General features: G+C 38.8%; 5 protein-coding genes across 9 annotated transcripts; 3 read left to right on the forward strand and 2 right to left on the reverse strand.

Moving 5' to 3' along the window:
* The first annotated feature begins 15,317 nt into the window (after positions 1-15,317).
* LOC143853853 (uncharacterized) lies at positions 15,318-15,719 on the forward strand. Its single transcript, XM_077363561.1, has one exon. The coding sequence runs from the start codon at positions 15,318-15,320 to the stop codon at positions 15,717-15,719; it is 402 nt and encodes a 133-aa protein (XP_077219676.1).
* Positions 15,720-35,215: 19,496 nt separating this feature from the next.
* On the forward strand, positions 35,216-45,458 carry HXK3 (hexokinase 3). Its single transcript, XM_077365146.1, has 9 exons — positions 35,216-35,624; positions 37,279-37,429; positions 37,518-37,700; positions 41,575-41,649; positions 41,800-41,955; positions 42,332-42,427; positions 42,563-42,693; positions 44,281-44,362; positions 44,688-45,458. Exons 1-9 carry the CDS (start codon positions 35,374-35,376, stop codon positions 45,027-45,029), a joined length of 1,467 nt encoding a protein of 488 aa, XP_077221261.1. The 5' UTR covers positions 35,216-35,373; the 3' UTR covers positions 45,030-45,458.
* Positions 45,459-46,704: 1,246 nt separating this feature from the next.
* LOC143854995 (AP-2 complex subunit sigma) lies at positions 46,705-60,028 on the reverse strand. Of its 3 annotated transcripts, XM_077365148.1 has the most exons (7): positions 59,874-60,028; positions 59,662-59,760; positions 57,051-57,224; positions 47,299-47,358; positions 47,159-47,196; positions 46,969-47,007; positions 46,705-46,887 (listed from the first exon to the last, which is right to left on the reverse strand). In XM_077365148.1, the coding sequence occupies exons 1-6, from the start codon at positions 59,874-59,876 to the stop codon at positions 47,004-47,006; spliced, it is 378 nt and encodes a 125-aa protein (XP_077221263.1). In that variant the 5' UTR covers positions 59,877-60,028; the 3' UTR covers positions 46,705-46,887; positions 46,969-47,003. The 3 variants fall into 3 exon arrangements, with proteins under 3 accessions (XP_077221263.1, XP_077221264.1, XP_077221262.1); XM_077365149.1 differs by adding an exon at positions 59,542-59,592 and having other exon boundaries at positions 46,705-47,196; XM_077365147.1 differs by having other exon boundaries at positions 46,705-47,007; positions 59,874-60,027.
* A 611-nt stretch (positions 60,029-60,639) lies between these two features.
* Positions 60,640-97,226, forward strand: LOC143854907 (5'-methylthioadenosine/S-adenosylhomocysteine nucleosidase-like). 3 transcript variants are annotated; one of them, XM_077365038.1, is made up of 8 exons: positions 60,641-60,919; positions 61,016-61,079; positions 64,252-64,343; positions 69,890-69,996; positions 70,074-70,148; positions 86,432-86,506; positions 93,632-93,724; positions 96,780-97,003. In XM_077365038.1, the coding sequence occupies exons 1-8, from the start codon at positions 60,682-60,684 to the stop codon at positions 96,861-96,863; spliced, it is 828 nt and encodes a 275-aa protein (XP_077221153.1). In that variant the 5' UTR covers positions 60,641-60,681; the 3' UTR covers positions 96,864-97,003. The 3 variants fall into 3 exon arrangements, with proteins under 3 accessions (XP_077221152.1, XP_077221153.1, XP_077221151.1); XM_077365036.1 differs by having other exon boundaries at positions 60,650-60,919; positions 96,800-97,226; XM_077365037.1 differs by lacking the exon at positions 86,432-86,506 and having other exon boundaries at positions 60,640-60,919; positions 96,800-97,226.
* A 20,183-nt stretch (positions 97,227-117,409) lies between these two features.
* On the reverse strand, positions 117,410-118,825 carry LOC143853854 (protein FAR1-RELATED SEQUENCE 5-like). Its single transcript, XM_077363563.1, has one exon. The coding sequence runs from the start codon at positions 118,823-118,825 to the stop codon at positions 117,410-117,412; it is 1,416 nt and encodes a 471-aa protein (XP_077219678.1).
* Positions 118,826-144,179: the final 25,354 nt, after the last annotated feature.

A 144,179-nucleotide genomic window follows, 5' to 3' on the forward strand; every position in this document is an offset into this window, starting at 1 on the left:
TCCGGCAGCTTCAAGAACTCAAGGAAGAGAACCAAGTTATCAAGGCTCAACTTTCTGAGAAGTTCGGACAATCGTTGTCCAAGGATAAAGGGCCTGTGCACCAAGCAGCTACTTCAGCAGCACCTGTCCAGCCAGTGTTCATCAATATCCATGATAAAACCGAAGAAGATTTGGAAAAAGAGCAGTATAGCGAGAATCGCAGTAGACCTTCTCAGTCCATGGTTGATAAGTCTGTTATGGAGAAATTAGAGACTCTTACCAGAAAAGTTCAAGACATTCAGTTTCAAGACCAGGGTAGTTTCAATCCCAGTGATCTTACTCTATTTCCCGAAATCCGCCTTCCTGCTAATTTTCAAATGCCCGATTTCGACAAATATGATGGTGTGGGTTGTCCAATCACACATTTACAAATGTTCACCATCATGTGTCAGCCTCAAGGCTTATCTCCTGAGCAAATGGCTCAATTGTTCCCAGTTTCCCTAACCAAGGTTGCTAGGAGATGGTTCATGGTCTTGGACAAGACTCGTTACAGGACATGGAAGGATATCGGCGAGCAATTCATCAGGCAGTTCAAATATGATGATGGGACAGAAATCACCAGAAAGGATTTAGAGAGAACAAAACAAGACTCGAGAGAATCCTTTCTGATTTTTGTGAAAAGATGGAGGAGAATAGCAGCTCAGATGATGGAGCGCCCGTCTGAGGAGGAGCAAGTCCAGATAATCATGAAAAATATTTCCCCCCAGCTCCAGTATCACATGTCATTGCAATACTATCCAGACTTCAAACACTTCATTGTGGCTGGCACCCAGATAGAGGAGGCTATGGCTCAAGGTGTATTCAACCGTAGCAACCCAAATCCTAGAGATTTCAAAAAATCCCCACCAGCCCAAGTCAGTAGTATCTCCCATTCCAATGCTCAATCCTCTAAATCCCAGGAACCTCTAGTAATGGACTATGCTCAACCTGCGACCGCACCTCGGCAACAAGCCCGGGTAGAATTTACTCCTCTTCCCATTCCATCTTCGGAGGTGCTTAAGCAGTGTCTGGCTTCAGGTCGCATAACCCTACCTGCCACCCGGCCTCCCCCCAATCCTTTACCTGCCAATTGGCGAGCCGACCTACACTGTGAGTATCACAGGGGTCCTGGTCATCTTACAGACAATTGCATCGCCTTGAAATTCAGAATCCAGAAACTTATTGATGAGAAAGTCATTGCATTCCAACCAAGACCCAATGTCACCCAAAACCCGCTACCTGGTCATGCTAATCCTCCCGCTGCCGTTAATGCCATAACCATAGGAGATCCTGAGTTTGACCCTCTCACCCTCATATGTGCTTTAGAACCCATTTCTGAACCCGAAATCATCTTTTGTGATGAATCATACCTGAGGGAGTCTGTACCTCCCTTGGTAATCACCTATGAGCCACAAGTCCCTCAAATTATCACCTATGGTGAGCCAGAATTGGATGAAGTCAGACATGTGACAAGGGGTGGAAGAATTTTCAAACCTGCTGAATTAAGAGTCGAAAATCCAGGGGCATTGGCTCGAGGAGAGGAGCCGCAATACGTGAAGGACCCAGATGATGAAGTTGTTCAGCAGTTGAAGAAAACTCAGGCTGTCATATCTGTTTGGGGGTTGTTGATAGCATCGAAGAAACACAGAGAGGCTGTGTTGAAAGAACTGAATACCACACAGGTGTCCTCAGAAATATCTCCAGAGCAACTAGCTGAAGTTGTCGCTCTGACACACGCCACCAGGGCCATTAGTTTCTCAGACCAGGAGCTGCCTCCTCAAGGTCGGAATCATGCTAGAGCTCTTCATGTCACTGTTGTTTGCGAAGGCAAGAAAGTACCGTCTGTGCTGGTAGATAATGGATCCGCGTTGAATGTATGTCCATTAAGAACTGCCATTACCTTGGGTTTCGGTCCCACTGATTTTGCCGAATCAACCCTTGGTATCCTCGCATATGACAATACCCGCAGAAATGTGGTCGGAGTCCTTACCACCAGGATCGTTATAGGCGGTCAAGAATTTGAGGTGGAATTTCAAGTTATTGATATCAAAGCCTCGTTCAATATACTTCTGGGACGACCCTGGTTGCATAAGGAAGGTGTTGTTGCCTCAACCCTTCATCAAAAACTGAAGTTCATTAAAGAAGGAAAATTGATCACTGTCAGAGGCGACGAAGAGCCAGAAATAGGGCAGATAACAGGAGAAACTCGGATTCTTCCAGTTACAAAAGCAGATGATTACAACTTGAATGGTTTCGCATTCGATGTTACTGCTATTTCCTATGAAGATGCCTCTCGGGAGGAGTTGTATTTGCCTTTTGCCATCAGTCCTGTGGTTGCCAAGATGATGAGAAAAATGAACTACTTTCCGGGTATGAATTTAGGCCGTGATCCAAGCAAAGCGTCTCACTGGCGCCCAATCAAAGCAAACTCTGGAGCTTTCGGTCTTGGGTATATACCTACTGAGGAGGAGGAGGAATCCATGAAAGAATTGTTGAAATTGAAGGAAGAAATCCGCCGCACTGGAAGGATACTCCCGATGACTCCATATTCCTTATCAATGAATGGTCACTTTATCAAAGAAGGTGAGACTTCTCCATACTATGGGTTTTCTGAACCATGGTATGACTCAGTAACAGGGATCATGATACCGGGTTTTGAAATATTCAGTGGCCTTGCTCTCCCAGAAACAGAACCGCCGGTATATTGTGTTGAAAAAACTGTTGAGGATTGGATAGTCTGCCTTGAGCCAGATATGTTGGGGTCTTTGTTCGAAGAAGATGTGCCTGATGTTGTTTGTCAGGAGTTGCCCGTTTTAGATCATTCTAAAAAGCAAGAAGAGACTGACTGTGAAGATGTGCTGGTGGCAGTTATTCAGAGTAATGATACCTTTACTGAACCTCAGAGTCAGATTGCACCTGCAACAGAAAATCTTTCAAACTGGAGTTCTGATGTTTTTCCACCTTATTATATTGCTAAGTCAAGTCTAGTCAAGTCGAGTGAATCGGTGTCAGTGCCTAGTCCAGGCGAGTCATTTTCTGAGTTTATTTACTATGTGAATCCTGAGCCTGTTCAGGATGAGTCCAATGATAATGATGTAACTTCTTTCAATTCAATGAAATCTGATTCTCAGTATGTCTCTGTGTTTGCTTCTGACTTTAATAATAATGATAACACTCCCTCCTCAGACGAGGAAGAGGGGATCGACGAAACTCCCTTTGAATTACAGCATATGCTCAAACAAGAGGAGGAGCGCCGAGCCCAGCCTCTTAAAGATGAAATCGAAATTATAAACATCGGAACAGAAGATTTAATACAGGAAATACGAATTGGAAATACTCTATCATCTGAAGAGCGCGATGAATTAATAAACCTACTTAAGGAACATAAAGAAGTTTTTGCCTGGTCCTACAAAGATATGCCCGGGTTGAGCGAAGACATTGTTCAACACAAGCTACCTTTGTTGCCTGGGATTAAACCTAAAAAGCAGAAGCTAAGGAGAATGAAGCCTGAGTGGGTCCTGAAAGTAGAAGAAGAGGTTACTAAGCAGTTGAATGCTGGATTTCTGCAAGTGGTGGAATATCCAGAATGGCTCGCAAATATAGTACCTGTACCGAAGAAAGATGGAAAGGTGAGAATGTGTGTAGATTTTAGGGATTTGAACAAGGCAAGTCCAAAAGATGATTTCCCTCTACCACATATCGATATCTTGGTGGACAATACGGCCGGGCATGAATTACTATCTTTCATGGATGGTTTCTCGGGCTACAATCAAATTAAGATGGCACCCGAGGACATGGCTAAGACCTCGTTCATTACACAATGGGGGACATATTGCTATCGGGTAATGCCATTTGGTCTTAAGAATGCTGGTGCGACGTATCAAAGAGCAGCTACAGCCTTACTCCATGACATGATACATAGAGAAGTCGAAGTTTATGTCGATGATATGATTGTAAAAGCTAGGGAAAGGAGGGATCATATCCCGAACCTCAAGAAGTTCTTTGAAAGAATACTCAAATACCAGCTTCGCCTGAATCCTAGCAAGTGTGTATTCGGGGTTACCTCTGGTAAGTTGTTAGGATTCATGGTGAGTCAAAGGGGTATAGAGGTGGATCCTCAGAAGATTAAGGCTATCCAGGAGATGCCGCCGCCTAGAACCGAGAAGGAAATTCGGGGATTCCTAGGAAGGATACAGTTCCTAAGGCGATTCATCGCTCATCTGACATCAACTTGTGAACCTATCTTTAAGCTCTTAAAGAAGAACTCTTCCAAAGAATGGACAGAGGAATGTCAGCAGGCCTTTGAAAAGATAAAGCAAAGTTTGTCTGAACCACCGATAGTAGCACCAGTGATACCGGGACATCCATTGCTGCTTTATTTGTCAGTAACAGAAACCACAATGGGTTGTATGTTAGCGCAGCAAGATCCAGAAACCAAGCATGAAAAGGCTGTGTATTATCTTAGCAAGAAGATGTTGGAGTATGAACAGAAGTATACTGTCCTAGAAAAAACCTGCTTAGCCTTGGTTTGGGCTACTCAGCGACTCAGGCATTACATTTTATCACATAAGGTCTTGCTCCTGTCAAGGATGGATCCTCTGAAATATCTCTTTGAAAAACCAGCCTTGACAGGCAGGACTGCCAGATGGTTATTGTTGTTGTCTGAGTTTGACATCACCCATGTAACCCAAAAATCAGTAAAGGGCCGAGTCATTGCTGAACAATTGGCAGAAGCACCCCGAGAAGAAAATCAGCCTTTCAAGACGATGTTCCCAGATGAAGAGATCATGATGGTAGAAGATGAATATCCAGAAACTGGTTGGACCCTCTATTTTGATGGAGCAGCAAACCAAACAGGGCAAGGAGTAGGGGCATTGCTTGTGTCACCCCGAAATGAGCATGTTCCCCTTGCAGTTAAGTTACAATTCAATTGCACCAACAATATGGCAGAGTATGAAGCATGCATTGTTGGGCTTGAGGCAGCATTGGCCTTAGGCATAGAGAATCTTGACGTATATGGAGATTCAATGTTAATCATTTGCCAAACCCAAGGAGAATGGAGAACCAAAGAAGAAAAGTTGCTGCCATATCATGAATACTTGGATATTCTCGCTAAGCAATTCCAGCACATCACTTTCAGTTATTTGCCAAGGTTGAAGAATAGATTCGCCGATGCCTTAGCGACGTTAGCTTCTATGATTGACATACCTCACAATATGAAAATGAGGCCCATCACGGTTCAAGAGCAATGGGCTCCTGCATATGTTGATGCTATAGAGATAGCTGCAAGATGTCCCGATGGTAAACCATGGTATACGGACATAAAGAACTACATCTCGGGCCAGGGGCATCCCAATGAGGCGTCGAATAAGGAGATAAGGACTTTGCAGAGATTGGCGGCTAACTTTGTCATTTGTGGAGGAGAGCTGTATCGACGGTCCTTCGACGGAATTCAACTCTTATGTGTCACTGAAGATCAGGCAGAAGAAATTCTCGCAGATGTTCATGAAGGGGTGTGTGGACCTCATATGAATGGGAAGATGTTGTCAAAGAAGATCCTACGTCTGGGGTACTATTGGCCAACATTGGAAGCAGATTGTCACACATTTGTGAAGAAATGCTATAAATGTCAGATACATGCGAATCTCATCCATGTACCACCTACCGAATTGCATTCTCTTACTTCTCCTTGGCCGTTTTCGGTTTGGGGAATTGACATTATTGGCAAAATTTCCCCTAAGTCATCCAGTGGTCACGAGTACATACTCGTTGCAATTGACTACTTCACTAAGTGGGTTGAGGCCGCTTCTTATGCAAAGCTTACATCCGCATCAGTTGCTAAATTCATACGAACCAACATCATATGCAGATATGGGATTCCCCATGAACTTATCTCAGATAACGGATCTCATTTCAAGAAAGAAGTTATCATTCTTTGCGAAGAGTTCAAGATTAAGCATCACAAATCCTCACCTTATCGGCCGCAGACAAATGGAGCAGTGGAAGCTGCAAACAAAAATGTCAAGACTATCATTAGCAAGATGTCAGAAACTTATAAGGATTGGTCGAATAAGTTGCCGTACGCCTTGTGGGCTTACAGAACATCAATTAGAGCTTCAACTGGGGCAACCCCTTACTCTCTTGTTTATGGTATGGAAGCAGTGCTACCTGTAGAGATTCGTGTACCTTCGCTCCGAGTATTGGCTGAAGTCAAGTTGCCAGAAAATGAATGGGCAGACGCCAGATATAAAGAGCTGAATATGCTAGATGAAAAGAGGTTAAAAGCGCTTTACCATGTGCAGGGTTATCAGCGCAGAATAGCCCGGGCTTTTAATAAAAAGGTTAAAATCAGAGATCTCGAAGAAGGCAACCTTGTTCTAAAAGAAAACCGAGCACCAGTGTTTGACCCAAGAGGCAAATTCAAGCCTAATTGGTCAGGGCCATACATCGTGGACCAAATCTTACCTGGAAAAGCCGTCAAGCTCCGTAATTTAAATGGAGAAATATTGCCGGAACCAACAAATCTTGATCAACTCAAGAGGTTCTATGCTTGAACACCAGAAGGCCGTCTTTTGGCCGAATAAAACCCAAATTCATAACCCAAAATCAAAAAATATATAACCTTTTGCAAACCCTTTTGAGCCTACATAAAATTTTCCTTCAAAACCCAATGTACTAGGGGCATTCCCCTGAACTACGCATGACCTGATTCCTACACTGGGATACGTAGGCAACCTGTTCACAGGTTCGGTTGAAACTCTTGCAAAACCTTAAGCCATTTTTTGAAAAGCTCTACCTCACCTGTAAAGTCCTTTTGGTGTTCAAGTAAAAAAAAAAAAAAAAAAAAAAAAAAAAAAAAGAATGGAGCTTGAAGATCCGCTAGATTGAAAACCTGAAAAGGCGATCTAGGCAAAATTTAGGATCATTCCCCTGCTAAGTTGAAAACCTGAAAAGGCAGCTTAGGCAAAAGTTAAGGGGGTAGCCTGCTGAGTCAAAAATCTGAAAAGGCGATTCAGGCAAAAGTTAAGGTTGAACGGTCCGCCAAGTTGAAAATCTAAAAAGGAATACTTGGTCGTGGTAAGATGGGGTTCACGCCAGAAGAATTACATCGACCTCTGAACTCTCAGTAGGTCAGGCAAAAATAACAATGATTCCCGAAACTAAGGGCATTAATTTCAAAACAATCCGAAAGTTGATAGAAGGATATATGAAGTATCACTGTCTTAAAAAATAAGTTAAGATGTTTATCAGTGGAGAAACATTCTTTAAAAGAGGCTAACCTAACCCAAAAGAAAATACTGATAAGTCAGAAGCATCACGAGATCACTTGAGTAATCTTTCTTATTTTGTCTTTTTATTACCAATGTCTGTGGTTCTATTTTTAGAAAAATTTACAAATGCTATTTTAAAGAATTGTTGTAGGGTGCAATCACTCTGAAGGCAGGTTCATTAACAGATTCCGAGAAACTTGGAAAAGGTGCGACTGTCATGAATGGTGAAAAATCGTTGCAAGAATGATCTCTGGTCAATGAATAGAAGAAGGTTAGAAGGCCTTAAACTGGGGCAGGTTGCTAATGAAGTGGCATCTCATGTTCAAGCCTTGAAAGACCTTTGCTGCATGGTGGTATGGAATCATTTGCTTCCAAAGTTGTTAATTAGAGATTTCAGTTCCTTTTCTCTGATAATCTATGTCAAAGCTCAAATTATCTCTGAATTCATTTGAAAATGGTCTCTTCTCTTTAAGCATCATATAAATGTGATGTCTCATTTCTTGGAATTCGTATAAATACGATAGTCCATTGTCCTTGAGTTAACTTTGAGCATCATATAAATATGGTGTCTCATTTGTTTGAAATCCGTATAAATACGTTATTTCATTCATTCTGAGTCCATTCAAAAATGTTCTCTTATTCTCTTTGAGCATCATACAAATAGGATACCTCATTTCCTTGGAACTCCGTAAAAATACGGTATTCCATTATCTTCTGAGTCCATTCAAAAATGTTCTCTTATTCTCTTTGAGCATCATACAAATATGATACCTCATTTCCTTGGAACTCCATAAAAATACGGTATTCCATTCCCTTCTGAGTCCATTCAAAAATGTTCTCTTTGAGCATCATACAAATATGATACCTCATTTCCTTGGAATTCCGTAATTCATCAAATCCAATTCTACGTTAAATTCAAATTCCCAAAATTCATCAAGTCCAATTCTACGTCAAATTCAAATTCCCAAAATTCATCAAGTCCAATTCTACGTTAAATTCAAATTCCCAAAATTCATCAAGTCCAATTCTACGTCAAATTCAAATTCCCAAAATTCATCAAATCCAATTCTACGTCAAATTCAAATTCCCCAAATTCATCAAATCCAATTCTACGTCAAATTCAAATTCATGAAAAAATCTCCAAATTCTTCATTGTCAAATTCATTAATTCATCTCAACCGAAGATTGAAGCCGTAAAAATACGGTATTTCATTCTGAGTCCATTCAAAAATGTTCTCTTATTCCCTTTGAGCATCATACAAATATGATACCTCATTTCCTTGGAACTCCGTAAAAATACGGTGTTCCATTCTCTTCGAGTCCATACAACTACGTTCTCTTATTCTCTTTGAGCATCATACAAATATGATACCTCATTTGCTTGGAACTCCGTAAAAATACGGTATTCCATTCTCTTCAAATCCATACAACTATGGTTTCTTACTCTCTTTGAGCATCATACAAATGTGATGTTTCATTTCCTTGGAAACCGTAAAAATATGGTATTTCATTCTGAGTCCATTCAAAAATGGTCTTTTCTCTTTGAACATCATATAAATGTGATGTCGAGCGGCACCGCAGCGGGATTTTGTTTTTTATTATTATTGCATTCCAATTCTAGGACTTCGTTTAGGGTCTTGCATTAGGTAGTAAATGTTTGCGTCTAAGTTCCGTTTTGTGTAGAGTCTTTTGTCGATTAAAGCTACGCAAAATGGTTCTGTCATTTTAACTTTGGTATTTGATGACTACGTCATCTTTACCAAAGAGGGGCATCTGTAGACACCCCCATTTTGCTCTGCTTTGATCAACAAAGAAATTAGGGTTTCGCTGTCAATTTTTCAGTATTTTCCATTCCCGTGTTCGTCCCTTACGCTTTCTCAAATCTTTCTGGTCATTCCTGCAATGTTCTGATTTTTTTTTCCGTTGAGTATTGAGAAGGGTTATTCATGAGAATCCGAGCAAAAGAGAATGTGGGACCCGCTGGTGTGGGACCCGTTTGTGTGGGACCCGCTGGTGTGGGACCTGCTAGTGTGGGACCTGCTAGTGTGGGACCCGTTTGTGTGGGACCCGCTGATGTGGGACCCGTTTGTGTGGGACCCGCTGATGTGGGACCCGCTTGTGTAGGGCCCGCTGATGTGGGGCCCGCTTGTGCGGAACCCACAAAGTGGGACTCACCATTAGCATGACTTAACTTTCTCTACCATTTCCACTAACTTCATTTTTCCCTTTAAAATAACACCATTATCTCCATTACCATTATATATTCCATTATCCCCACCACCATTATCTCCATTACCATTATATATTCCATTATCCCCACCACCATTCCCACCATTACCATTATATATTCCATTATCCCCACCACCATTCCCACCATTACCATTATATATTCCATTATTCCCACCACCATTCCCACCATTACCATTATATATTCCATTATTCCCACCACCATTCCCACCATTACCATTATATATTCCATTATTCTCCACCACACCCACCATTCTCATTTTTTATTTCCACCTCTCCACTAAGTTTTTCACTATATAAAGAGAGGTGATGAGAGGAAGAAAAGAGGAGAAAAACAACACATTGTTTTTGGATAGTTTTCTCTTTCTCTCCCTCAATATCTCCCTCCCTCAATATCTCTCACTCTCTCACTCTCACACTATCATTATCTACTTTCTCTCCTTATTTGTTTCTCCCCATCTCTCTCCCTTGTTCCATATAAAAAAAAAATATAAAAGAAAATAAAACAAAGAAAAAGAGAAAGAAAGCGGAAGCGGATCAAGCGGCGGTGCGATTTTCGAATTTTTCGGCTCTCGGATTCGACGAGGATTTCGATCACAGGTAGGTACTTAATTTTTAGATTTTTATAGAATTATTTGGTATATTTGCATGATTTTTAGTATTTAATTGGATTTAGTTGAAAATTAAATATGTATGCTCAAAATCATGATCTCCATGAGTGTTTCGAAAATAAAATATATACTAAATGAATTCCAAAATTAATGAAATTTCGTGGGAAACTAATATGATACCAGTACATTCTACCATGAAATTTTGAGAATTTGTAGAATTTGTTTGGTATATTATTTTATGCTTTCTTTGAAATTTACCAGCTTTTGAAGGAATTGTTACTGACATCAGATCACAACTAAAATTCTTACAATTTTTACAGTAGTCTTCAATCTCACATTTCTAGTTACTGTAAAAGTTTCAAGTGATTTGTATCTGTTTTCATATGGGATGTAGGGTTAATTCATAATCTGGTCTGAAAATTAAAAAATCTGAAACTGATAGTAAATAGTTTCCAAAATTCATGAAAATTTCTCAGTATGTTATTTTTACTTATATCTTATTACTGTAGAAATTTCATTGAATTTAGATTCATATTTCTAGTGGTTTCTGTGTTATTTGTGCAATCTGGTCAATCAATTGTTAAATCGAAATTAAATATGAGCTTAATGTAAAAATCTGTAAAACTCTTCCCGTAAGCTACATTTCATCATATCTTGCTGCTGTAGAAATTTCAACTCATTTCGAATTTGTTTGCAATAATTTCACTTGTAAAATCACTCATATGCTTAAAATTGATAAAATCCATTGAAAATTCGAAATTAATTAAAAATCATTGTGAAAATTTCCAAAGAACCTTAAATTTTGTCACATGTTCACTCCTTAATCCATTGAAACAGAAATTTTAGGATCTTTAGATTTTCCTGGAAAAATGGCCAGTGCATCCATAATCGTATCCCAATTGCAACCGATCTTTGACAATTTGAATACTTAAGCTATAGCATGTTGTTGGCTCCGAGGTTACTGTCCACGGAAATCCTGAGATATGCCAGGCAATAAGATGTTATAACCTAAGTATTAAATTGCGCAAGGAAAGAACGCACGATTCCCTTCCTTGGATGCTATTCTGGGCCGAAATTGGTGAACCCTAGAACCATTGGTAATCCTCAAGTGTCCATAAATCGAAAATCCATGAAATCTGAAATTAATTAACTTCAAGAATTTGAATTGATTTGTCTCGAGTCTTTCGGAACCATTGGATTATGGTTTCCAATCTAAGAACCATTAGAGCCCAATTTAGGAACACTAGTGTTGTGTCGTGTCCTAAATTTTAGGGAGTCCTAGAGTTAGGAGTCCAGCCTCATCACGGACGCTTGCTATGTATAGCAACCGTACCATAGGTCTAGTTACACTAGTCACCCAATCTTTCCTTAAGACAAGCCTAGTAAACTAGGATGTAGGCAAACCTGCATTAGTCTAAGGGACAACTTGCATTCAGATAAGAATCATATAGCATCTTAGATGAAATCCTAAGATAATAAAATCCTCAACTTGAATTAAATAATTCCTCTTAAAACTGTTGAAACAGTCAAATCCGTCTAAGTCGGTGTCCTAGTTGAGTTAGGCATATGTAGCTTAGCTTAGGTGCACCGAACTACGTCGACTCTGATCCCAGTGAGGCTTGGATACGTAGGCAGCTTGGATGTCAGATGGCATACCAACCGCGAGTCGGCACCACAACAAATTGTGGTGTTTTGTATTTTAATTTTATTGTAAATTTTTAATTAAATCACTTAGGATCTTCTATGAGATTAGAATCTTAGGAGAACTTGCACTTAGATTGAATCCAGACAAATCAAGAAATCAAAATACACATTTAGGATTCACATTGAAATTAAATCATAGGATGCATGTCCCGTAGATAACATATTAACATAGAGTTGAATGAGCCATTTAAAATAAATTTAAAAGAGTTAGCTTTTGGAATCGAAGACCGATTATCGGGCAGGAATGGTGCATGTGATGGATAAATCCCCATACCTTCCATTCTTGTTACCAGGTAGCGAGTCTAGATTTCTGGTTAATTACGGGTCCTAGATCCCATATCTAGGTGGCGACTCTGTCAGTCTCTTTTATGTGGAATTCGGATTGCCTTAGTGATCCCAAGTTCACATAAAAGACGAATCTAAATCAACACTAAGAAGCACACGCCAATCGCGTGGGTATTAGAGACCAAGAGAGTGCATGGCGGCTCGCGCCCCACCCCTCTCGCGGGATCGTGTCCCACAACCACGCACGTGCGATGTGGATGCGAAAAAATCAATAAGTGATTAAGGGTTATCTATGAAGTGCTTGAGCACTGAATACCTTCTAAGTGACTGTGCCCGTCTTAAAATCTGCCCAGCCCAAGCCGGACAGAATATGACGCGTTCGATAAAAGACAAAAGTCTGCCCTGCCCAAGCCGGACAGAATATGACGCGTTTCATAAAAAGACAAAAATCTGCCCGTCCCAAGCCGTCCAGAATATGACGCGTCCGCAAGAAGACAAAAATCTGCCCGGCCCAAAGCGGACAGAATATGACTCATCCGCAAAAAGATAAAAATCTGCCCGGCCCAAGTTCGACAGAATATGATGCGTTTCATAAAACGACTAAAATCTGCCCGGCCCAAGCCGAACAGAATATGACGCGTTTAATAAAACGACAAAAATCTGCCCGGCCCAAGCCGGACAGAATATGACGCGTCCGCAAAACGACAAAAATCTGCTCGTCCAGAGCCGGACAGAATATGACGCGTCCGCAAAACGACAAAAAGCTGCCCGTCCAGAGTCGGACAAAATATGACGCGTCCGCAAAACGACAAAAATCTGCCCGGCCCAAGCCGGACAGAATATGAGGCATCCGCTAGAAGACAAAAATCTGCCCGGCCCAAGCCGGACAGAATATGACACGTCCGCTAGAAGACAAAAATCTGCCCGTCCCAAGCCGGACAGAATATGACGCGTCCTCTAAAAAGACAAAAATTTGTCCGGCCTGGCCGGACAGATTTTTGCACTTCAATTTCTGGTCGTTCCAGGCCGGACAGACGACCTGGCAAGACATATTTTACACTTCAACTTCTGGCCGTCCTAGGCCGGACAGATTTTACACTTCAACTTCTGGCCGTCCCAGGCCGGACAGACGGCTTGGCCGGACATATTTTACGCTTCAACCTCTGGTCGTCCCGGGCCACCCAGATGGCTTGGCCGGACAAATTTCACTCCTAGTTTCTGCCCGTCCCAGGCCGCCCAGATGGCTTGGCTGGACAAATTTCACTCCGAGTTTCTGCCCCTCCCTGGCCGCCCCGATGGCTTGGCCGGACAGAGTTTATTCCAAGTTTCTGGCCGTCCCAGGCCGACCAAATGGCTTGGCTGGACAGATCATTTCACTTCATTTTTCCAGCCGCTTCGGAGCACAGCCTCCTACTTCCCCAAATCACCACAATGACATGGAGAACTGGGGGCCAACTGATGGGGTATGAAAAGCAACGACCAATTAGCTGTCGACACGTGGCCCTTAAAGGGCCCACCACGAATTCGGCACTTGCCCAGGGGTAGTCTGGTAATCTGCCAAGAGCAGGTGAACCTAAACCCACAAAAGGGCTGACACCTGTCCTGGGGTAGGTAATCCAACCACCCTTAGACTCCCCCTATATAAGGCCTCTCAAGACTCAAAGCAGATGATAATAACTTCTGAACCACCACTCTTAAAGTTTAGGCTCTGCACTTCTGCTCATATTGATTTGAGTGTCGAAGGGCCCGTCCGGAGCAACAACTCCGGGTTGGTCTTCTGACCTTGTGCGCTCTTGTGCAGGACTCAGTTCTTTCAGTTCAGCTCCTTGGGCCCGTCAGATCAGCACCTATGTCACTGCCGTATCTATTACCAATTTTAGGCCTAGCACTAATGAAGGTTTAATTGGAAAAACAGATAAGAAATTCAGATCTGAAATTTATAATGCCTGATTCTCTAGATCAGAGATGAGAACAAGAAGATAAAGTGTTATGAATCTAAGATTAGTGATGCTTGAGTTAGGGTTTCAGGAAGAAGCTAGGACCTGATCTAAGATTTCAAAAGCATGATTAAAGAAATAGGGCTGAGATAGAAGAAGAAGAAGAAGAAACAATGATGTTCAGGTGAGGAAACTGGCCGGAATTAGCCAGAGCTCCGGCGGAATCGCCGGAGAAAATGACTAAACAAAGATAAAACTCTAGTTCCCTCTCTCTCCCCTTCTCTAATTTTTAGGTCTGAAAATGAGCTCCCTCTCCCAAAACCCCATTCTCGATCCCCTTTTATAAGTAGCTTAAAAATATTCATCCCCTTTTCTTTCTTGAACTACCATCTTTTGATAACCCACTCCACTTTAAAGCAAGCAATATATTATCCCAATTCCTTCCATGTACAACCCCACATTTACTAATGTACCTTAACATTTCTCAATACTAGAGGATGGCTCGAGTAATATAAAAACTGATATACTCACACTCCTTACGTCCTCAAATCGCCCCTGTTTAGTGCATTATGTCACTATTCCCTTTGTACAGGAGGGTAGTTGAAGGTAAAATGGGGTCTAATGAAAACCCTCTATGCTTGTCACCTTTTCCATCCCTTTAAACACTCGGTGTTTGATGTATATTACATGCTTACTATATATTACAAAAGAGGTCTACATAAAAAGTAGGAGAGAGAAATATCATGGTATACTTAACCCCTTCACATCATGGGTGCTCCCCATCTAGATGATTCACCTTCCTCTTTTCTTTAAAGAAATCACACACACTTATTCGGCTCATCTTATTAAGCAATTTTCATCGGATTTTTCTAATCTTTAACAGACACCTACTTGGGATCCTAACCTAACCTAGGGTGAAATTTAGGACACTAATTCAATGATTTAAAAGGGTTTTTATTCAAAAAGTTTACTTAGGGTTCGGTCAAAATGGGGTGTCTACAAGACGGCTCCTCCAACACACAAGGAAGCGGGGCCGGCCTTATCTTTACAGGACCTGACGACTTCATCGCCGAATACGCCATCCGATTCAGATTCCGCGCATCCAACAACGAAGCAGAATAAGAAGCCTTGATAGCGAGAATGAATCTAGCGGTAAAGGTGCTTGCGGACAAACTCAAGCCTTCAGTAACTCAAAGTTGGTCGTCAGTCAAGTGAAAGGTGAGTTTGAGGCCAGGGACTCAAGAATGGCTAAGTATTTGGCCAGAGTCCAGCGTATCGCGAAGAAATTTCAATGCTTCGAGGTAGAACGCATCCCTCGAGAAGAGAATGCAAAGGCAGATGCACTATCCCGACTGGCAATATCGGGATACTCGGTGTTAGGTCACATATGTGTGGAGCACATGAAGAGAGACGCCATTGAAATGGAAATTGAAGAGTTGATGCAAGTGGAGCAGGAACCGTGTTGGATGGACGAAATCATTCGATATCTTCAAGATGGAAAACTCCCGGAAGATGGGAAAGAAACACGCAAGGTGATGCAGAGGGCATCTCGCTTCAGCTATGATGGCAAGAACCTATACAAAAGATCCTACACTTGGCCATATCTGAAGTGTGTTCATCCCATTGATGCAGCATACTCCTTATGAGAAGTACATGAATGGATTTGTGGCGAACATCTTATAGGGAAGGCCTTGATCAGAAAAATCCTTCTGAGAGGGCTATATTGGCCTACCCTGAGGAAAGATGCCATGGATCTCGTTAAGAAGTGTAACACATGTCACAAGTTCGCCCCAACACTCGATCGACCAGCAGTGGCCCTGGCTCCAATCATCAGCCCAATACCATTTGCAATTTAGGGCATGGATATACTAGGACCCTTCCCCAGAGCACTGGGAGGTTGAAAGTTCATAGTGGTAGTAGTGGATTACTTCACCAAGTGGGTGGTGGCGGAACCCATAGTGGAAATCACAAAGCAAAATATCCAATCTTTCTTCTGAAAATCAGTAGTTTGTCAGTTCGGCGTCCCAAGGGTACTCATCACGGACAATGGAACCCAATTTGATAGTAAAAAATTTAGAACGTTCTGCACGGATCTTCAAATCGAGCAGCGGTTCACATCCGTGGCACACCCCCATACCAACGGCCAGACTGAAGTCACCAACCGAACCCTTCTTCAGGGGATCAAGAAAAAGCTCGATGAGAAGCCAGGCCGATGGGCCGATGAACTTTATCGTGTCCTGTGGGCTTATCGAACCACTCCGCAGGGCCCAACAGGAGAATCTCCATTTAATCTTACATTTGGGACCGAAGATGTTACCCCCATGGAGATTGGTGTGCCCTCCTTCCGCATACAACATTTCAACTAAGGACGGAACCACAAAGGCCTGAGGACAAACCTCGATCTCCTCGACGAACTCAGAGAAGACTCCAAACTTCGGGTCGAAGCTTATCAGCAAAGGATTTCTCGATATTACAATTCGAAGCTCCAACTAAGGGACCACAAAGTGGGGGACCTGGTACTAAGAAAAGCAGCTGTTTCACAGCCCCTCAAGGTTGGCAAACTCTCCCCGACCTAGGAGGGGCCATACAAAGTCTCACAGATCATCCGACCAAGCAGTTACAAGCTGGAGACCCTCGAAGGGCACTTGCTCCCCCACGCATGGAGTTCCAGGAACCTCAAGAAGTACTAGTAGTAGTGGAGCTCCTGTTCCCCCCAAACACCACAATGTTTTGTAATCAGGAATGAACTTGAAAAGAAAATCCATGTAAACACTCTTGATATCAATGAAATGGAGCAAGAGTCTCGACCACTATCGACTTCAAGAAGATAAATCTGAATATTCCAATTCGGATGAGTGAAAACCGATCACTTGCTAATACTCCCAAAAGTCGGAGGACTAACCGCGGGCTGGGAGAAAAAAGACATGATGATGGGTTAAATAAACGATAAACCCGAGTCCTTAACTCGCGTAGAGCGCAAACGTTCAACTTGGTTACACGTTTCAATCCCGGAAACGACCCGGGAAAAATGCCGAAACCAAGCTGGATGATACAAGGGAGTTGGGAACCCTGAGAAGCCAAAGCTTGGGGCAACTCGACAGTTGCTAACCCTTAGCTCCTAAGGGCCTAGTCATCCCATCATATAAGGTCATTGATATTCCGATCAGATCGACCGCCATCCTTTGAAGCATAGCCGATCTGATTGGAACCATCCTCCCGACCAAGCAAGGCAATTCAAGTAACCGGATCCAAACGAATAAAGAACCATATGTTCATTAACAAGTAAAGAAAGCCACAAGACTTAGAAAAAAATTCTAAGTCCCTTGGCCAAAGAGTAAAGAACATCCAATACGAAGGATAGCAAAATTACTCGGGATATCACGGTCAAGATTCCATTAAAATTTCTAGCATCCGTGAACCACACGGGAACGACCTATAAGGCCAAGATACACGATGTAATGTCTTCACACAACATGGCAACAGAAGAAGGAGAATGATAAGTCTAAGAAGCAGGAGCATCCTTATCACCGGAAACCAGGTTAGGAGTCTCATTGGTGACATATTCAGGAGCCCGAGCTACATCGTGTCTCCGGTCGGCATCCTCGGCAACAGGGTCATCGACCTGGTCAGCGGCAAGGCCAGCGTACAGACTCTCCCAAGAGATGTCATCGAGGTCAAGGCCGGCATCTGGATACTTCTTCAAGATGAGGTCCTTACAGGTATTAAAGGCCTCCGCATATGCAGTAGTAATAAGCTCGTAGAGTTCGGCCTGCTTCGCCTCCACAGCCTCCTTCTTAGCCAGATGCCCCAATGCCTGATCGCCCAACGCCCTTCGAATCCGCTCCTCCTTAGCGTTCTTCAAACGGACATTCTCTTCTGACAACTTCTTCCTTGCCTCCCTCGACACACTAAGCCTGAAAAGCAGCTCGTTATTATCTCTTTTAGCCTGATCCAGATCCTTCTAGACACTTGACAAAGTCTCAAAAAACATCATAAACTTCTTCTCCAAATCAGTCCAATAACAACTAAGCTGCTGACACAAACAAAGAGTTAGAAGTCGATCAAAACTATGAATATGTATACGTCGATCAGAAGAAGAAACCATAACAATCACCCGATAAATAGACACGAAACCGGCTCCGAAGGCCGTCTCTGGGACCTCCTTCTCGATGCGCTTGGCATCCTTCTCCAGTACACCCTTCCTGATATGCTCTCGAGCGATCATAGGATTCCCCAACTCCGTTTGGAGAATGGACCAATCAGGGTGGAACACTTTGTCCTTCTCCACCGGTGGCGTGGTCGGAGCTGAACTCTTCGCCGCGGTTCCAGCTGCAGCACCTGACGCCTTAACTCTTTCAGGATGAGTATCCTTATAAATCTTCTTTAAGACGGAAGGAGACTTACCAACTGTAGTCGACCTAACCCCTTTCCCTTTCTCCTGGGATGGACAATCGGAAAGCCCCTCCGGCTCCTTCCTCTTTTGAGTCTGTCCTACCTTGCTCGACATCACGCGTTTCAACATCTCTGCCTTCTTAGCAGCATGCATCACTGAAAACAAAGGAAAGGCAAAGAAACACAAGAAGTTAGATTACAAGACATGGCTAGCAGAAGCAAAAGAACTCTAAAAACAGACAAGCCCTAATACTGACGAGCCTAAGACACCTACTAGCTTGGGTCGTGGAACTGACGCCAATCTCTGCCAAAACATCATCACTACTATACTCTTTGTAATAAAGCGACCCTTTCTCCAGAAGGTACACCTCGAGAGCTTTGAAAGCCGCATCGTCATCACCTGATAACTCAGGCTTCTCCTCATCATCTTTGTGTCATGGGCGACCACACTAAAGGGACCTCCCATTTCTCGTCCGGACCAAGATTATCTGAACTCACATAGAAGAACCTATTCTTCCAACGATGGATTGAGGTTGACAAGACGATAAAAAGTTGATCTCAGAACGCTGGCTTATATATACCCAGTTATCCGAGCGGATCCTCTTTAGATGACAGCATTTGCGAAACAACTCCAATGAAGGCTCTTTCTTCAACTTTTCCCTCGTCACATATATGAAGCCGATGATAATTCTCCATGAGTTCGGAGCCAACTGAGACGACGCTAAACCATAGAAGTTTAACACTTCGGCCACGAAGGGGTTAACAGGGAACCTAAAGCCGGCCTTTAGAGAGTCCTCATATATACACACATCTACATTCTCATTAGGTGCACGGTCACTTTATTTTGCCGACCGCAAGCCAAACCGCTCTGGGATACAGTATCTATCCCTAATGAAGTCTAACTTAGACTCTGGCAGCCTACTTGATTCCTTAAGGGATGTTGTATGATCCTTAGCTTCGGCCTCCATCTGAGCCTCAGCGATGAGCTTAACAATCCGATCCACGGTGGACGAACTCGGAGCCTCCCGCACACGGCTCCTCAACTCGACATCAGAATATAATCCATTCCCTCACCAAGAGGGGACCTAATCAGGTTGCGACCTACGTTCAGATCGAAGATGGGCTCGTCGCCAATAACATCCACATCTTGATCGCTACCTTCATAAGGACCTGGGATAGTTTCCCTTTGACTCTGATCGGCCATAGTCTGGCCACTAATATCCCCATAAGTAGATCTAGTCCTCTCTGAGGAGCCAGACTCGGAGCTACTGGAAAAGAGGATTCCTCCGGAGACGAACCAGATCCGGACTTTACAGTCTACTCGGGTACTTGTACTACAGCTACCAGACATGAACGAAAAAATAAAAGCGAAAGGCTAAACTAGACAAGGAAGAGATTACCGATCGGAAGACCAAAAACCCCGAACTCAAGAGGAGAGAATGCGGCCGATCCAATCCGCCAGAAGAGAAACAAGTGGAGGATGCGAAAATAATGAAATGAAACTCAAAACATCTCCTCTGACGACCTTTCACATCCTCAAATGCCGCTCCGCCAGGTGTCCACGCGCGCCAAAGGCCATTAATGCTGACACGATTCACGAAGAAACGCGTCCTTCCACCTCGCCCGCTCTAAAAATCTCTATATGGCGAAGGACAAAAAACTACTGCATAAAGTAGTTTGTCTAAATTCCCTCATAATGGGACCGTCCAAAGTCAATCGCGATATGGCGCAAAGCCACAAAACGACAAAATCGCGATCGTCCAAAATGACAAAATTGCGATTGTCCAAGGCCGACCGCAATATGGAGCAAAGCCACAAAACGACAAAATTGTGATCGTCCAAGGCCAGTCGCGATATGGCATAAAGCCACAAAATGACAAAATTGCGATCATCCAAGGTCGGTCGCGATATGGCACAAAGCCACAAAATTACGATCGTCCAAAGCCGATCACGATATAAAGTAATGTCGCTAAACGACAAAACCACGATCGTCTAAGGCGGATCGTGATATGACGCGATGTAGCTAGGCGACAAAATTGCGATAGTCCAAGGCCGATCGCGATGTAACACAGAAACATGATCGTTTAAGGCCGATCCAAATTTTTGGCCGATCATAACCTTAGGCCGAACTCAATTTCTAGCCCCCTAATAAGACCTACCCTGGAGTGCGACGACCAGTTCAGCCCACCGGCACCGAAGAGTGACTTTTGAACTTCCCCAGGCTGTCAACATGACCTAAGAAACTGGGGAGACAACTGATAGGAACCCAAAATCGATTGTCCAACCAGAATGTGGCACATGTCCCCAAGTAAAATTCCCCAATAGTAAAATTCCCCAATTACCCTTCCCTGCAGAGGGTAATTAAGGACTTAACCCAAAAGAACAGAAATACAAATCCATGTTCCACCCAATCACATGGTGACAACTGTCAGAGAGTAGAAGGGTAAACCAACCACATCCACTTACTATAAATAGCCATTAATGGCTCAAAGGTAGGGGCCCGAAACCCAAGAAATTATTTTTCATAGCTATTTTCTGTTCTGTACAGCCTGTAGATGATGTCCTGTGCTGACTTAAGCATTGGAGGGCTCGTCTGGGGACTGTTTCCCGGGTTTGCCTTCTGACCGGGTGTTACCTTGCACAGTGTTCGTCTTGGTACAGAGCCGATTTCAGTGACCAATCAGATCAACTTCTACTCCAATATCCAATCATATCCCAGTCAGGTTTGCTCTTCTTGGATTGCCACCTCACATAACTGATTTTGACCATAACAAAACCCAACAACTACTTGATATTAAAATAATCCACGTCAACCAATCTAAAAAAAAGGGGCCACACGGGAGGGAGGTAAGGGTGTCAATTTTGGCTCGGGCTCGGAAGCTCGTTCGAGCTCGGCTCAGAAAAAGCTCGGCTCGAATCCTTAATGAGCCGGCTGGCCAGGCTCGTTAAGCTTAACGAGCCGAGCCGACTCATTAAGAATTTAATATATTTAAATATATATATATTATATATTAGTATATACACTAAAAGGGTTGTCCAGGGAGTGAAAGGGGGAGGCAAAATATGTCACTTCTTTTTTGGAACCCCATTTGTTACTTGGACCCCCCCCCCAGTGTAAAAGAGTAGTCAAATTACATTAGATAGGGCTGTCCAGGGAAGATGAGGGGTGTGAACTTAATATAACCCGAGCTCGATAAGGCTCGCGAGCCTGACCGAGCCCAAGCCGAGCCCGAGCCGCGCTTTTGAGCTTAACGAGCCGAGCACGGCTCGTTTACACCCCTAGAGGGAGGTGCTGAATTATAAATGATTAATAACACCAACTCTAATAGCTTAAGCTTTTCAAGCAATTGGCTGTTTCATTATTTAGAGATGCCAACCGGAAGGTCGTGAGTGCATTTAGGATCAAAATGTCACTCCTTGCTCGAGCCTAATGAAAGAAAAACCTAGAGATTGATCAAGGGCTTGAGATATTTTTATCTTTACACCTTGCCACCAACTTTGGGCTCCAACTTTGGGCTCTAGCCTTTATAACTCTGATGGATTCGGCCGGCCGAGATGGGTCGATGAATTAAAAATCATCAATGCTACCACCTACACTCATAGGGTCTGTTATTCTCCAACACTTGTTTTTGTTTACAAAAAATCTTTATACCTTCAATAAATTCATTTTTCTTATTTTTTCAACCAATTATCCATTTTTTATTGATTAATTTAGTGAGATCTTGAACAATGTAAGTCAAAGAGAACTCCTAGTCAGGATGAATGATGATGATCAATTCTAGGGTCTCGTAAGGGGACATGTATGGGCAATCAAGACCGTTGATCATGTAGAATATCATGTGGCTACCCACATGATCTTGGTCCCATTCCGAAACGAACATCCCAGCCATGCGTAAGATATATAAAAAACTATACAAAAATCAACTATTTAGATTTTCTTTTGGAACCCTAAAAAAGGACTGATCAATTGAGGATCTAGGATCATCTAATCAAGGTATTCTCAACGGCCTTTAGTCCGGCTTGAGGTCATTGGTCTGTGAATGGATCCGATTGCATAGATGTTGCCCAGAGAGTCTCCAATTGAAAAAAAAGAAAAAAAAAAAACATATAAAATTATTTGGGCAATTTAACCCCCTTGTAGGATAATGCACCCCCCCCCATGTGATTTGGCGCCAAAAAGCGTTAAAGTCTGCCTACAATTCACGTTACAAGGGAGGCGCTGTTGGAACGGTGGAGAAGATAACCTGGTTGTGCTTGAAGCATTGCTAACAAGCCATCTGGTGTGGAATAGAATGCCAGCCGCTCCCAGCCCCTATTTAATCAAGTTAAATATTAAAGGGTTTTAAAAGGCTAATGGGCTCCAGCCCTACACCTAGTCCACTATCTATTGGGCTTTTACTTAGAACATATCCAACAATCTCCTCCTATGTTCTACATATAGCACCATCGAATAGATAGATAGTGTGATGTTCAAACAAAATATTGAATCATCCACATCACATTATCATAAAGATATGTTTTCAGTTGAAAACACGAATACTTTTATGAACAACCAAGAGTTTCATATACAATAAACTCGACCAAAAGGTAGTTTCATATATACATGAACCCCACTGCTCTTAAGAAGAATTCATTCATGGGGTATGATTCTCATCAAGATCCAAAATAAAGTTTCACATATAAGTTAACTCTATACACATACTGAAAGAATGCACTTAGTCTTTACAACTTTAGAAGATTTACTCATCAAGTAAGTCATCTTCATCAAAGTCAAAATCAAGATGCGCTCCTCCTTTTTTGCCAATCCCTGTGAATTACCAAAATATGAATTTCATAAGAATGAATCCAACAATTTGTGTAAAACATAAATTACACACAGGAATGGCTGAAAAAGTATCAGTATCACTCTCACCATAAGCATCATTGTCAAGTTTCAATAAAGAACAACACCAAAATAGCTTGTTTTGCAAAGAACCATTCAATATAATTTTCAAGTTTCAATAAAGAACAAGACCAAAAAATTGGTTTCTTTTGCAAACAACCATTTCATATTTCCATAAAATATTAAGTCATCTTATCCATATTTGAGTCAAGTTGAAACATCAAGTGTGGAATGTCCAACCCTTCCCAAACAGGATAACAAAGTTTGAGTTAAATTGTATCATCAAATGTGGAATGTACAACCTATCTCAAAAGAGGGTATATCATCAAGTGTGGAATGATATACAATAACTTTAAACATAAAGAAAACATATCAAGTGCTTATCTAGGGCCATACAATGAATATTCGAAAATTCAAAAGAACATGGAGAATGTAGATTAAGTCCATAACCTAGATAATATAAGTTAAGTCTTTTCTATAAAGGCTTTAACTTAATTTTCCTCTATCATTACAGATTTAATCCCATTTCCTTTACAATTTTGAATGTTCGAGCTTTATTCAATCCTTTTGTGAGAGCATCGGCCATATTATCCTTCGATCTCACATCAATCAAAGTGATAATCCCGTGTTTAATGAGATAATTCAGCATGGCATGTTTCAGCCTAAGATGTCTCCTCTTACCATTAAAGAGTGAGTTCTTCACAATCGTAATTGTAGCTTGATTATCACAGAAGACACTTAAGGAATGAATCCTTAACCTAGTAAGTGGAATGTCCATAATCAGATTCTTTATCCACTCTGCTTCATCTACAGCTGAAGCTAGAGCATAAAGTTCTGATTCCATAGACGACAAGGCAATGCAAGTCTGTCTCTTCGACTTCCACGCAACAGCAGCTCCACCTAGGGTAAACATATAACTACTGGTAGACTTACTGTCTCTTAATTCTGAGCCCCATGATGCATCAGAATATCCTTCCAAAGCAGGAGGATGGCCACTATAACAAAGAGTATAATTTTGAGTACCCTTAAGGTATCTCATTAGCCTCATAAGGGCATCCCAATGCTCATGGCCATGATTACTAGTAAAATGACTCAACATGCCAACTGTAAAGGCTATGTCTGGCCTAGTGCAACTCATAGCATATATGAGACTACCAATCAGTCTAGAATAATCTAACTGATTCACACTGTCTCCTTCATTAGAGATCAGCTTCTTGGTATAATCAAATGGTGTCTGTGGGACCCGATCCCGCGAGAGGGGTGGGGCGCGAGCCGCCACACACTCTCTCTTGGTCTCTCGTACCCACGCGATTGGCGTGTGCTCTTTTATGATTGATTTTAATTCATCTTTTATGTGAACTTGGGATCACTAACGCAATTCGAATTTCACACAAAAGAGACTGACAGAGTCGCCACCTAGATGTGGGATCTAGGACCCATAATTAACCAGAAATCTAGACTCGCTACCTGGTTACGAGAATGGAAGGTATGGGGATTTATCCACCACATGCACCATTCCTGCCCGATAATCGGTCTTCGATTCCAAAAGCTAACTCTTTTAAATTTATTTTAAATGGCTCATTCAACTCTATGTTAATGTGCGAACTATGTGACATGCATCCTATGATCTAATTTCAATGTAGATCCTAAGTGTGTATCTCGATTACTTTATTTGTTTGAATTCCATCTAAGTGAAAGTTCTCCTAAAATTCTAATTTCATGGAAAATTCTAAGTGATTTGATTAAGCATTTACAAGAAAATTAATATACAAAACACCACAATTTGTTGTGGTGCCGACTCGCGGTTGGTATGCCATCAGACATCCAAGCTGCCTACGTACCCAAGCCTCACTGGGATCAGAGTCGACGTAGTTCGGTGCACCTAAGCTAAGCTACTTATGCCTAACTCAACTAAGACACCGATCTAGACTGATTTGACTGTTTCAACAGTTTTAAGAGGAGTTATTTAATTCAAGTTGAGGATTTTATTATCCTAGGATTTCATCTAAGATTCTATATGATTCTTATCTAAATGCAAGTTGTTCCTTAGACTAATGCAGGTTAGCCTACATCCTAGTTTACTAGGCTTGTCCTAGGGAAAGATTAGGTGACTAGTTTAACTAGACCTGTGGCACGGTTGCTATACATAGCACACGTCCGTGATGAGGCTGGACTCCTAACTCTAGGACTCCCTAAAACCTAAGACTCCCTAAAACCCAGGACACGACACGACACCAGTGTTCCTAAATTGGGCTCTAATGGTTCTTACGACGGAAACCATAATCCAATAGTTCCGAAAGGACACGAGATGAATCGATTTAAGCTCTTGAAGTTAGTTAATTTCAGATTTCAAGGATTTTTAGTTTTTGGACATTAAAGGATTACCAATGGCTCTAGGGTTCACCAATTTCGGCCCAGAATAGCATCTAATGAAGGGAATCGTGCGCTCTTTCCTTGTGCAATTTAATACTTAGGTTATAGCACCTTATTGCCTGGCATATCTCAGGATTTCCGTGGACAGTAACCTCGGAGTCAACAACGTGCTATAGCTTAAATATTCAAATTGTCAAAGATCGATTGTAATTTGGATACGATTATGGATGCACTGGCCATTTTTCCAGGAAAATATAAAGATCCTAAGATTTCTGTTTCAATGGATTAAGGAGTTAATATGTGACAGAGATTTAAGGTTCTTTAGAGATTTTCAGATGATTTTTAATTAATTTCGGATTTTCAATGAATTTTATCAATTTTAAACGTATGAGTGATTTTACAAGTGAAACTATAGCAAACAAATTCGAAATGAGTTGAAACTTCTACAGCAACAAGATATGATAAAGTGTAGCTTACTGGAAGAGTTTTGCAGATTGTTACATTAAGCTCATATTTAATTTCGAATTAACGATTAATTGATCAGATTGCAAAAATAACACAGAAACTACTAGAAATAGAAATCTAAATTCAATGAAATTTCTACAGAAGTAAGATATGCATAAATATAGCATACTTTAAGATTTTCATGAATTTTAGAAACTATATACTATCAATTTCGGATTTTGCAATTTTCAGCGTAGATTATGAATTAACACTACATCCCATAGGAAACAAGATCTAAATCACTTGCAAATTTTACCGAAACTCGAAATATGGAATATAAGATTACTGTAAAAATTTTGAGAATTTTACCTGTGATCTGATATCTGTAAAAATTCTCCTAAAATCTGATAATTTTCAAAGAAAGCATAAAATAATATACCAAACAAATTCCAAAAATTCTCAAAAATTCATGGTAGAATGTATCAGCATTATATTAGTTTCCTACGAAATTTCATTAATTGTGGAATTTGTTTAGTATATATTTTATTTTTCTTCGTCAAAAAGATATTTTTGAAGAGTTTTCTATTTTTAAAACACGATTTTCGAGAAAATTACGATTCCGGAAAACATCCTCCAACCTTTTTCTGATGTGATGAACACAAGAAAAATTTAAAATTCCAAAAAATAGATCATCCTGAGATGGCTATTTTTTCGAATTTCGTAATTACTCAGCCAATATTTTAAATAAAATACCACTCTTCACTCAAATTCTAAAAAACCGTTGATCCAATGTCCGATCCGATCCGATAGTTATTTTACTCTACTTAGATAGATCATTGTAGTAAATTTTGGGACGAAATGGAATTGAGACACTCATGCAGATCATGATTTTAAGCACACATATTAAATATTGAATTAAAATCATTTAAATGCTAAAAACCATGCAAAATACACAAAAAATACCAGATGATTCGGGAAAAATCTGAGAATGGGGTACCAACCTGTGATAGAGTTCCTCGCCGAATCCAAAAGCCAGAGAACCCGAAAAATATCGCCGACGCGTAATTCACTCCGTTTTTCTTCTTCTTTCTTTTCTTTGTTTTTTCTTCCCCACTGTGTATAGAGAGAGAGAGAGAGAGGATGGGAGTGAGTGAGAGTGTTTGAGAGTGATTGAGAGTAACCGAGAGAGCGTGATAAAGAGAGGATGGGAATGAGTGAGAGAGGGAGTTACAGACGAACTAAGTGAACGAGAAGGTGATCCAGAGAGATGATGAGACAGAGGTAGAGAGGAGATAAGCAGAGAAGGGGAGTGATGGAGAAAGTGAGGTTGAGAATGATAAAAAGAACAGAGGGAGAGAGTCGGCGGTTGAGAGGGAGAAGGTGGCAACAAAAAAACGATACTCTGTTTTTTTATGTTATTTTTTATTTTTTATTTTTGTATACAGAGCTCTTATATGGGAAGGTGCAGAGAGGATGGGAGGTGATGAGCGAGAAACGGGGAGTATGGGAAACAGAAACAGGGATGGATGAGCGTGTGAGAGTGATAGAAGGTGCGGGACAGCGATAAAATGGGAGTACTCTGTTTTTTCTTTTCTTTTCTTGAAATCTCGCTCTCGGGCTTATACTCTGTGAGATGAATACTTAGGATTATGGGATCCTTCAGAGAGGTCGAGAGACGAGGGAGTTGATAAAAAAAAGAACCTCCCAGAGATGGAGTGATACAAATGAAAGTGCTGTTCTGTTGAGAGAGAGGTGGAGTGAGGGAGAAATATAGAGATAAACTTTTTTTTTCTTTTTTTTCTGCCGGCTCAAGAGGGTGAGAGAGAGCAGAGAGAGAACCTGAACGAGGCTCTGTTTTTCTGTTGAAAACAGAGAGAGTGTGGAGAGTGGTGTAGAGGAAGAGTAGAAAGAGAGAAAACGTGAGAGGGATGGGGAGAAGGAGAAAGAAACCGAGTGGGAGAGTAAATTACAGTACTCTGTTTTTGGTGAGGGATGGCGAATGGAGAGAGACCAAAGAGAGAACCATTCAGTAGGCTTGAGCCGTGGTGGAGTGCCCCCTGTGGGAGCGTCAAGGATGAGGAAGATGAGACAGAAGCTCAGGAAACGATTCTCTGCCTTTCCCAAAAATCCTCTTTTTTCCGGTTTTTCCCATCATGCTGTATATAGAATTCCCTTCCCAGCCATCTTTCCGAAAATTCTTCTCCCCTCCAGTTTTTCCATCATGCTGTATATAGAATTCCCTTCCCAGCCATCTTTCCGAAAATTGCCCCCTCCAGAATAGAGAGATACCAATTTGTTTGCCAAAACCAGCCATGGGGTTGCCTGTTTCACACTTCATTCCCTCGAATAGAACGATCCCTATACTACCAGCTTATAGAAGGCACAGCCACATTAGCTGTCTTTTTTTTGTTTTTTTTTTTTAGAATTTTTATTTGGGAAACTCAATCCCAAACGGCTAGCTCTACATTAGATCCATTCTTAAATAAGGCCCACTCATGATGGCCCATTTTAGGATGGAAGGATGCCCAATAAGCAAGGCCCACACATGGTGGCCGAATTTGGGATGGAGCCCATTTGAAATGATCCACAACATCCCCATAAGATGACTCAAAAATGTTCATTTAACGAGCCATAGATGGGTCATAGCTCGCAAATTACTTCCCTCTGGTGATCTAGTCCATCCAAATGATGGACCAAACCGTAGATTAATTGTTACCAACTAAATCATTTCTATATAATGATCCTAGCTACCCAATTGTTGGGTCGCGGCATAAATCATGTCCATTAAATTTCAATGCTTTAATCATGGTCCCCACATAAATTTGACAAAAATGCTTTACAAATACAGGGGTGGGCCCACACCATGCTGAGCACATGGTGAGCCCCATCCCGTTAGTTTTAAAACACATGGGCACCTTCTCATAGAAATCAATGTTTTAATGCTTATCCCAAATAAAATCGAAATTCATTTTCCATGGAAAAATGTATGGTTTCATTGTTTGACCTAAGTCCAACCAAGTGCTCAATGCGGGCCTACCAAACAGATCCAAATTCTCTCTTGCTTTAATTCTTGTGAACAACCCCTCTCAACAATTATCAGGACGACGCCAAACATGACGGAAATAACCGAAAAGACCAAGAAAACAAGAGGAGCGGACACGGGAATGGAAGACACTGAAAAAGACTGATAACAAGAACACTAACTTCTTTGTTGATTAAAGCAGAGTAAAATGGGGGTGTCTACAGTGTCTCAATCGGTTTGCACTCACTGCATCCCCATATAGAAAGTAGTTTTTCAATATAATGGGCTTGGCTAAGGTAAATTCCTTGCCTCTCAAAACTTACTTTCATACCAAGAATGGTGTCAACAACACCCAGGTCTTTCATGTCGAATTATTTACCCAATGTTAGTTTCACGTCACTCACTACAGAGAGATCGGAACCAAGAATCAACATGTCATCTACATACAAGCAAATAATTGCGACCTTATTCAACACAAAACGATAATAAAGGCATTTATCGGAGTAACTTGATAGAAACCCAAAGCTCTTTACTAGTTTGTCAAATTTCTGATACCACAATTTAGGTGCTTGTTTAAGACCATATAAAGATTTGTTTAATTTACAAACTTTATTCTCAAAACCTTTCATGACAAACCCTTCAGGTTGATTCATGTAGATTTCCTCTGACAGTTCTCCATTAAGAAAAGCTGTCTTTACATCCATTTGATGCACAACAAAATGCTCAATAGATGTCAAAGCAAGAAGAATTCTTATCGTAGCCAAATGACAGACCGGTGAGTAGACATCAAAGTAGTCTATCCCACTCACTTGAGTATACCCCTTAGCTACTAAACGTGCTTTATATCGAGCTATAGATCCGTCAGGATTAAGTTTGTTCTTCAATATCCATCTACAGCCCACAGTCTTGGCCCCTTTTGGCAAATCGACTAGTTGCCAAGTTAGATTTTGTAACAGAGAGCTCATTTCATCATCAATGGCTTCTGCCCACAACAAAGAGTCCCTAGATCTCATCGCTTCCTTATAGGATGATGGATCATTCTCTAAATGGTAGGTCACAAAGTCCTCACCAAAATTTTTGGGTACTCTATATCTTGTAGAAATTCTTACAGGAACTGACTCAGATATCAATTTGGGACAAGTGTTAGAAGTAACTGGTTCAGACTCAACCGGCAATTCTGTAACCACCTCTATATCGCCTGGTATGGTCAAACCCTGATCTCTGAGAAATTTATTCTCAAAGAAAACTGCATCTCGAGATTCTATAACCATATTGGTTGATATATCTAAAAATCGATCAGCAGCACTATCTTCTGCACCTCCTAGGTAAACACAAGTGTTTGTTTTAGGTCCCACTTTAGGTCTCCTAGGATTTGGTATCCTTACATAAGCAATACAACCCCAAGTCTTAAGAGTATCATATCTATAAGGATGTCCATGCCATAACTCATAAGGAGTAGAGGAACATTTTGAGTGTGGCAATCTATTCAGGATGTGATTTACAGTCAAAGCTGCTTCTCCCTAATAGCAATTAGGCATGCCGGCTGTCAATAACATGGAGTTTAACATTTCTGCTAACGTCATGTTCTTACGCTCAGCTACACCATTAGATTGAGGCGAGTAAGGAGCAGTAGTTTCAAGTATTATGCCCTGAGAGGCACAGAATTCCTTGAACTCTATCGAAGTGTATTCTCCTCCTCTATCACTCCTAACTCTCTTAATTTTCAGGTTCAGTTGCAATTCAACTCGATTCTTAAAAACTTTAAACTTAGCAAAAGCTTCATCATTTGATTTTAACAAATAAATAAGACAATATCTGGACATCGTCTATAAATGTGATCAAATACTTCCGACCACCTCTAGTAGTAAAACTTTTAAAGTCACAGATGTTAGAATGTATTAATTCAAGAAGTTGTGTGCTCCTAGAAACCTGACGAAAAAGTTTTCTAGTGATCTTAGTTTGAGCACAAACCTCACACTTGTCAAAATCATTTGACATATCCAAAGGTATATCATAAGTGTTAGCAAGTTGGACCATTTTCTTATAGTTCACATGTCCCAGTCTATTATGTAACAACTTAGGAGCAATCAAAGGTGAACTCACTTGACTAACAGTCTCATTTGCTAAACTCAATCTATACATACCATCTATCAAGAAAGCACATCCAAAATAATAAGAGTTAACTGTTAAAGTTACTCTACCACCCAAGAAAGATGTACACATGCCAGCATTGTCAAGCAAACCAATGGAAATCAAATTCTTTTGAATAATAGGAACTACTTTAACAGCTTTTAAAGTTAGTATTTTACCTGAAGAAAGGGCCAGGTTCGCAGTACCAGTGTGAGTGACCTCTACATCTGCTCCACTAGCCATTGTATCAGTCTCCTTTACTTGGGTAATATCAGTGAGAAGTTTCTTTGAGTTGCAAACATGACAAGTGGCACCTGTATCTAACCACCACTCAGAAGAAGTACTGGCCTTCCCTTTGTCCAACATGGCAACAAAACTTTTAGGCTCAGCCTTATCTACCATCATAGTAGCTTGCTTCTGTGGTGTGTCACATTTAACCCTTTTAGGTTGCTTACAATCTGCAGCAAAGTGACACCACTTCCCACAGTTGTGGCACTTGCCCTTCTTCTTCTTAAAGATAGGCTTTTTGGCCTCCAACTTAGGGGTATCACTTTTGGTTGACTTGGATGACTTAGGTAATTTCTTGGGATATATCACAGTGTTAGGAGCTGATTGTTGCTGTCTAACAATTTCCAAGTTATTCCTAGCTTTATTCTCATCTTCGATTCGAATGAATCATTTGAGATCATCCAGTCCCACTTGCACTTTCTTTCTGTACATTTCTGTTTTGAAAGAGTGCCATGCAGATGGTAACTTGTATATAATTGCACCCACCAGAAAAGCATCAGGTAAAGGAATGTTCTCATTTGCCAATTTAGATCTCAAAATTTCTAAATCAGATAGTTGAGGAGTAATTTCTAGGTTATCTTGGAACTTGAAATCCATGAATTTGTCCACAAGGTGGGTCTTGGACAATTCCTCCTCTTTTTTGAATTGAGCATCTAAATGATCCCAGATTTCTTTAGCAGTGCCAAATTTGTTGTAGGTTTCTGCAAGACGATCTGATAAACAATTCAATAAGAAGTCTTTGCAGAAATCCTCATCCTTTTTCCATTGAGATTCATCAACATCTTCTCCCGTATCAGCAAAGGTACTCAGAACAGTATAGAAAGCATTCACATATTTCAAACCGAACTGAGTCTTTCGCTTCCAGAACTGAACTCAGATCCTCCAAAGGATTGAAGTTTGACCATCTCAAAGGGAATAGCAGTCTTTTCCATTTTATAATCACAAAAACATAAATTGAAAAGAGTGCACCTGAGCTGAAGAACCAAATCGCGAAAGCCGAATCGCGAGAATCGAACCGAACCGCGAAACCGAACGCGAAAAAACGTTTGCTAACCTGGCGGCAAGAGGAACCCGAAATGATTACCAAAATAATCACTCAACCCGAGAGCCAGCCACAATAAACAGCCACAACCCACGGCCAAATTTGGGAGAAGAGAAACCCACGTTCAAACAACACAATAATCAGCCACAAGAGGGTTCGGCCAACAAAGATGGACCAATAACGATGGCCACAATCAAGAGCCAACCACAAGCACTCAGGCAAAAGACAAAATCCTCCTCCAAAACCTTCAACCCAACAAACCCCTTTTTATTGCCGAGAGTCTCACACCTCTCTGTGTTTGAATTCAACACAAAGGAGTAAGAATTGGATGAGGGACCGTCCACAAGAATCGAATATCAATCTTGAAATTCGCACCCTTCTTCCTTTGTTGCTAGGGCAAGAAATTCCCGTAACTGGTTTTAGGGTTGCTCAAAACCACTAAAAATAAACTCACGTTACAGTTAGAGTCATCCCAATCAACCCTAGTTTCAATTCAAAGGATGGGTTTCAGCCACAAAGAAATCAACGTAACTTACTGGTTCTTGTGAGAGTAAAAAAAAAATCTGCTTCAAGAAATGTTGGAACGGTGGAGAAGATAACCTGGTTGTGCTTGAAGCATTACTAACAAGCCATCTGGTGTGGAATAGAATGCCAGCTGGTCCCAACCCCAATTTAATCAAGTTAAATATTAAAGGGTTTTAAAAGGCTAATGGGCTCCAGCCCATATGGGCCCACTACACCTAGTCCACTATCTATTGGGCTTTTACTTGGAACATATCCAACAGGCGCATTATCCTTGGGGGGTGGGGGCGGGGAGGTGGAATCACCTCCCAATCGTTTATATAGGAAGAGGTTTTAAAATTTAATGATAAGGATCTTCCGATTGGAGTGATTTTTGACCTACCAAATTTATGATTGTTCATACCAATTAAACGGCCCAGATGATAACATCATCATAAGGTTCCTTTCTAAGATCACCATAACATCATCATAACATCACCATCACACACATTAAACGGTCGAGATTTTCCATTCTAAGATCCTAATACTGATGAGGATCAACACGAAATTTACATCCATTGAATTATCAAAATTAAAAGATTAATTCCTACAATCAACGGCTAAAAAACAATTGCCTATGGCCCACATTTAGCATGCAAGTAGGGCGTATCAAATACTGAGCTGGCCACGGCCAACGTTTGAAAAACGGATACTTTCTGCACACACTCTAGTTTTAGGATACTATTGACACTCCACTCTTTATTTCTTGCTTCACCATTTCCTAGTAATAATTGAGGAATAATAAAAAGATGGGGGTTCTGTAGGCTCTTTAAAGGGATTTGCTAGGGAACATTGAAGAAGGCATTTCGCGGACTGGCTATTCCATGAGAAAGCAGCCACAGGGCCCCGGATTTTGTCTCATTCATTTAATTCATCTAAGGTGGCTGCTCTCTTGTGCAACAACCGGTCCTCAAAATGCCTTTTGGGGTGGTCCCTAGCAAATCCTGAAAACTTAATAGTGGTGAGAATTGTTTTTTTGCTTGAATTTTATCAGGAGGAGACTGATGACACGTTACTATACAAGAAGGAGACAACCAAAAGTGATGCATGATGCGGGTCGTTGAACAATTCTTATACTTTTTATTTTTTAATTTTGTCATTTTATTTGTAGTATTTTTTGGGGACACTAGATCTTGTTGTTTTGGCCTTATTTTGGTGTTTTTAGAAATGTTTTTCGATTACCTACCTAAAGAGCTCAAGATTATGCGATTTGTACTTGATTTTACTAAGATCTGAGCATTTTACGGATATTGTATAGGTATATTACATTATTACTATTTTAGGAATATTTTAGTCATGTTTCTACTTTTTATTTATTATTTATGTTGCTTTAGTTAGAAGATTGGTTAGGCAAGTATTTAAAAAGTTATTCTTGAGTTTTGACTCTCCATATATTGTAATGGCATGAGGAGAGAAAGATTTTAAATTGAATAAAGTTTATTTTTGAGACATCACTTCACTTATTATATTGGAGTTTTTCTTCAAAGGCATGGGTTTTCAAACTCCCACGAGAATATTTTAGTTCCTTCTTGTGTTGATCTTTATCATGAGTTTCATTCCTCTGATGGCAACCAAACAATTGGTAGTCAATTTCACAAAAGGCCATTTGCCTCATAAATTTAAGGGCAGTGATAAATTGACCCCCGAAAATGATAAATCGACTCCCCATGTGTCTATCTCTCTCCTCTTTCTCTCTCTAACCCAGAGGAGAGAGAAAGAGACATGGGGAGTCGATTTATCACATTTGGGAGTCGATTTATCACTCCCCTAAATTTAATTCATCTTACGTGGCGGTTTTCTAGTATGAAATTGTGATGCAAAATGACTCTTAGTGAAATTGCCTAGCAAATCCCCTTTCATAATAAATATCAATCAACGTCCAATCAAAGGGTGCACAATAAGAATAAGAAGAGGAGTGCCATTATCAAAACAAAGGCAAAGGGAAACCGACCCCACTGCTTTTAAACTAGGCAACATTGTGTCCATATCGTCACATCCGCCCCTTTTCAAACACACACTCTCCTCGATGTTAGCGTTGGAAAAAAAAAAGCGGCATCCAATTCTAAAACTCAGTAAGAAAACAAAGAGAAAAAATATAGAAAGAGAGACACGCAAAATCTATTTTCAGCCCCCCTTCCCAACAAACCAACAACCACATTCTTAACAATGGCAGTTGCTACGACATCCGCCACCGTCGGATCATTCTCTCCCGGACGATCGGCTAGATACCGGCCACGCTTCACCGTCCGATCAAGTGTCCCGATCGTGACCCACCTCAAGAACAAATGTGCCACTCCTCTCCCCATACTTCGCCACGTGGCAGACGCCATGGCTTCTGATATGCGTTCCGGTCTAGTCTCTGATGGAGGCAGTGATCTCAAGATGATTCTCAGCTATGTCGATAGCTTACCCTCAGGGTATATATTTATTACCCAATTAGTTAATTTGGATTTTTATCTTGATTTTTTTTTTTTTTTCTAAATTTGAGTCTTATTTAGGTTGCTTGGTTGATTTGGGTTTTCTTTGATATTTATATGACACATAGTTAATTTGGATTTTTATTTGATTTTTGTTTTTTTTTTAGTAAATTTGAGTCTTATTTGGGTTGCTTGTTTGATCTGGGGTTTCTTTGATATTTCTATTTCATTCTTGTTTTTGTCTTAAGTGTGGCTGCATTCAATTCATTTTGGGAGTTCATAGAAGTGGGTTTTTGGAATTGGGATATTTTCATGATCTTTGTTTTTTTTTTTTCTAAATTTCAGTCTTTGTTAGGCTGATTAGTTGATCTGGGTTTTCTTTGATGGTTCTGTTTCATTCTTGTTTTTGTCTTTAATGTGACTGCATTCAATTCATTTTGGGAGTTTATAGAAGTGGGTTTTTGGAATTGGGATATTTTCATGATCTTTGTTTTTTTTTTTCTAAATTTCAGTCTTTGTTAGGTTGATTAGTTGATCTGGGTTTTCTTTGATTGTTCTGTTTCATTCTTGTTTTTGTCTTTAATGTGACTGCATTCAATTCATTTTGGGAGTTTATAGAAGTGGGTTTTTGGAATCTTTCAAGAAGATCCCACTTTCTTTTGAATTTTTAGTCTTTTGCTCTTTTTATGTCTATTACGCGGATAATTATTTGAGATTTTTTTCATGATCTTTGATTTTTTTATTTTTTATTTAATTTGAGTCTTATTTAGATTACTTGGTTGATCATGGTTTTCTTTGATGTTTCTGATTCATTCTGTCTTTTTTCCTCTTTTAAGTGTGACTGCATTCAAGAGGATATTCTTTTTCTTCTTTCATTTTTCTGTTCTCTATGAGGTTTTATAGAAGTGAGTTTATGGAAATTTTCAAGGTCTGAATTTCTTTTGAATTTTTTGTCTTTTGCTCTTTTGTACTTGTACGGTGTGATTGGAGATAATGGCTTTCACGGATACTGCTTTCTTTGATTACTAATTCAAGTAAGTATTGGAAAGAATATCAATAGATTGATATTTTCCAAGAAATTTAACACTAGAAAGAAAGGGGGATTTTACTTTGTTCAAAACAGAGTGGAAAATGCAATGTGGTAAGCTTAAATGCACAAATTTATTGTCTTTGTGTTTTATTGAAGTGGGTTCTATGAGATTTTCAAGAAAATCTGAATTTCGTTTGGTTTCTTTTGTCCTTTATGAAAGAGAAAAAGAAACTACTGATATTATTTGAGATAGTATGAAATTAAAAAGAAGGGATTTTGGCATTAATAACCAAGTAGAAAAATGAATATGGTGAGAATAAATACACAAATTTGCTTATTTTACTCTTAATTACAACATAAGCTTCTAAATACTTTGGCCAGAATTTGCTAATTCTGTCCTGTGAACCAAATGATATTATTTACAATAGTATGAAATAGAAAAGAAAAAGGGATTCTGGCATTAAAAAACAGAGTACACAAATGAATATGGTGAGAATAAATGCACAAATTTGCTTATTGTACTCTGAAATATGACTTAAACTTCTGAGTACCATGGACAGAATTTGCTAACTTTGTCCCACATTGAACCAAAATCATCTAACATTGTCCTTCGTTATCTGAAAGGCATGAGAAAGGTCTGTTTTATGCATTAGATCTTGGCGGTACAAATTTTCGAGTGTTAAGGGTGCAATTGGGAGGGAAGGATGGCCGTGTTATTGGTACGGAATTCGAACAAGTATCGATTCCTGAAGAACTGATGTTTGGTACCACTGAGGTCAGTTGCTTTTGTATGTTTTGATATATCTCTAAGCTTTATGTACATTCTTGTATGGCTTATTCGTCAGTAACTATATCCATTGTAGGAATTGTTTGATTTTATTGCTTCGGGGCTAGCAAAATTTGCTCAAAAGGAAAGTGGAAGTTTTCACATGCCTAGCGGAAGGAAAAGAGAGATTGGTTTTACATTTTCTTTCCCTGTGAGACAAACCTCCATTGATTCTGGCATATTAATCAAGTGGACGAAGGGTTTTGCGGTCAAAGGGACGGTATGTATTTCAACGTCATAATTGAGTTGAGTTTATACCATAAAGATTACTATATTTCTCTCCTGAAATGAGCATTCTTTTTATTGAATTTCATGGTTCAACCAGATCCTAATTTTTTTCCCTTTACAATTTGATGTAGAATAAGAGACCTGCATTTTAACTAAGAAAAAAAATTATGCTTTTTTTAGGCACTACGAAGTATGATCCAATGCTATGGCTACGTCTTTCGGTTGCATATTTAGAATCAATTGTATCTATATATCTCAATGGCTAATTGTTGGTGTGCATACACATGTATTGAGTTTACAGAGGGGAGTGATAAGTCCACTTAAATTCTAGTGTTTATAACTGTATGAGAACTTTTTCGTCTAGCGTGGTCCACCTTTAAAATTAATGTGCATCCTTCATCCTAACACTAAAAATGAATAAGATTGTTAAATGGCGAGTTGCATAATACCAGGAACAGGTCTCGGTTGTCCAATGTGTTCATTGAGACCATGAACAAGTGCGATCTTATTGGGACAAATTTTCTCTTTTAGCACCATAGAAGCCGGCCATTGTGGATAAAAAAGGTGGAGAAAAAATGAAGCTAGATAAAGATAACTGCCTAGAAATAGTTGTCAGGAGAACGCGTAAAAGATGGCCATCCACAGGAGTATTCCATTGTGTATAAAAATGGTGGGGAAGAAATGAAGTTAAATCAAGAAAAATGCATAGAAATAAATGTCAGGAGAGCATGTAAAATATGGCCTCCCCCATGGTTAAATATGGACGTCACTTGTAGAATAAAAAGATTAAGACACTCATAGGGAGAAGAATATGAAAACGAAATAAAACTCATCATGGTAGGCTGGAGAACTGGAAATCTCTCATCAGAACCCGTAATGGGTCTAATTGCTAGAGTAGCAACCCAAATTGAGAACACAACACTGCATCTGAGTATGATATTGGACATGCATGGTCCAGATTTCTAACTTATTTACCTGATCTAAGGAGGCAAATATAGTAAACGTGATTGAGGTGAGAGGACAGCAAGAATCTAAATAAGAGAACTCTTCAGTTTTCAGATGTCCAGAAATGCAACTTAAATACGTAACAATAACTGATTCTTTTCGGTGAACGATTAAGTAGATTCCAAAGATGCATAAGCAGTGAGAGGTTCAGAGCTGGTCACACAGTTTTGTTCTGTTGGGTTTGAGTAAGTGCCTTAGTTATGAATTTCATTTCGTTCAGCATTTCGAATCGCTCAGTGGGACATGACGTATCAGTTTTTCTGTCCATTTCAATGTTGTATTTAGAAAAATGTTCTACGACCAGAGAAAGTTTTTTAAATAGTTTAAAAATAAAAATATTTGAAAAAATATAACAAATCATTATATCTTAACAAAAAGACACATTTTACTATTTAAAAAACTACCATAGGCTTGAACTTGTCTCTTCACTGATTAATTTGAAACTCAGTGCAAAACAATAATGAAACTCGTCATTCATCATACAAAATGTGAACTATAACTATTACACAAAAATTAAGTTTGAAATTGGAATGCTCTAGAAGTAGAAGCATGAAAGTATGACAAAAACCTTCTCTTGAAGCCTTTGGAAGGATTTGAGGAAGGTAAGAGTTTTGAAGAAGTGATGAAAATAGGACATTTAATGTATTTTTATACCTTCCATATGTTTGGGGTAAAAAGATATAAAGTGTCTTTCAAACAACTATAAAATGAGCAAAAAAAAAAAAGTTTAAAATGGTAAAGATACGAAAACTTTCACTTTTAGCGACATTTTTGGAAATTTTCCAAAACTCTGGATTTGTGCTAGATGAAATAGGGAGGAGTGCCCGGTTTTGTCTGCTACGACCAAAACAGTGCGGTATGGATGAAAAAAACAAACTTAGGCGGAACCAGAAATCTGACCAGAATGTCCTACGCTGCTGTTCTATACCATTTTCCACGCTGGGATGGATTTTGTCCATTCCGGGCGAATCGTGATCAGTAATATGAACTTGGAACAGAACAATAGTTTCTGCTTTAGCTAATAACTGGATTTCTCTACCAACAAAAACTGGGTACAAACAAACAATCAGAGCCCTGATGTACCACATACAAATCATCTTAGAAGACATTGTCGCATTCCATAGTGGAACATAAAATCTGCTTGTGAAATGTGCCTCTGATCAAACAATCCAATTTGCTCTTAGACCTGTTCAATCAATCTCATCTTTATCTTTGATAATGACATTAATCACAAATTATACATCTATCTTATCAAGAACAGGATGTCTTGAAGTTGACACTAGTCAAACTTGTCAATTCTACTGGCAAGTCACCATCATTTGTGTTTGCTTGAGATGATTTCCTAATAGTGCCGACCCCAACTAGTTTGGGACAAAGGCTTTGTTGAGTTGAAATGATTTCCCAATAGTAGTTACAACTTACAGTTTCCCAATGATTAATAAAATCCTTGAAAATTTTCTCAATCTTCACCCTTGTGCAGGCTTCAATGATGCAAAAGAAACGTATGTAGAGTGCAACTTATCCCTAACTATTTTGCAGAACTCCAAAGATTAAATTGGTCAGTCCATACATCCCTAGCGTAGGATCTTCCAAGATATATATGACCATTTCCATAAAAAAGTATATCCACAAACAAATAATTATTGAATGCTTTATGATTCCAATTACTAACCTGATGCAGTGCCAACATGGCACTGCATCATAACCAAATTCATCTGCACAGAGCAGCGTGTTTTATTCATTCTCTTGTAATAGTTTGAGAGGTATTGAGGTGGAATGGTTCCCTCCACATCTTTTAAGAATGCTGATTTTGTTTTACACTAAAATGTTTACACTCTTTTCTAGTATCTTGTGTTTGAATTTGTTCTCCAAAGAAAAGTTGGTGGATTCCGCCACTCTAGAGTTGCCTTTCTTTGGATTATGATTTGCTTGTGGTTCCTTAATATTTTTTGTTGTTATATTGCTCCTCAGTAGGGGTGTAAACGAGCCGAGCCGAGCCGAGCTTGGCCAGGCTCGTTAAGCTCAAAGACTAGGCTCGGGCTCGGCTCGGGCTCGAACCAGGCTCGGCTCGGCTCGGCTCGGTCAGGCTCGGCTAAGCTCGCGAGCCGCTCGCGAGCCTATCGAGCTTGGGTTATATTCTGGAATATCCGTATCAAATGGACGGTTTGGATTATCACAGTGGATTATCACGGTTTGGATTATCAATGTGCGAGATTCGCACATGCTAATGTGGGTAGCAAAGGTTGCTAGCAAAAGGAAATAATAAAAAAGAAGTCATCATTACGAAAAATTAAAATATATGTGCGAGATTCGCACATGCCAAGTGGGTCGCAAAGGTTGCTAGCCTTTGCTAGCAAAAAGGAAATAATAAAAAAGAAGTCATCATTACGAAAAAGTAAAATATCTGAATGCGTATATAGTTTTAGATGAAAAATTACCAAAAAAGAGTAGTAAATTATGACATTTACCGAAAAAATACAATCAAAGGGTACGAAGTTATGACAATTACTCAAAAAAGTCATGATTACGCTTGAAAAAAAGTCATGATTACGCCTCGCCGGCTGCTACTGTATTATATTTATTTATATATATATATACTGTATTATATTTATATATATATGACTGTTTTTCTTAACGAGCCTTAACGAGCCGAGCCGAGCCGAGCCTGGCCTAATTCGGGCTCGGCTCGTTAAGCTTAACGAGCCTAGCAAGCCGGCTCGGCTCGGCTTGTTAAGGATTCGAGCCGAGCTCGAGCCGAGCTTTTTTCGAGCCGAGCTCGAGCGAGCTTCCGAGCCCGAGCCAAAATTGACACCCTTACTCCTCAGTGCAAAATGTAATTATGAACTATTGATTCTGAACAGGCAGGAAAAGATATAGTTGCTTGTTTGAATGAAGCCATGGAAAGACAGGGATTAGATATGCGGGTTTCTGCACTGGTAGGTTATGCAACTTTCCGAGAAGATTATATCCTCTTTATATAATAAGGATTTCATTCTAAAGAAATTATAGCTTTCACACATGCTTCAACATGCCAATTATATAATTAATTCTGGTCAAATGATCTCGTCACCATTCTCTTGAGACAGGTTAATGATACTGTGGGAACACTAGCTGGAGCACACTACTGGGATAATGATGTGATGGTTGCTGTAATTTTAGGCACTGGAACTAATGCATGCTATCTAGAACGGATGGATTCTATTCCAAAACTGCAGGGCCAGAGACATAGTTCCGGGAGAACGGTTTGTAATTGTCCATTTTTTTTGCTACTGATGTTGGCATTTCAATATTTTAATAATTGCACAAATTCAACTCGTCTTTTCTTGTTTAAACAGCTGTCATAGGTTATTACAGTTCCCAAGAAGCTCTTAGAAGCCAATTAAAAAAAGAAAAGACAAATTAAGTTTGTGCAGTTATTAAACCATGGTAGTGCCAATATAGGTGGCCTTTTTCTTTCTTTTGTAAATTTATGTCATGAAAACTGAAGTCAGTTGAGTAGTTTGAGTTGGTGTCGGATGCGAAACACAGTTTTTGTGGCTACAGAAGCATGAAAATTGGAAGTGTCCCTTTTCTTTCAAAGTTTCAAGCTTTGGTTTGATGAATACTCTCTCCTCACAGATTATCAACACTGAGTGGGGAGCATTCTCAAATGGTCTTCCCCTAACTGAGTTTGATAAAGATATGGATGATGCGAGCATTAACCCGGGTGAACAGGTAAACCTAGGTTTTGGATTAATAATGAGTTGTCGTTTTCATCTTTGAAATTTGTTTTTGTTGCTTGGTTGTGTTCAAAATTTTCTAATTTATAAGCTTTCCGCTAATTTTCTTATCATGTTTTAATGGAATCAGATATTTGAGAAGACAATCTCTGGTATGTACCTAGGTGAAATTGTGCGAAGGGTGTTAATCAAGATGGCTGAAGCAGATGCTTTGTTTGATGATTATGTCCCTGACAAATTGTCCACACCTTTTATTCTGAGGCAAGTTTGTATCATATTAAATTAGATCTGTACACTACTTGAGGATAGACATTTGGTACTTGCGTTTCCCTTTTTGTTTGCAGAACTATGTTATAAGACCCTATTCCCCTTCTGGTTGGGGAATAGGGTTCAATGTTTCACATGCATTCTTTCATAATAAAATGAATTAGAGAGTAAAATCAGCTTTTTTTTCTTTATTAGATTGTTGAAAAAAAACTATGCTTGTCCTGATGTCACCTTCTTTGAGGATAATCCTTCTTTCATTCGAGCAATCATATGCCAAAACTTGGATCTATTTTTTCATCACCTCTGATAACCATTGTGGTTCCTTTTTAAGAGACTACTGCTCCTTCAGATTAGAACTTAAAACTTAGTATTGTTCCTAGGCAATCAGTACAGGTTTATATGAGAAGTAAAGTAAGGGATTTGATTCAACCCGTAAATCAATATACATTTGTGTTTAATGATCCCGTGATTTATTATATTCCTTGAATTGTTTGTATTGACATTCATAAAGGTAAACGGTCTTGTACTCGGCATCCGATCGCTGGTTTTGTTCATTTGATTCTGTATCTCCTTCCTATAAAAAGTTTATTGCATCTCTTCTATTGTGATACCCTGCACGTCATGATGGATTGGGGAAGGCAATAGATGATGAAATGAGCTTAATACCCTGCAATAGATCATGTGTGTGTGTTGGGAGTGGGGTGTGAGAGAAAAGGTATAACCCAAAAATCAACCTTTTAGACCATGTCTTAAGTGTCTTTATTGGTCATTGAATCTGGACCATTGTATACTCATTTTCTGTATCTTCTTTTCTATTATTCTTGATTGGATGCTTAAGAACACCCAATGATAACGAATTTTGGGCATCCAAGGTGAGCTCTACTTCATGAATGGCTTAGATCAATCACGGTCAGTCTCATATGTATGATACAGACTGGGAATAAATACTTTAGATTAGTCATGGGTTCAACACTCATCCTCTTTTCTCTTAGGTTTTTTCAAATGCTTGGAGATTATTTGAATTAACTGAGTTCACATAAAACTAACAATTAGTTCAGAAATTCAGGATAGTTGAAAAATCTCTCAGTAATTGAATTATGTGTGAAATTTTCATGAAAAAATTGTGTAAGAATATTACTCAAGAGAAATGGGCTGCTAAACCTATTGGTTACTCCGATCTCAAAGATATCTGGTTGTCCTACTTATTGCATTTTCTTTGGTTATGGAGCGAATGTTAACAACCTAATTGTATTTACATCTTGGTCGATTGACTCTTAGGGAATGCAATACAACTTTTAACTTTGTTTCAAACATACACTAATCATGATAGAAACTTTATATTTCTGGCATCATATGATTCATGCCTTAAGTTCTCAGAAATAAGGCATGCTATAAGGCTTGAACATGTAATTTTCTTTGCAAATTATGTACAAATTGATGTAGTTTTTTTCTTAAACTTTCCTGTCTTCTTGCTATGCCTGGTTAGTTTACCAGTCTAAATTATTATGTCTAAATACAGCTCAAGTAATACACTATTAGAAATCTGCTCATACTGAGCTCTTGTCCAAATTGCGTTTTCAGGACTCCCGATCTATGTGCTATGCAGCAGGACACCTCCTCTGATCTAAAAGAAGTTGGAAGTATTTTAAGGAACGTTATTGGGGTAATAAATTCTTATGCTTATGTGTTTCACAGAATAATCCATATCATAGAAATAATTCATAGAAAACTCAACTCTTGTGACAAAGTGTAAATTCTGCTTTCATACATAACAAGAGGAATGCTAGACTTACAGGTGCCCTTGCAAAAAACAAAATGGGCAAATGGCGCCCCTATTGGCCAATTTCCATTTAAGATGGCACAGAAAATTAGATCTAACTGTCTTTAATGGAATTTGACCAATAGGGGCACCATTTGCCCCATTTTGCAAGGGCGCCTGTGAATCTAGCATTCCTCATATAACAAATTCCAAATGACTATTGGTTCAGGCACCATCCTCCTCCTTGAGCGTCAGGAAGATCGTCTTAGAGGTCTGCGACACTATCGTGAAGCGAGGAGGACGATTAGCTGGAGCAGGGATTGTGGGCATTCTACAAAAAATGGAAGAAGACTCAAAAGGCCTAATTTTTGGTAAGAGGACAGTGGTGGCGATGGACGGAGGTTTGTATGAACATTATCCTCAGTACCGAACGTATCTTCAAGAAGCGGTCACAGAATTACTGGGTTTAGAGATCTCAAAGAACATCATTATCGAGCACTCGAAGGATGGTTCCGGCATTGGAGCAGCTTTGTTGGCAGCTGCGAACTCGAAGTATGTAGAGAAAATCTAGGAGTGGAAACTGATCAGATTAGTAAGGTATATTTTTTTAATACATTTTTGTTTTCTCTGAGGAGTTGTTTTCGGGTTTGTACTTTAGTTGGTTTCGGCATCATTGAATTGAGAAATAAAAGATGGATTCGGAGTGGTAGTCTGTCTTAAGAGCTCAACTGAGACTATAATCTAGCATGTTTGAAGAACTTGGAAACTGTACACAAACAATCTTTCTCTACTGTATGATGGTGTTGCAAATATTTTGATTCAAGTAATTGAGATGAGTTACTCTCGATTACGGGATGTTTACCTCAAGGTTGATCCAAAAAATGTTTGATTTGAGACTTCAATGTAGAATATGGTGGATTGAGAACTGTTTGATTTGGGATTTGGTCATGAACTTTAACTTGTTTACTTGCTTTTCTCCTTAGCTTTTCTACTTGTTTTATTCGTGATGGGAGTTTTCTAAGATCTTATGATTTGTGGAAATTTTCTGTCGAATGTGGACCTTTGTCTTTTAACATTTTAAGTATCCATTCATAGACCACAAATCAATGGGTTAAGATCATCCAATGGAGAGATTTGTTTGGGATGATTTTTTCTGTGGGCCAGAGATGAATGGTTTGAATCATTGAAGTGAAACCGATATTTATTTTCAAGGAAAAATGGCTCTAGGCAATACTAGGGTGTCTTTCCTGTCCTGACCTCTAGCCTAATGTGTGCAGACTCAAACTTGCAACCCAGACCCGGGCTTGGCTTTTTTTACCAAGTCCCTGTTTGTTTGGTTTTTGAGGACTGATTGTGAGTTCAAAACTGATTATTGGACTGAAAATTAAAAGTAAATTTAAGTGCGGCCATATTAGTTTTGGATTTTGAGAACCGATTAACTTCAAAACTGATTATTAGACTGTAAATTAAATGTAAATTTAAGTCCAATAATCAGTCTTGGACTCACAATTGGTTCTCAAAATCATAGGCCCTGTTTGTTGAAGATTATGTGAACCAATTGTGAATACCAAACCTCACTTTTCATCATATTTTTTCATATTCATTTAATTTATCTGAGGAGGCTGCTCTTTCGTGCAACAGCCAGTCCGCGAAATGCCTTATGCAATGGTCCTAGCAAATCCCTTAATTTTATTACTGAAGAAGATATCCACACTCCCTTGTTTTGATGTTGTGACTTGTGAGTCCTTTCTTCTTAAATTACTCTTCTATAATTGGTTGTCGATAACTTTGTTGGTAACTGTATTAACGAATAGAATAAACCAAATCAGAGAAGTGGGAAATAAAGAGTCTCATCTATTCTAGGCAATATCAATCTCTCTCTCTCTCTCTCTCTCTCTCTCTCTCTCTCTCTCTCTCTCTCATTTTTCTTGTAAGCAGAACTAGAGTACTTTCCTGAAAAGATACTTGCTTTTTCAATTGAGATTCCTGCTGATACCAGTATATACCAATGACCGGCTGAAACAGGTGAAATCAAAGGACATTACTTGAATGCTACTGCGGGTACATGCGAAGAAATGTTGAACCTTGTGAATCACATGAAAATAGGATACTCCAAAGTTGACTTTATAAGCTGGTGAACTACATGTTGTTTGTTGATATTGATTGAGGAGTTTGATTTTGTTTTGGGAAAATAAAGTAAAAGTAGTCACTCTTAAAACAATAGTTGAACCCTACTTCAAACTGCATTGATACGTCCAGCCAAATGTCATTGAAAACACCTTGATCGGATGATCCTAGGCCTTGTTTAGGGTTCCACTAATAAAAAACAAATTACAGTTTTTGTTCAGAAAATTCCAACATTTAAGATCTTGCAATCTGAACCACATTTATACAACAATCAGGGCACCGCCGACAAGGTGGACCACCATCTGTAAGTCATCAACCGAACTGTTATGATCGTCCGATGGGTGTAATGTTTGAAATCCATAGGAAACGCTATGTATACACACCCATTTGCACATGCTCGAGCTCCATGTCATGCTCATTAACTGGTTGAAGAACAAATAAGCAGCAGCCAAATTAAGTTTTCCTACCTTATCTCCTTTATCACAGAGCAAACATGCTAGAAAATTGGAGCAGAAATTGAAAGGAGGGTACAAAACCAAGCTCTTGGATATGCTCCTTTGCAATAAGACTCACTCTTGTTTTTCCAACTCTCCCATTCTCTCAATGATTGCCTGTAAAGTTAGAGCACAATAACTTAAGAGGTTAGGGTTCTTCAAAAAACTACAATGACTATGTGCAAGTATCTAGTGTATAGACAATAAAAAGGCATACACCTTCTTGCTTGTTTCTTGCAGCTCCCCGGCGAGAATGAATTCGTCAAGAATCAGGTATACCTTTAAGAGATGGAAATCATGGTGAGTTAGTGAGTAACATCACTAATAAAACACTGCGTAGTAAAACTCACTGGTGATGATGTTAGTGTAGTATGCTAGTCATACGATATTTTGGATATTTTTATCTGAATTAATGATAATTTATTTATGGCTTGCAATAGCATGATTGTTAGTGGGCATTTTATTATATTGTCAGTCATATATGATATTGGTGTAAGGTTCCCTAGATAACATTGTAGAGTGAACAATATGTATATAAATATATTATTGTCAAAAGAGATTTGTAAAAAACAATTGTGAGGCCCAATTAATGAGGACCGTAGGTGTGGAATTTTCATGGATCGATGCTACACTGATTTTCATCCATCCCTGTGACCCACATGTAATATTGTATGATGGAGGGAGTATTCTGGTAATTTTCTGTAAGAAGGGGCTCACTTGAAATTCCCTAGACTTTGGAGGTTAATCACATCGTGTTGATGGGCAGTAATATAATTGTAGAAGTCTAAAATTAATAATTATTTAATAAAAATAATTTGTAGGGGATGAGATTCCCAGAAAGCTCAAACTGTAGAGTTGTAGCTGGAACCTACAATAAAAATTAGAGAACACTATCAGATCTCACACCCATTAGGTCTCTACAACTCTAAGAATTATATAACTCAAAAGGACAAATTTTTCAAGGGCCATCATCTTGAAAATTTTGTGGTACTCGTCCTTGAAAAAAAGGAAGAGAGAAATGGAGGTGAAAATCCTAGGATGGAGTGCACTTGAACTGCAAGTGTGGAAAAACCCTGATTTGTTTTCTTTTATTTTTGCATATTCATGATCATTCAGGTGGAAAAGATACATTTCTAGATTTAAAATTGTTTTAAATCACACAGATTACAGAAAATAATAAATATAATGATATAGATGAATCTCGATAATGTTCACCAATGAAATAATATCATTTAATTGATAAAATAATAAATATAATGATATAGATGAATCTTGATAATCTTCACCAAGGAAATAATATCATTTAATTGATACTAGAATAATAAACGCTCCCTGCTGACCTGGGCTAAAGATACTGATATTGATTTTCCCCACGGGAAATGTTATTTATGACAAAAGGTATGCATGCATCTTACTAAATGTGTATGTTCATTTAAGATCCAATAATTACTGCAAGGAGCATTAAAAAGATAATTAGTTGGGTAGATGTATTGTCCCTCCAAATACTAACTTTTGTAGTTGGGGGTGATGAGATAATGTAGCTTAGAGCTGGAAACGCTCCAGATCAAACAAAAATTTCTAATTCTTCATGTATGTGTTGTAATGTGTCCATGTTCAGTGCATTAGTTTTGTTCCAATCAAACGTTTAACTAATCTTAAAGAACTCAAAAAACTTTGTCTTTTGGCTGGCCCTCAGACCCTTTTTTTGAAAAAAAAGGGAATGATATTTCCCCCCCTCTGAAGGATAAAATCTCTAACCACCTCCCCCCCGTTCTCTTTTCCCCTTATTCGTCAAGTTTTAAGGCAAAGAAAAACGTTAAAGGGGGTGAATTTATCCTCTCGCATAGCAGTGAACCATTCTCAAAGAAACCGTTGGTGGTGGTGGTGCGGGGGTATCATTCCCCCCCAAAAAAAAATAACAGTAACAAAAGGAATTTATAAAATATAAAACTTTACGAGAGGAGATGGAGATGTTCAATTCGTCATAAAAACAAAATTACTAAGCCAGAAAAAAGCCGAGATTCTACTAAAACTCCTCTAGCCAAGAAATCCACCACATCATTACCCTCCTCACAAGATGCTGCAAGGGGATCACCAAATACACACTGTAATCTAAAATATCCTCTATAAGCGCAGCAAGTTCCCGGGGATACATGGAAACCAGAAAGACCCATCTAATCACATTTGAAGAATCGTCTTCACCACTAACAGACTACTACTCAAAGCAGCCACCGAATTCAAACCTTGAAGGAGAGTTAAAACCTCAACTTTGCTTCAGTCCTTGCCAAAAGAACCAGGAAAGGACCCACTGACAACCAGTGCCAGCAGGTCTGAGATCGCCAAAAGAATCACAAAAATTAAGGTTGAGATGATCCACAGGAATGGGCGCCAATTAGCCGGCCTCTTTATAGTAGGATCCTTGTCATTATCACATCCTAACACCTACTAAAGTCCTGCCTGAATTCCTTCAACACTTTTACCCAGGAAATAATGCACCAAATGATCTCCTTGATTGCAGCCATGTTCTGTCCTTGATTGCAGCCATGTTCTGGTTCTTATCGTGAAACACATTCCTTTCAAATCAGCCAGCATGTAGCTAGAAGGATTAGCATCCACAAAATTCCCCTCTAAGTGGGAGGAAAAAAGTCTCAAGGAAAGCCAAAATCAAAGCAGGGATAGGCCAGCAAAAACCAAATAAGGAGAAGACATGAGCCAATGGCCTGGCAAGAAAAGGGTAAAAGTAAAACAACATAAGATGAGGAATCGTCTCTCAGGAAGCTCTACTCATGATGCACAAGTAAGGGACACGCCAACCCCTGTGAATGAGATGATCCACACTAGATACTCTTTGAATTAATGCCTTTCTGTTCTTAGGAAGCCCAAACAAAGGCAAGAAAGACAATTCTAAAGGGATCAAGTCATGTCATGTCTCCATCCAAAACAAAACTCAACCCCACACCTACCTTGTACCTAATACACAATGAAAAGGACTCCAGCAGACAATTCTAATACCGCGGATATCTTTAGTTAACATAATTTTTTCAACTTATGAGATGGTACGTGTTATCTTCATCATAATTCCAAAGTCATTTTGGATAGTTGGAGACGATCAATCACCACAATTACACATGTCGAGCAACAAAACAAGGATATGATATAGACAAGGATGTTGGATACTTGGACAAGGCAGATTTGATTAGGATGGTGCTTCCTCAAAAGATAAATACCTTTTGTCCAACAAAAATAACTTCCTTTCTACCCATTCAAACATTGGATCCCAAAGGATCTTTCTTGGCTTACCAATACATGAGGGAGACCCAAATATGAAGATGGAAGAAAACCCCAGTATGGAAGCGATCTCCTTCCCTACCACCTCATCATCCAAAACCCACATTAAGATCATCTTCACTAAATTAATCCTTCGACCAGAAACTGCCTTAAAACTCCTTAACACCACTTTAAATGGAAAAGCTTGTTTGACTGAAGCATCGCTGTAACCTGTAATTCAGAATCATCCATCTTGAAACCCTAAAGAACCCGACTCCTTGTCTTCTTCACTAACCTATGTAGGGCATCCACCACAACAATAATAAGTGGTGGTGGTGTGGCAGGTAGGGGTAGAGGGTCACCTTGGCGTAGCCTTATGAAGCTCTTAAAGAATCTTATTGACCATGATCTAGAACCAACCAGACACAATACATTCCATCATCCACTCTCTCCATCTACAACTAGAACCCATTTTGACCATTAGATAATCAATGAAAAACTAATTAAAATAGTCACAAGCCTTCTCCATATCCAAGTTGTAGATAGTACCTGATTTCCTACTTTTGTGCCAAGAATCAAGGCACTTGTGCACAACCAAAGCGCCGTCGGGAATGTACCAACCATTAATAAAAGCCCTTTGATTGCGAGAGAGAACCTCCCCAAGAACTCTTCTCAGTCTGATCGATAGAACTTGTGCAACCATCTCACACACTTGCTATGAGGGAAATGGGTCTAAAATCATTAAGATACTGAACCACATTTTTTCGAAACAAGAGCGGTGGAAAATGCATTTATTTCCCTGCTTAGTATTCCTCTTCTGAAAAATCCAAAAAAGAAGGCCAAAATCTCTAATTTCACCACATCCCAACAAAACTAGAAGAAATGCATGCAAAAACCGTCTGGACCAAAGTGTGATCGCCACTCAAGCCAAAGACAAACTCTCTAATCTCCTCTTAAGAGGAACTCCTCATTAGCCGCCAACTCCAGAATGTTAAAAAAAGGTCCCTTTCATTTTCTTTTTTGCCAATGCATCTTACTGTAGACTATCGAGGTAATGGTAGAATTCCAAAATGGATTTGGTAATAACCTCCAAATCCTATGTTTGGGATGCCATATTTTGGAAACACAAGCTATATTTTGGAAAAAAATCTGTTACTATCACCGTCCTTAAACCACTTCAGCATGGATCTTTGATGCCACTTTATCTCTTCCTCAAGAATTTTATTTTTGTATTCCTCTTCGAGCCGTCTTCCTCCCATATGGGGCCCTGCTCTTTTTTCTTTTAACTTCCGCGATAGGCACAAAATCCATTATGATGAGTGTTCAATTTTTCTTCTAGAATGGAATGTTTCGGCACTCCAATCATTGCATAAGCAGTTGAACTTTTCATTGTAGTGCTTCAATCTCTCCATCTCCCTGCTAGAGAAGGTTTTGACACACCTCTGCCATGGGCTCTTCTAGCATCCATATACAGACTTAATTTGTACCAAATCTCAACCAAACCTAGGCTCAAATACCAATTGATTCAGTTACCGGAAAGATTTTTCAGACTCTAAGGAGTCCAAGATAATGTTTGGACTGCCCAAAGTCCCAAACAACTACAAATATGATGTAATAGGTAATAAGGATTTCTAGAGAATGAAAACGTGCTTCAACCACACATAGCACAAATGTAGGGCAGATATATGAGATATAGGCAAAAATAAATCCAGTAAAAAGCAAGTAATGATCAAATAATAGAGAAGATAGAGGAAGTGGATTTACTAGACGGAAAAGCCTCCAACCCATAAAAGAAAGTACCACTCCAAGTTGAAATCTAGGAAGATGAAACCCTGTGAGAGAAAGAAGTCTCTTCCCAACAAAATAAAACCCAAAACATCTCAAATTTGTGACCCCGACCCCTATCTCTCTTCGTCTTTTATAGCACTAAAAAACTACCCAAATGAATGAAACAACAAAAAACAAAGATATCATTACTTAACGAATAACTAAAACAGTAAAAGCGTTCAAAACTTTAGGATTGTAAAATTAAATGCTTAATCTCTTAAGCTTCTAAACTCAAATAAAAGAAATATCTTAGTCCCTTTAGTCTCATGGTCCCTTTGGTGGGCCATGGTTCCACAAATGCATCAAATAGACATAAGCCCAATTCTACACATCAGGACAAGTCATTACACTTGCAGCCAAAACCCCCTCTCCATATTTTTAAACAATAATCATCCTCCAAAGAACCTCCTTTTCGTCCCCAAATCTTATAAGCTATTTCCCCAATTGCATTTTATTTCTTAGTTTGGATTTATCAATTCAAGGCCTCCCTTCTCTTTGATTTGATAATCATTTTACATCTTGATAGGTGAAAAAGTTCCATACCTTCCCATGGGAAAACTTTTCATAAATGCTCCATGTAATCCGTGACTACTGGGATCTTGGATAGGAACACGAAATACAATTCCAAATTCAATAAGGGCCCGTTTGGATACCTCGGATTTTGTATTTGGATTTGGAATTGAGTTTTCAGTACAAAATGAATAGATCTGCCAGCTCATGTTGAGGGAGACAGAGAGAAGGGGGCAATTCCTGCTGCAGGGGATAGGTTGAGGAGCTAAGAGGGTGAAGGAAACTGCCAGATCTGTGGATTTCCAATTCCTTATTTCCACAGCTTATTTGGAAATCTGATTTTTTTCACTCTCAGTCGCTGAATTGGAAATTCAAAGATTTGATTGGGATCCAAATGTCAACATTAAAAGGGCTGCAAATGTGAGAATTCCAAATCAAAATCTTCTCGGCATCCAAACTAGCTTTGCTAAGAGCACTTTTCCCCTAAAGAGAGATAAATTCTCTCCCAAAGAGTTTATTTCCTTTCCATTGCTTCAATCACCACAAATTTCAACAAGGGAGCTTTAATATTCTTCCTACCAAAGAGAGTTTCTTTTCCTAAGAGCTAGCTTCATTTCATTCTTTTTTTTTATCATTTTGAACAAAATACTCAATAGCTTCCTTTCAAACATCCAAAAAATTAAAAATGTGTTTCCTAGCGATCACAACCATAAACGCAACCCAAGATTATTTTTTTGAATGGTATAAAGGCAACCCAAGATAAGAGAGAAAAAAGTTTTCCACGTTACCATAATGTTTACAAATCTCATTCATTTTGCTTTCCTCCACATTAATCCCAACCATCCTCTTTCTCTTGGGACGTTTTAGTGTTTTACAAACTATCTTTCTAAGCAACAGTTAATGGAGATAGAGGTAAAACTGCTTTAACGGCGCTTCAATAGAATTGGAGGTCAATGTTCCAGTAGAGCAATTCACATGTTGTTCGGCAGAATCTATAAATTAAGGGAAGACAAATCTGTTTAGCTAGCATTTTATTCATCAAATATTCAATGTCAAGCTGACTCTACTTGGTGAATGCAATTGGATATCTCGACTTCCAGTTTAAACATCTATAAACTCTGTATCGTGAATAAGTCATTGTTGTATTTTTCATAAACTTGGGAATGCTAACGAATTTCATGAGTTACCCACTGATAAGAGGTGTAAACTGACTTTCTGATTCATTACTTCCCCTTAGTTTGACGGATCAAAAATCCACCACAGGAGTACCCAACTTCGATTCATTACTTTTCTTTGTTTGACGAATCAAAATTTGACACACAGGAATATCCAACTTAATGATACACTATAGCCCATTAGGCAATATATATATATATATATATATATATTTTTTTTTTCTTTGAAAAGGTAAATAGATAATATATTAAGAAGAATGAGACCGAGAGAGTCCCGAGATAGATACAAGATAAAAACTACAAAGTACAAAGATCCAGAAAGACGAAGTCTCAGGGTGGAAGATAGTCAAACTGTTCCAAGCTCTCCCTAGAGACTCCATCTTTGGCTAAATTATCTGCAATCCCATTTGTGGATCTCTTTACATGATACGCCTGAAGATGAGAGCTTCCAATCAAGTCTTGAATTTCATCAAAGAAAGCCGCAAATCTCCACGGGGAGGACCGTGACCCATTAATCCATCTTATGACATTTTTCGAATCACCTTCAATCTCCACCCTAGTTAGATCAATGTTAAGTACTTTTATTTATACCATGATACATGGCTCGCACCTCCGCCTCATTCGCGTCCGAGATCCCAATAGGACCTGAGAATGCCCAGATCACCCTTCCTTGGTCGTCCCTTAGTACCTCTCCAATACCGGATGGTCCAATATTCCCCATACTAGATCCGTCAAAATTGAGCTTAAAGAAACCCTGAGCAGGAGGTTCCCATACTTGATCCACCTTTGGGCTTCCCCTATTTCCATTGCAAATCACCAACCAACCATGCCATAGATCAAAAGCCGATACAAAGGCAAAATTGGGAATGAGCCTAACCCAGGAGATAATAAGCGCAATAACTTTGTTGAAAAGGAAAGAGGGCCTCTTGGAAAAACCTTTGAAGACCCTAGCATTTCTTTCGTTCCATAGAACCCATATAATAGCTAGAGAGGAAATCCTCTATAGAATTTTACCCTTCCCTTTCCATGGACACCACTCCCAATGATCAAACAGTTCCGATAGCTTTGCCGGAAAAACCCATGGTACACCAAATCTAGATGCCAACCAATTCCAAATATCTTTTGCAACCTCGCAATGTAGGAATAAGTGATCCACCGATTCCCCCTCTTCTATGCAAAGAGCACAGTGATCAACGAGTATAATATTCCTCTTTCGCAGAAAATCTACCGTCTGAATTCTCTCCATAATAGCCCCGACCATGCGAAAGCTTGCACCCTGGGAGGTGCTTGGATGCTCCATACCTTGGCTACTTTAGAAGATGCAGCATGAGGCACTAGGTGATGATAAAAGGATTTAACAGAGAAGTCCCCCCCCCCCCCCCCTCGAGTTCCATATCCAAATTCTTTTACCCGAGCCAGAACGTTTGATGTAGGTCTTTTCCAATAAAGCCAACAGCCTATCGACTAACTCGAGCTCTCTATAAAAAAAATTCCTTCTAAACAACGGTGCCCAAACGACCCTGTTTGTATATAAATCCGAAAAAATATCCGAACACGGCTTAGAGTCGCACCATGCGTCCATCGAGAATCTAACACAATCCCCTTTGTATACCCTGAATCTGATCCTTTTATCAAATTTCGACTTTAATTTCATCACATCCCGCCATATAGTGGCACTTTTTTTTTTATAATTGTCAACCGATTCCCATCTACCTGCCGCAAAGCCATACTTACTTTCAATCAATTTCACCCAAAGCTGAGAACCTTCTTCCCCAAATCTCCATAGCCACTTTCCCATCAAAGCCTGATTTGCCTCCTTGATTCTGCGAATATTCAGACCACCCGCTTTGATAGGTGTGCATACCTTCTTCCAACTGAGCAATGGAATGCCTTTCTTTTCATTTGAGCCCCCCCCCCCTCCCCATAAGAATCTCCTTTGGATTTTTTCCAATCTTAGCACCACGCTACCAGGACATTTGACCAAAGAAAGTTGGTAAATGGGGATATTAGCTAAAACAGTTTTGATTGGGGTGATTCTACCCCCTTTAAATACAAGATTTCTCTTCCAAGTGTCTAACCACGTCTCTACTCTTTCAACAATATGTTCCCAACTTTCCTTTTTAGGTTTACTCGCTCCAAGAGGGAGGCCAAGGTAAGAGGAGGGAATGGAATCTACCGAGCAACCCTAAATGCCTGCCAAACCCAAAACTTCTTCTTGGTTTATGTTGATCCCGAACACCTTTGATTTACAAAAATTTGATCTTCGACCAGTAATCGCCTCATAACATCGAAGAGTGGCTTTGAGATTTGCAATTCTCAAAATATCAGGAGAGCTAAATAAAAGTGTATCATCAGCAAACTGCAGATGTGATATTTCCACATTCCTGTCCCCCACTGTAAAGCCTTTGAGTAAATCTCTCTCACCTCCTTTATCCAATAGTCTGCTAAGCGTCTCCGCCACTACAATGAGTATGCACCATTCAGCCATTTATAAAGTCATACTTGAACAAATATTAACTCAGCACGGGTGCAGCCTGCAGCTAACTTAAATGCCAAAGTTGAGTATTAATTTCTCTTCATTGATGGGAAGCTTCATCAGATCAAACAGATAAAATTTCAATTACTCTAATATGTGGGGCTAGCTTTGGCAAATTATCCGAATGAACAAACTCATAAGGCATTAAGACAAGCTGCCTAAGTGAAAAGGTTAAGGATCTCTACTTCCACAACCCTAATCTGCTCCATATTACGATTCCATCTGGAATGAGTATTCATGGCTCTTATACCTAAAATTTCAGATTCTTAGATTACTCATCAGTAACTGTAAAATATCCCCACTGTGCTAAGATATATCGCCTATTTATTGAACCTTATTCACGGATTTTTTCTAGTGCCCCTATATCCAGGGAGACCACTAATAGGGTTCCCATATAGTGCCAGCATCCCTAGAATAACCTGATATGGTTAAAACAATAAGACTTGCACATATACACAGTGAAAGGTGTCATGCGAGAACAAATTGCCAACCTAATACCACAGATATGATACCCCCACAACTGTCAAGGATGAAAAGTGTGGTGCATGTAAATTAGCAAATGAGGTACATCATGTAAACAAGGAACTATTTACCAAAAAAAGAAAAGAAATAATAGAAACAAAAAGCATAAACTAAAAAATCATAAGTGGACAAACCTTGTGGAAATTAAATACCAAATCAAGCTCGCAGACATTGCTGAAGAAATGATCTAGTATTTCTACAAATAAGTGGATGCACTCCAAGTATGCCAACTCATTATCTGTGATGTCAACACACATAGAGAAAAACAATCCTGCATATCGCCTGTAGATAACCTTGTGCGTACGGAACTGCAAGCACAAAAATGAACTCATAGTCAATCTTATCTAAAAGAAATGCCTACAAGGTCAAATTAACGGAACAACCATAAGAATTCATGACAGCAAAATTGTTGAATATAATAAGACCTGGCACACTTGGTAAAAAATCATCTCCTGTGAAAAAAACATCTTCATATTTTAGTTCATGGAATTTTCCTGTTTTAAAGAGGCCCAGTTTGGTAGCCTTAAGGCCACACCTCACAGGTGGGCTGCTTGGTCATTACCATATAAGTGGCCTGTGCACTGTGAGTGGAACTGCTGATCTGGTGAGCCCCTCCATGGATGGGTCATGGTGCAAAACTCAAATCAATTAGACGACCCAAATAAACCATTCTAACTTGCAAAGGGATGAATAAGGTAAAAATGGCCAATCTTTCACATTCAATGGGTGGAAGTCTATCAATTGGCATACAGTTACGATTATGCAATTGGTGCCTTTTGTGTCAGCTCATCTAAGGTGGTTCCACCAAATGAAGGGACCCAATCATTGTAAATGGGCTACGTGTATGGAGATTAAGGCATGCAAAAATTTGAAGTAGTTAGGCAGGCTACCTTCTTTTCTCGTTTCTTCTAAATAGTGAAGGATTGGCTCTCCATAGGGTTGGAAAGGTATCACCGTCAATCATTAATTAAGATGGTTGGCTAAAAAGCACCGAATTTAGAACTAGAAAAGAGGTACAATATATAGTATATACATATAACAAGAAAAGAAGAAAATTTATTTTTCACCTGATGTAGGACGGGATAGGGAGACGAAGGAAGGGACCGATGTAACCTAGATAGTGATTTAGTGATGCTTTAATGAAAATAATTGTATTGTCAATCCATTGGGGTTGAGAAACAATTGGAACTCCATTGCACACCTCAATTCTCCTCAACATATCACTCTTTGTTGCATGTTTGAATAGGACAAGACTTGAATGCACCATTTCCAATCTCAAGACATCCCAAAGGATACCTCTTGATCTCTGTTGATTATTTCCAACTAATGAAAGCTGACAACTCACCACCAAGACCACTTTCTCCATGTAAGAAAAAATCCCATTCTTGTTTTTTTTTTTTGAAACGAAGGAAATTAATTAAAAGAATGCAGGGAAAGGCTCCTACGGACTTATGTTATAAGGGGCTACTCAATTTTAGCCATAGGAAAAGGGTCAATGTTGCCAACATTGACCCTTCAGAGTGTATGAGTGAAGGTACAATCTGTCATACAAGGGAGGATTTCTCTCATTTCTCTAAAGTAATGTCTTAGGTCACATTTGGCAACTATTCTAAAGAGTGATTCTGCACTTTTCCCGCTCATGATTTGAGATAGATGGGAAGGATCCATTAATCGGATCTTGGAGAGGACTCTTCCCAATCATATGACAACAAAAACTGATCGACAGATATGGTACATTCACACTAGACCAAGTAAACTTTCTGCCCTACTGGGGTTAATCAATGAGGTTGTGGCTAGCAATGAAAACTGAAAATCTCAACAGTGCAGAAGTCAATGATAAGGCACTCGACTTTTCTTCATATGAGTGAATAACATTAAGTCTCCCGCAATACACCAAGGTTCGTATAAATCATGCATACCAAACAATTCAGACTAGAGAAGATCCCTTTCTGAATCAACACAAGGGCCATACACGGGCCAATCACAGCTTACTCAGGCCTATTTTTTTTTTTTTTTGGGTGGGCTCAGGCCTAAGTATTTTGCCATAGTTAATTGACAATACAAGATAAGCAAGCACATTAGAGCCTTTCTTGTCATTTTAGGGTTTTCAGCTTCTGTAATGAATTTTTTCTTCTCATTTTAGGGTTTGAAGCTTTTGATAATCACTTTTTTATGGCATTTTCACTGGTACTGTTTTTGACATCACGATCTTAAGCTTAGAGGCCCAGTCAGAAATTAAACAACTCATTAAGGCTGGTAATTTCTGAAATTACCGCTAATCAACACGAATTCATTAACAAATGGAATCCTCGAGATCCCTAAAACTGATATTCAGACTAGAGAAGGCCCCTTTCTAAATCATCCTGTCACGTACCTAAATGGGTCCCGCTTGGGGTAGCATAAATTAGTTCAGATAGTTAATTAACAATTCAAGATTAGCAAGCTCATTAGAGCTTCTCTAATCATTTTGGGGCTTGGAGATTTTGATAATTACTTCCTTTCATCATTTTTACAACACAATCGTAAGCTTAGAGGCCCAGTCAGAAATTACCGCCTCATTAAGCCTGCTAATTACTGAAATTACCGCTAATCAACACGAATTCATTAACAAATGGAAACCCTAACCTCGACGAAATTTGTGAATTTGGGATCTCTGTTGACCACCAATCGATGAACCTGTAAATTAGAAACCCTAAAGAAGAAAAATATTTTTTTTTTTAGGAAAATAAGATAATGAAAATAGACCTCGTATTCGACTTTGTGCTTCTCAGATTCCTCGAGCGGGACGTAGTATTTTGCAAGACGAGTCTTTCCTTGCCGATTTTGGAGCAATATAAATCGAATCTGCCATTAAAGAAGGATACAAATGGGGAAAAAAGTAATAATTTAAGGGGAGGATTTCTGATTCTGTTTTTTCGAATCTGTTTGGTAATTCAAGAAGATGAAATCCAGATTACCATTTTGAGAAAGAAAAAGAGATCCGAAAAAGAAGAATCAGGCGTTGGTGAAGAAAATTGTGAGAAATGTACGCAGAGAGAGAGAGAGACAGAGACTGAAATTTTTTTCCTTTCCAAACTTTTCCAGAAAATTCCTACAATCTAAAGTTTCATTGTCTAATTTCTCAATGGGCAGTATAAATTCGCACCCTCTGTAGGATAATTCGCACCTTTTGTAATGTGAATGGGCGCAGTATGGGGTCTAGTCTAGTAAATTATGGATTAGATTGGGCCCACCGTTGAAATGGTTTTCTTAACCGTGAGATAAAGGTTGTGAACAATCAATGGCTGAAGATCTCTTGATAGGCCCTTTTTATTTGAATGGATTAAGGGGGAGGGATCATCTGATCATGGTCAGATTGGAACCAATGGGGAGGACAGATCAATGGTCTCAATATCTTGCAGATTTTCCTCATCCAATGTAGTGCGTCAATTCACGTTAAAGGGTGGTGCGAATTATCCTACAGGGGGTGTGGGTTTATCATCTCCCTTCATATATCTTCACTTTAAGTCCAATCCAAGGTAGTTGAAAACTTGACAAATCACTATGCTCTCTGTTAGGCTGCTTGAATTAAGATTGCACACTCATTGTCTACCTCCTTTGACGTAAAATGCAGATGATGTATTCGCCCCCTGTAGGATAATGTGGCCCCCTCGTAACGTGAAGTTGGGGCAGGCTTTAACGTTAAAAGAGGGGCCCATTATCCTACCAGAGGGGTGGCGGCGAGGGGTGTGAAAAAATCATCGCCCAAATGACAAATTTTGAGGTATGCTACAACTAAGGCCGCCGAAACAGAGCCTCCTGGAAATGATAAATCCACCCATGGATATTTTTCCTCTCCCCCCTTTATTTATATGCGCACCCCAATTTATATCCAAATCCGAAAAGCGCGGAAAAAGCTCGTATAAAACAAGGTCATGGCTCTCAGAAGTTGCAGAGGAGGAGGCCATGGGATCAGAACAGAAAGAAGAGAAGGAACCCATCTCTACTATACTCATAATCATCGGTACCCCTCTTCCAGTTTGATTATTTCTTGTGCGAATTTTTCTTGTCTTTTATAAGATCCTTTTTTCTTTTTTGGTTTTGGAATCCGAAATACCAGCAATGCAGAAGGAAGCTCTCCCTCTCGTTAACAAGTTTCAGCTCTCAGAGGACACAGATCCCTTGTGAGTCTCTCTCTCTCTCTCTCTCTGTACTCTGCTTTGCCTTTCTTTAGTTTTTTCTCTTTTTAGGGTTTGGAAAGTAGAAAACGTTATGCAGAGGCTCTCCCTTGTTTTCACTGTGCAAAAGGAAGAAGGAAATACCTATCTTATTTTGTAATCATTTATTTCTAAAGAACTATGTTGTTTTTCTAGGCTTTTTGTATTGATTAGTTGATTGAGAGGGGATTAGTGTTGTTAATTTTCAACTAATTAAAGATGTTAAATCACTTAATATGTTAGGGTTCTAAGTAAGGGTATGCCTAGGTATGGGACTAGGTGGGACCCATCTTGGTCTAAGACGTGTTTAAAGGGCCTGTCCATCAGTGAGGTTTTGGCGTATTGGTCATAGTTTTGAATTTCAGCCGAAATTCGAAATTTTGGCTGAAATATTTTTACAGGATTTCCCCGAAATTTCGGCCAAAACCAAAAGATTTCGGTTTAAGTGGTGGTAGAAATGGACACAGAAACCAACATTTAAATCCTTGGCATTTGCTAGGTACCTAACATTTGGTACTAGAGTAGTCACCACGTGCCGTATTCGAGTCCCAGAAGGGGCAACCTGTGGAGAGGATTACATAGAAAAAAAGCCTGAGTGAAGTTACTGCAGGGCGGATGCTGAAGCATGGTGGAATGTTACGGTCCTTAGTGGGGGTCTGCCTGGAATGAGACTAGGTGGGACCCAACCTGGTATGAGACAAGTTTAAGCGGCCTACCCTAATGCATTCCATCAGCCCTGGAGCTTCTGGCGTATTGGTTAGGTACCTAACAATAGTGCAAATTTACACGGGAATTTACCTAGATTCGGTGACTCATTCTTAATAGTATTATAATGATCAAATATCTACTTCCTGCTGATCTTAGTAAGTATTATCCTCTCTAGTTACTCTTTATGATGAATTTTATTTCATTTTCCATGGATGTGATTTGTTACTTTGGTGCTATTACCAACAATATGATAAAATAGTTGATAATACAATAGAAAGCCCTTGGTTGAAGGCTCCTTTCTTTGTGTCAATTGCGAGGGGGAAGTGCATGTCCAAACTAAATATCGTCCCCCCCCCCCCCCCCCCCCCCCGCCCCCGTCTCTTTTATACCACTTAGAGAAGGTTTAGAAGTGGGCCTCTTCTTTTCCCAATTATATTAATTCACTTAAGTCATCAGTAATGACTTAAATGCCCTTACTTAAAAATAAAAATAAAATGAAAGTGTGCTAAAAATAATAACAACTAGAAAGCTTCCTGGTCACATTAGTCGTTAGTCGTTAGTCTAACAACCTGTAAGCCCAATGGTTCCCACCTTGGCATTCCCATCTTCTTTTGATGATTCCAATACACAAGTGATTTTATATCACTAATGTGTTTGATTGTCTAAGTTATAGATCATGAGTGTGTTAAGACAAGATTGCTTGGATTGAGGCCAAGAATCTCTCATTGGACAGCATTAGGAAGGCCAAAGACATCAGAGATCCAAGACGCATGAAGACTTGAAGCATCACAATTGAAGATCGAAGTCGTTTTAGAATGTAAAGATCCAATCCTAGTTTAGGTGTTTAGAGGCATAAATGAAGTAAATCACACACCCCGAAATGTTTAAGAGATTGTCCTTGTGGTGTTCCAACACTTTGTAACCCTCATAACAATCCCAACTTGGTGTATAGTTGGAAGTCCAAATGAATAAGAAACAAAAATGAAAAACCAGCTGAAAATAGGCTTCTCGGAACTTCGAAAAATATTCTCGGAGCTCCGAGCTCGGAACTCCGAGAAATGGTCCAATAACATTTTTCCAACTTCTGTTTGTATTCCCGGAACTTCGAGAGAAATTCTCGGAACTCCGAGAAAATCTCTCGGAACTCCGAGACCACTATGTCGGGAACAAAATTATAGCCGTTTGGGATTTTGCCAGAATTACCACCATGCCCCTCAAACGGTCATATTTGGGTTTTCTACATATATGGGAGTTCTAAACTTCCCAACAATGAATCCTAACACTCTAAAAACCTATTGGAATATCCTAAGAGTGTATTAAGCTTGTTTATGCCTCTCATCATCTAGAATTAGGATTTGGATCATAGGCTTCAATTTCTACATCTTCTTCAGACATTGTAAACCCTTCTGAGGGATTTTTTTTTTTCTTTCTTTGCTAAACGATTGTATTCGGGTGAGTGTTCGGAGAAGCGAAGCCCTCTCTCCGTGGTGAGGATTGCCATCAAGGTTAAAGGCAATTGGAATTGTAATTGGCACCGATCTTCGCCGAAGTTAAGAAGATCAACATAGTGAAGCCATCAACGGGTTTGGTTGGTGGAGCGGAGTAGGCCTTGCGTTTTGAGGACCGAACCACTTTAAATCTCGGGTGCACTCTCTCTTATCTCTTGCTTTACATTTGCATTGCACTTAGGATTTAACTTGTATGCTTAATTGCCTTTTTGATCTCTTAAATCTTCAAAATTGGGTTAGAGTTTCCAAAAGCTTAAAACTTGTTAGGAACCTAATTTTCCTTCCTCATAAGTTGCCCTTAGAATAGTACTTGGGCCTACCCTTGGAATTTCACAACCTAACCTATAATTTTTAGAATCTAACTTAAGATGTTTATAATTTAGGAAGATAATATCCCCACTCCCTTGTTTTGATATCTGTACTGCTTTCTTTATTGTATATTCTCCTATTGGTTATTGATGGCTTGTTGGGAATTGTACCAGCCAATGAGAAAAGTGTAAAACAAAAATAAGTAGTGCCATTATTGAAACAAGGGAGTATTGGTATCATCTCCCTAAAATTTATTATATACTTAAGTTTATAGCTAAAGGCTGGTCTAAGAATATTAAATTATTGAGATTTTTCTTTATCCAATATTTGGTACTTCAATATTTTCTTGGATTGTAAATTTAACTATGTGCTCTTATTAGGTATATTAGTTTGACAAGGTCAATAATTTGATCGTTTTACAAGTATTGGTATCATCTCCCTAAAATTTGTTATATACTTAAGTATAGCTCAAGGCTGGTCCAAGAATATTAAATTACAGAGATTTTTTTGTAGCCAATATTTGGTACTTCAATATTTTTTGGATTGCAAATTTATCTCTGTGCTCTTATTTCGTATATTAGTTTGACAAGTTCAATAATTTGATCCTTTTACAGGTTTCCTAAAGGGGTTCCATGGGTTAGATATCATGGTGTTTACAGAGACTTGAATGTTAATATAATCTGGCCAGGGAAAGATAAACTTCTAGGTAATTTTTTGGTTATCTCAATTGGTTTAGCTTGTATTACTTCGAGTCAATGACCATGGGCTTTAAGTTGTATCACATGCCCATGGATTGTTCTAATTACCATGTGTTTCATTGTTTCACCTTTGATACCTTGAGAACTGAAGATACACCTATTCCAGTGCAATTACTAACTTGTATATCCACATTCTTTATCTTCCACTTGTTTAAAAATCAACCTATATTTTTACACTAAAAATTGTAGATGCACCTTTCTAAATTCAACGAGTGACTGGTTAAATTATTTAGAACATTCGCATTCTTTACCTTCTCTTTGTTTCATAATCTAATTACATCTATTAACAAAGTGGTTAAATATATACTAATTCTCATTTCCAAGTCTTGATATTCATAACCATATTATTCATTCTTGTTCTTTCACTCCCATCTCTAGGAAACATTTTTTCTGGTAATCTATAGATTTGTTTTTGTTTAAGTTTTTCATTATTAATTTTTAGCTCAACCATTTTAAAACTTTGTTGCTAGCAAGATGTTTGTAATTAATTACTATAGTTATGAGAAACTTCCTAGTTGGAGAGGAAGCTTACTTCAGAAGCTAAGTTCTCGCCTCCCAAATTTAGGGAAAGGACGCTTCCCGAAATTAGGGCAATCCCACACACTTCACAGACACTTCCTATGCATTTCATCTTAATTTTTTTTGGAATGGTGGCAAAATTTTCGTTAAAGAAGGAAAGACCGAGGTGGTCAAACCAAGAAAAATACAGAAGCAACCATACAAAGCAAAAAAAAAGATAAAGGCGAAACAACATCGAAGAGAACAAAACTGAGAGTACGCTTTTTCTTAAATCTTCAAAACTTTTACTCTTAATTAAGAGTATGCTTTCTATTTAGGTGATTATTTTTCCTAAAATAGTGTTTTCTCCGTTTGATAATGACTTTGAGTGTATTTAAGACTTAAAAACTCTTTTTAAGTTTCAAATGGAACCAATATGGATCTTTTTTCAATAAATTAACACTAAATCTACTTGATTAAAACATGTGAAACTATAAATCCCTCAAACTTTTAATTCTAAATTCTAATCATACATGGAGTCTTCTTTATTAAAACTTAAAAACTCATCTTAAGTTTCAAGTGGAACTTATATGGATCTTTTTTCAAAAAATTACCACTAAATCTACGTGAATAAAACATGTGAAACTATAAATCCCTTGAACTTTTTATTCTAATCATTCGTGGAGTCTTCTTTATTACTTCTAATCCTTACCTATGTTAACAAAATCTACTATAACCCTACTCTTTCTATACACTTCTTGTTAAGTTTCATGGAGGCTTATTACGTGCTTCATGTTGACTTTCAATGACTCTTCCTGCACGTTTCCTCTTTACTTTCTTTAGAGCTTTTCACTTCTTGCATTTTCTCTTTTCTAAACCCCTCGCTTCCCGCTTCCTGCATTGCTTCTCGCACTCGCTTTCCACGTTGGCAACTATGTTAATTACTATTCTAATAATGTTCTAGACATTTGTTTTTTAGTGGAGGGTTTGATGTTTTGACATTATTTTCTTATTTTTATTGAATCCAAAATATGCTTGATAGTTTGCACAAATAATCTAAGTTATTACACATGCTGAAGTAGATTACATGCTACATCCTATAGTACTTGGAATACTATCAATTCTATACATGGGACATAGAACAATAAGATGATGGTGTTCTCATCATTATTAACCATTGACTAGCATGCGTGATGCACATTAAAAGAGGACTTTGGTCAGTTAGGAAGGGTTTTTTGTCATTTCACTCATTCAAAAATCATTAGAAAGGATGCTAATTTTTATTGTTTCAGTCATTCAACAATCCTTTCAAACTTGCGTTTTAATGTCATTAGATCTTTGATTATTTTGAAAGTTGAAAGGATGCTACTTTTTATCACTAAGGAAATCCATGATTTTTAGTTAATTTTTAATGCGATTTTCAATGGTTCTTTGACAGTCTCAAATTGGAAGAGCTATGGAGAATGTTTCAGACATAACTTCCTAATTTGAATTTTGGAACTGAAACTAGTTTAGGAAAAATTAGTATGCAGAGTTTAGAATGGTGGATAATTACTTGGGCAACAATGTAGGATATTACAAGTCCTATATACGGTTCTAAAACTTGAATGCGACTATGATGCATGGAGAAATTTAGCTTATGCTTTGTTATTTGATGTCGATGATGTCCTGTTGATAGACCAAATTCAACAATTCCCTCTTTCTTCAATGGAACTTGGGAATTTAGTTGATTGTAATATCTTAAATAATAATAGGAAATGCCAATGAAAAATAGACTTACAAGCATATGATAGTGTCACAGGAAAACTGAAAAAGAAATAAAGGGAGCGGAGAACCAGCCAAATTATCTTTAATTGGTCAACTATGACAGATACCCTTGGTTGTGATCCGAGTGGAATCTTTGACACCTATTCTCTATAAAGGTAGTCTCTTGGAATGTAAGAGATCTGATTTGCGCTGGCCATGAAAACACTGCCAGAAATCTTATTAGGGCTGTGAAGCCTATTGTTCTTTAACTTTAAAAACTAAAAATTGAAAATGGATGTTGTTAAGTTTCCGTGGAAGGAAGCAAAAGCTGATATCCTTCTGCATATAGGTTATCGTGTGATATCCAAATAATGTGGAAACCTAAAAATGCATCTAGTACCAATATAATCCAATATAATTATTCGATTCTTGTTAAACTCTATTTCAACAACTTTTCTTTGTTTATGATTTATGTCTATGCCCCTTGTGAAGACTTAAGAGGAGAAGTACTTTCGGATGAGCTCTTCACTTTGAAAGCATCAGTTGTTGGGCCCTGGTGCATTGCAAGAGATCTTAGTGGGGTTCATTGTCGTAAGAAAACATCTGTTGGTACTTGTTTATTGCCTGGTATGCTTAGATTTTGAAGTTATTTCAAAGAACCTTAAAGGAATTGGTAGATCACATTCATAGCACTGCTCCTATTATTCTGAATTGTTGCATTTCATCTTTTCACTAGTTAGCATTCATTAGGTTATTTCGAGGTCTTTTGTGAAACTCCTTGAGGAATTAGGCGGCTTTGGTTGCATTGCCAACTAGCAGTCCCATTCTTTGGAAACTAAGCATGGTAGCAATGTTATGGTCCATGTAGAAGGAATGAAACAATCGAATATTCTGGGATAAGAAGTGCAGCTTTATTGTTATTAAGTTTAGGATTTGGAGGATAGACATTTGGTTGGTGAGCATTAGGAAAAAACTTCATGTTTTCCTCTCACCGATTAAGTCATTGTTATGAGGTGGTCTTAAATATTCATAATCACAAGGAGGAAGTGGTGGAGAGATGGAAACCACAACCGGTAGATCAGCTTAAACTAAATCTCGTTGGATCAAGTATTGGCAATCTAGGCCCCAAAACTGTGGATGTATCATGTACGACGACTTGGGGGAGGCAAGTGGCATTTTTGGATTGTTCAGAATTAAGGGTTCAAATGAAGTGAAGGAAAATGCATCAAGACAAGCAATATGACTTTTTTATTTGGATTTTAAAGGTTCATTCTAGAAAGCAACCCACAAAATGCTATACATTAGGTGTATAGCATTTTGAAAAGAAAATTCTATATATTAGGTTTTGAAAAGAATCGATTTTCCCTGTTTACCTGCTGGTCCGATTGGAGAAATGTTGAACTTGGCATATTTATCATGAAGCTGATTCGAAAGTGGAGTCTTTGGCTAGAGAGGGGTCGGGAGGGATGAATTTGAGACATTTTTCCTCTTCCTTCTAGTTTTTTCTCTAATTGACCACCTCAGTCAGTTTTTATTTCCTTTATCCAATGATTATAAAGTTTTGAATTTAGCAGGACATTTTTTCATGGTTGATAAGGTGAATATTTGACTTTGGGGGAAAGATGGGTTTCCTATGGGTTTTCAGATATGGATTCTAAAGGTTTTGGGTAGCTTTAGGGATGTTCTTGAAGGTTTCTCCTAGGAAGTCTCATGCAACACTATCACTAGGAGGGCTTCTTCCTTCTTGCTCTTTTTTGATGTGATCTTAGCCCTTCATCTTGATTTCAGTGTGACTTTTTGGATTATCTTGAGCGCAAGGTTTTTCTCGGTTTCGGTTTCAGTTTCGGTCATCAGCAAAACCGAAACGTTTCGGTACGAAATTTCGGACGAAATCTTGTAAAAATTTCACCGAAATTTCGGAAAATTCCGAAATCTTTCACTGAAATTTCGGAAATTTCGGGTGAAACTTTGTACTTCACCGAAACGTTTCACCGAAATTTCCAAAATTTCACCGAAATTTTACCCCATTTCGGCCGAAATTTCCGAAACGTTTCGGCGAAGTTTGGTACTTTTCCAACTCACTGTGAATTTCGTTTCGTTTTTCACCGAAACCGAAATATTTCGGAAATTTAAAACCATGAGCGTTAGTTCCTCAAATGTTATCTTTCTACTCTTTTTTAAAAGAGTTGAGCTTCCATTGCAATGTCATCTATAAAACATAACCTGGTCCCTAGGTAAAACATGGTGTATAGAGGGAGCCACTAAATTTAATTAAATAGTCATCTTAGATGGCTTGGATCTGTGAAGATTAGCATGCATTACTAAAAATATTATATTTTGCAAGGGATATTGGCATATCTTTTTGTTGAAGTCTGCAAAACCAATTTACTAGCAGGTTCTTTATCCAAAGAGAAACTCTGATGGAAAAGAATTATTTCTTGAGGAATCTATGCTACTAGTGCAATTTATAATATTATTATATTTGTACTTATCACAAGACATTGTGTTTTTGGAACCAATCAATGGTTGTTTGGGTGCCAATGTAGTCATGAACCAAAGTCTCAATGGTCTTAATGCCATGAAATGAGTATAGATCATCAATGGATAAGGGACTGGGGTAGTCACTTATCACAAGACATATTCAGTTATTGGAACCCACCAATGTTGTTTTGATACCCATGTAGTCGTCATGAACCAAAGTCTCTAGGGTCTTAATGCCGTGAAATGAGTATAAATCATCACTGGATAAAGGACTAGGGTATCCATGATTTTCATGCTGTTAAAACTGATTGTGAAAATACCAAAATGGAACAAACTGACATATTTAACACAACTTCCTTGTAGTTTGTGGCAACATGTTCGCTGACCATATTTGAAAATTGCGAGTCTCTATGGATTCCCTCTCACAGTAGACATATGATCCTTTTCCCTTTCTTTTTTTTTGTATGAATAGACAAAAATATGTTCCTTTTCTTTTTCTTTTCTTTTTTTCACATGAAAAACCTTAAATTGGCTATTTTGATAATTAAAATTTTGATTGTTGTTTCTACGATGTCTAATCTCATGGAACTTATTCTTTTATTTAGACTCTTTAGTAAATTTTTTACTCTCATGAATGGCTTGAATCCACTTGGTCTGCAATTGTCTCCTTATCAGCATTAGGGTACAGATAATCTCTTAACACTTGTCATAGTAATTTATAAAGTTCCTATTTTCACTTGGTCGCTAATGGAATATCACTTTTCCCCAGGAGTTGACAGTGTAGGAACAATTTCGGCATCTCTTGTGACCTATGCTTCTATCCAAGCATTAAATCCAGATCTTATTATTAATGCAGGCACTGCTGGTGGCTTTAAGGTAACATTGCTATAAAGCAAGTGGGAATTCTCTCATTTTGTGATGTATACCATTGATTAGATTTTTGAAATTTTCAGGCTAAAGGAGCTTGTATTGGTGATGTGTTCCTGGCTTCTGATGTTGCTTTTCATGATAGACGTATACCTATACCTGTGAGTTTTTCTAAACCTCAATGGGCCTACATTTCTCATCTATTGGTACTCCAACTATGTTGATGCTGCAAAAGTGCTCGCGGTTTAGCTTGATATGATCTTTTTTCTCACTCTAGAAGAAAATAAGTTCTCTACTGAAAAGTTCTTAAACTTTTCTTAATAAATCAATGTACGCCTTGTAAAGTTTTCCACATTATTAATTTTCATGGCATGCCCTATCACTAGTAAATGAGGGCTGTGGGTCTCAGCTTGCAAGTTAGTTTGCTTTGATCTATAATGCAAATAAATTTTCTATTTTGCAGTTTTTAAGCTATTGTTCTTAATGAGTTCAATATGTACCATATAAACTTTTCCAAATTATTATGTATCATGCAATGCCACATTCACTAATATATGAAGGTTATACATGTGAGAGAGCAAAATGGCTGATTTACCAAGTTCTGCAGTACATGGAAAAAATACTAGAAATTTTCTCTAAAAATCTAAGCTTGATCTTTTTGACTTACAACTCGGAAAAGAATTTCATTGTGTTCCCATCTTGGAAGTCTAAGATTCATGACAGTGTTGTAATAGTGAGAGCACTTAAATTATAACTAATTTTCAGTCTATTGAAATTAAAGGATAAGTTTCAGAGTAAAACCAAAGTCTGTGGCTGGAACTTTTGAGAATGAAGAGCTATTTATTTGATTTGTGTCAGTTCAGTCTTTTGGGTTGGTGGGAAAATCCCTGTGAACAAATTAAGGAGGGAGTGCTGATAGTATTCCTAAATTTACTAATTTTCTGAAAGGAATTCTAAACTGTCAATTTTTTGCATTTCCCAACTTTCTGGGGGAATTCTAAACCAACTTTCTGGCATTTCCCAAAAATTTCAACTATAAATATTTTGTCAGCCTTGATAGGGTGGATGTCCTCTATGTTTGGCATGGGATGTCTCATGGTAGCGACATGATCAACAATCCGGTCATTACACTTATAAGCCAATGTGTGTGGTGATTATGGTTTTGATCAAAGTTATGCAGCCATACATATCACTCATTGGGATGGTGATTAGGGTTTTCGCCTCCCCCTCCGGTAGGATTATGCGCCCCCACTTTTAACGTGATTTCTGGGCAGACTTTTTTTATTAATAAAATTTCTTATTATGGGAGTGGAATGGGTTTTCTCATTTTGGTAAAAAGTGGACATATTTCTGTAAATATGTGTTTTCATCTGCAAATCTATTTTTTGTGGGCTACAAATCCTCTTCTATTAGGTTCTATTTCTTTCAATGTAAAATGGGAGTAAAAACAAATTTTACGGCTAATTTTACACCAAAATATGAGCATAAATTTTGTTCTACATCCATTTCACGCCGAAAGAAACAGATCCTTAAGGACTTTTTTTTTTTACTTTATTTATCTATCTTTGCAATCCAAGAAGGGCATCACTATATCACAATGGAAATATACCATGGATCTTCTACATGAGAATGACATTTTAATGCTCAACTGGTTGTGTCTCCTATAGAGTAAAATCATCATCTAATTGCAAAAGGAGGTGAACCAATTCAGGATCCTTGTTGGGAAATTGATTTACTTGACCATGACTCACCCAGACGTATCCTATGTCGTCGGCATAGTTCGTCAGTTCATGCAGTCTTCATGAACCAGTCATCGTGAGAATGTTTACCAAATTTTTAGTTATCTAAAGTCTAGTCCAGGAAAGGGGAGTGTACAAGAATCATGGTTTACGATCGAAGAGGTAGAGAGAGGGGTATTTTCGCTGAATCGAGACAAAGCTCCGGGGCCGGACGGTTTTTGCCTTGCTTTTTTTCAGGATTGTTGGGAGTATGTTAAGGGCGATTTAATGGGCTTCTTTCAAGCTTTTTATGAGGGGTTGGAGTTGGATCGTGGAACTGGCGCAACATTTCTGACTCTCATTCCCAAAGTGAAAGGAGCCGTGAAAACTTCTGACTTTCGACCCATCAGCTTGGTAGGATGCTTATATAAGGTTTTGGCTAAAGTATTGGCGGACCGTCTCAAGAGGCTACTCCCTTCTATTATTTCAGAGAACCAAAGTGCTTTTGTTGCTCAAAGACAAATTATAGATTGTTCGATGGTGGCAAACGAAATGGTAGATTGGATGGCTAAGTCAGGGGCACCAGGTATTATCTGTAAGCTGGATATGGAAAAAGCATACGATAGAGTCGATTGGCAATGTTTGGACTTTTTCCTCAACAGAATGGGATTTGGTGAGAAATGGCGAGGGTGGATCAAGAGATGCTTATCTTCAGCATACTTCTCCATTTTGATTAATGGCTCTGCACAGGGTTTCTTTAAATCGTCTCGAGGATTGCGTCAAGGGGACCCTCTCTCGCCTTTCCTCTTTGTTATTATAGCGGAAGCTCTTAGTGTGCTGTTGAAGAAAGGTCAAGCGGAGGGGCTGATTTCAGGGGTTTCCTGCCGTGCTTCTGGGTTGCAGGTTTCTCATTTGCAATTTGCAGACGATACCCTCCTATTTAGCTCTTCCTTGGTCTCAGAGATTCTTAATCTGAAGGCAATTTTAAGGTGCTATGAAATAGTCACAGGTCTTCGCTCCAATTTCTCTAAATCCCGAATTTATGCTCTGAATCTAAGCGAGGAAGATGCTTCTACCTTAGCCAATATTATGGGTTGCTCTCTAGAGTCCTTGCCGGCGTCCTACCTGGGATTGCCCCTGGGAGTAGGGCGCCCACGTAAATGTGCATGGGATCCCATTGTGGAAAGAATAGAGAAAAGGCTTGATACATGGAAGCGGAATTTGTTATCTAAAGGTGGTAGGTTAACCTTGATTAAAGCGGCCTTGGCTAATGTTCCAATTTATCAACTATCTTTATTCAAATGCCCGGAGTCTGTTGTGAAACGTATAGAACAGCTTCAGCGAAGATTTCTGTGGGGTGGTTCAGACCAACATCGGGTCATGGCACTAGTCAGCTGGAAAGAGGTTTGCATGCCAATTCAAGGAGGTGGTCTAGGCATTCGAAGGATCAGGCTGTTAAACCAAGCTTTGATGGGTAAATGGTTATGGAGGTTTGGCGAAGACAACGCAAGATTATGGACCAGAGTAATCTCCGATAAATATGGTGTTGCATCAGGTGAGTGGACTTCCCTAAATAATTTTCTTAATCCTGAGGTGACGATTTGGCGGGACATCCTCCGCCTAACTGCGCCCTTTCATTGTGGAGTTCGATTTCGGGTGTACTCCGGTGCACGGATTTCTTTTTGGTCAATGTGGTGGTGTTCGTCTGCTCCGCTTCAATTTCTTTTCCCAGATCTGTTTTTAGTAGCAGCAGATAAGTTTGCTTCTGTCCAAGACTGCTTCGAGTGCTATGATGGTAAAGTTATATGGCAGCCTCTCTTTCGTCGGAACTTTTTTGACCGCGAGCTGCCATCGGTGAACAAATTATTTCAGCTTCTTGCTGAGACTTACGTCAGTGGCACGGGGGATGACAAAAGGTTGTGGGTAAACACTTCTTCAGGCAGATTCTCGGTAAAGTCATTTTACAACAGTATGGTGTCTGTTGAGGGCAATGCTTTGGCAGCAAAGGTGTGGAAATCTGCGGCGCCCCCTAGAGTTTGCTTCTTCGGATGGTCAGCCATAAGAAATAGGATCCAAACAGTGGATTTCTTGCGAAAGAGGCATATGCTGATTATTGATCACTGTTCTATGTGCCTTGAATCTGGGGAGACGGTGGATCATCTTTTCATTCATTGTCGAGTAGCTAGGGAGGTCTGGGGGAAGATTCTAGTAAGATTTGGCATCAATTGGGTGTTCCCCTCCGGCTTGCAAGATTTGATTGACGGATGGAAATGTATACCATGGGGCAGAAAAGGCAAGAGTTTGTGGTGGCTGACACTCATGGCATTCTTATGGGTCATCTGGAAAGAAAGGAATTCCCGAGTTTTTGTAGGAAAGCTAAATCTCCTCTTTTACTATTTATTCAGGTCATTACTCTGATTATATCTTGGCCAAGGGCACTCCCTTTATTCAGATTTGTGTCGGCCTATGACCTGTGGGAAGGGTGGAGATTGGTCTGCGAGAGTCAGGAAACCAGGTCTGTTTTAACCCCTAAATGGAGCCCCCCTAATGCTGGAATCGTTAAATTCAACTTCGATGGTTCCAGTATGGGGAATCCTGGACCAGCTGGGATTGGGGGTGTTTTAAGGGATAGTAACGGTGTAGTCCTCCAGGCTTTTTCGGGGCCCATCGGTAGGGCTGATTCGAACGAGGCAGAGGTCAGGGCAGTGCATCAAGGCTTTTTAAGTTTGTTAAAGGGGCGCTCAGTTAGATGTGTGGTGGAGGGGGACTCGTTGAATGTTATAAGATGGCTCAGAGGCTCGCGGGATCCCCCTTGGCGTTTTCTTCAATATTTTGATGAGATTAAGGACCTCGTCAAAGATATGTCGGTATCTTTTCAGCAGGTGAGAAGATCGGCTAATGAGGTGGCTGATAAGTTAGCAAAAGATGGAGTGTCAAATCAAGTTCTCACTCTTTATGATTTCCTCCCTCCCTAATTTCATCCTTTAGTTGTTGTATTTGGTTTTGTTTCTCTTCTAGTTCTGTAAGGGGGACTCCCTCAGTCTTCTTTAATATATCATACTACCATTCAAAAAAAAAAAGAAAAAGAATCATGGTTACTCAAAGATGGATATCTTTACTAATGTTGATTGGGCTGGATCTTCAGATGATTAAAGATCCGCCACTGGTATTGTGCACCATAGGTGTCAGTTTTGTTTCATAGAAGAGCAAGAAGCAGAATGTGGTAGCTAGATCTAGTGTCGAAGTAGAATAATAGGGCTTGACTAATGGGGCTTGTGAAGATCTATCGATTTGTGTCTTACTATCTAAGTTAGCGGTTAATTTCCCTCCTCAAATAACCGTGTAAGGAGGCAACCAAGCTGCATTTCACATTGCCAACAACCCAACTTACCATGAGAGGCAAGCACGTTGAAGACAATTTTCACTTTATTCGTGACGTGGCTCCAAAAATTATTGTCACTCATGTGAAGACTCAAGATCAATTGACAGATTTCCTCACAAAGGCCCTTGGGAAAGGTGGCCTGTGTGACCTTGTATCCAAGTTGGGCATCATAGATATCTATGCTTGAACTTGAGGTGGAGTTTAAAATAAGGGTGCAACTTGGGTCAGGGCCAACTCGAACCCAACGGGTTTAAACTGATTTTGGCTCGGGTTGGGTAGGGTTTGGGTTGGGAAAAGCCAACCCGATTTAATTCCGAGTTGCGTTAGGGTTGAGGCCTTGGGCAGCCGGACCCGACCCGTATCACTAATTTTATTGTGAACCGAGTTTAACTTGGCCTGAACCCGAACCCAATATACGTATTTTTGTATTTTATTTTTTTTGTTTTTTCCGGGCCAACCTGAACCCAACCCAACCCGATTTGAAAATTGGGTTAGATGCATTGGGTTCAGGTTGACCTTCCTCAACCTGAGGTTTGGTTGGGTCAGGTTAGGGTTGAGTTAATGCTACCCTGGGTTGGGTTAGGGTTGGCCTCAACCCGACCTAACCCGGCCCGAGCTGCACCCCTATTGTTAAAGGTACAATTGTGCAGAAACTAATGGTACTTTAGTAATTTCCTTTTTTGTATTTTCCTATATTTATCAAGGGCATACTTGCACTTTTATTTCTCCATACAACCTTTTTATTATAAGCATCATGTGTGTGGTTTAGTACACACATACATTCGTGCCTATATCTCTTCCCTTTTCTTCTCCTCTTCTCTTTCTCTTTTCTCTCAAGCTTCAACTCTTTGATGTCAAAAGCCAGAGGATGACTGTGTTTTAGTCTGTTAAAGTATAAAAGATTAAATAATGCCATCCCTAACGGCTTAAGCTTTTGGAGTAACTGGTTGTTTCACATGGTATCAGAGCAATTTGCTTGGGTTCAAAACTGCTTGATGTTAAAGTCCACATGTAATGGCCAACCCAAAAAGAGAGGCCACATGTGCCACATGTGCCACATGTAGGCCAACCCTAAAAAGAGGGGCCACACGCGAGGGGGAGTGTTAAAGTATAAAAGGTTAAATAATGCCATCTCTCACGGCTTAAGCTTTTGGAGTAACTGGTTGTTTTACATAGTCTATTCCAGCTTTTGGGTTTGTCCCACTGCTATTGAAATACGGTACTGACACTGATGCAGGAGCATAAAGTCACATGCAGCCACATTTATTATTTTGGCCTTTGTCTTTAATACTAGTCTTTGGTCTTGGTCTTCAATATTAGTCTTTGGTCTTTAATATTTAGTTTTTGGAAAGTTGTAGTTTTCTTAGTAAGTTGTGGTTTGTTTTAATTGCCTTCATAGAGTGCTTTGACTAGCTAGTAACTTGTGTGTGTCTAGGAAATGTGTCTATGCATTTATGGAGTCTTGGACGACAAGTCTTTTACTGTAATCTCTATAAGCATGAATGAGAATGGAGGGAAAGGGACTTTTGATTGCTGTAAAAATATTCTATGCAACTTTCCTTGCTTTGGAGTTGAGTGATTCTTCCTACAAATCAAGCTTGTGGCTTGGTCGCGTCGAGTGACTTCCGCGATTAGCAACGTTGAGTGACGTCCGTTGCCTCCGGTTGAGGATTCCCAGAACTATCCTTTCCTCTTGGTTGAGATCATTTTGATCTTAGTCATCCCACGTGGGCTCCGGCCTGCGTCAAAGTGGTATCAAAGCTACAAGAACCTGTGGCGCACTTTGTTCACAATCCAGAATTTTGCAGTCCAGAAAGTTGGGGTCTGTTTCGTGCTGTTTTTGAAGGGGTTAGTTATCGGTGTCCGATCTAAGCAAGCCATATACCAACAGAAAGTTCGTCGAGTCTACTTTCCAACGTAACAAACGGATCGTAAATCAGAGTTTTCTACAAGGAGATATTAGCATTTTACTGAAGGCCGACGAAGGGGACTGCAAATCCGAATTTCCTTCATTTTTCAAGCTTATAAAATGCGGCGTGGACGACGAGCCCGTGGACGACCTATTACTGAAATTTATGATGATGATGTGCGAGCTGAACTTGCTGAACTCCATCAATCTAATCAAGAGCTTCGACAAATGGTGAATCAATTTTTAGAAAGAGCGCCGGCACCCTCTTCTCCCCGAAGTAGGAGGAGTGCATCATTTGGTTGTGAAAGGATGAATATTGTTAAGATTTGTCAGATCAGACCGTTGGATTATCTTGGTGTAGATTAGACAAGTGGGTTGAATGGGATTAGGCAAGTGGGTTGAATGGGAAAGCTAGCTAGATTAGGTAGCTTAATTAAATTAGCAATTAGGCCAATCTTAGTAGGTAGGAATTTTATATTTATCTCTTTCCATAGTTGTCTTGATTTATTTCTATGTTTATCATGTAAGTGCTCTTTATAAGCACCATTAATTGTCTTTGTAATTTAATCCAAGAAATCCAAGATATTCAAGATTAGTGAAATCTTCTCTCCAAAATTTAACATGGTATCAGAGCAACCGTTCCTGTGCTGACCGCAACCTTAGAAGCAAAGCTCTCTCCGACGGACGGCTAGACCGGCCGTCCGCCAGACCGCTACCGCTGCAACTCTAAACCTATCTCTCTGCCTTCTTCATATGGCTTTTGCTTATACCTCTTTCTTGCTTGTCCCCATCCTACCCCCACTCCATCCGTGTTGTGGGCTTGTGGCTGTTACTTTTTACTGTGCACCTACGCCGAGCATGTTAGCCTTCCACTGATGCAAGGACGTTGCCCAGCCAAAAAAAAAAAGAAAAAAACCTGTGCTGTTTCCTATCATCCCATTTTTTGCGAAGGGGCTGATATTGGTTTCTTCTTTGATGAGGAAGGTTGTGATATTTTATTTTGGATGGGACAAGACACGGATGAAGCTCTCTAATCAATGAAAAATTGATGGGTTGGAGACCTTGAAGATACAAGGGAAGCAAGCTAAGTAATATTATTCAGCAGCCACCATGTTTCCTTTATCTTGTGTGGATGTACTCTCTTTTCCTTCTCTTGGGTTTGCAAAAGATAGTGCCTATATCCAACTTTTATATGACCACACCTCTTGCTTCTGTTCTTTAGAAACAAATACATGCCAACATTAATATCAGCACCCCTTGGATTTGCATCATCTTCTTTTGATCCATAAATCCCTTCTTCAAGTCCTTATCTATCTTTCCCCCAATTTGATATTTGCACCCCTCTTTGTGGACACACTATCTCATTTCTTTTTAAAAGGTTTCATATGACTTTGATGTTTGCCAATAATTGTTTCCTTAATCCGCTTAGTTGCCGTTCCTTTTTATCTTCTTTTTCTTCTAATTCTTCATTCTCCAAACTATTTCAGTTGAGGTGCTTTAGTCCATTGAGGTATATGCCTCGGACCCTTGGGGTACGTGCCTGAAATAGTAGCTACTCTACTCAGTTGAGGTGCTTCAGTCCATTGAGGTGTATTCTCGGACCTTGGAGTGCGTGCCTGAGAGGGTTTCTTGCCCATAGAGGAATTTCGCCAATTTTGGCATTGGTACGGTCCATAGTGACCCATTTCATGTAGACTCGTCCATAGGGGCCTTGAGTCTCATCTAGTCCATTGTGGCTTCCTTTCGGCAACCGGCTTAGGCGTACATTTGGCAAGAAGCATCAATCAAGACCTTCTTCATCAGCTTGGTGTGCATTGCACCGCTAAGTGTGTTGGGGACATTTTATTGTAATCAATTTGGAAAATTTTATTGTAAGCAAACGTTTATTGATTTTCAATCAATATACGTTTGACGGGGCGTGTTAAGATTTGTCAGATCAAACCGTTGGATTATCTTGGTGTAGATTAGGCAAGTGGGTTGAATGTGATTAGGCAAGTGGGTTGAATGGGAAAGCTAGCTAGATTAGGTAGCTTAATTAAATTAGCAATTAGGCCAATCTTAGTAGGTAGGAATTTTATATTTATCTCTTTCCATAGTTGTCTTGATTTATTTCTATGTTTATCATGTAAGTGCTCTTTATAAGCACCATCAATTGTCTTTGTAATTTAATCCAAGAAATCCAAGATATTCAAGATTAGTGAAATCTTCTCTCCAAAATTTAACAAATATGAATGAAGACGGTGACTCATCTAGTTCCGTTGAAACTTCAGCAGCCCCACAAAATGATCGATGGAATATGGAACGCCTGGCTAGAGCTCTTGAAGGATCGGATAGAAGCATTCAAGTTAATGTTTCTGATTTTGAAGGAAAACTCAATCCGAATGAGTATTGTGATTGGATTGCCTCTTTGGAAGCATTCTTTGAGTGGAAGGATCTCTCAGACGAAAGGAAGGTGCAATTTGTGGCTACAAAATTGAAGGGACATGCTCTTGTTTGGTGGCAACAATACCAACGAAATCGAGATCGACGAGGTGTTCCAAGGATTAGGTCATGGGCAGAAATGAAATTGAAGTTAGATGAGAAGTTTCTTCCACTGGACTACCCTCAAACACTTTACAGTAAGTTTCATCAATTGCATCAGCTTAATGATCAATCGGTAGCCGATTATACAGAGCAGTTCTACAAGTTAATGAGTCGAATCAATTTGAATGAAAGTGATGACCAACTTGTTGCTCGATATAGAAGTGGTTTGAAATTTAGTCTTCGTGGTGAACTAATGTTGCACTCTATTCAATCTCTTGAAGAGACATATCAAATGGCACTCAAAGCAGAAGATAAGTGTAACTGGAGCTCCTTTAGAAGAGGTGAAAATTCTAAAGTTTTAAAAGAAAAGACGGTTGCGCAAGGAAAGAGGAATTCTGCACCTAGTTTTGAACGTCCATATCCACGTGATGGGGGAGGAAACAAGGATCGTGGTAAGGGTGTCTCTTCCTCAAACAAATGTTTTAGATGTGGAGAACCGGGCTGTCGATCTTATGAATGTCCAACGAAGAGGGCTGAAGTGAACCTTGCCGAAGAGGGATTTCTGGAAGAGGAGAAAGAACCAATTTATGATGAGGAACCCGATGGAGAAGTAGAAGAGGAGTATTGTGAACTAGATTGTGATGCTGAAAGTCTTGTAATTCGTCGGGTGATGACCGTTCAAGAAGATGACTAGTGGCTAAGGCATAATATTTTCCGAACTTATTGCTTGTCTTATGGGAAGAAATGTATTTTGATGATTGATTCCGGAAGTTATGAAAACATGGCGTCAAAGACTATGATTGATAGGTTGAAGCTCAAATGTGAACGTCACCCCAAGTCCTACAAAGTGTCATAGTTCAAGAAGGGAGGTGAAATTATGATATCATAAAGGTGCCGAATCAAGTTTTCAATCGGAAAGTATGAAGATGAGATCTACTTTGATGTTCTTCCTATGGCTGCTTGTCATCTACTTCTTGGGAGGCCGTGGCAATTTGATCGGAATGCTCAACATGATGGAAGGAAGAACACCTACTCTCTTGTTAAGCATGGGGTAAAGTATATGTTGAATCCGTTGAAAGATATTCCTACCACTGTGCAATCTGAAAATAAAGTAAGCTTGCTGTCTTATAAAGCTTTTGAGCATGCTTTTATGAAAGAAGATGTTGCTTATGCTTTGGTGGCTATGGGAGAGAGCCAAGACGATGTTAAAGTGATTCCGGAAGAAGTTTCAAAGTTGATGGACAGGTTTAAAGGCTTGGCTCCTGAAGAACTACCGGCTAGTTTGCCTCCACTCCATGATATTCAACACCACATTGACCTCATTCCAGGTGCTACACTTCCTAACTTGCCTCATTATAGAATGTCTCCTAAAGAACATGTTGAATTACAAAGACAAGTTGAGGAATTGGTTAACAAGGGACTTATTAGAGAGTTACTTAGTCCTTGTGCAGTTCCGGCTCTCTTAACTCCTAAGAAAGACGGAACTTGGAGGATGTGCATTGATAGTAGGGCAGTGAATAAAATAACTGTGAAGTATAGGTTTCCAATCCCTGGCCTTGATGATATGTTTGATATGCTTGCCGGTGCAAAAGTTTTTCTAAAATTGACCTACGTAGTGGCTACCATCAAATTCGGGTCCGAATGGGTGATGAGTGGAAAACAGCCTTTAAAACAAAAGAAGGCCTCTATGAATGACTTGTTATGCCATTTGGGTTGTCCAATGCCCCAAGTACTTTCATGAGGCTTATGACACAAGTCTTGAAGAAGTTTATGGGCAAATTTGTTGTTGTGAGGACAAAATTGTGTTTTTAGGCTATGTTGTGACTGTAGGAGGAATTCAAATGGATGAAGAGAAAGTTCAAGCACTTCTTGATTGGCCTACACCTAAAAGTCTTACTAATGTGCGAAGCTTTCATGGCCTAGCTTCATTTTATCGTCGGTTCATCAAAAGTTTCAGCACTATTATCGCTCCCATGATGGATGTTTTGAAAAGAAAGGAGTTCTATTGGACTGATGAAGCGGAAAAGAGTTTCCAACTTCTCAAATCAAAGCTTGTTAAAGCTCCAGTGTTAGCCTTGCCAGATTTCACAAAAACATTTCAAGTGGGATGTGATGCTTCTAATGTGGGCATAGGTGCGGTCCTAATGCAAGATGGAAGGCCGATTGCTTATTTTAGTGAGAAGCTAAGTGATGCCAAGCTGAAATATTCAACTTATGACAAGGAGTTGTATGCGGTGGTGCAAGCTTTGAAGCATTGGGAACATTACCTCATTGGAGTGGAGTTTGTTCTTTATTCTGACCATGAAGCATTGCGGTTTCTTAATGCACAAAAGAAGTTGAATTCTCGTCACGGGGGCTGGGTATTCTACTTTCAAAGGTTCAGTTTTGTTTTAAATCATAAGGTTGGTTCTTCTAACAAGGTTGCTGATGCACTAAGCCGAAAGCACAGTTTATTGGTCACTTTATCTTATGAGATTGTTGGGTTTGATCTCTTACCAAAACATTATGCTGCAGATCCATTCTTTTCTAAAGTTTTGCAAGGGTTGAATGAAGGGAACAACAGTGATTTCATGATCATTAATGGCTATCTTTTTAAAGGGAACCAGTTGTGTCTACCAGAAGGTTCACTAAGGTTGTTTGTCATTAATGAGTTGCATGGTAGTGGACTTGGTGGACATTTTAGGAGGGATAAGACAGAAGCACTTGTAAAGGAGCGTTACTTTTGGCCTACCTTGAAGCGTGATGTTGCTCAGTTTGTGGAAAGGTGTTTTGTTTGTCAAAAGGCCAAGGGAAGTTCTCAAAATACAGGTTTATATCAGCCCCTTCCTAGTCTAGAAGCCCCTTGGGAAGATATATCTATGGATTTTGTCTTTGGTTTACCGAAGACACAGCATGGGAATGATTGCATTTTTGTTGTTGTTGATCGATTCTCAAAGATGGCACACTTTATACCATGCAAGAACTCCATGGATGCCTCTCATACAGCTACTTTATTCTTCCGTGAAGTGGTTCGTTTACATGGAGTTCCAAGGTCCATTACTTCTGATCGTGATGTGCGGTTTATGAGTCATTTTTGGAAAACACTTGGAAGCTTTTGGGAACTCGATTGCAATTTTCTAGTGCCTACCATCCACAAACTGATGGCCAAACAGAAGTTGTGAATAGATGACTTGGTAATTTGTTGCGAAGTTTGATTGGTGAGAATCCAAAGAGATGGGAATTTGTCATCCCTCAAGCTGAATTTGCCTATAACAGTTCTCTTCACCGATCTACTAAGATGTCTCCATTTGAAGTTACTTATGGTAGAAATCCTCATCAAGTATTGGACGTATTGCCATTGCCAAATCAGTCCCGAGTGAGCATGGATGCTGAAGAATTTGCTGTCCACATTAAAGCTATTCACAACCAAGTTCGTGAGCACTTAAAACATTCTTCTCAACTCTATAAATTAAGTGCTGATGTTCATAGGAGAAATAAGGAGTTTCAAGAAGGTGATCTTGTCATGGTTTATCTTCGGAAAGAAAGATTTTGTGCTGGAACTTATAACAAGCTTAAGCAAAGGAAGTTTGGGCCGTGTCGAATACTCAAGAAATTGGGACCAAATGCTTATCGTATAGAGCTGCCAGATGGGTTATCAATCAGTTCTGTTTTTAATGTGAGTGATTTATATCAATATCATGGTGATTTGGACAGAACTTCACTGGAAGTTGATGATTTTTCTGCTACACCTGTGAATCCTTCACGTGAAACAATTGATGTTTTGGATACACGTTCCATAACTACTCGTCGTGGGACTTATACTCAATATTTAGTTCATTGGAAGGGAAAACTAAGCACGGAGGACGCATGGGTCTCAGTTGAAGAATTAAAGAAGATGGATGAGCAACTTTGGCAGGACTTGACTTCAAACTCGATGTCGAGTTTTTCTCAAGCAAAGGAGAATGATGGAGGAGCATAAAGTCACATGTAGCCACATTTATTATTTTGGCATTTGTCTTTAATACTAGTCTTTGGTCTTGGTCTTTAATTCTAGTCTTTGGTCTTTAATATTTAGTTTTTGGAAAGTTGTAGTTTTCTTAGTAAGTTGTGGTTTGTTTTAATTGCCTTGAAAGAATGCTTTGACTAGCTAGTAACTTGTGTGTGTCTAGGAAATGTGTCTATGCATTTATGGAGTCTTGGACTACAAGTCTTTTGTTGTAATCTCTATAAGCATGAATGAGAATGGAGGGAAAGGGACTTTTGATTGCTGTAAAAATATTCTATGCAACTTTGCTTGCTTTGGAGTAGAGTGATTCCTCCTACGAATCAAGCTTGTGGCTTGGTCGCGTCGAGTGACGTCCGTTGCCTCCGGTTGAGGATTCCCGGAATTATCCTTTCCTCTTGGTTGAGATCATTTTGATCTTAGTCATCCCACGTGGGCTCCGACCTGCGTCAGATACATACACCTTTTGATGGGGACATCAACAATGGGCGTGGATTCAAGGTTTACGAGCGTAGATGTGGACGAGACTGATGGTGGGGACTCTAGCATGGGTCACAGACATTGTCGCCTTTTTTTTATTATTTACTTTCTATTTTCGTCATTTTATTTGTAGCCTACTTTTTAGGCATCAAATCTCATCCGTTTGGCTTGTTTTTTGTATTATTAGAAAGGTTTTTTAATTACCTATCTAATGGGCCCAAGATCACATGATTTGGATGTGTTTTGAGGAAGTTATGAGTGTTTTTAGGAAGTGGTAAAGGTCTATTACGGGATTACTATTTTTGGTAAGTTTTTTTTTTATCTTTACTTAGTTTACTTTTGATTAGATGAATGGTTGAGATTAGTTTTTAACTTTAAGTTATCTTCTAGGGTTTCTTTTCTTATAAATATATCTTATGTAAGCAATGTAAAACGACTTTGGAATATTGAATAGAATTGAGAATTTTTTGTGGGAGCTATTGTGGCTTGGACTTCTTCTCTTCTCCTCTTGGTGGCTTGGAGCCATTCTTCTCTCATCTCCTCTAATCTATTCTCCTCTATTTTCTTCTATTTCTTCAATCAAATCAACACAAACAAGGTTAGTAAAAGGTTTTCTATTTCCTTTGTTCTCGAACCCTAAAACTAGAAAACCCAAAACCCAAAATCCATAGATCTCCCTTGTTCTCCAAGATCTTGTTATGAGATTTTGAGGGATTGTTTTTATGATTAAACCTCAGCCTAAACACCCAAGAACCCTAACTTAAACCCCTTTTTAACCTTATTGCAATTTTCACCCCCTTTCAAGCCCTAAGATTAGTTTTAGTGAATCCTAGCCTAAACCTACCACCAAATCAAAGCCTAAACCCTAGATTAACCTTTCTTTTACCTTCTAAACTTGCAGTATTAAAACAAAATCCCAGATCTGCCAAATTACCAAAATACCCCTACAACCTAAAACTGGACCGTTTTGAGCCTTTTTGACATTTTTTTGTTTTTCTTCATTGGATATTATTATTTTCATGCTTGTGTGACGTCGATTTCATTGGTACTTGCATTAGCTTTTAATTCTTTAATTGGATGCATGCGTAGGCCTAGTTTCGGACTAATCTTTCCATTATCAATTCTTCTAACAAATCCTTATCGCTTTGATTGATTTGTATAAGGATTAGTTCATGCTTAATTACAATCTTTACAATTATTTATGCTATTTAAGTCTCATTATTGCTGCTGCCCATAGATTAATTAGGCGTTAATTCGACCCTAGGTAAGTTGTTAAGTTTTTTTTCAGTTTTCTGCGTAAGCCTTAAATTGTCCTAAAGTCGTAATCCCACTAGGAGTGTAGGATTTTCTCTAAATTAGGTATTGTCCTGCATCACCTTTTATTGTAAACTAAGCTACACCTGGCTATGAGTTCACATCGATACTTGTTATTCCCTGCTACATCAATAAGCAAGGAGGTAAAAAGAGATTGTAATATGTGGTTGTATGTCTATGATTTGAAGGAAGAAGTACAACAGAGAAAACGTGTAAGAGATGACTAAGGTTTTAGTAAAGTAACTAGAAAAAAAGCAAAGAACATAAGAACAATTTGAAGGATTTCAAGAATGAGAAAGAATGGTAAGCAAAATAGAGGACTGTGGGATCCAAATGTAATTTCTTTAATAGCTATGAACATCTGTAATTGTAAACTGTTTATGCAACTGAGAATTAGGTCCTCATGAGAAATTTTTTGCAAGTAACTCATCCAATTTAAACCATTCTCTTGAGGGGCTCCTTTTTTAAGTTAAACATAAGAACAATTTGGAAGCTCAAAAACTAGTCATTCTTTTAAGCTAAAGGAACTGGTGACTGGTGTCAAGTTTCGGAACAACATATTGGTTGCTAAGCAGTAGTTGATTTGGTTCAAAACTGCAGATTGGGAAGGGACCTGAATAAGTACAGTAGTGTGGGCATATGCAGAAAACTTTTTTCCAAGTTATATCAACTTTTTTTTTGGTGTGTCTGTGTTGGGGGGGTGTGTTGTGCTGTTGTTATGGAGTAATTCGAGAGTCAACCTGGTTGTTCAATGGATCAGTGCTCTTTGTCACACCCTGGAGGTCATGGATTGCATCCCAGCATAGCAAATGAAAAAGAAGAAGAAGACGGAACTGTAAACTCTAGGAGGGTTTTCCTTGGCTACCGGTTTAATGGAACCTATGGAAAGAGTTTCATTATTATTTGAGCTATACGGATACACTTTATAATCAATTGTATCTTCTGAATATTGCCTTTGCAGTTGTACTTTCTGTTCAAATTTTATTTCGTGATACAAGAATGCTGATTCATGAACATGTTGTATGTTGAATTAACCAACAAGTGTGAAGATTTCTTTAGTGGTTATAATATTTTAAACTGCCTAAACTGCTGGAGAATTTTGTTGCTGTTTTCCATACTACCTATTTCTGCTACAGGTTGTTGATCAATATGGAATTGGAGCTCGAAAGGCCTTCTCTACACCAAATATTTTGAAGGAACTTAACCTGAAGGTCATTATTGAGATCAATTATCCCACCTCGTGCTTATAATCTTACATCTCAGGTTTTTTTCTTCTTTTCTTTCTTGATGCGTACCCTTTTGGAATAACAGCTCACGCTGATGGTAAACTCCAGCCAGTTATGTCTAATACACTTGCTCTCTCATTCATTTTCTCTTTTTTTCAATTTCAAAAGACCCCCTTATGTATGTTTGTGAAAAAGTTGGGAAACCTAAAATTGTTAATGAAGTAACTCTCTTCATTATTCAAAGAGATTACTTACTGATTGGAATCTGGCTAAGTAGACATACTGTAAGCTTCCTCTCTCTCAAAGAACATACATGTTTTGGATGGATAATCATGAGAAGAAAGGCCGGAAATCATAATTTGTACACTATGTTTGGTCTGTCGAGAAAGAGGATTCCTGTTCAAGACCAGCTGGCCGAGTGTACTCCATGCAAAGTTTGTCATACTTTAAATGTTCAATATAGGTTCGGGTATCCTAAGACAAATTGCTTCAGTGCCCCTTAACTCCTACCCCACCAAGTTCTTGCAAGCATTATCAAATTTTATTTACTCGTGCAATGTGTTTGCAAATTTCTTTTACTTTGTAGAGGACGTGATGTGGGCCAGGGGAAGAGAAAGAGAATAAAGAGGAGAAAAGAGAAATAGAAGTAGAAAAGAAGAATAAGAGGAGAAGAAGAGAGTATTCATGGAGGGTTGCTACTTTCTTCTAAGAGATTCAGGATAGGGTGGGCAATTCTGAGACCTCTTTCCTTAATGTCAGGAGTTCGACCAATGGTGTGGCTAATCGATTGGCTAGAGAGGGTATATACAGGGAGGGGGTAGAGCTGTTTGATTTTCTTCCTCCCTAGATAGGTCTCCCTTCCGTGCCCAAAAGTTGGCTTCTATTGTATTGACCTACTTTGTCTCTGTTTTTATCAATGAAATCTTTCACTATTCAAAAGAAAAAGAGGAGAAGAAGAGAAGAGAAGAAGAAGAAGAAGAAGAAGAGGGAAGAAGAAGGAAGAAGAAGGAAGTGAGGGAAAGGGAAGATGATGGAGGAAAGGAAAGTTGGGGGGAGAAATTGCAATAAATATTATTCCAAAAGTTAACTCTCCAATACATGAGGCCCTCATAGGCAATTGAAATAACATAACATGGAAATAAATAAAATCCCTAAATCTAAATAACATGGAAATAAAATTCCGAAAACAAAATAACATGGAAATAAAATCCCTATAACTAAAGTAGCGTCTACAGTCCTCATCATTCTCCCCTTCTTGAAAAGAACTCTTTCTCGAGTTCCCTACTAGCCTTGCCATCATGATAGTCTGCCTGGATCAAATATGTAGACAATCAACTCTAGTATTTAGAGTAGCAATCTGTCAAAGTCACGTGGTATGAAACACAGGCGGAGTGATAGGGAAGAAATCACACATGTAGAACCATACGAACACAAGCCTCTCTTGAAATGTAACATGGTTGTGAAGACATCGACGTATTCTTCCTGGACTGGCGTGATAGCTGTGAGCATCACCAGTCCGTTTCCCCCCTACTTGAGGGACAAAAACAAGTGATATAACAAAAAGTAGCAATCTGTCAAAGTCACGTGGTATGAAACAAGGGCGAAGTGATAGGGAAGAAATCACACTTGTAGAACCATATGAACGCAAGTACTTGATCGAGACCCGCACTAATGCTTCAAAGGCTAACCCGACCCTAATACAAAAAAAACAACTCGTCCGGCTCTATCGATCGGGAGGTGCCTACGTAATAGGGGCTTCCTCTTTTGAAATGTAATGTGGTTCTGAAGATAGCGACGTACACTTCCTGGACTGGCGTGATAGCTGTGAGTATCACCGGTCCATGATCAGCCTCTAGAAGGTCATAACCAATAAAGTCATATGTTGGCAGTTACTTGGCACTATGCTCTCAATCTGACCCAAGGTTGCCAGAGCGGGAAGTGAAAGCGAGAAGTGAAGGCTCTCAAGAAGTGGGAAGTGGGAAGCGGGAAGAGTCGGAGAATTTTTTTAATATTTAAATATTTAAAAAAAATTAAAAATTAAAAATAACTAAAAAATATAAGAAATAATTATATGAACCAAATATTAAAAAAATACTTTTTATTAAAAGACAAACATTTACTTAAAAAGGAAAATCACTATCAGTTGAAATGCCTGTGTTGACCAATCTGTTGGACAGTCCGTTGGCCAGTGCGTAGTGCCTGACAAGAAGAAAAAAATTTAGAAACCAAATTATGAGATTTTTTACCTGACTTTTGAGATTTAATAATGTTTGGACATGATAGAATTTATGAATTTTTAAAATTGTAAAAATATTCCATTGTTTGGAAGTTAAGATTTTGACCTGACCAATTTTTTTTCGAATTTTGTACTAGAATTGAAAAGTTGACTTCTTATCCTTTTATATTTGGGTCTTGAAACTATTTTTAATGGATTCAAATGGGGGTTATTCCCTTATTTACATGTAAATCTTAAGTACTTAAATGACTTTACATGTAAATACTAAGAAGAGGAAGAGAAGAGGACTAGCAAGAGACAAGGAAGGTGGATAGGAAACGTGCTTCCCATAGAGTGGGATACATGTTTCCCATAGAGTGGGAATCGAATTTCCCATAAAGTGGGAATCACGTTTCCTAAATGAGATTCCCAAAAATCGGGGAACCGAGAAGATTCCCATTGCCGAATCGATTTTCGGGGAATTGAGATTCCCCATTATGAGTAGAGATTCATGCTTCCTTGATCTGACCCTCTACTGCAGAATCAATAGTGGAACTGCGCTCCTGTCTTGATGTGGGATAGAAATCCTCAATGGCATGCTCTAGTTCAGGTTTCTATACTGTACCGTCCATTCTAAACACCCACACATCAGAGGGTTAGGATCATCCAATGGAGAAGATTTTCGAGGCACGATGATGCAGCACCGTGAAGAGAAATTGAGAAAAGGGAAGAGAAATAGACGAAAGGAGATAGAATTAGAAGAATAGGGGAAGAAGAGACGAAAATAACGTGACGAAGAGACGAATTTAGGGAGAAGTAAAGGAAGAAGAGAAGAATAGACGAATTTAGGGAGAAAAGATAAGAAATCAGAAGAGGGAAGAAGAAAACTAGAATTAGAGGGAGAAGAATCTTTATTCAATATCAATCAAAGTTCATAATCTCTACTACATAAGGCCTATATATGGGCAATTAGGAGTCCTTAAAATAAGGAAACTGCCTAATTTAAGAATCCCTAAGAAGTAAATATTGAAATAAAATTCCTAGAAACTAAAATAACATAAAAATAAATTCCTAAACTAAATAACATGGAAATATAAATCCTAATGGGTAAATATGCCACTTATTAGCCTATTATCTGCATCATTCTCCCCCGGTTGAAAAGAACTGGCCCTCGAGTTCTAGTCCGCCTGGGTCAAATATGAAAATAATCAAATGAAGCAGAAGGAGGCGCAATCCGTCTGAAGCAATCCTGATGGCTAATGCTCGAGACAGCAATAAAAGCGATCTGAAAGGCTGGCGGCAGAATATGGAAGAAAGCATCCATACAAAATCTTCAAAATACAAGCCTTTCGTGAGAATCAGGGAAGCTGGGAAGATGGCAATGTACTCGTCCTGGATCGGCGTGATCGACAAAACAGCTATGGGTGGTACCAATCGGGGAACATCCTCCACATAATCAACATCAACTGGTAGCTTAGTAGGCACAGGAGAATTTACATGGAAGTCATCCGCCGGTATCTCATCAGGCTCAGTAGAATCAATGATAAAATCAGAGTCTAGGACTGAAGGTTGGACAGTAATGTCAGGCTGATAGACCTCATGATCAATCTACGGGACAAGTTCATCTGTGTCGGCACAAGTCTCGGCAATCTGATCAATCAGCGCAAATATAGGGCAATCCTCTGTAATATGCTCATGATCATCTGTCTCAGGTAATGGCTCAACAGTCATGTCACTCGGCTCTGACTAAGGACGATGCTCGATCAACTCTGTCAAGGGAAAAACCTCACATGAATCTACTACAATATCTGCCTTAGAAGTGTGAAGCTGTCTCTGCTCACGTATACGACGCACTGAATTTTCAGCTATAATTTTTGCTTCGCATATATAATGACGGTCTTCTTTTAGTCGTTCAAGGAGGGCTTCGACTTTACTTTCAACACTACACAACACTCTATATTCTCGCTCACGATTCAATCTCTGTTGATTCAAATAGTCGAGCACATAGATATTCATAAACGCATCACGAACATCCTCCCAACGACAAATTGGTTGCTCACGTCTTCTACGACGGTTCGTTTCAATGTGGCTCCATGAGCATCGGGCTTGTCCTCGCACAGTTTCTTTAGCCCAGTAGATAGTCTGGCGGTGATCATGGCCATTGTACTCATGATATGCATCTAGAGCATCAATCCAACGTAAACATGCATCCTCATAATAGCGAAAGTGAGTGCGGCCATTCCAATAGCTTTCGTCGTACCCATCAAAAAATGGAATAAATGGTGGAGTCATAGAGATCGATGACGAAAACTGAAATCAACCGCCTGATCTGTATGGCATGTTGAAGGAAACACACTGTCTGTCGCGGATCTGAAATCGGATGAGTGAAAGCTGATGATCGGAAGAAGGGGCGCGATCAACGACTGAGATGGCTCCTGAAACTGTGCTGAAGACTGCTGTCCGCTGCTGAAAATAGGCTGGATGCGCTCTAAAAGTTGTCATGAACAACTTTCGTGTTGATGACGAAACCCAATTTGAAGCGAAAGTTGCCCAAGTGAGGAGAGAGAAAATGTGGAGAGAGAGAGAGAGTACTCACTTTTTTTCTGATTTTTCTTCTCTTTTTTCTGATTTTTTTTTTGTTTTCGTTTTTTTTTTCCTGCCTTTTACGGCACCAAACTTTATTCACGTAATATAATCTGTCACAAAATTAATATATGGGTGGGGTGTCAAAGGGAAAAAAAGGGGGGTCTTAAATAGTGAAGAGAATAAGTTGGAGGGTGCCCATGGGAGGAAAGTGGGGGTTTTGTAACTTTTAAAAAGAAAAAACAAGAGGGGTATCCAAAGGAGGACAAGGAGGGGAAAATTGTCACGTGACCATCTAATAAAAGGGGTGTGTACTATAGCTATGACTTACCCCTTTGACTTCATCTATTAACTTGCCTTGCTCTACAAGTCACCGAACATTCTTTGTTGCCTTATCTGTGTATTCACACGACAGCACAAAAGGCAGGTTCTTATTCCTTTTATAAATTATAACCTTTGCTTGTTATTTTATTAGATAACCTGCTATCTTTTGGTAACCTGCTACCAAAAAGTAAGGAGATAAGGATAGAAAACCTTGCCTTTCCTCCTTCACAACCACGTAACAAGTAACGTACCTTATTCACCCTTCTATTTTACTGACACGAATCAGCAATTGAAGAAACTTAGGGGCTAAGTAAACCCACTTTAAAAAATAAATATCTTCCGGAAAGGAAACCTGAGAATTAACTCCGACGGAAAATAGCAGCAGTGGGGCATGGGCTTTGGCAGAGGATAAGATTAACTCGGAAAGGTAGCAATCCAATAGGAATTGGGGCTGATGGTCTTGATGCAAATTGAAGGGTATTTCTATAGTAGTTTTCTATGTGGAACAACAGGGGTTTAAACTGGTTTTGTTTACGAAGATCGGGTTTTGTAGGGACTGATTGTTGGGGATTGTTCAAGTGGCTGAAAATCAGGTTTCTGAAGGGTGTTAGGTTGAGATGGGTTTGGATTATGGGTTTGAACAACAAGGGTGGTGGCTGGGAGATGAAGTAAGGGTTAGGTTGGGTATTGGTTTATAGAGATGAAGGTTAGGGTTTCAAGAGGTTGAAGACAACCGAGTTGACTGGGTGAGTCAACTCAGTTGCACGAAAAACACCTTCTTCGCAGATTTTCTTTGCAGATTTTCGGCGAAACACGAGAATCTTTGGATTGAGAAGACTTGGAAAAAATCGCTAGAACTCTTGGATCTTTTGCTCTGATACCAAATTGATGCAGCACCGTGAAGAGAAATTGAGAAAAGGGAAGAGAAATAGACGAAAGGAGATAGAATTAGAAGAATAGGGGAAGAAGAGACGAAAATAACGTGACGAAGAGACGAATTTAGGGAGAAGTAAAAGAAGAAGAGAAGAATAGACGAATTTAGGGAGAAAAGATAAGAAATTAGAAGAGGAAAGAAGAAAAGTAGAATTAGAGGGAGAAGAATCTTTATTCAATATCAATCAAAGTTCATAATCTCTACTACATAAGGCCTATATATAGGTAATTAGGAGTCCTTAAAATAAGGAAACTGCCTAATTTAAGAATCCCTAAAAAGTAAATATTGAAATAAAATTCCTAGAAACTAAAATAACATAAAAATAAATTCCTAAACTAAATAACATGGAAATATAAATCCTAATGGGCAAATATGCCACTTATTAGCCTATTATCTGCATCACACGACCTATCCAAGTTGAGGTCCAACGAATGAATGGCTTAGATCCACTGAATAATGTGGATCCCACTACATTTTTTTTTTTGCACGTGCATGTACAACCTTCGATCATATATACTCATTTGTATATATAAATGTGTATAAATGTGTGTGTAAACAAGGCGAGACTTACAATATCCTTCTATATGCATTTGCCTATGTGAATATGTTCTCGTGCGTGTGGGTGAATGGTTTTTGTAGTCATCCTGTTATATTCACAGTTTTATTTTGCAAGGTTGCATATGAAAGATTATTGGATGACTTTTTATGTAAAATGGTTCATTGGTTGGAATGGCACTATATAAAATATCTGTTTCAAGGTCTAGTAAAAAAAAGAGGCTTTTGAAAGATATTATGAATACGGAATACCTTTTCATTATAGTGCAGTTTTTGCTCCATCATTAACTGGTAAGTATCCTCGTGAGTATAGGGGCTGGCTTAGATGGTAATAAAATTGTTACTATGAAGTCCAAATCCCTTTACAAAATGAATCTTCATAGTGTGCTTTTTAGTTGTAAACCAATTTCCGCCTTTTTATAAGTAAGCTAGTTTATTTTCAAGAATTTTCTATGTGATGAGCTCTGATATGTTTCTTAATATTTATTGCATGCCGCAGGTGGGAAAATTGTCTACTGGTGATTCTTTAGATATGTGCCCGCACGATGAAGCATCAATTGTGGCCAATGATGCTGCAATTAAAGATATGGAGGTAAAAATATTTTAATTTCTCTTACCTTTATTCTGGTGTAAATATCAAAATAAAGCAAAAGCCTGTTACCACTGCTGAGGGAGAAAAAAAATGCAAGCCTCGTCTTGTCCTTCTGGAGACAAATGGGGCATGCTTCCGGGTTCTATTTCCTACAATGCCGCCTCTACCGTTGATTTAGGAAACATACAAGCCTCATCTAGACTAACGTGCCATTTGTGTTATATATTTTCTGGATGATAATAAGAGAAAGGCACTAACAAGAGAAAGGCTCAAATATTTAGCTTTAGAAAAAGGCAAAATGAACTAGGAGTCCCCTAGACAAAATGATCCATCCCAAGATTGACCATCTCACTGGAAGCACAGTTTGCTTTTATGAACGTGAAAACCTATGCTTAGCCAGGAGGAATAAAAAAAATTAATTCAACTTTGCTCTTGAATTTTCATTTAGTGATGGAGTTGTTCTTAACTAAATCATAGTTGCACCAAAAGAAGAAAACACATCAAAACAATGTATCCAATAAGTATATCAAGTTGAAGAGGAAGGGAATAGGGCAAATCCTAACAGGTCTCGGTAGAAAAAAATAGTAGCAAAAAAAACTATGTTACCTACATATGGATACAAATACTGACATAGACACTGGAAATCAACCCAATTCTTTGAAAATTTTTAGTATTTGTAGATGCCAGTCTGATCCATACATTTAAGGTCAAAATTTTGTTTTTTTCATCCTTAGGTCACTTCAAATCATTAAAATATCGAATTAGATTAAACAATAAGCAAGTACCACAAAGATAGTGCCTGAATCTTTACTATTAGTTTTCATAAATGAAGAAGCAACAACGTGAAAAGCTTGTACAGTTCAATACACACACACACACACGCACACACACACATATATATATATATATATATATATATATATATATATATATGAGGAACCTGTAGGTGAGCTTAAGCTAGCTTGCCCAATCACATGGGGGGCCCACTTTGTTAGGATGATCCAAAGCATTCATTTGAAAGTCCCTTACATAATGGGGGGTGTACCAAAAATCAGCTCCATAGGATCATCCTAACCCCTCCATTTGTGGAGGACAAAAATGGACAGACACAAATCTGCCCCATTTTTGTCCTCCACAAATGGAGGGGTTAGGATGATCCTATGGAGCTGATTTTTGGTACACCCCCTATCTATGATAAGGCCTTGCAAATGAATGGTTTGGATCACTCCCCAAAATGTGGGACCCATGTGATTGGGCAAGCTAGCTCACCATAAGTTTGGTGAGCTTAAGCGCCCCAATCACAATCACATAGGGGCCCACTTTGTTAGGTGATACAAAGCATTCATTTTAAAGTCCCTTATATGGATAGGGGGTGTACCAAAAATCAGCTCCATAGGATCATCCTAACCCCTCCATTTGTGGAGGACAAAAATGGACAGACACAAATCTGCCCATTTTTGTCCTCCACAAATGAAGGGGTTAGGATGATCCTATGGAGCTGATTTTTGGTACACCCCCTATCTATCATAAGGCCTTTAAAATGAATGCTTTGGATCACCTAACAAAGTGGGCCCCCATGTGATTGGGGAGCTTAAGCGCACCATAGGTTTGGTGCGCTTAAGCTCACCAACAGTTTTCTCTCTATCTCTCTCTCTCTGTCTCTCTCTCTCTCTCTCTCTCTCTCTCTCTCTCTATATATATATATATATATATATATATATATATATATATATATATATATATATATAGAGAGAGAGAGAGAGAGAGAGAGAGAGAGAGAAAACAGTTCCTACACACATGTGTAGATAAGTTATCTACACACTAGCTTAAAATACAGTGGGGGCCACATTATTTGGGTGATCCAAACCATTCATTTTTAAGGCCCTCACATAAATAGGGTGTCCACAAAAAATCAGATCCATAGGATCATCCTAACCATTCGAACTGTGGAGGCAAAAAATGGACTAATTTGTGAAGGTTTAAAGACATCCATTTTACCTCCACAAATAGTAGGGTTGGGATGATCATATGGATTTGATTTTTTGTAGACACCCCATCTATGTGAGGGCCTTTAAAATGGATGGCTTGGATCACCCAAACAATGTGGGCCCCCACTGTATTTTAAGCTAGTGTGTAGAGAACTCTCTACACATATGTGTAGGAACCGTTTTCTCATATATATATATATATATATAGGGGAAAGTGATTGTGAGGTGACCCGCCCATTTCCCCCTCTTTCTCCTCCACAGTTCGAAGGGTTGGGATGATCCTATGGAGCGGATTTTTTGGGCACCCCCTATCTATGTCAGGGCCTATCAAATGACCGGTTCGGATCACCCCAAAAATGTGGGCCCACCATGATTTTAGCAGTCACCTCATATAAGCTTATATGAGGGGCCGCTCACAATCACTTTCCCCATATATATATATATATATATATATATATATAGAGAGAGAGAGAGAGAGAGAGAGAGAGAGTTGCACAGAAATAGGGGGGTGGGGCCATTGGGGGGGGGGGGGGGGGTGATCCTAAGCATTCATTTGGAAGGCCCCATGATGGATGGGGGGCCTACCAAAAATCAGCTCCATTGGATCACCAATGGGTGTCCATTTGTGGGGCCAAAAATGGACACCCTAAGGTGATCCAATGGAGCTGATTTTTGGTGGACACCCAACCCATGAAAGGGCCCATCAAATGAATGCTTTGGATCCCACCCAAAATGTGGCCCCACCCTGTTTCTGTGCTCGAGCGCAGCAAATGCATGCTCATATATATATGGAAAAATATTTCTACTCGATTGAGTAGATAACATTATCTAATCCGTCGGCAGAAACAAGTGGGCCACTTTGTTTTGATTATCCAAAGCATTCATTTGAATGTCTATGAGAACTCAAGGCATTAAGATAGCCAACCCCATACCTTATCTGCCCATTGACAATAATGAATGTAGGTGAATGGCAAACTTTCCTTACATCCACGTCTGCCTTTTCTTCGAAAATGATAAAAAAACAAATCAAGTTTGGCCTTCTTTTCATTTGTCTGAATTCGAACCAGCATTGGGTTGTTCATATCAGGGAGCGGCTGTGGCATATGTGGCAGATCTCTTGTCGGTCCCACCAATTTTTGTCAAAGCTGTGACCGACATTGTCGATGGTGGTAAACCAACTGCGGAGGAGTTCTTACAGAATTTGGTAGCAGTTACTGCTAAACTTGATCATGCAGTCACCCAAGTCGTGGATTTCATGAATGGCAAATGCCTCTCCGAACTTTGATCATTTCCCATCCGCTCTATTGTTTTGCTTTAATCATTGACTGTCTTATGTCATTTTTTTCAATTCTATGGGTGTGTAAGTAATCTGTTGGGGTTTCCAATCAAAGCTTCTGAAGGGACCAAATGCTACCCTGGGGAAGGCATCTATGTAGTTCAACCTGCAACCTAAAATTTTTCTCAAGAAGTATCTCTTGTAGTGTTCTAAGAGCTGCAAGATGGTTTGTTTCTAATTCCATATGTGCTTAGATATTTCTACTTAGTAACAGCCTATTCTTTCCCTTTTTCTTATGGTTGGTATTATCTGTCATAGTATTCAACCTCTGGCACAATCTTTCTTAAAGTCTGAACTCCCAGTTCAGTCCAGCCAATAGCCTAACTCGACTCATATTGATAAATGCAGCCCTGACAAATAGAAAGTCAGCTTTTCAATCCCAAGTCTCAACCTCTCAAGTTAGCCTGGGATTTGGCCATGAATGAAATCATCAACCTTGGCAATTGCAGCCAAGATTCCGCCTACCTAGATGAGGAGGATCATTCCATCCAAGCATTGAGACAACACAATCTTGTGTCCAAATCTAACTACACCATTAATGTAATCCAATGGACTTAATTTCGATGGGGCTTCCAAAGGAAATCCAAGAGTAGGGGTGTCAATTGACCCTCATCCAAACGTTAATGAACAGGATTTGGGCACAACAGTTGGATCACAACAGAATATGATAGAGCGTTCTAAATCCAAATATGGCTGTTAATGTATGAAAATGCTAATGTAATTGTTAATTTATGTCTCTTCGTCCTGGGTATTTTTTTAACAATTGAAGTCTTACTAAAAAATGAGAAACAAAATTTCATTTTTCTGCCTTTCCATGTGGATTCTCTCTGGAGTTTCTTCTCTGGAATTTCTTCTCTTTGTGTACAAGGTAAGTAGAACCTTGGACACTCCAGTGGACACTCCGATTCGAAATGGAGCATGAACGACTCATCGACTCAGTAGGATCTGGAAAAATCTGGCTGATAACGAATCTGAGTGGATTGTGACCAAGACATGGGAGGATCCGATCAGAAGTTTCATTGACACCTCTCTCCTGGAGAAGCTGGAGCAAGTGGCATAATCTGAGACAACTTGTCCCAAATTTACTATAGGATTTCCAGATTATATTCACCATCAGACAAAGTCAGATGGCCAAAGGGGTAGTGCTTAGGAATGGAGTTTTACTTGATGCTAACATGAACATTACTAATTTACAAATAGTAATCGGAGCACTCAACAACATGAAAAGTTTTTAAAGGAAGAATATAGTATAATCATGATGGGTACCCTATAAGTATAACTATCTAATTTACCCAACAAAAAAAAAAAAAACAGAGAGAGAGAGAACTGGTAAATTTCCTTGTTTGGATTGCATGATATTTTTTTGGAACAGTCTGTTATATTTCTAAATTTTCCTACTTTTTTCCACACGAAAAAAGATAACCTGAACGAATCCAATTCAATTTTTATGTAGAGGGACCTTCAATTTATAATAATCATCGTTGAAGGATGAGGTCTAATGCTGAGGAAAACGACTGCTTGCTCTCCCTGTCATCAACATCCGCTTCTTCAACATATCAAATAAACAAAAATGGGAACCACATCACAACTTTCCCATAGAGTATTGATGCGCCTTTTCCATCTAATAACACTTCTATACCATTTGAGAGAAGCCCATTGATTTACAACGCCAATATCGACAGAGAGCATTCTGGGTTTACAATGAGATGAGGGGAAAAAATTATGAGGGCCAAGAACACTTCAGCCTCCACTACCAATCTCATCTCAGATTTGCTGCTGCCACCACGCTGTGGGCGCCGGAAAGAATAAAACAATGAAGGTATCCGTCTTGTCCATCCTGTTCATCCAAGTACTCGCTTTTAGAGCATGAAATAACGGTTGGCCATATATTGTGGTAGCAGCATCTATACCTAATAATACAAACCCAATTTACATTTTCATGATCTTTTTAACATGCCAAGCTAAAACAGTAGGAACACATTAGAGAAATGAGCACTGTAATATAAGCGAGGAAAACTTGGACATCTGAATATGACCTGATAATGCTAAGGAATATTTTTCTTACATCGAATGGGTTTCAGGATATCCTCTCTATTCAGGGCATAGTACATCAGTCCTCTTGTGCAACTCTAAAAAAAAACGGTGTAGCAGAGAGGAAATTGTGATCTTTACTAGATGTGACCCGCACTATTCTCTTTCAAATGCGGGTCCCTAAAGCCTATTGGAGTGACGCCCTCCTTACCTCATATTTTTTGGCTATCCGTCTCCCCTCCTCGGTTCTTAGGGGTAAATCTTCGTTCACAGTCTTACATCCTTAGCGGGATCCTTTTCCTCTCACACCCCAGGTCTTTGGCTGTGTTTGCTTTGATTACAATCTGTGGGACCCGATCCCGCGAGAGGGGCGTGGGGCGCGAGCCGCCATGCACTCTCTTGGTCTCTAATACCCACGCGATTGGCGTGTGCTTCTTAGTGTTGATTTAGATTCGTCTTTTATGTGAACTTGGGATCACTAAGGCAATCCGAATTCCACATAAAAGAGACTGACAGAGTCGCCACCTAGATATGGGATCTAGGACCCGTAATTAACCAGAAATCTAGACTCGCTACCTGGTAACAAGAATGGAAGGTATGGGGATTTATCCACCACATGCACCATTCCTGCCCGATAATCGGTCTTCGATTCCAAAAGCTAACTCTTTTAAATTTATTTTAAATGGCTCATTCAACTCTATGTTAATATGTTATCTACGGGACATGCATCCTATGATTTAATTTCAATGTGAATCCTAAATGTGTATTTTGATTTCTTGATTTGTCTGGATTCAATCTAAGTGCAAGTTCTCCTAAGATTCTAATCTCATAGAAGATCCTAAGTGATTTAATTAAAAATTTACAATAAAATTAAAATACAAAACACCACAATTTGTTGTGGTGCCGACTCGCGGTTGGTATGCCATCTGACATCCAAGCTGCCTACGTACCCAAGCCTCACTGGGATCAGAGTCGACGTAGTTCGGTGCACCTAAGCTAAGCTACATATGCCTAACTCAACTAGGACACCGACTTAGACGGATTTGACTGTTTCAACAGTTTTAAGAGGAATTATTTAATTCAAGTTGAGGATTTTATTATCTTAGGATTTCATCTAAGATGCTATATGATTCTTATCTGAATGCAAGTTGTCCCTTAGACTAATGCAGGTTTTGCCTACATCCTAGTTTACTAGGCTTGTCCTAGGGAAAGATCGGGTGACTAGTGTAACTAGACATATGGTACGGTTGCTATTCATAGCAAGCATCCGTGATGAGGCTGGACTCCTAACTCTAGGACTCCCTAAAACCTAGGACACGGCACGACACCAGTGTTCCTAAATTGGGCTCTAATGGTTCTTAGATTGGAAACCATAATCCAATGGTTCCGAAAGACACAAGATAAATCGATTTAAGTTCTCGAGGTTAATGAGTTTCAGATTTCGAAGATTTTCAGTTTCTAGACATTTAAGGATTACCAATGGTTCTAGGGTTCACCAATTTCGGCCTTGAATGGCATCCAAAGGAGGGAATCGTGCGCTCTTTCCTTGTGCAATTTAATACTTAGGTTATAGCATCTTATTGCCTGGCAGAATCTCAGGATTTCCGTGGACACTAACCTCGGAGCCAACAACATGCTATAACTTAAATATTCAAATTGTCAAAGATCAAGTTGCAATTGGGATACGATTATGGATGCACGGGCCATTTTTCCAGGAAAATCTAAAGATCCTAAAATTTCTGTTTCAATGGATTAAGGAGTGAACATGTGACAGAATTTTAAAGTTCTTTAGGAATTTTTATATGATTTTCAATTAATTTCGAATTTTCCATGGATTTTATCAATTTTAAGCATATGAGCGGTTTTACAAGTGAAATTGTTGCAAATAAATTCGAAATGATTTGAAATTTCTACAGCAGCAAGATGAAAATGTATGTAGCTTACAGGATGAGTTTTGCATATTTTTACATTAAATTCACATTTAATCTTGATTAAACCATTAAATGTCCAGATTGCACAATTAACACATAAACTAGTAGAAATATAACTCTAAATTCTATGAAATTTCTACAGAAATACTATATGAATCCAAATAGCATGCAGTGAGATTTTCATGAATTTTAGAAATTATTTACTACCAATTTCGGATTTTACAATTTCCAGACCAGATTATAAATTAACACTACATCCCATATTAAAACAGATCCAAATCACACGACAATTTTACAGTAACAAGTAATATGGAAGATAAGACTACTGTAAAAATTTTATGAATTTTAATGATGATCTGATGTTAGTAAAAATTCTCCTAAAATCTGATAAGTTTCAAAGAAAATATTAAATAATATACCAAATAAACTCCAAAATTCTTTACAAATTCATGGTAAAATGAATCAGTAACATATTATTTTCCCACGAAATTTCATTAATTTTAGAATCTGTTTGGTATATAATTTAATTTTTCTTCGTCAAAAGATGTTTTTTGAAGAGTTTTCCATTTTTAAAACACAATTTGCGGAAAAAATCAGAAAAATTCGGAAAAATACAGAAATATTTTGAGAACAATGCACCTACCTGTGGTGAAGATCTCCGCCCAATCCAAAAAAATATAAAAAATCCTGCCGCCGCCGATCCGCTCCGCCGTCTTTCGCTTTCTCTGGAGTGTTTAGAGGGAGTGATTGAGGGAGTGAAGAGATAATGGAAGAAGAATATTAGGGAGAGGGATGGAAGAATATATTGAGGAAAGGGATTGGAGGGAGTGATTAGAAGAGATAATGGAAGAGAAAGAGATAATGGAAGATAAATTTCTTTTTTTTTTTTTCCTTCTTCTCTTATGGATGGGAAGGGAGATATATATAGGGAGAGAAAGAGAGAGAGAGAGATATGTTGGTGGAGAGCTCATCATATTGTCCCTCTTAGTGGAGAATCCATCATTATTGTTCTTAGTGGAGGGCCCATCATGTTTCTTAGTGGAGAATCCATCATTATTGTTCTTAGTGGAGGGCCCATCATGTTTCTTAGTGGAGAATCTATCATTATTGTTCTTAGTGGAGGGCCCATCATGTTTCTTAGTGGAGAATCCATCATTATTGTTCTTAGTGGAGGGCCCATCATGTTGTCTTAGTGGAGAGCTACCATCATTGCTCTTCATAAGAGGCCTCACAAGAGGCCCCATTGAGGCCCCACAACGCGGGCCCCACAACGCGGGCCCCACAACGTGGGCCCCACAATGTGGGCCCACCAAACGGGTACAAATTCTCCCTGGTTTAGATTTTTCTGAATAATCCTTCTCAACATTTAGCGGGAAAATGCGAAACACGACGGAAACGACCAAAAATATTTAGAAATGTAACAAACGGATGCGGGAAAGAAAGACATTGGAAAACCGACGGAAAACAAACCCTAATTTCTTTATCGATTAAGGTAGAGCAAAATGGGGTGTCTACAGAAGAATATGACAACATATGATGTGCAGTGTGTGAATCCCTCGTTTTATTTATGCACCAATCTGGTGCCCCTGGAATCTAACGATAGAGTTCCCATTTAACTTGATTTTCACCCAAATTTCTCCAAAAATAATAAAAATGGCATTTACAGAGTTAGGCAATGTTTCAAGAACTCCCCAGCAGAGTCGCCAGCCTTTGGACCCCGATCCTGAGAGGACGAATGCAGCGAAGGACGCGAGGTCCCCCTGCAATCCTCAAATATCTCCACATGTGAAGGAGAGCTCTACCAAGGAGCTCTCAAAATAGGTGCCACTCTCACAGCATAGCATGAGTGGCGATACAAAACGAATGAGATACATCCTGATCAGGAGCCAAGGTTCGAAACCGAGATGTACCTAAAAATAACTCAGAGTTGCCATCCATGGATACGCCATGGAAGCAAAACAAATGCTCTGTTTGCAATGGATAACCAGAGATACAAAAGGTCTGTGCCTGGTGACGAATGAAGAAGGTGTCTACAGATGCCCCTCTTTGGTAGAGATGACGTAGTCATCGAATACCAAAGTCAAAATGACAGAGCCATTTTGCGTAGCTTTAATCGACAAAAGACTCTACACAAAACGGAACTTAGACGCAAACATTTACTACCTAATGCAAGGCCCTAAATGAAATCCTAGAATTAGAACATAATAAGAAATCCTGATGCGGTGCCGTTCACAAACGGGCAACGAGAGAATGAGATACCACTTTCGAATGGATTCCGAACAGAAAGAACAAAGATCGTTCTCAAGCGGTTTTTTTTTTTTAAAGAAAATGAGACATCTTTCACAAGCGGGCTCAAGGAGGATAAGAGACCATTCACAAATGGACTCAGACAATGAGATACCATTCACAAATGGACTCAGACAATGAGGTACCATTCACAAACGGCCTCAAGGAGGATATGAGACCATTCACAAATGGACTTAGAAAATGAGGTACCGTTCACAAACGGGCTTAAGAAGAAGATGAGACCATTCACAAATGGACTCAGAAAATGAGGTACCGTTCACAAACGGGCTTAAGGAGAGGACGAGACCATTCACAAATGGACTCAGAAAATGAGGTACCGTTCACAAACGGGCTCAAGGAGAAGATGAGACCATTCACAAATGGACTCGAGAAACGAGGCACCGTTCACAAACGTGCTCAAGGAGAACATGAGACCATTCACAAATAGACTCAGAAAATGAGGTACCGTTCACAAACGGGCTTAAGGAGAAGATGAGACCATTCACAAATGGACTCGAGAAACGAGGCACCGTTCACAAACGTGCTCAAGGAGAACATGAGACCATTCACAAATAGACTCAGAAAATGAGGTACCGTTCACAAACGGGCTTAAGGAGAAGACGAGACCATTCACAAATGGACTCGAGAAACGAGGCACCGTTCACAAACGGGCTCAAGGAGAATAAGAGACCATTCACAAATGGACTCAGAAAATGAGGTATCGTTCACAAACGGGCTCAAGGAGAAGACGAGACCATTCACAAATGGACTCGAGAAACGAGGTACCGTTCACAAACGGGTTCAAAGAAACAAGATAGCTTCAACAACGAAGAATTTAGAGATTTTTCATAAACTTGAATTTGACGTAGGATTGGATTTGATGAATTTTTGATTTTTCAGAAATAAGGCACCGTCCACAAACGGGCTCAAGGAGGACATGAGATCATTCACAAATGGACTCAGAAAAATGAGACACCGTTCACAAACGGGTTCAAGAAGAAGACGAGACCATTTACAAATGGACTCGAGAAAAGAGGCACCGTTCACAAACGGGCTCAAAGAAACAAGATAGCTTTGATTGATGAATTCAACAATGAAGAATTTAGAGTTTTTTCATGAACTTGAATTTGACGTAGAATTGGATTTGATGAATTTTGGATTTTATTATATTTTTTATTTTTATTTTTTTGATAAATTTTGGATTTTTCATGAATTTGACGTAGAATTGGATTTGATGAATTTGGATTTTTTTTTTTTGATAAATTTTGGATTTTTCATGAATTTGACGTAGAATTGGATTTGATGAATTTGGATTTTTTTTTTTTTTTTTTTGAACTCAATGAAATCGGGGATATTATAGATCGTGCCCGGTAAAGATATTGGAAACCAAGACTTTGATGTATGATGAGACGGCAAATCTTAGGAACGAAGAACCATTACTAACCAGAATGGATTAGGAACACTTTTATGAAACTTCAACAAGATTTTTCTCAAAGGGACAGCTGGTCCTGTCTTTGGGGATTTGGATAACTGAAACCTTGAACAAGACACTTGAAATTGGTAATCTAGAACAACGGCTCTCTTGGATATAATCATGGAAAAGTGGGACTTGCCTCTTGATAAACATTTCTTGACCAGGATAGTATTTAACTAACTGGAAGGAAATTCTGAATTTTAACGGTTCATCTTTCTGAGAAATTGGCTCGACCATCATTGCATTTGAGGCTCTTCCAAGCTTAAGATGCCTTCCTGGGGTATGATCTTTTTACGGAAGCTGGGCTTTCTGATGTTTCTACTTCTGAATTCTTCTGGGTTGATCATCTTTGAACTGAAGCTGTTTGACTGGATTCTCGAGCTCTTTCAGGTACAATCGCAATGAGCTGACGAGGCCGGGCCTCCTTCACCGAGACAGTTGCATTAGTTTGGACACAAGGACGACGATTGACTCTTTTTAAAGAGAAAACTTAGATAAAAGGAACTACTCAAAGGATTGAGGAGCTTTGAATGAGTGAACTTAGAATAACAAAGATTGACTGACTACACTGACAGACACAGTAATGCTTCTGACTTAGTTAACACTTTGTTCGATAAGTCTATCTTTTCAAAGAGTAGTTTCTCAATTAATAAACACTGGACTTTTTCTTTAAAACAGTAATGCCCCAAGGATTTAATTACCACTCCTAAGATTGCTTAGCTTCTATGCCCCCAGTTTTGAGGATGTCACTTGAATTTGCTTGAACTTCAGTTGATCTTCAGTCTTGATACCGGCTGTAGCCTTCTTATATCGATTCTCTTACCGTGACCAAGTCACCTCTTCAGGGTTTTTGACTTGGCGGACCGCGCTAGCCTTAACTTTTGCCTGAACCACCTTTCTAGGTTTTCGATCCAGCAGGCTATCCCCTTAGCTTTTGCCTAAGTCGCCCTTTCGGGTTTTCAACTTAGCAGGGGAATGATCTTAAATTTTGCCTAAACCGCCCTTTCAGGTTTTCAGTCTAGCAGATCTTCAAACTCCATTTTTTTTTATTCATCATCATTTTTTTTCTTTTTGTGTTTCGGGACCTAGATCATTAGTTCTGAACACCGGAAGGACTTTATAGGTAGGATAGGGCTTTTCAAAGAATGGCTTAAGTTTCAACAAAGATTTCGACCGAACCTGTGAACAGGTTGCCTACATATCCCAAGGTATGAATCAGGTCGTGTGTAGTTCAGGGCGAATGCCCCTAGTTTGAAGATAAATTGTTCGAAGGTTTATTGATTTTTCTTTTTTTTTTCTCTTCTTTCTGGAATAATTGACTTCTCTTCTTTAGGAACTTGTCCCTCTTTTTTTCTGAAAGGATTGAATTTCTTTTTTTTTTTTTTTTGGATTGATTGAATTGCTTTTCTTTTTTGAATCGACCGAACTCAGTTTAACCGAGCTGCCTACGTACCCCAATGTAGGGATCAGGTCTCGCGTAGTTCGGGGCGAATGCCCCTAGTTTGATGGGTTTTCAAGAAAATTTTATTTAGGCTCGAAGGGTTTGCAAACCGGTATTCTTTTGACATTGGGTTCTGATTTTGGGATTTATTCGGCCAAAGGAGGCCTTCCGATGTTCAGATTGAGAATCGATCTAGGTTACTAGAGTCCCTCTGATACTGATTATTTATTTATTTATTTATTTTTTTTCACGGAGCTTGACGGCATTTCCAGGTAAGATAATGGATCTTCTTCTTTCAAGATTCTAATGCGTGCTTTAGACTTTCATAGAGCGAAACTTGTTCTTTGACATCCTCCATCTATGGATTCGTACTCTTGATATCTGATGATCACTTTTCAATGCTTGCTCTTGAACTTCTTATCTTGAATTTGTTGGCTTTATGTTATGAATTTGAGAACCAAGGTCATTGATTGGAAATATGAAAGTTGTTTCCACTCTATGCCCCTTGTACAGCATATATCTTCTCACTTTCTTCATTTTCTTTGAGCTTTCCATCCATGTCTTGCCCCTGGTATCGGTTGTAGCTTTTCTAGACAATCTTCTTATTCTTGAAATAATTTTATCAATTCTTCACTCTTCAGAGGGTAATGTATTTTCAATCAGCATCCACTGAATCAAAGTTTCAGTGCCAGTGTTTACCACTTCAATTTCATCTTTTAGAAGCTGGGCTCGGCGCTCCTTCACTTGTTTGAGCATAGGCTGCAACCTAAGAGGAGTTTCGTCAATTTTGTCCTCATTTGAGGAGGGAGTCTTATTTTAAGATCAGAAGCACACTTAAGAAACAGACACCAATGAACTTTTGGAACTGAAATTTTTATTTAAAGAAAAGGCTATTACATCTGATGACATATCCTGAACATTCTCAGGATTCACAACTCTAAATAAAAAAGAGAAGCAGAAGATATCTTGCCTGGACTAGGCATTGACCTTGAAATGTAAGACCGGACTCAACAATTGTACTGACCATGATTACTGATTCGCATAGGGGAATGCCCCTAGTTCAAGGATTATGATAGTGAACTCTGAAGGACTTAGCAAAATATTCTTGAAAAAGGTTGCCCTTAGAGTAAGAAAAGACCAAGGGTACAAGCAAGATTGGATCATCTGGACCAGGCATGATCAGATCATGAGATTGCATAATCGAAAGATTGTGAGATTTTGCTCCTGCCAGTTAGGGGATGGCATGAAGATACGATCGAATCGTATGACAGAAGAATGAAAGACGCACGATCAAGAGATTAGATGAGATAGTATAAGATTGCTTTCAACGGATAGATCATGAATGACTAATCCTATGAGATCTTTGAAAATGATGGGATTTATATCCTAACCCCAAAGGGAAAATTTTTAATCTTCACACATTTTATCAGTGTTACCTGAAGGCATCAACCTTACTCCTAATCTAGCGGAGTGGAGAGAGGATCTCGACTCATGACTTTGTTCGTGTATCTAAGGACCGATCGTAGCCATTGGAAAATGGACTACGGCCTAATCTAGACACAAATGGGTAAGATATCCTAAACTAGGCTCACACACGTGATGCACATGTGTTCGTATATTACATGCATGTGTGGGTTAATCTAGGGGTAAGGCCAAGAGTTCCCTTAGCGCGAATCCATGTTCGATATACTGTACCAGTGTCCGGCGTATCAGTACGTGAACAAGGGATCCGTTTACGCACCATAAGGTGCTAGGCTAAGGGTGGAATGCTTCTCTAGCGCAGAGGCACCAGGTGATGAAATCCTAGTCAACCATGCTAGATAACACTCCGGGTTCCTAAAATAGGACGTGTGTGCATGTGAGATGCAGGGGTTTAGATGAAAGTGATGTAAGTGTGTGCAATAAGTTCGCGCAATCTATGATGCCTTCAGGTTTTGTTAGATTAAGTTTGAGTATATGTGATGAGAAAATAAAGCATACAAACTAATCTAACAAGCATAAAAGAGATAGAGTTTTCATGAGCCAGTTAAAATAGATTCAAATGAGTTATCCTTTGGAATTGTAATGAAGTTAGGTGGTCCCCAGCAGAGTCGCCAGACTGTGGGACCCGATCCCGCGAGAGGGGCGTGGGGCGCGAGCCGCCATGCACTCTCTTGGTCTCTAATACCCACGCGATTGGCGTGTGCTTCTTAGTGTTGATTTAGATTCGTCTTTTATGTGAACTTGGGATCACTAAGGCAATCCGAATTCCACATAAAAGAGACTGACAGAGTCGCCACCTAGATATGGGATCTAGGACCCGTAATTAACCAGAAATCTAGACTCGCTACCTGGTAACAAGAATGGAAGGTATGGGGATTTATCCACCACATGCACCATTCCTGCCCGATAATCGGTCTTCGATTCCAAAAGCTAACTCTTTTAAATTTATTTTAAATGGCTCATTCAACTCTATGTTAATATGTTATCTACGGGACATGCATCCTATGATTTAATTTCAATGTGAATCCTAAATGTGTATTTTGATTTCTTGATTTGTCTGGATTCAATCTAAGTGCAAGTTCTCCTAAGATTCTAATCTCATAGAAGATCCTAAGTGATTTAATTAAAAATTTACAATAAAATTAAAATACAAAACACCACAATTTGTTGTGGTGCCGACTCGCGGTTGGTATGCCATCTGACATCCAAGCTGCCTACGTACCCAAGCCTCACTGGGATCAGAGTCGACGTAGTTCGGTGCACCTAAGCTAAGCTACATATGCCTAACTCAACTAGGACACCGACTTAGACGGATTTGACTGTTTCAACAGTTTTAAGAGGAATTATTTAATTCAAGTTGAGGATTTTATTATCTTAGGATTTCATCTAAGATGCTATATGATTCTTATCTGAATGCAAGTTGTCCCTTAGACTAATGCAGGTTTTGCCTACATCCTAGTTTACTAGGCTTGTCCTAGGGAAAGATCGGGTGACTAGTGTAACTAGACATATGGTACGGTTGCTATTCATAGCAAGCGTCCGTGATGAGGCTGGACTCCTAACTCTAGGACTCCCTAAAACCTAGGACACGGCACGACACCAGTGTTCCTAAATTGGGCTCTAATGGTTCTTAGATTGGAAACCATAATCCAATGGTTCCGAAAGACACAAGATAAATCGATTTAAGTTCTCGAGGTTAATGAGTTTCAGATTTCGAAGATTTTCAGTTTCTAGACATTTAAGGATTACCAATGGTTCTAGGGTTCACCAATTTCGGCCTTGAATGGCATCCAAAGGAGGGAATCGTGCGCTCTTTCCTTGTGCAATTTAATACTTAGGTTATAGCATCTTATTGCCTGGCAGAATCTCAGGATTTCCGTGGACACTAACCTCGGAGCCAACAACATGCTATAACTTAAATATTCAAATTGTCAAAGATCAAGTTGCAATTGGGATACGATTATGGATGCACGGGCCATTTTTCCAGGAAAATCTAAAGATCCTAAAATTTCTGTTTCAATGGATTAAGGAGTGAACATGTGACAGAATTTTAAAGTTCTTTAGGAATTTTTATATGATTTTCAATTAATTTCGAATTTTCCATGGATTTTATCAATTTTAAGCATATGAGCGGTTTTACAAGTGAAATTGTTGCAAATAAATTCGAAATGATTTGAAATTTCTACAGCAGCAAGATGAAAATGTATGTAGCTTACAGGATGAGTTTTGCATATTTTTACATTAAATTCACATTTAATCTTGATTAAACCATTAAATGTCCAGATTGCACAATTAACACATAAACTAGTAGAAATATAACTCTAAATTCTATGAAATTTCTACAGAAATACTATATGAATCCAAATAGCATGCAGTGAGATTTTCATGAATTTTAGAAATTATTTACTACCAATTTCGGATTTTACAATTTCCAGACCAGATTATAAATTAACACTACATCCCATATTAAAACAGATCCAAATCACACGACAATTTTACAGTAACAAGTAATATGGAAGATAAGACTACTGTAAAAATTTTATGAATTTTAATGATGATCTGATGTTAGTAAAAATTCTCCTAAAATCTGATAAGTTTCAAAGAAAATATTAAATAATATACCAAATAAACTCCAAAATTCTTTACAAATTCATGGTAAAATGAATCAGTAACATATTATTTTCCCACGAAATTTCATTAATTTTAGAATCTGTTTGGTATATAATTTAATTTTTCTTCGTCAAAAGATGTTTTTTGAAGAGTTTTCCATTTTTAAAACACAATTTGCGGAAAAAATCAGAAAAATTCGGAAAAATACAGAAATATTTTGAGAACAATGCACCTACCTGTGGTGAAGATCTCCGCCCAATCCAAAAAAATATAAAAAATCCTGCCGCCGCCGATCCGCTCCGCCGTCTTTCGCTTTCTCTGGAGTGTTTAGAGGGAGTGATTGAGGGAGTGAAGAGATAATGGAAGAAGAATATTAGGGAGAGGGATGGAAGAATATATTGAGGAAAGGGATTGGAGGGAGTGATTAGAAGAGATAATGGAAGAGAAAGAGATAATGGAAGATAAATTTCTTTTTTTTTTTTTCCTTCTTCTCTTATGGATGGGAAGGGAGATATATATAGGGAGAGAAAGAGAGAGAGAGAGATATGTTGGTGGAGAGCTCATCATATTGTCCCTCTTAGTGGAGAATCCATCATTATTGTTCTTAGTGGAGGGCCCATCATGTTTCTTAGTGGAGAATCCATCATTATTGTTCTTAGTGGAGGGCCCATCATGTTTCTTAGTGGAGAATCTATCATTATTGTTCTTAGTGGAGGGCCCATCATGTTTCTTAGTGGAGAATCCATCATTATTGTTCTTAGTGGAGGGCCCATCATGTTGTCTTAGTGGAGAGCTACCATCATTGCTCTTCATAAGAGGCCTCACAAGAGGCCCCATTGAGGCCCCACAACGCGGGCCCCACAACGCGGGCCCCACAACGTGGGCCCCACAATGTGGGCCCACCAAACGGGTACAAATTCTCCCTGGTTTAGATTTTTCTGAATAATCCTTCTCAACATTTAGCGGGAAAATGCGAAACACGACGGAAACGACCAAAAATATTTAGAAATGTAACAAACGGATGCGGGAAAGAAAGACATTGGAAAACCGACGGAAAACAAACCCTAATTTCTTTATCGATTAAGGTAGAGCAAAATGGGGTGTCTACAGAAGAATATGACAACATATGATGTGCAGTGTGTGAATCCCTCGTTTTATTTATGCACCAATCTGGTGCCCCTGGAATCTAACGATAGAGTTCCCATTTAACTTGATTTTCACCCAAATTTCTCCAAAAATAATAAAAATGGCATTTACAGAGTTAGGCAATGTTTCAAGAACTCCCCAGCAGAGTCGCCAGCCTTTGGACCCCGATCCTGAGAGGACGAATGCAGCGAAGGACGCGAGGTCCCCCTGCAATCCTCAAATATCTCCACATGTGAAGGAGAGCTCTACCAAGGAGCTCTCAAAATAGGTGCCACTCTCACAGCATAGCATGAGTGGCGATACAAAACGAATGAGATACATCCTGATCAGGAGCCAAGGTTCGAAACCGAGATGTACCTAAAAATAACTCAGAGTTGCCATCCATGGATACGCCATGGAAGCAAAACAAATGCTCTGTTTGCAATGGATAACCAGAGATACAAAAGGTCTGTGCCTGGTGACGAATGAAGAAGGTGTCTACACAATCGCAGTCCTAGTCTCGATAAATTATTATGCAGGGTTGTTCATTTCCACCAATGTGACATTTTTTGAGTCCGAACCCTTCTTCACATTAGAGTAGTCCCATTGTGCTCGACTCGGTGATCCCACTTCCTCTTACGGTTCTTCCTGACCCATTTAAGTCCTCTTCTCCTCCATTAAAGGCATCAGTACTTCCTCCTGTATAAAATTCTACACCATTATAGGTACCCATGGATCCTCCTCCTGCTACTACGAAGATCTATCAGTAGCATTGGCAAGTAGTTCTCCCTCCTTCTCTCGAGACATCTTCTTCTTAGCCGGAGATACCAGCCTCTACCTCTCAAGTACCTTCTCTTCCCTCTTCTGATACCATTCTAGATTCTCCTATTACTTCACGTACTCGCTCTCGTTCTACTGCCGATCTTATTTCTAACTTTGTTTCCTATGGTAACCTAACCCCTGTCTTTTGAACCTTTGTATCTTCTTTGTCTCCTATTTCTTTGCTGCAGTCTATGGCCGAGGCTCTTGCTCACCCGGGATGGCACGCTGTCATGGACTTTGAAATGGGTGCTCTTCAAACAAATCAGACTTGGGATTTGGTTTCTCTTCTTTTGTGTACTTGCCCCTGTGGAGATCCTCATGTCTATATCTGAAAGATAGATGGGTATAATTGATTGAATTAGATAGGAAAACCTTATTAAATATGAAGGCCATAATCTAATAATCAAATATATATATATATATATATATACCCTAACCAGGGGCACCAACCCTAGTCTAATCTAGCAAAGTCAAGAAAGTCTTGACTTATAATAGATTGATGTGTATACTAGGATCGCATTGCAGCTACATAAGGTGAGCTACCCTAGTCTATAAATGTAGGCCTATCAATTTTCCTTGTTAAAATGGGGATCTGCCCCGGCCCGGCCCGAACGGGGCGGGGATTCCTCGACTTGGAGCGGGGACGGGGAGTTAAAAAATTCCCCGAAGCGGGGACGGGGATGGAGATGGCCCCGCCGAGGCCCCGCCCCGCCCCGCCCCGCCCCGTTTTAATATGCAAGCCATTATTAATATCCTCTTATTTTAGTATTATTTTAGTGTTTTTAAGTTAACAGTAATTATTTTTTTATGCTAGTGATATTGGCACTACCAGATTTTTGTAAGTGCACAAACACGGCTTGTCTTTTTCTTTTTTTGGGTGTTAAAAAGCTTTTTTGAAGTGAGAATTTTTGTGTGAGGCGGGGATGGGGATTAGGTATTCCCCGCCATCCCCGAAGCGGGGACGGGGAATGGTCCTTCCGGAAGGGGCGGGATGGGGAATGCAACATCCGGCCCGGCCCCCGCCCCTTTGCCAGCTCTATATAAATGGGACAAGGCTCCTAACTCTAGGCTCTACATGTGTAAACAACACATGTTCGTCCCTATATGAATGCAATATATATATATATATATATATATATATATATATATATATATATGAGAATAGAGTTCCTGCGCTTAACCGCATGAAAGTTACCTGCGGTGGCAAGTTACATCGATTCCCATTGGCTGAACTTGCGCTGGAAAACTTAAAACAAAAAAACAAAAAAGACAGTCGAACCCTTCTCGTTTCTACGTTTTAAAAGAAAATTGACATTCTTGTCCCCCCTCAAAACGTAAGTCTAAGAATACAGGGTTTTTTAAACTTCTCTTCTCTGCTTCTCTCTCTCTGCCAAAATGAGAAAACCTAACGAGGTTTCTGCCGCTTCTTCAATCGCATGAAGGTCAGTCCCCTCTTTCTTTACTCTATTTTGTTTTTTTCCCTCTTTTTTCGTTTTTTCCCCTCTAGGGTTGGGTTTTTTTTTCTTTTCTAGTGAGAGGGTTTCGAGCTCCCCCATTTGTCTCGCATCTCCTCTTCTTCTAAAGGGTTTCTCGCCTCTCACTCTCGCTCAAGTTCTCAGGTGAGTGGTTCGAACCTCTCTGTTTTTTTTTTCTTTTAATCTGTGTAAGGTTAGGGTTTTCACCCTTTTTTTTACAGCTATTCGTTTCTTCATCTTAGGGTTTATGATCTTATGATTTGGCTTTTAGGATGTTAGGGGTTTAGGGTTTAGGTTAGGGTTTTCATCTTTTTTTAAAGATGGGGTTTTTAAAGATGGGATTTAAGGTTTTTCATCAGATTCTTACCAAATCTGATTTTCGTTTTAGGCTTTAGGGCTTCATGGTTTTCAACATCATAAAAAAGGTTTTTTCATCTAAATTCTCTCATCTTTTTCTCTTCAGTTGTAGAGCTCTGTACAAGCCCCCAGTTGAGGTCAAAGAAGAGGGGCGATTCTACAATGTTTCATTTTGTTTTATTTTCCTCTTCGTTGTGAATTTTTCTGGGTTTCCTTGAATTGTCATTCTTATTTATATACTGTGACTTTGTATGGATTTGGATCTATATGAATTTTCATTCTTAAATCTATTCTTTGTTTGTACATGTGATTTTGTTGATCTCAAAAATGTCGATTGGCACAAGTGAAGAAATCCTAGACTTATTTGTAATCACTCTAACCCAGTACTTAAAAACTCAGATTCAGTAATGGAATTGCATTGTGTTATTGGATTGTTCACTTGGCCGAGTCAAACATTGTTTTTTGGGTTAAAAAGAAAATTAAGTCTGATCTTTTCTAATCTTAAGATGACATGAAAGGGATCAGACAAGATTTTAATATTTTGCTGACCTATATTAGTTTTCTCCTATAAATCCCACTTCCTTTCATTTATCTTCAACACCATCTTTATGTTCAAGAGATGCATGCCAGTAACCCCTAATAGATGAAAACCCTAATTAATAAATGAATTAAGTAGGGTTACTTTTTTTTTTGTTTAATTGAGATACATGGATTTGGTCTGGAATGTAAGTGTCATTTCCCTTACGTTGGCTTAGTTTATTTCATAATGCTTTCTAACGAATATTTACATACGTTTTAATACAGGGAAAGAATGGTTGCAGTTATTTCAAATGGGTAGATGAAATGCAAAGAGGAGTGGGACGTGAAGTTGAAGACAATGCGGTACGCCGGTACCTATAAGAAGAGGGCGGGAAAATCAACGCTCTGTGAAGAAGTACTTGATGAGAATCATATATTCCATCATGTTTCTTATGTTGATAATAATTATCTTTTTTGTACTCGTTATTGTAAATTACAAATGAAGACTCAATGAGATAGATGAAATCTTTCCTGTACTTGTTGTATGAAGTGTTTGAAACTTTTGGAGATAGCTACTTGTCTTTAAAAACTTGTGGATCAATGTTTAATGTGGTGGATGAAATCTTATGTTTCCAAGAATATCTGTTCGAATATGTTTGCAAGTATTCTTGGAAACAAGGCAAATTTTCATTTCAACGCTACATGAGTTCAACAGACTGGAAATGAAACTAGCATTGAAATGACTAATCCAGAGTTTGTTGAAAGCATGTAGTATTGGAATGATTTGTTGCAGCTCGGATGGGCCATAATATGGTGGTCGCGACTCATCTAATGTATTGAATATTTGCACTCTAATACTTGATTTTAAATGGCCCATCTGTTGGGTCCTACTCTGAATGACCGGCGCCCTGGAAATTACCCTGTTTTGGCCGTGTTACACTAGTCAGAATATTGCATTTCTGAATAGCCAACTTTCCTATTTCATTTTTCCTTTTATTTTATGGATACAATACAGACAAACTATTTCATTGAACCAGTTTAAAATTGATTAACAGAAAGATAGCGGAAGCAAGAGCACATTAGAACAAACTAGTAGCATAAGTAGCATCACACACATAAACAAGCACCAAAAATCACAAGTCAGCACTCCTTAAAACACTAATTCACACTTTCCATTGGCAAAAATCGGGGATTTTAAACTTGCACACAAAACATGGACAGATCCCATAATTTCCGGGTTGCTCCTTTTATTCTCACTATGGAAAACAGTGGATTAGTACTCTGACGGGTACCAAACTTTTTCTGAGACTGAAATAATGAGTACATCAGAAAACAAAAAAAGAGAGCAGTTAAAGCAGAATTGCTCCATTTTTCCACACTTTGTCTTGTTCTTTGAAAAATGGGAAAAAAGAATGGTGCTTAAGGATAGACCTCAATCCATTTTTTCCGAGAATCTCCACCACATGGCCTTTGTTCAGTTACATTTTTCCACAATTAGAAATTAAAAAACAAAGTGATTGCCTTCAATTACATTTCTTACAGTTGACATTCTTTTAAAGAATACTTTATAAAGGCATGAACATAAAAGCATCTTCACATTGGGAATTATACTTGAACTCCCATTCAGAGTTTGAAAAATACTCGTACTCTTCAGTGACTTTCAATAAGTTCAAAAGGTCACAAACAACCAAGAAAGCCACCCAAGTGAGGCTGATGTATCATTTACAACATGTTTCAAAACCTCTCAACCAAGTTACACAATCTTTAAACATAATAATGCCAAGACATTACAGTATTCATAAAAGGAAAAAAAACCAACAGAGGCAACAACTTTCTTCAATGCTTCATATAACTTCAATAGATCTGCACCGAAAACAAAAAATGCAAATGCTTGTGGGGAGAGAAGCGTAGATCTTCTTGAAGTCATCATAAGCACGTACTCTTCCTTCAACACCTGCATAGAAGGGTAGTCAACTAAGCATGTACAGACAAAAACACAGGGTAGACAAATATATCTAAAATACTCTCATTGAGTTCAAACTGTATAAAACGTAAAACCTGTTGAAAGTTCAATTACAGAATGTCAAAAGATGTACAAATTGGATTCTCTCTACTCTAAATTATACAAAACAACTTGCTACCTGCATTGAGAAAAAAACAAGGAAAAATATTATTACTCTCTAATCAACAAGTTGTACATATCAATGGTTCTCAAATTGTAAAACATACATGGACTAAACAGATATCTAATAATGGACTCAAATTTGAGCATATCACATTAATTTGAGTAAACAATCTGTTATTTTTCGTTTGGAGTAAGCAATCTGTTATTTTTTTTAGTACAAACAGCGACTAAACATAAATTTGAGCATAAATCAATGGTTCTCAAAATCCAAAACAAAGTAGCAATCAGAGAAGGAAAACAAAACTCTATTTTGATTTTTTTAAAAAACAATGGCTCAGAAGAGCAATATCACATAACTAGAGCAATATCACATACCTAGCTAAATGAGCAATATCAGGATGCAATATCTTCTTCTTCATCTTCCTCCCCCTCCTCCCTTGTAGTCATCTCCTCCATTATATGCATCTATAGGCAGAAATAAACATTAACTCACATGGTTTTAAAATTTACAACAAAAAAGAAGACAATCTTTACATTTGTAAATTAAAAAAAAAAAGAAGCCTCCAAACCTTCTGTTTCTTTCGTTTTTGTTCGTCCTTAACTTTCTTCTCACAAGTTGTCAAATAATGACCCATTTTCCCACAATAAGAGCACTTCCGTTTCTTTGGTTCTTCTTGAGAGGTCTATATTGAAGATTTCATCCGTGAAGCAATCTTCGGGCGGCCCTTGGTCTTCACAACTGGTGGGTCTCGGATAGTTATCTCCGGTATTTGACTACAAACAAAGTTCGACTGCACTTGGCTGCCAATGATTTCTGACACACTTTGCTTCTCTTTCTTCTTTTGCTCGACTCCCGCCAACAATGCATCGTACATTTCTTCCATTTTGTTGAAAAGAGTCTCATCATTATAAGATTCCTCTTCCAAACTTCGTTGTTTTGCTTTTAAACAACACCTCCTCAACAGAGTTACGCCCTTTTCCCTACCTTGTTCCCTTGTAGGAACTTTACCCAACACTTGATATCGTGCATCAACTGTCCATCTCTTAAGTATGTAACTCTCAGGAATAACAGTTAAACACTTCTTCTCAAAAATTTTAAGTATATGTCTGCATAATATACCTAAATTCTCGACCATCACACAGTCACAAGTCGCATTTACACATTTGGCATCGCTATATAGAACAATATGTCCTTTTTTGGTTTCAAAATCACCATCCATGCGTACTACAGTGTATGTTGTGACATTCCCATCCTTAGTAAGCTTCTTACACCAATAATCATAACTTTTCTTAAGCTCCGCCTGAAATAGCCCTAAAATAGCCCTTGTATAGTATTTTCCAGCTTCCTTTTCCAATGGGCTTAATGTTATCATTGTAGCCTTTGAATTTTTCGACTTAAAATCTTCCTCTGTTTCCTTCCTACGACGGTCAGCAAGCGCTTTCTCGTACTGGTCTAGGAAATCATGGAGGGAAGTCTTTTGGTTTACAAAACCATCAAAGTAAGCATTCATGCTTTCACTACGCTGACTAGAAGTCATGCCTGCAGTGAAAGTACCTCGCCAATATGCCGGCACCCAATGAATCCTAAGCTCCCACATCTTGGAAAGCCAATGCTTCTCATCAATCTTATGCTTCTCAACTAATTTAGCCCATTCAATCTCACATTCATCTATTTCATTTGAGTAAAACCAATGGTTGTAGTCTTTCATAAACTCACTCTCTGCCTCTCTCATTGCAGCAACATTTTCAACTAAGTGCCTCCCAATGTGCCACGAACAGTATCGGTGACGGGTATTTGGGAAGACAGTCTTAATCGTATTCCGCATTGCCCCATCCATATCAGTAATGATAGCTCCTGGAGCTTTCCCATACATACATGTGAGCCACTGCTCAAATAACCATGTGAATGTCTCCTCAGTCTCATCAGCTAGGAGTGCACATCCGAACAGAATAGACTGCTTGTGATGGTTGACTCCTGTAAATGGTGCGAAGGGCATCAAATATCGATTGGTCTTGTACGTCACATCAAAGACAATAACATCACTGAAGGTAATGTAAGAATCCCTCGCCCTCGCATCTGCCCAGAACATGGACCTCATCGTCCCATCTATGTCTAACTCCATAGAAAAAAAGAATTATGGGTCTTCTGCACGTTTCTGCTGGAAATGGTTGGCCACATTGACAGCGTCTTGGCCCATATTGCTCTTCCTCTTTACTTTCAAATGGGATTGCACCTGGTTCGCTGAGAGAACACCTAGGTCTCTATCAGATACTGCATTAACACTCTTTACAATACCAGCAGACATCATCCCTATGCCATGGAAAGAATCTATCAAATTCTTAACAGTCTCTATCTTATGGAGTTGATTATGAGAACGATGCAGGGATCTTCTAAGAGGAGAGGTAAGTTCATGGCAATGTTTGTCTTCAAAGGTTGTTACTAACCACTTCTTATCTCTTAATTTTATAACCATCCTCGGTTCACAACCAACTCTGACAATGCGACGTTCCTTTACTTCCTTACCAGCACTTCGCTTGTCATTTGGATCTTTCTTTCCCTCCTTGTCACATACATATTTCCTAGAAATCACTTCTTGTGTTACCTTTGACGTGGTTGTACTAGATTTTCGTACTCCAAAACCTTTAACCAAACCATACGTATTATAACAGTGATATGCATCCTTACTACTGTCAAATACCTGGCCAAGAAAAGGCTTATTCTCTACAGTCTCCTCGTCATTCCCATCACCGTCAACATCTATTACATTATCTTCACCCCCATCAACCAAAATTAACCTATTTGCATCTACGTCACTGATTGTTAAGCCGCAAGATTGCGACGCAGTTTCATCGACAATAGCTGAGGACGTAGCACCAACATCTTCGCTATGAAACCCACAAGCATGTGATGAAGAATCAACCATTTTAGGTACCTTAACACAACAAAACACACAAGATTTTAATTAAAAGAATGAACCTAAAGTTCTTTGGCCCCCACTCAAATAAAATCTGGAAAGAAAAAACAATTCCACAAGCAAGCCTAAACAGACACTTGCAAAACACCAAAACCTCACATAAAACCCTGTTCAAGATTCCATCACTTTCTTTTTCATACTTCCAATCTAAACAATTAACATCTGAAAGAAAATTATATAAATGAATAAGCTCCATTGACCAAAACCTACAAACTGGAATTCTATTTACATTCAAATTACAAATAAGAAATCATAGGCAAACAACAGGGCATGCCATCTACCATTAGGCAAATCGATAACTATGAGGGGTGAAAAAAGGAAAATTAATATTAACGGGAAAGTGATTGTGAGCGGTCCCTCATATAAGCTTATGTGAGGTGACCGCTAAAAACATGGTGGGCCCACATTTTTTGGGTGATCTGAACCGGTCATTTGATGAAATGACCGGTTGAGATATTTTTTAAAAGAGAACATAGCCTAAAAACATAGCCTAAAAGAGAACGCAGAGTAGATGGATTTGACATGAACTACTAAAAGACACATGATGTCCCGCACTTTTACCACATTTACATGATTTGCCCCATTTGAATTGAAAGAGAACCATAAGCACATCAAGATTCCATTGAGAACATCTTATTGCTAAACCTTCCATTTTCGTAATCCATTTTTTGGGGTAATTTATGAAAAAATGTGTTTTAATTCTACAATAACAAGTGGATGGATGACATTTTATTTAAGCGGTTTTTGCAAAAGAAGTATTCTACTTTGCTTTATTTTGTAAAAACAGTCCTCTAGTTTGACAATTTGCAAATAATCGCATTTGGGTGCATTTTGCAAATTAAGTCTTGCCGACCAAAATGCCCATTGTAGATATTTTTTGACTCATGCACCAAAATGTCCCTATATGTGAAGAAGATGAAAATCACCTTGCAAAAGGATCAAAATATTACGTGATGTGCAATGATGTGTTAAGGTAAGAATCTGATGAAAAACCATAAATCCCATCTTTAAAAACCCCATCTTTAAAAAAGGATGAAAACCCTAACCTAAACCCTAAACCCCTAACATCCTAAAAGCCAAATCATAAGATCATAAACCCTAAGATGAAGAAACCAATAGCTGTAAAAAAAGGGTGAAAACCCTAACCTTACACAGATTAAAAGAAAAAAAAAAACAGAGAGGTTCGAACCACTCACCTGAGAACTTGAGCGAGAGTGAGAGGTGAGAAACCCTTTGGAAGAAGAGGAGATGTGAGACAAATGGGGGAGCTCGAAACCCTCTCACTAGGGAAGAAAAAAACCCAACCCTAGAGGGGAAAAAACGAAAAAAGAGGGAAAAAAACAAAATAGAGTAAAGAAAGAGGGGATTGACCTTCATGCGATTGAAGAAGCGGTAGAAACCTCGTTGGGTTTCTCATTTTGGCAGAGAGAGAAGCAGAGAAGAGAAGTTTAAAAAACCCTGTATTCTTAGACTTACGTTTAGAGGGGGGACAAGAATGTCAATTTTCTTTTAAAAAGTAGAAACGAGAAGGATTCGACTGTCTTTTTTGTTTTTTTGTTTTAAGTTTTCTAGCGCAAGTTCAGCCAATGGGAATCGATGTTACTTGCCACCGCAGGTAACTTTCATGCGGTTAAGCGCAGGAAGCTCACCAAACTTATGGTGAGCTAGCTTGCCCAATCACATCGGTCCCACATTTTGGGGAGTGATCCAAACCATTCATTTGCAAGGCCTTATCATAGATAGGGGGTGTACCAAAAATCAGCTCCATAGGATCATCCTAACCCCTCCATTTGTGGAGGACAAAAATGGGGCAGATTTGTGTCTGTCCATTTTTGTCCTCCACAAATGGAGGGGTTAGGATGATCCAATGGAGCTGATTTTTGGTACACCCCCCCATCTATGTAAGGGACTTTCAAATGAATGCTTTGGATCATCCTAACAAAGTGGGCCCCCATGTGATTGGGCAAGCTAGCTCACCAACAGTTTCCTCATATATATATATATATATATATAAACATGCACCTCTTAGTTGGGTCTCACTAAGTCAGCAAATATATTTATGTACATAATATATATAAAATGAAAGTATAGCCCTGGACTCAATCTATAGGGCACTATGCATGTGACCATACTCTTGATGTATAACTCAAGTACTCCTATTATTATACAGAGTATGCTTATTGCTCACTGGCTGCTGTAGACACAAGTACACCTAGTGTCTACGGGGGCAGCACCGGCTCATAGCTTGGAAATAGATTCAACGGTTCCATCAGGGTCATGACCTCCCATTTGGTACGAGCTGTATCTATCCCGTAGGGCCAATAATAATGAAAAACAACGAAAGAAATAAAGAATATGATAATGTATGTTGTGCAGTATGTGAATCCCTGATTTTACGCACCTATTTGGTGCCCCTAGATTTCTAAGTATTAAAGTTCCCATTTAACTTATTTTGGCCTAAATTTCTTCAAAATTAGTAAAACTGGCATGTTCACAGAGTTAGGCAATGTTTCAAGAACTACCCAGCAGAGTCGCCAGCCTATAGACCCCGATCATGAGGAGGGGCCGATGAATGAGTCCCTGTTGGTCCTTTGGGATCTCCACATGAAGGAGAGCTCTACCAAGGAACTCTCGAACAGATCCCACCCTTATAGCATAGCACGAGTGACTATATAAATGATACATCTTGATCCGGAGCCAGAGCTTGAAACCAAGACGTACCTAAAACAAATCAGAGTCGCCATCCATGGATAGACCATGGAACCAAAAAACAAATTCTCTGTGCAATGGATAACCAGAAATAAAAGGGCTCGTGCCTAATTATGAGTTTGGAAGGTCCGGAGAGCATCCAACTCGCCCGAGCGAACTCGGTCTCTTGTGCCATTTATTTATTAACTTTGAAGAGTTTTGGGCAAAATCATGTAAATTGGGAACGAATATCCCCAAGAAAACGTCTACCTAAACATGCATGTCCCGGGGATGGGTAAATAAAAAACATCCAAGTCCTAACTCATCACATATAATCCTAACTCAACACATCTAAGAAAGTAGTAAACACACGCATGCATAACTACAACTAAACAGGTGATAAATGAACAGATATGATGAGATATAATAAACTAGAAAACAGTAACAGAGCTACAGCTAAGCAGATAATCAAGAAATAATAAACAAGTAAGCGGTAGAGAACTATAGCTAAACATGTGATCAATATTGAGATAACAAGTACTTGCTATAGCTAAACATGTGAAACTATAGTTAAGCAAATATATGATAAACAAGTAAATCAAGCAAAATGAGCGAGTAAATGAAAAAAAAGCTAAGCATGTAAACACTACAGTTAAACATATGAAAGAACAAGTAAAGCTATGCAAGAAATATATCTAAAGAGAATAATCACTCAAAAAAAGGAAGAAAGAACACACTATCCTGGTCCTATGCAAGAAACAATGCTGAAAATCACAAACAATAACCCTAAAGCATTAACAACAAACCCTAAGACTCTAATTATTCTTCGGGCCCGAATCTTTAGATCGTCTGATGTTCATTTGAAGCAGCCTACGTATCCCCGCCTCTTACAGGAATCAAGGCCACGTAGTTCTTGCGTGCCTATTTTAAACTATAATGCTTAAGACATCTAAAGCACTAAACTAGACTCAACCTAAAAGACCGAACTGATTTTTAAGGCTTCTTGAACGTTTACTTAAGTTCAAGTGAATAGTGAATTTAAAGACTTTCTATATGCCCTAACTAAATGCAAGTTAGCCTTAGACTAATGCAAGTGGTTCCTACATCCTATGTGCAACTAGGTTGTGTGTCCTAAGAAAAACAATGAGATCACCAACGCACCATATTCTTGTCATCAGTCGGCGATGTAGATCGCCAACTGACCGGACAGAGGCGTAACAAACTACTAGCTATGATAGACTCCTAACTCTAAAACAAACACATGAACATCCAAAACACTCAACACATCTAGAACAAAATCCTAACTCTAGAGGAAGATCTTTTCAAACATAGGTTTATTGAGAAGCTTCAAAAGCTTTTTGTGTTTTTAAAGAGTTTAAGCAATTTATTTTTGAAGGTTTGACATGTTTATTTTTGAAGGTTTGACTGAACTTGGGATGTGGATCCCAAGCTGCCTACGTATCTCGCGGAAGAGGATCAAGCTAACGTAGTTCGGAAACAAACTTTCCTAACTACTAAAAACTCTAAGCTTTTCTAATGTTTTGAATATTTAAGTTTCTGGTTTTCAAATGTTTCTAAGTTTTTTAAATTTCTAATGTTTTTAGATTTTAATTTTTTAATATTTTTGATGTTTTAAAATGTTCCGATGTTTTTGGACTTTTAAATGTTTCAATATTTTTTTGAATTTTTCAAATGATTTACCATTTTGGTCAAAGGCCAAAGGGAACACACAAAGCAACACCCTTGGGTAAAACCCTAAGGTAAAGGAAAAACTCCAAACTAAAAATATAATGATCCCAAAATGAATAAACTAGTGTCCCACTATGAAAGCTAAGATCCCAAATAGGTAAGTTCTGATAAGACTGAGATAGTCTCTAATAAAAGGGAGTGACAACAATACTAAACGACCAACTAAGTTAAAGGACAAACTAATAACCTATGAAATAGACTCCTGAACAAACAACACTAAAAGGGGGGCAAGTAAGTCAAAGTATGACTAACACTCTATGAGGGGGTGCAAATATGTCAAAGAATGACTCCTAAATGTAAATAAGATATACAGGGATGCTAGCGAGACTAGGCAAGTCTCCTAGAGACAGAGGTGGGCTCCAAGTATCCCTATCACTGCCCTTGCAATGAATAAGTAGGGCTAAGGCAACTAACAGACCAAGTTGGTCTCCAACTATTAGAGGGTGCAACTATGTTTGGGACTCAAGTAGTCTCCCAGTGTAACTCTCTAATAAGACCACAATGGTCTCCTAAATGTGGCTCTAGATGACTCTTTCATTGCCCTTGCATTGAATGGGATGCTAATATTTTATGGCATCTAAAAGATTAGACATCTCTATCTAAAGAAGAGAAAAGAAGAGGGAAAGAGGGTAGTACTAAGATCCGACAGTCCCTCTAAAGGATGGGATTGCGCTAACACCTTCATTGCCCTTGCAATGAGAGGGGCTACTAATGTTCAAAGGTACCTAAAAGGGTAAGAGGTCTACCTAAAGAAGATGAAGGAAGAATGACAGTATTACCGTGTCCAGGTAAGTCCCTCAAATGGATGGGCTTGGGCTAACGCCTTCATCGCCCTTAAAAAGGAAGGGCTATCTAAGATTCAAAAGACATCTAAAAGAATGAACACTCTCTACCTAAAGAAGAGAGAAGAAGAAGACAGGGGATACTAGCATATCCTAGTAAGTCCCCCTGATGATGGGCTTGGGCTAACGACCTTCATTGCCCTTGACAAGATCGGTTCCCTCATGGAGAAATGACACACTTCGCTAGAAAAGAATTCTAAAAATTGATGAGATAGGATGAGCCTAAGGCAGAGGGTGTCCCATTAGATGTAATCAAGAAGTGAGTGAAGGATGTAAGACAATCAATGGATGATATGTGCAAAAGATATAATCAATGGGCAATAATGCAACCGAGAGGCAAGAGATGCAAGCCATGGATCTCAAAGACGGAATGAGACATGACATGTCTCCAAGAATGAAACTCGCAAGATTTAGAAGGTTTAAACATGTTTTAGAAGTGATCCTATGAGTTTTAGATGCTAAGTTGTCATTTAATTCAAGAACCAAAAGAATTGAGCAAGCTTGTTCGTGGTATGTCTCTAGCAAGGCCCTAACATCTTTTAATGCTTAATTTCAGCTTCTTTTAGATATTTTCAGCATGTTTTATTCAGGTTTGATCATAATTAAATCATTTGTTTGCATACATCATTGATTTATTCACTTAGGATTGAAAATGTATTGAAAGCACACAACACAACATACAAATTTCACTAAAAATGCACAAAAATTCAAAATAAATCATAAGAATTACTCTATATATGATTTATAATCTGCTAGCATGGTCAACATAATCAAAACCATCCATTTGAATTAATCTAAGATCAAAACAACTTTAAAAAGAAAGAAAAAGCAAAATTTTCACAAAACATCCAATTTTCATAAAAAATGTCCAAAAATACCAAGTAAATCATGAAAAACATCCGAAATATGATTCATGACTTGCTATAAAGCTCAACACATCCAAAATAATCATTAAAGTTCAGCTCAAGCTGTCTATGATTAAAAAAAGACATAATTATGACATTAGTGTGAAAAATGCCACTTCCCGTTGAATTTTGAACCTATCAAACATCAAAACCACCAAAAACCTCATCATTCAAAGTTGTAGATCCCATCATGAATGACATTCTCTCAGTTGACCACTTCATTTGGATCCAACCAGAAGTGGCCGGAAAATGGTCGTTTCTGAATTATCACCATTGAAAGACATATTAGTGTTTTAGCTGATAGTTCGCGCTTAGATTTGACACTCAAAGCATCGTTTCTGGAGAAATTTGCTCAAGGACAAAGTTTTAGGAAATCATTCAAGGAACAACTTTTTATTCTTCGGCTCTAGCTAGATTCGGCCGGAAGTACCCCAAAAATGGTCGACAATCTACTGTTACAGCAAATACAGTTTTACCAGAAAACTGAAATTTTGAAAGTGATTTTTGACACACCAGATATTGTTTCTGGAAAAATGCACACATTGACAAACAACTTTGTCTTCTATGTCTCCGGTTGAATCCGGCCAGAAGGAGCCCAGAAGTTACTCGACGCGATAAATCTCCAAAAAACCTTGGATTCATTCAATTGTTTTGAGCACAAACCCTAGATCCGATCTCTCACTGATTTGATTATTCCTTCTATAGATCCGATTATTCGAACTCTTATAAACCTGAAATCTTGCTCTCTCCTTCGAATCCAATATCTTTCCATCCAATCATCATCTCTACTTTATCTTCTTCTCCAAAAGCCTCACCTATTACCTCTAATTTCAGCAAAATCTGTCATCGAACTTCATCTCTTCAAATATTCTATTTGAACTTCAGAGATTTGAGACAAAAAAAAGGTGAGGAGCTCTAACGATCTTATTTGAGTTTCAATCAAACATTATCTCTGCGGGGGTGCAGGTTCTTCTTTGAATTGATTATCTTGCAATAACAACGATCTTTAGGCTTTCATAATAATTGACTTGAACTCCACTTCATTTTGCGCTTCAGGTAAATTCTACTTATATTTTCAGTATATGATTAATCGAGGTGGTTTAGTGGATTTGATTATTTGTAATTTTCATGCGATCTATCATTTGATGGATCTTTCTGTTGATTATAATATTCAATAGTTTTGAGAATCTAGAGAATCAGATCACGTTTTTGGGTTTTATTAACTTTTATGAAATCAGATATTCTACATTGAGATGTTGTTTTGAGTTTAGTTTTAATGTCATTATTTCCAAAAGAATTGTAGAAACTGAGGATGACATGAGAGTTTCTAAGTTCTCATTTCAGTTTTAGGATTGATGTTGATAAAATATTCAGGTTGAACCAGATTGTCATGACATAGCTTGTTATGGTTTTTTGCTGTCCAGTTCTGAATTTTTCCCTTTTTCGACTTCAAATGCTCAAAATTTCTAAAAACATACATATCATCTTTTAGATCTTGTCGAGCTGGTTACTTCGACATATGGCGGCCCAAATTTGGCCAAAGGATGAGAGAGTTACGCTCTTTTTAAATTTCAGCCATTCAATATTAATTTTTTTTTTTTGAAAATTTATCGCGTCGAGTAATTTCTGGGCTGCTTCTGGTCTGATTCGGCTGAAGCCATAGAAGACAAAGTTCTTCATCATAAGATTTTCGAAACCTTTCTCTATCTGTGTATTTTTTCAGAAACAATGTCTCGTGTGTCAAAAATTACTTTCAAAATTTTAGTTTTCTCGTAAAACTGTCTGCTATAACAGCAGATTGTTGGCCCCTTTTGGGGTACTTCCGGCAGGATCTGACCAAAGTCGAAGAAAAAAAAGTTGTTCCTTGAATGATTTTCTAAAACTTTGTGCTCGAGCAAATTTCTCCAGAAACGATGTTTTGAGTGTTAAAACTGAGCGCAAACTCTCAGCTAAAACACTAATGTCTTTTAATAGCGAAGGATCGGAAACGGCCATTTTCTGGCCACTTCTGGTTGGATCCAAACGAAGTGGTCAACTAAGAGAATGTCATTCATGATGGGTTCTACAACTTTGAATGATGAGATTTTTTGTGGTTTTGATGTTTGATAGTCCAAAATTCAACGGAAAGTGACATTTTTCACACTAACGTCATAATTGTCATTTTTTTAATCGAAGACAACTTGAGCTCTATTCAACTTTAATGATTGTTTTGAATATTTTGAGCTTGGTAGCAAGTCATGAATCATATTTTGGATGTTTTTCATGATTTACTCGAGATTTCTCGACATTTTTTGTGAAAATTGCCTGTTTGGTGGAAATTTTGCCTTTTCTTCATTTTTAAAGTTGTTTTCAGCTTAGATTAATTCAAATGGATGCTTTGATTATGTTGACCATGCTAGCAGATTATAAATCATATATAGAATAATTCTTATGATTTATTTTGAATTTTTGTACATTTTTAGTGAAATTTGTATGTTGTGTTCTGTGCCTTTAATACCTTTTCAATGTTAAGTGATTGAAATCAATGATATATGCAAACAAATGATTTAATCATGATCAAACCTGAATAAAACATGCTGAAAATATATAAAAGAAGCTGAAATTAAGCATTAAAAGATGCTAGGACCTTGCTAGAGACACACCACGAACAAACTTGCTCCATTCTTCCGGTTCTTGAATTAAATGACAACTTAACATCTAAAACTCATAAGATCACTTCTAAAACATGTTTAAACCTTCCAAATCTTGCGAGTTTCATTCTTGGAGACATGTCATGTCTCATTCCGTCTTTGAGATCCATTGCTTGCATCTCTTGCCTTTCGGTTGCATTATTGCCCAGTGATTATATCTTTTGCACACATCATCCATTGATTGCCTTACATCCTTCACTCACTTCTTGATTGCATCTAATGGTACACCCTCTGCCTTAGGCTCATCCTATCTTATCAATTCCTAGAATTCTTTTCTAACTTAGTGTGTCCTTTCTCCGTGAGGGAACTGATCATGTCAAGGGCGATGAAGGCCGTTAGCCCAAGCCCATCCATTTGAGGAACTTACCTGGACATGGTAATATCCTCCTTCTTCTTCCTTCCTCTTCTTTAGGTAGAGACCTCTTACCCTTTTAGGTACCTTTGAACATTAGTAGCCTCTCTCATTGCAAGGGTAATGAAGGTGTTAGCCAAAGCCTATCCTTTAGAGGGACTACCGAATCTTAGTATTACCCTCTTTCCCTCTTCTTTTCTCTTCTTTAGATAGAGATGTGTAAAACATCAGCAGCCAATTCATTGCAATGGCAATGAAAGAGTCATCTAGAGCCCAATTTAGGAGACCATTGTGGTCTCATTAGAGAGTTATACTAGGAGACTACTTGAGTCTCAAAATTAGTTGCACCCCCTAATAGTTGAAGACCAACTTGGTCTGTTAGTTGTCTTAGCCCTACTTATTTATTGCAAGGGCAATCATAGGGATACTTGGAGCCCACATCTTTCTCCAGGAGACTTGCCTAGTCTCGCTAGCATCCTTGTATATCTTATTTACATTTAGGAGTCATTCTTTGACTTATTTGCACCCCCTCATAGTGTTAGTCATACATCCCAAGTTCAGTCAAACCTTCAAAAATAAACTTGTCAAACCTATAAAAATAAATTGTTTAAACTCTTTAAAAATACAAAAAGCTTTTAAAGCTTCTCAATAAACCTGTTTTCGAAAAGATCTTCCTCTAGAGTTAGGATTGTATCCTAGTTGTGTTGAGTGTTTTGGATGTTCTTGTGTTTGTTTTAGAGTTAGGAGTTTGTCCTAGCTAGGAATTTGTTACGCCTCTGTCCGGTCAGCTGGCGATCCACATTGCCGACTGATGACTAGAATATGGTGCGTTAGTGATCCCATTGTTTTTCTTAGAACACAGCCTAGTTGCACATAGGATGTAGGAACCACTTGCATTAGTCTACGACTAACTTGCATTTAGTTAGGGCATATAGGAAGTCTTAAAATCCCCAATTCACTTGAACTTAAGTAAACGTTTAAGAAGCCTTAAAAATCAGTTCGGTCTTTTAGGTTGAGTCTAGTTTAGTGATGTCTTAGGCATCATAGTTTAAAATAGGCACGCAAGAACTATGTGGCCTTGATTCTTGTAAGGGGGGATATGCAGGCGGCTTCAGATGAACATCAGACCATCTAAAGATTCGCGCCCGAAGAACAATTAGAGTCTTAGGGTTTGTTGTTAGTGCTTTAGGGTTAGTGTTTGTGGTTTTCAGCATTGTCTCTTACATAGGTTCATGATAGTGTGTTTTCTTCCTTCTTTTGATTGTTTATTCTCTTTAGATATATTTCTTGCATAGCTTTACTTGTTCTTTCATATTTTTAACTGTAGAGTTTACCTGCTTAGCTTTATTTCATTTACCCGCTCATTTTGCTTGATTTACTTGTTTATCATATTGTAGACACCCCCATTTTGCTCTACTTTAATCAACAAAGAAGTTAGTATTCTTGTTATCAGTCTTTTTCAGTGTTTCCCATTCCCGTGTCCGCCTCTTATGCTTTCTCAATCTTTCCGATCATTTCCGCAATGTTCCGCATTTTTCTTTTTGCTAAGTGTCGAGAATTGTTATTCAGGAGAATCCAAGCCAGGGGAGAATTCGGACCCATTCGGTGGGCCCGCATTAAACATTTATTGAAATTTGGACCCGTTTGGGGGGGGCCTGCATTGAGCATTTCCTATTAAAATGAGATCAAACAGGTGTGCCCTGCATTGTTTTTAATGAAGAATATGGTTTTTTAATTCATTTGGATCCAATAAACAAGATCAATTTCCATGATGGGCGGAGTGTATTTTTGCCAATCTGATATGGACCCATCATTGTGAAAAATTAAAATTTAAAGCTGGAGCTCGTCAAATTGGATTGCCCCATGGGAGTGACTTAGGCGGCCCACGTTATGAGTAATCCTAGCCAATTAATTGATAGCCAGTGATTTGAACGGCTCGGATCGGCCCACCGAAATGATTTAGAGGGGCGCAACTGATTCATATATTGATGCATGTTTAATGGATGGTTCAGATTATGCGACAAAAAGGATTCGCTGGGTGCAACTAATTTGCATTGCGGCTCGTCAAATAGTCGGTTCGGATGGCTTCATGGGGTGGGCCCCATCTTGAGATAAGCTTGGCAATTGAACATTGTAAGAAGAAGGTTGCTATATGGGTTCGATCAAGAAAGGAAGAATGGATTGATTTAAGAAAATATCCTATTTTGTAAGAAAAGAAAAAGATTCAAAAAAGAAAAGGGGAGAATATATAGCAACAGAGAGCACTCTCGGCAGTTCTTCGGGCAACATCTTTTTTCCTCTATTCTAAGAAAAAAAGGAGAAGAGAAAGAGAATTAAAAAAAGAGCAACATTCTACTTTGAGAGGAGGAGGGAACGACAACTCTCTTAAAAAAAGAAAGAAAGAAAAATCTGTCTCAGAGGTGAAGAAAAAAGGAAAAGAAATCAATAAAAAAAAAGAAAGACCGTGCCCTTGGGAGGAGGCTCTCGGTTTTCTTCTCCAGGTTCGGCTCCATCACTCTCCTCTCTCTCCCTCTGTTTTCCTATCCCAATAGCAGCCCTCTATCACCCTCATCTCCATCACTTCTCATCCCCTCTGCGCTTTCCAAACGAGAGCTCTGTAAACAAAGAAAATATATATATATATATATATATAAAGCAGAGTATCGTTGTTTTCATAAAGACCCAGCCGATTCCCTATCTTTGGAGGTTCTGTTCTCACTCTGTATTTCTCCATTGCACTCTCCCCATCTCTCGGTCTTCATTGCCCTCTCCCCATCACTCTTTTTCTGGATCTCCCTCAAGCTCTCTATCTGGTTCTCTCGTTTTCTGAAAGAAAAAAAAAGAAAAAAAAACGTGAAAAAGAGCATGGTATACTCTGTTTTCTCTCTCTCTCACCCTCCTACTCTCTATATCCCTCTCACCCTCTCTCTGTCTCACTCCCTCACTCTCCCACTCTCTCTATATCCCTCTCTGTCATCCTCTTAATCTCTCTCACTTTGTTATATCCCTCATTCCCCCTCGCTGTTTTCACTCTCCCTCTATTTCTATTTTCTTATTCTCCTTCACTTTGTTTTTCTATCCCTCCATTTCTCATTTCCTCTCACTCTCCATCTTTAGACCTCTGTTTCTCCATCCCCTTCACTCTCGGATTCTCTTTCACTCTCACTTTCTATTAGTTTATCTCACTCACACTCTCAGTTCTCATTTTTTGTCTCTTTCACTCACACCCTTAGCTATCATTCTATCTCTCTCACCTTCTCTACCAATCTCTTACTCTGCCAATCCCTCCCTATCTCTCATGCTCCCTCTCCTCACAGTGGTTATTTTTTGAAAAAGAAAAAAGAAAAAAAAAGCGAACGACGGCGGAGCGGATCGAGCGTCGACGGGACAATTTCGGATTTTTCACTTTTGGATTCGGCGATGAACACTATCACAGGTAGGTGCACTGTTCTCGGATTTTTTCAGGATTATTCGGTATTTTTTATGTATTTTTGCAGGATTTTTAACATTAAATTGAATTAAATTGAATATTAAATGTGTATGCTCAAAATCATGATCTGCATGGGTGTTTCAATTCCGTTTCGTCTCGAAATTTAATACAATGATCTACTTAAATAGACTAAAATAACTGTCGGATCGGATCGGACATTGGATCAAAGGTTTTTGAAAATTTGAGTGAGGAGTGGCATTTTATTTAAAATAATGGCTGAGAAATTACGAAGTTCGAAAAAATAGCCATCTCAGGATGATCTATTTTTTGGAATTTTAAAATTTTTTTGTGTTCATCATATCAGAACAAGATTAAAGGACATTTTCCGGAGTCGTAATTTTCTCGAAAATCGTGTTTTAAAAATAGAAAACTCTTCAAAAATATCTTTTTGACGAAGAAAAATAAATTATATATTAAACGGATTCCCAAATTAATGAAATTTCGTGGGAAAATAATATGATGCTGGTACATTCTACCATGAATTTTTGAGAATTTTTGGATTTGGTTTGGTATATTATTTTATGCTTTCTTTGAAAATTATCAGATTTTGGGAGATTTTTACTGACATTAGATCACAGATTAAATTCTCAAATTTTTTACAGTAGTCTTAAATTCCATATTTATTGTTTTTTTAAAATTTTCAATTGGTTTGGATCTTGTTTCATATGGGATGTAGTGTTAATTCATAACCTGGTCACAAAATTGAAAAATCCGAAATTGATAGTAAATAGTTTCTAAAATTCATGAAAATCTCACAGGATACTATTTTTACTTATATCTTACTACTGTAGAAATTTCAATGAATTTAGATTTCTATTTCTAGTAGTTTCTGTGTTATTTTTGCAATCTGGTCTTATTATTGTTAAATCAAAATTAAATATGAGCTTAATATGAAAATCTACAAAACTCTTTCAATAAGCTACATCCCATCATGTCTTGTTTTTGTAGAAGTTTCAACTCATTTCAAATTCGTTTGCAACAGTTTCACTTCTAAAATCACTATAAAACTGATAAAATTCATTGAAAATCCGAAATTAATTAAAAATCATCACAAAGCTTCTAAAGAACCTTAAAATTATGTCACATATTAATTCCTTAATCCATCGAAATAAAAATTTTAGGATTTTTAGATTTCCCTGGAAAAATGGCCAGCGCATCCATAATCGTATCCCAATTGCAACCGATCTTTGACAATTTGAATATTTAAGCTATAGCATGTTGTTGGCTCCGAGGTTACTGTCCACGGAAATCCTGAGATATGCCAGGCAATAAGATGCTATAACCTAAGTATTAAATTGCACAAGGAAAGAGCGCACGATTCCCTTCCGTGGATGCTATTCTGGGCCGAAATTGGTGAACCCTAGAACCATTGGTAATCCTTTAAATGTCCAGAAACTGAAAAATCCTTAAAATCTGAAATTCATTAACTTCAAGAACTGAAATTGATTCATCTCGTGTCTCTCGGAACCGTTGGATTATAGTTTCCGTCATAAGAACCATTAGAGCCCAGTTTAGGAACACTGGTGTCGTGTCGTGTCCTAGGTTTTAGGGAGTCTTATGTTTTAGGGAGTCCTAGAGTTAGGAGTTCAGCCTCATCACGGACGTTTGCTATGGATAGCAACCGTGCCATAGGTCTAGTTACACTAGTCACCCAATCTTTCCCTAGGACAAGCCTAGTAAACTAGGATGTAGGCCAACCTGCATTAGTCTAAGGAACAACTTGCATTTAGATAAGAATCATATAGCATCTTAGATGAAATCCTAAGATAATAAAATTCTCAACTTGAATTAAATAACTTCTCCTAAAACTGTTGAAACAGTCAATCCCGTCTAGGTCGGTGTCTTAGTTGAGTTAGGCATAAGTAGCTTAGCTTAGGTGCACCGAACTACGTCGACTCTGATCCCAGTGAGGCTTGGGTACGTAGGCAGCTTGGATGTCTGATGGCATACCAACCGCGAGTCGGCTCCACAACAAATGTGGGGTTTTGTATATTTATTTTATTATGAATTCTTAATTAAAATATGTAGGATTTCCTTGAAATTGGAATTTTAGGAGAACTTTCACTTAGATTGAATCCAGACAAATTAAGAAATCAAGATACACATTTATGATTCATATTGAAATTAGATTTTAGGATGCATGTCACTTAGTTCGCACACTAACAAAGAGTTGAATGAGCCATTTAAAATAAATTCAAAAGACTTAACTTTTGGAATCGAAGACCGATTATCGGGCAGGAATGGTGCATGTGGTGGATAACTCCCCATACCTTCCATTCTTGTAACCAGGTAGCGAGTCTAAATTTCTGGTTAATTTTGGGTCCTAGATCCCACATCTAGGTGGCGACTCTGTCAGTCTCTTTTGTGTGGAATTCGGATTGCCTTAGTGATCCAAAGTTCACATAAAAGATGAATCAAAATTAATACTAAAATGCACACGTCAATCGCGTGGGTACGAGAGACCAAGAGAGTGCGTGGCGGCTCGCGCCCCACCCCTCTCGCGGGATCGGGTCCCACACATATATTTGCACATGTTTAGTTATAACATTTACTTGTTATCTTAATATTGATCACATGTTTAGCTATAGCTCTTTACCGCTTACTTGTTTATTATTTTTTGATTATCTGCTTAGTTGTAGCTCTTTTACTGTTTTTCAGTTTATTATATCTCATCATATCTGTTCATTTATCACATGTTTAGTTGTAGCTATGCATGCTTATGTTTACTGCTTTCTTAGATGTGTTGAGTTAGGATTAGATGTGATGAGTTAAAACTTGGATGTTTATTTTTTTTTACCCATTTTCGAGACACGCATGTTTAGTTAGACGTTTTCTCAGGGATATTCGTTCCCAATTCACATGATTTTCGCTCAAAACTCTTCCAAGTTAATAAATAAATGGCATAAGAAACCGAATTCGCTCGGACGAGTTGGATGCTCTTCGGACCTTCCTAACTCGTAATCAGGCACGAGCCCTTTTATTTCTGGCTATCCATTGCACAGAGAATTTGTTTTTTTTTTGTTCCTTGGGCTATCCATGGATGGCGACTCTGAGTTATTTTAGGTACGTCTTGATTTTGAGCTCTGGCTCCGGATCAAGAGGTATCATTTATATTGTCACTCATGCTATGCTATGAAGGTGGTACCTGTTCGAGAGTTCCTTGGTAGAGCTCTCCTTCATGTGGAGATCCTAAAGGACCGACAGGGGCTAGTTCCTCGCCGCCTCCTCAGGATCAGGGTCCACAGCCCCATGGGATGTCGATGGGTTTTCTCCATCAAATACTTGTCAGATGGGATAGTTTAGTGCCTAAAGGCGTGATTTGTTGCGAAGGGGTATACGCAGCCATTTGAGATCGGTTATAAAGAGCCATTTTCTCCCGTAGGTATGATTCTCTCCATACGTGTGGTTCTTTCCCTGGCGGCTAACTATGGTTGCCTCCTCTATCAGCTAGATGTAAAGAACGCTTTTCTTCATGATGACCTCACTGAAGAGGTGTACATGGAGCAACCTCCTAGGTATTTTGCTTAGGGAGAGATGTCCTCCTCCGTGTGTCGCTTGTGAAAATCTCTCTATGGGTTGAAACAATCTCCTTGAACATGGTTTGAGAGATTCAATGAGGCTGTCATGCATATTAGCATGAAACAATACGTTGTCGATCACTCCGTTTTCAATCATCAGTCTGAAGTTGGCTGTGTTTTTCTGACAATATATGTTGACGATATTATCATTAGTGGTAGTAACTCAGTGGGTATATAGAGATTGAAGGCCCTCTTGCAAAAAGAGTTTACCACCGGAGCCTTGGTCGCCTGAGGTACTTTCTTGGGATTGAGGTAGCCTACTACACTAGAAGCCTCTTTCACAAAGAAGGTATGTGTTGGACTTATTAGATGAGACATGTTATCTTGGGATGAAACCTGCTAATATGCATATGGGCCCTAATGTAAAACTCCTTCCAAAAGTGGGAGACTTGTTAGATGACCCTGGCAGATACAAGCGGCTAGTTGGCATACCCATATATCTCACTCCTACTCGCCTAGACATCTCATTTGCTGTAAGAGTAGTCGGCCAGTATATGAACTCACCTCATACCTCTCACTGGGTCGCGGTGCGTCGGATTCCTAGGTACTTGAAAGGCGGTCCAAGGAGAGGCCTGTTGTTTCAGAAGCATGGTCATACGAAGATAGAAGGGTCCTTTTCTGATGCAGATTGGGCAGGATCTCTACCAAATAGGAGATCAATCACTAGATATTGCACCTTCGTAGGAGGTAACTTGGTGTCATGGCGAAGCAAGAAACAAGATGTCATAGGAAAATCCAATGCAGAAGCCAAATTACATGGCCATGGCACACACGAGTGGAGAACTCATCTGGTTGTGCTGTCTTTTGTCAAGGATTGCTCTTACCCCTTCCTCTCCTGCTCAGTTGTATTGTGATAATAAGGTTGCGATTCATATTGCTACAAATCCGGTCTTCCATGAGCGGACTACGCACATTGAGGTGGATTGCCATTTCATATGTAAAAGAATCCAGAAGGGCGAGATATGCACAATTTTTACTAGATCAGTGGATTGGCTAGCTGATATGTTTACCAAATCATTAAGTAAGGTTGGGTTGAGTGATATTTGTAACAAGCTGGGAATGTATGATATATACATTCCAGCTTGAGGGGAAGTGTTAAAAGGTATATTCATGCCTAAGGGCATTATGGTCTTTGTACTCTTTCTCTTAATATAAATATATAAGTGAGGGGGAGCAACTCTCCAACTCACTCATTTTCCTCTTCTCTCTTCTTCTTCAACACATCCCACTTTTGTGGGAGTTCTTGCAAGGAACCTTGGTACGAGAGGAAATCCTATAGCGATGTCCCATAAAATCTATCCAAATTAAATTTCTTGTCCTTAGCTTGAGGGACAGTGTTAAAATGTGCATTAATGCCTAAGGATATTATGGTCTTTGTACTCTTTCTCTTAATATAAATACATAAGTGAGGGGGAGCAACTCTCCAACTTAGTCATTTTCCTCTTCTCTCTTCTTCTTCAACACATCCCCCTTTTGTAGGAGTTCTTGTAAGGAATCTTGGTACGAGAGGAAAACCTATAGCGATGTCTCATAAAATCTATTCAAATTAAATTTCTTGTCCTTAATCACAATATTTCTGCAATGGGATTACACCACCCCTTTGTGGGTGGGGGGCAGGCTGGCTTATACGGGAGGAAACATATCAAATCTCCTATAATTTGATCACACAGTCTTGACAATTTTAAAAAATAGTGTGACTTCATGATATGTTACGTGCTTAATTTGGCGTAACACAAATAAACAAAGAAAAAGATAGAAAATGGGAGAAAAGGGCGTTGATTCGAGAACCAAAACCTCCCAATGGTTCATTTCCATTAGAGCACTGGTTGGGAAATGGGAATTCGTTTTGTGGAAAAAATTGGGCATCAACAACTATTGGAGCCACATCCACTAAAAGACAAAGGAAGGGAGAGCTCAAATCCCCATAAAGCAATATCTTGAAAATGGTCAAATAAACAGTCATGTCACTCCCGTTTTTATTTTCCACACAGAATCCCATTTTCAAAGTATTTTCCTTTCCATTATAATACAACTACTTAAATACATCACAACAATCCCTTTGCCCACTTACAAGACACATAAACAACAACTCCTATTACCCTAAACACATAAACCATAACTACATTTTTATTAATCTCATCATAAACATCATAATAACACATGAAATCTATGCAAAACACTACATATCATAATGTTTCAGTAAAGACCTATATCACAATGTTTCAGTAAAGACCTATATCCCACAAAATCTATGCAAATTAAATTTCTTGTCCTTAATAATAATATTTCTAATATGTGATTCTCCTTTTTGAGGGAGCCTATATCACATGAAATCTATACAAAAACACTACATATCATAATGTTTTAGTAAAGACACTATTAATCTATGCAGAAAACACTACATATCACAATGTTTCAGTAAAGACCTGTATCCCACAAAATCTACTATGCAAATTAAATATCTTGTCCTTAATCACAATATTTTTGATATGTGATTCTGCTTTTTGAGGGAGCCTATATATCACATAAAATCTATGCAAAAACATAGCATATAACAATATGTAGTAATCTATGCAAAAACACTACATATCACAATGTTTCACAGTAAAGACCTGTTATCTCACAAAATCTATGCAAATTAAAAATCTTGTCCTTAATTAATCACAATATTTCGGATATGGATTCTCCTTTTTGAGGGAGCCTATATATCACATGAAATCTATGCAAAAAACACTACATATCACAATGTTTTAGTGAAGACTTGTATATCTCATAAAATCTATTCAAATTAAATATCTTGTCCTTAAATCACAAGATATTTTGATATGCAAATTAAAATATTGTGGACCCCGATCCGAGAGATGCGGGGGACGAGCCCCCACACGATAGTCTCAGGATCATCCACGTGAATGGAGAGCTCTAACAAGGAACTCTCGAAAGAAGTGTCTCTCACAGCATGAGTGGCGATAAAAGGTGAGATACCTCTTGATTCGGGGACTAGCCCAGATTCGAGGCGTACCTTAAACAAAGAAGAGTCGCCATCCAAGGAAGTGGGCCCAGGATCCCATACTATGCTCTGTTGCAACGGATAACCAGAGATATAAAAGAAGGTTCGTGCCTGGTTACAAATTTGGAAGGTCCGAAGAGCACCTCGTCCGCCCAAGTGCAAGCACCTGGTCTCTTATGCCATTTATTTAATAATTTTGAAGAGTTTTGGGCGAAAGTCATATGAAATGGGAACGAATATCTCTGAGAAGACGTCTATCTGATCATATATGTCTTGGAGATGAATAGTAAGCACACATAAAATAAATGAAAGAAGTGTCGCCTAAGAATAACTAGGTTATGAATGTCATACCTAATTGGTGTCTAAGTTATGGTGTGCAAACACATGCATGCTACAGCTAAAAGTATAGGTTCTGTACATGAAAGTAAGAAAATACAGCAAAACACACGGCACAAATCAACTCTATACATGACTGGACAAGACGAATCCTAAAACTCTAATGCAGGACTTGACTCGGACCAAGATGGCCGTCCATCTCAGCTGCTCTACGTATCTCGACCTTGGGAAGAATCGGAGTCAACATAGTTCGATGACCTATTCTAACTACGATGCCTAATTATCTAGAACCGCTATCCTAGACTCGATTGATTCTTAAAGCTTTTTGTACAATTGCTTAAGTTCATGTGAATTGTAATTTTTAGTACTCTCTATATGCACTAACTAATGCAAGTTGATTAGCCTTAAGCTAATGCAGGTGAGCCCTACATCCTATGTATAACTAGGCTGTGCATCCTAAAGAAAACCATGGGCTGACTATATGCTTCCTAATCTAGCCATCGGTTCGACTAAATGTCTAACCAATCAACTTGAGGCCTCCTAACTCTAGGGACACTCACACGACAGGACACACCATATCAATACAAATCAGGATGGACTCCTAACTCTAAAACACCCCAAATAGCTAAGACAGACTCCTAACTCTAGGGGAAGATCTTTTTTGAAAAGGTTTTGAAAATTTTTTGTATTTTTTGAAGGTTTGAAATGTTTATTTTTAAAGGTTTGGCTGGACTTGAGATAAAGATCCCAAGCTGCACTACGTACCTCGTGGAAGAGGATCAAGCCAACGTAGTTCGGAACAGATTTCCTAACTACTCCTAAAGACTCTTGATTTTTGAGATTTTTGGTTTTTGAAATGTTTTTGTTCTTTTTGACACAAAAGGACAGAATCCTATCATCATAAAGGCGGGACAGACTCCTGATATCCTACAAAGGTTGGACAGCATCCTATGCTTTGCGGGGGAAAGAACAGAATGGTTCCTAATCCATTCTTGTTACTAATGGTTCTTCGTTCCTAAGGTTTGTCGTTTCTTCGTCAAAATCGTAGTTTCCAATATCTTTATCGGGCACGATCTATAATGTCCCCGATTTCATTGAGTTTAAAAAATCAAAAATTCATCAAATCCAATCTTACGTCAAATTCAAGTTCATGAAAAATCTCTAAATTCTTCGTTGTTGAATTCATCAATCAAAGCTATCTCGTTTCTTTGAGCCCGTTTGGGAACGGTGCCTCTTTTCTCGAGTCCATTTGTGAATGGTCTCATCTTCTCCTTGAACCCGTTTGTGAACGGCGTCTCTTCTCCCTGAGTCCGTTTGAAAATGGTCTTTTCTCTTTGAACATCATATAAATGTGATGTCTCATTCCTTGGAATTCTTATAAATACGATATTCCATTGTCCCTGAGTTATCTTTGAGCATCATATGAATATGGTGTCTCATTTTCTGGAAATCCGTATAAGTACGTCATTTCATTCTCCCTGAGTTCATTTCAAAATGGTCTTTTCTCTTTAAACATCATATAAATGTGATGTCTCATTCCTTGGAATTCGCATAAATGCGATATTCCATTGTCCCTGAGTTATCTTTGAGCATCATATGAATATGGTGTCTCGTTTTCTGGAAATCCGTATAAGTACGTCATTTCATTCTCCGTGAGTCCATTTGAAAATGGTATTTTCTCTTCGAACATCATATAAATGTGATGTTTCATTCCTTGGAATTCGTATAAATACGATATTCCATTGTCCCTGAGTAATCCTTGAGCATCATATGAATATGGTGTCTCGTTTTCTGGAAATCCGTATAAGTACGTCATTTCATTCTCCCTGAGTCCATTTGAAAATGGTCTTTTCTCTTTGAACATCATATAAATGTGATGTCTCATTCCTTGGATTTCGTATAAATGCGATATTCCATTGTCCCTGAGTTATCTTTGAGCATCATATGAATATGGTGTGGTTTTCTGGAAATCCGTATAAATACGTCATTTCATTCTCCCTGAGTCCATTTGAAAATGGTCTTTTCTCTTTGAACATCATATAAATGTGATGTCTCATTCCTTGGAATTCGTATAAATACGATATTCCATTGTCCCTGAGTTATCTTTGAGCATCATATGAATATAGTGTCTCGTTTTCAGAAAATCCGTATAAGTACGTCATTTCATTCTCCCTGAGTACATTTGAAAATGGTCTTTTCTCTTTGAACATCATATAAATGTGATGCCTCATTCCTTGGAATTCGTATAAATGCAATATTCCATTGTCCCTGAGTTATCTTTGAGCATCATATGAATATGGTGTCTCGTTTTCTGGAAATCCGTATAAATACGTCATTTCATTCTCCCTGAGTCCATTTGAAAATGGTCTTTTCTCTTTGAACATCATATAAATGTGATGTCTCATTCCTTGGAATTCGTATAAATACGATATTCCATTGTCCCTGAGTTATCTTTGAGCATCATATGAATATGGTGTCTCATTTTCTGGAAATCCGTATAAGTACGTCATTTCATTCTCCCTGAGTCCATTTGAAAATGGTCTTTTCTCTTTGAACATCATATAAATGTGATGTCTCATTCCTTGGAATTCGTATAAATGCGATATTCCATTATCCCTGAGTTATCTTTGAGCATCATATGAATATGGTGTCTCATTTTCTGAAAATCCGTATAAATACGTCATTTCATTCTCCATGAGTCCATTTGAAAATGGTCTTTTCTCTTTGAACATTATATAAATGTGATGTCTCATTCCTTGGAATTCGTATAAATACGATATTCCATTGTTCCTGAGTTATCTTTGAGCATCATATGAATATGGTGTCTCGTTTTCTGGAAATCTGTATAAATACGTCATTTCATTCTCAATGAGTCCATTTGAAAGTGGTCTTTTCTCTTTAAACATCATACGAATATGATGTCTCTTTTCCTTGGAATTCGTATAAATACGATGTTCCATTATCTCTGAGTTATCTTTGGACATCATATAAATGTGATGTCTCATTTCCGTGGAATTCGTATAAATGCGTTGATTCATTCTCTCCAGGTCCATTTGAAAATGGTCTCTTACTCTCTTGAGCACCGTACAAATACGATATCTCATTCTTCCTTAGTCTATTAAAAAATAGTCTCTTATTCTTCTTTAGGATCCATAAAAATATGGTTGTTCATTCTTTGGGAAACCATACAAAGTCGGTGTCTCATTCTGATATCTCATTCCTTGTGGGCCTGTACAAATACGAAGTGGGCCCAGGATCCCAGGATCCCATACTATGCTCTGTTCCAACGGATAACCAGAGATATAAAAGAAGGTTCGTGCCTGGTTACGAATTTGGAAGGTCCTAAGAGCACCTCGTCCGCCCAAGTGCAAGTACCTGGTCTCTTATGCCATTTATTTAATAATTTTGAAGAGTTTTGGGCGAAAGACATATGAAATGGGAACGAATATCTCCGAGAAGACGTCTATCTAATCATGCATGTCTCGGAGATGAATAATAAGCACACATAAAAGAAATGAAAGAAGTGTCGCCTAAGAATAACTAGGTTATGAATGTCATACCTAATTGGTGTCTAAGTTCTGGTGTGCAAACACATGCATGCTACAGCTAAAAGTATAGGATCTGTACATGAAATTAAGAAAACACAGCAAAACACACGGCACAAATCAACTCTATACATGACTGGACAAGACGAATCCTAAAACTCTAATGCGGGACTTGACTCGGACCAAGATGGCCGTCCATCTCAGCTGGTCTACGTATCCCGGCCTCGGGAAGAATCAGAGTCAACATAGTTCGATAACCTATTCTAACTACGATGCCTAATCATCTAGAACCGCTATCCTAGACTCGATCCACTAGACTCGACTGATTCTTAAAGCTTTTTGTACAATTGCTTAAGTTCATGTGAATTGTAATTTTTAGGACTCTCTATATGCACTAACTAATGCAAGTTGATTAGCCTTAAGCTAATGCAGGTGAACCCTACATCCTATGTATAACTAGGTTGTGCATCCTAAAGAAAACCATGGGCTGACTATATGCTTCCTAATCTAGCCATCGGTTTGACTAAATGTCGAACCGATCAACTTGAGGCCTCCTAACTCTAGGGACACTCACACGACATGACACACCATATCAATACAAATCAGGACGAACTCCTAACTCTAAAACACCCTAAATAGCTAAGACAGACTCCTAACTCTAGGGGAAGATCTTTTTTGAAAAGGTTTTGAAAAATTTTTGTATTTTTTGAAGGTTTGAAATGTTTATTTTTAAAGGTTTGGCTGGACTTGGGATAAAGATCCCAAGCTGCACTACGTACCTTGTGGACGAGGATCAAGCCAACGTAGTTCGGAACAGATTTCCTAACTACTCCTAAAGACTCTTGATTTTTGAGATTTTTGGTTTTTAAAATGTTTTTGTTCTTTATGACACAAAAGGATAGAATCCTATCATCATAAAGGCGGGACAGACTCCTGATATCCCGCAAAGGTTGGACAGCATCCTATGCTTTGCGGGGGAAATAACAGCATCACAACTCTACAAGGGTTGGACAGCATCCTATACCTTGTAGGAGCTGGATAAAATCATATGACTTGATGAGAGGTTGGACAGAATCCTAACCCCTATGATGATAGAACAGACTCCTGAAAGAAGGACTGACTATCTAGCTAAGGACAGACTCATATACGAAAGGACTGACTCTCAGACTAATGACTCTAAGAGAGATGCTAACGAGACATGGCATGTCTCCTAAAGATGGACTTACTAATGAGACAAACCTTGTCTCTAAAGGATATAACTTTCTCTGCATGAGACATAGCCTGTCTCCCTGAGGA

The sequence above is a fragment of the Tasmannia lanceolata genome, unplaced genomic scaffold (assembly GCF_043159265.1).
Source record: "Tasmannia lanceolata isolate RefF3 unplaced genomic scaffold, GAP_Taslan_0.1 ptg000020l, whole genome shotgun sequence".
In the NCBI taxonomy this organism is placed as follows: domain Eukaryota; kingdom Viridiplantae; phylum Streptophyta; class Magnoliopsida; order Canellales; family Winteraceae; genus Tasmannia; species Tasmannia lanceolata.

Coding starts and splice junctions, on each gene's coding strand:
- LOC143854995 (XM_077365149.1), bottom strand. Junction 47,359..57,050: donor TGGTATTTAATTTCCACAAG/GTTTGTCCACTT, acceptor CATCTCTTAAAG/GTATACCTGATTCTTGACGA. Junction 47,197..47,298: donor TGCAAGAAACAAGCAAGAAG/GTGTATGCCTTT, acceptor CTAACTTTACAG/GCAATCATTGAGAGAATGGG.
- LOC143853853 (XM_077363561.1), top strand. CDS start 15,318: ATGGCTAAGTATTTGGCCAGAGTCCAGCGTATCGCGAAGAAATTTCAA.
- LOC143854907 (XM_077365036.1), top strand. CDS start 60,682: ATGCTACAACTAAGGCCGCCGAAACAGAGCCTCCTGGAAATGATAAAT. Junction 64,344..69,889: donor AGGGAAAGATAAACTTCTAG/GTAATTTTTTGG, acceptor ACTTTTCCCCAG/GAGTTGACAGTGTAGGAACA. Junction 69,997..70,073: donor GCACTGCTGGTGGCTTTAAG/GTAACATTGCTA, acceptor TGAAATTTTCAG/GCTAAAGGAGCTTGTATTGG.
- LOC143853854 (XM_077363563.1), bottom strand. CDS start 118,825: ATGAGGTCCATGTTCTGGGCAGATGCGAGGGCGAGGGATTCTTACATT.
- HXK3 (XM_077365146.1), top strand. CDS start 35,374: ATGGCAGTTGCTACGACATCCGCCACCGTCGGATCATTCTCTCCCGGA. Junction 37,701..41,574: donor GTTTTGCGGTCAAAGGGACG/GTATGTATTTCA, acceptor GATTCTGAACAG/GCAGGAAAAGATATAGTTGC. Junction 42,428..42,562: donor GCATTAACCCGGGTGAACAG/GTAAACCTAGGT, acceptor TAATGGAATCAG/ATATTTGAGAAGACAATCTC.